Here is a 118,782-nt window from a genome sequence, read left to right on the forward strand (position 1 = left end):
CAAAGTGCTGGGATTACATGCATGAGCCACTGCACCCAGCTCTGTTTTACCATCTAACAGGATGCAGGAGGTGATCCTTTCTAATCACCATCGATGGTGATTAGAACTTTTAAGAAAAATTCTAGGAACTTAAAAAAAAAAAAAAAAAAAAAAAAGGAAAGTGGTTTCTGAATGTTATCCATAGTTTTTCCATGGTGAAATGATCACGTGGAATTTTTCTCCTTTTATTTTTTCATTAAATAAATGAAGCGTTCTAAAGCTGAACTTTCCTTGTCTCTTTGGAATAAGACCCTGCATACTCCTAGTATAGTGTCTTTTAAAGCACAGCTGAACTCAATTTGCTAATGTTTTATTTAGCATTTTTGCATGCACCAAGAGCCCTGACCTCTTCCCGGCAGCTCAGTACCCTGCTGCTGAGCTGATTCCACAGGAATCCTGGAACCTCTGCATAAGGTCAACTGGGTGACTTCAACCGAGCAGCTCCAGAGGCCTCCTCCCAGAATCTTCTCTTCCTCCGGGCAACCCTGCTGCCTACCCCAGCACCCTCGGCAGTACCCTTGCCTCCTTTTCCTCCTCGCCCTCTGAGCCCTATCCTGCAGCCATGTTGAATGTTCTCCTAAATGACTGTGAGGTGGGGCCCCTCCCCTTTAGGTCCACAGGCTTGTCTCTGTCTCCCCTGCTGATCTTGGTATCTGTAGCTTAAGCTAATACTGAGGCCCCGAATTCCTGTTCTTTCTGGTACAGCGGGAGAGTTGTCAAGAAGCCAGGCAGAGTAGAGGACAAGACCAGGCAGGAAGCAGGTAAGTTTCCACTGGAACGACTCCACTTGCCTCCTACCCAGGCCCAGGGCTATGTCAGCTTCAGGTGTGGCTGGCTCCAGGCCCACCTGGGGCACAGCACGGCAAGGATGGAGGGTCTCCCCTACATTCTATCCTCCCCAGAGCCAGGTCTCAGACTGGGGCTGGGATTGAGGATCATCCCAAAACTGGTGGCTCTCAGGAGGTAGCTGACCTCATGCCACCTACCCCACCAGGATGGAATCTTTTTTTTTTTTTTTTATTGAGACAGACTCTTGCTCTGTCACCCAGGCTGGAGTGCAGTAGCGTAATCTTGGCTCACTGCAACCACTGCCTCCCGGGTTCAAGTGATTCTCCTGCCTCAGTCTCCCAAGTAGCTGGCATTACAGGCTTCCGCCACCGCGCCCAGCTAATTTTCATATTTTTAGTAGAGACAGGGTTTCGCCATGTTGGCCAGTCTGGTCTTGAGCTCCTGACCTCAAGTGATCTGCCCACCTCGGCCTTCCAAAGTGCTGGGATTACAGGCATGAGCCACTGCACCCGGCCTAAGGATGGAATCATAATGAAATTGCTGTGTGGCCTGCAGCCAGTTGCTGCCCCTCTCTGGGTCACCTACATTGCTTTCTCCAAGTCCTGACCTGGCAATGGATTGTTCAAGGAGCTGATCAAATCCACAGTTGCCCCAGCAATGCAGAGCCCTCAAACATGAAAAAAAAAAATGTAGAGAGGAAGACTTTTTTTTCTTTCCTTAGAAAAATGAGCTGGGTGCAGTGCTTCACCACTTTGGGAGGCAGGACGATCATCTGAGCCCAGGAGTTTGAGACCAGCCTGGGCAACATGGTGAAACTGCATCTCTACAAAAAAGACAAATATTAGTCTGGTGTGGTGATGCATGCCTGTGGTCCCAGCTACACAGCAGGCTGAGGTGGGAGGATCACCTGAGCCTGGAAGTTGAGGCTGCAGTGAGTCGTGATCATACCACTGCACTTCAGCCTGGGTGATGGGAGTGAGACCCTGCCTCAAAAATCTAAAAAAAGAAAAAAAAATTAGATTACAAAATTCACATTACTGTGAAAATTGCTTTTGTCCTTCCAAAACAAATCATAAAAATGTTTCCCGGTGAATACATATAAATCTTATTAAAACTTCTTTTGAATACATATAAATATTATTAAATCTTCTTTTAATTTATTTTTTAAATTTGGTTTTTCTTTTTTTTTTTAAATCACAAAATAATTTCAAAAGCCAATTTATCCTGAAGGCCTTGTTATGAAAATCTGCAGCCCCCCGTGGCTCTCATGTTTGACGAAATCAAGAAAAACATCAACACAATCGTTGCAGAAATGTGACCAATGCAGTTGCTTTGCGGCTGAATATTGGTTTTATTTCAAAACTTATTGTAAGAGAAACAAACAAAACACACACCCCACTCAACACTACACTTCTAACACCAGATGTGCGGGTTGTTTTTATTTTTTCCACATAGCAAGCAATTTTCCAGTGGACACCAGCTGGGATTCCTCTGATGCAATTTGGTTCTGATGCTATCTACTCAGACGCAGCATCAGATCCCACAGGTTAAGGGCTCAATCCCACAAAACGGCCCCGCCTTGAGACACAATGGTCTCTGTAGAGTGGGGTACCCCACCCTTGCAACCTGCAGATGCGTTCGTCAACTCGGAAGCTCTTCAAACCCCATCTTTTGGGGATTTTTATGGAGGCTTCATTGTGAAGGCATAATTGATTATTAACTCAGTCTCCAGCTCCCCTCCGGTCTCCAGAGAAAGGGGGTGGGGCTGAAAGCTCCAGGCTTCTAATCACGGCTTGGTCTTTTTGGTCCCCACCCAGGAACCCACAAAGAGTCATCTTTTTAGAACCAAAGACGCTCTTGTCACCCAGGAAATTCTAGGGGATTTAGGAGCTCTGTGTCAGACATTCCCATCACTCTGTGTCAGGAACTGGGGTCAAAAGACTAAATATTATTTATTTATTTTTTATTATTATTCTGAGATGGAGTCTCGCCCTGTTGCCCAGGCTGGGGTACAGTGGTGCGATCTCAGCTCATTGCAGCCTCTGCCTCCTGGGTTCAAGCGATTCTCCTGCCTCAGCCTCCCAAGTAGCTGGGATTACAGAGGTGTGCCACAGGCCTGGCTAACTTTTGTATTTTTAGTAGAGATGGGGTTTTGCTACGTTGGCCAGCCTGGTCTCAAACTCCTGGCCTCAGGTGATCTACCCACTTCTGCCTCCCAAAGTGCTGGGATTACAGGCATGAGCCACCATGCCCAGACTATTTATTTTTATTTTAAAACATTTTTAGAAAGAGAATCTTGCTCTGTTGCCCAGGGTGGAGTGCAGTGGGGAGATCTTGATTCACTGCAGCCTCAAATTCTCAGGCTCAATCCATCCTCCCACCTCAGCCTCCCAAGTAGCTGGGACTACAGGCGCACACCACCATACCCAGCTAATTTTTTATCTTTTGTAGAGACAGCAACTCACTAAGTTGCCCAGGCTGGTCTTGAACTCTTGTGCTGAAGCAATCCTCCTGCTTCAGCTTCCCAAAGTGCTGGGATTATAGGCATGACCCACCATGCCCAGCCCCATGCCCTGTTTTTCACTGGTGCATATTTTCTACCAGAAGTGAGAGTTTTAGGTATGAATGAAGACTAGTCTGTGTGAAAACTTGTAATTGTGCTTTTGAAAAAAGATCTCCAGGTCTTCACAAAACTTTGTATTCCCTGAGGATGCCCCACTGCAAACGCCTGTGAAGCTGGAGTGCCAGACACTGAAGCCTGAGGCTAGGAGACACAGAGGCTACCAGCTTGCTTGGACCTCTGCAATCTGTCAAACAAATTGGCGTGGGGACCACTGGAGGACCCGAATCTCCCTCTTCTCTGGGCAGTGGGGCTTGTGCATGCTGGCCTTGGACCTGCTGAAGACTCTTCCAGCCCCAATGCTGTTCTCTGAATTCATGGGGAGCAGAGGTGTTGGGACTGAGTCCTGCTGGAGACTCCAGAAACACTGACGTTTCTTGTTTGGTCCTGGGGGTAGGTAACAACGGCAGTTTCTTTTTTCTTTCTTTTCTGTCTTTCTTTTTCTTTTTTTTTTTTTTTTTTTTTTTTTGGTGGAGTCTTGCTCTGTCACTTGGGCTGGAGTGCAGTGGTGAGATCTCAGCTCACTGCAACCTCCACCCCCTGGGTTCAAGCGATTCTCCTGCCTCAGCCTCCTGAGTAACTGGGACTGCAGGCATGCACCAACATGCCCAGCTAATTTTGTATTTTTAGTAGAGACAGTATTTCTCCATGTTGGTCAGGTTAATCTCGAACTCCCGACCTAAGGTGATCCACCTGCCTCGGCCTCCCAAAGTGCTGGGATTACAGGTGTAAGCCACCACACCTGGCCAACAATTTATTTTTAGTCACTTGTGCACTATCCTCAGTGGCTCCTGCCTAGATTATTCTAAGAATTTCACCATTTGGACAGCTATTAGCCAGCTTTGGTTGGTCATGTGGGTCACCACTGCATTCAACTCAGTCCTAGCCTGATCTTCAGTTTCCAATAATATCATAATGTCATTGAGATAGTGTATTAATACACTTAAGATCTGCATCACGTCCAAATCCCACTTGTGACACCAAAAGTAAGAAGAAAACATAAATTAATTTTTTTCTGCTCACACATCACTCAACACAACATTTCTTTCTTTTCCTTCTTTTCGTTTTTCTTTATTCAGATGGAGTCTCATTCTGTCACCCAGGCTGAAGTGCAATGGCATGATCTCCGCTCACTGCAACCCTCTGCCTTGCGGGTTCAAACGATTCTCCTGCCTTGGCCTCCCATGTAGCTGGGACTACAGGCATGCACCACCACGCCCAGCTGACTTGTTATTTTTAGTAGAGATGGAGTTTCACCATGTTGCCCAGGCTGGTCTCGAACTCCTGACCTCAGGTGATCTGCCAGCCTCAGACTCCCAAAGTACTGGGATTACAGGCATGAGCCAATGTGCCCGGCCTTAACACAACATTTCTGACACTAGATGTATGGGAACTTTTCCAAACATCAAGTAATTCTCCAGGAGACACCAACTGGGTGGGTTTTTTTTGTTTGGGTGGTTTTTTGTCTTTTTATTTTTTAGCTGGGTGTTTTTAAATTCAATTTAGTTCTGAAGCTATCTACCTGAAGATAGTATCAGATTCCACAGGTTAAGGGGTCAGTCCCACAAGACGGTCCCTACTGCAGATGCCATCTGCAAACAGTAGGTTTTCACCTGTACTTCTAATGCACTGGCTATAAATCAAGACTCCCTTAGGCTGGGCACAGAGTCCCTTCCTGTAATCCCAGCACTTTGGGAAGCCAAGTTGGGAGGATCACTCGAGCTCAGGAGTTTGACAACAGCCTGGGCAACATGGTGAAACCCTGTCTTTACAACAAATCCAAAAAATTAGCTGGGCATAGTGGTGTGCGCCTGTGGTCCCAGTTACTTAGGGGGCTGGAATGGGAGAATTGCTTGAGCCCAGGAGGTGGAGGTTGCTGTGAGCTGAGATTGCATCCTTGTACTCCAGCCTGGGCAACAGAGCAAGACTCCATCTTTTTTTTTTTTTTTTTTTTTTTTTGAGACAGAGTCTCGCTGTGTCGCCCAGGGTGGAGTGCAGTGGCCGGATCTCAGCTCACTGCAAGCTCTGCCTCCCGGGTTTTTACGCCATTCTCCTGCCTCAGCCTCCCGAGTAGCCGGGACTACAGGCGCCCGCCACCTCGCCCGGCTAGGTTTTTGTATTTTTTAGTAGAGACGGGGTTTCACCGTGTTAGCCAGGATGGTCTCGAACTCCTGACCTCGTGATCCGCCCGTCTCGGCCTCCCAAAGTGCTGGGATTACAGGCTTGAGCCACCGCGCCCGGCTAAGACTCCATCTTAAAAAAAAAAAATTGGTAGCCAGCCGCAGTGGCTCATGCCTGTAATCCCAGCACTTTGGGAGGCCAAGGTGGGCCGATCACCTGAGGTCAGGAATTCAAAACCCATCTCTACTAAAAATACAAAAATTAGCCAAGCGTGGTGGCATACGCCTGTAATCCCAGCTACTTGGGAGGCTGAGACAGAAGAATCACCTGAACCCCGGAGGCAGAGGTTGCAGTGAGCCGAAATCACGCCATTGCACTCCAGCCTGGGCAACAAGAGCAAAACGTCATCTAAAAAAAAAAAAAAAAAAAAAAAAAAAAATTTAAAAAGTATTATTTTTTAAAAAGGGGGGCATGGCCAGGTGCAGTGGCTCACACCTGTAATCCCAGCACTTTGGGAGGCCAAGGTGGGAGAATCAGTCAAGCTCAGGAATTCAAGACCAGATTGCACAACGTGGTGAGACCCTGTCTCTATGAAAAATACCAAAAAAATAGCCAGCTGTTGGAGGCACCCACCTGAGATCCCTGCTACATAGGAGGCTGAGGAGGGAGGACTGCTTGAGTCTGGGAGGTTGACGTTGCAGTGAGCCAAGATCACCCCTGCACTCCAGCCTGGGTGACAGAACAAGACCCTGCTTAAAAAAAAAAAAAAAAAAAAAAAATGGTGGCTAGGCGCAGTGGCTCACACCTGTAATCTCAGCACTTTGGGAGGCTGAAGCAGGTGATCACCTGAAGTCAAGAGTTCGAGATCAGCCTGGCCAACATAGTGAAACCCCGTCTCTACTAAAAATACAAAAAATTAGCCAGGCATGGTGACACACATCTGTAATCCCAGCTACTTGGGAGGCTGAGACAGGAGAATTGCTTGAACCCGGTGGTGGAGGTTGCAGTGAGCCAAGATTGCACCGTTGTGCTCCAGCCTGGGCAACAAGAGTGAAACTCCGTCTCAAAAAAAAAAAAAAAAAAAGAAAAAGAAAAAGAAAAAAGAAAAATAATAATAGCTGTGCGTGGGGGCTCACGCCTATAATCCAAGCACTTTGGGAGCCCAAAGTGGGTGGATCACCTGAAGTCAGGAGTTCAAGACCAGCCTGACCAACATGGAGAAACCCCGTCTCTACCAAAAATACAAAATTAGCTGGGTGTGGTGACACATGCCTGTAATCCCAGCTACTTGGGAGGCTGAGGCAGAAGAATTGCTTGAACCTGGGAGGTGAAGGTTGCAGTGAGCTAAGATCGCACCACTGTACTCCAGCCTGGGCAACAAGAGCAAAACTCCATCTCAAAATAATAATAATAGTAATAATAATAATAATAATAATAATAAAAAGATGCAGGTGAACAGCCAGATGAGGAGATACCTAGAGCAGGGTCTGGAGGGAGACAGGACCTTCTGCCTCCATGGAGTGGGGTCCACCACCCTCCTGGTACGTGGAAGTGTTTACCAATGTGGAAGCTCTTCAAACTCTGTTGTTGAGGTTTTTTTTTTTTTTTTTCTTGAGACGGAGTCTCACTCTGTCACCCAGGCTGGAGTGCAGTGGTGCGATCTTGGCTCACTGCAAGCTCCGCCTCCCGGGTTCACGCCGTTCTCCTGCCTCAGCCTCCCGAGTAGCTGGGACTACAGGCGCCCACCACCTCGCCCGGCTAATCTTTTGTATTTTTAGTAGAGACGGGGTTTCACTGTGTTAGCCGGGATGGTCTCGATCTCCTGACCTCATGATCCACCCGCCTCGGCCTCCCAAAGTACTGGGATTACAGACATGAGCCACGGCGCCCAGCCGAGGGATTTTTATGGAAGCTTTGTTACGAAGCCATGATCGGTTAATAACTCCATTTCCAGGCCCTCTTCCCTTTCCAGAGAAATGGGGTGAGGCGGAAAGCTCCAGGCTTATAAGCATGGCTTGATCTTCTTGACCCCCGACCCAGGAACCTCCCAAGCGTCACCTCATTAGAACAAAAGACACTCATGTCACCCAGGAAATTTGAAACTCTGCATCAGATGTTCCCATCACTCAGGAGATTACAAAGATCTCAGGAGCTCTGTGTCAGGAACTGGGGCAAAGACCAAATATTTATCTTACCATAAATTATAATATCGGCCGGGCACAGTGACTCACACCTGTAATCTCAGCCCTTTGGGAGGCTGAGGTGGGTGGATCACCTGAGGTCAGGAGTTTGAGACCAGTCTGGCCAACATGCAGAAACCCCGTCTCTACTAAAAATACAAAAATTACCTGGGCATGGTGGTGCACACCTGTAATCCCAGCTACTCCAGAGGCTGAGGCACGAGGATTGCTTGAACCCGGGAGTTGGAGGTTGCAGTGAGCCGAGATCCCACCACTGCACTCCAGCCTGGGCAACAGGCTGCCTAAAAACAAAACAAAACAAAACAAAACAAAATAAGTGTGCCCTTGGCCGGATGTGTGGCCAGAGTAAAGACTCAAGCCTCAGTTGCTGATGGGGAGCAAGATTGATGCAGGGAAAGAGGCACCGGATTGGCAGTTACCAGAAAAAAGGGAAAACACACCCAGGGTGGACAAAGGCTGCGGGAAGCCCACAGATTCCAGTCTACTGGGGCAAAGGGTCAAGTCCACAAAGCAAACAGAGGTTTTGTGTCTCTGAGGGGCTTGGCTGCATGTTAACGCCGGGTTCCTGCCCCAGCCCACACCGGCCCAGCCATCCTGCACGGAAGCACAGGCTGTTTGCTGAATTTAAGCCTTGCCCAAACATTTGTTTTTTTGAGACAAGATGCTTGAAGGTGCCTCATGCCCTCTAGCCAGGTCAGAGCTCACAGCTGTGGCAGAGGAGGAGAGGCTGCAGAAGGCTGGACCTGTAGGTTTCTCTCCAACTCTGAGACTCCAGGCAGGGAGTCCTGGGGTCAGAGCATGGACAGGGCTCACAGTGTTGGGTCACAGACTCAAGACTCTCCAGATGTCCTCATAAAAAGGAAGGAAGCTGCCGTGCGCGGTGGCTCACGCCTGTAATCCCAGCACTTTGGGAGGCCGAGGCAGGCAGATCACTTGACGTCAGGAGTTTGAGACGGTCTGGCCAACAAGGCAAACCCCATCTCTACTAAAAATACAAAAATTAGCCGGGTGTGGTGGCATGTACCTGTAATCTCAGCTACTCGGGAGGCTGAGGCACGAGAATCACTTGAACCTGGGAGGTGGAGGTTGAAATGAGCTGAGATCCCACCACTGCACTCCAGCCTGGGCAACGGAGTGAGACTGTCTCAAAAAAAAAAAAAAAAAAGAGAGAGAGACAGAGAGAATCTAATGCCTGATGATCTGTCACTGTCTCCCATCACTCCCAGATAGGACTATCTAGTTGCAGAAAATAAAGCTCAGGGCTCCCACTGTTTCTACATTATGGTCAGTTGTATTATTACAATGTAATAATAACAGAAATAGGCCGGGTGCAGTGGCTCACGCCTGTAATCCCAGTACTTTGGGAGGCCAAGGCGGATCATGAGGTCAGGAGTTTGAGACCAGCCTGGCCAACATGATGAAAGCCCGTCTCCCTTAAAAATACAACAATGAGCTGGACATGCTGGCAAGCTTCTATAATCCTGGCTACTTGAGAGGCTGAGGCAGGAGAATTGCTTGAACCTGGGAGGTGGAGGTTGCAGTGAGCCGAGATTGCAAATTTCCCTCCAGCCTGGTCAACAAGAGCGAAACTCTGTCTCGAAAAACATACATATAATAATAATAAAGTACACAATAAACGTAATCTGCTTGAATCATTCTGAAACCAGTCTCCTCCCTGCCTCCTGAGTAGCTGGGACTATAGGCACGTGCAGCACACCCAGCTCATTTAAAGAAAAAATGATTTTTTTTTTTTTTTTTGTAGAAATGGGGCTTTACTATGTTGTCCATGCTGGTCTTGAACTCCTAGCCTCAAGGGATCCTCCTGCCTTGGCCTCAGAAAGCACTGGATTCCAGGCCATAAGCCACCACACCTGACAAAGAAAAACTTTTTTTGAGACGGAGTCTCACTCTGTCGCCCAGGCTGGAGTGCAGTGGCGCGATCTCGGCTCACTGCAAGCTCTGCTTCTTGGGTTGAAGCAATTCTCTTGCTTCAGCCTCCTGAGTAGCTGGGATAACAGGATGCACCACTAATTTTTTGTAGTTTTAGCAGAAACGGGGTTTCACCATGTTGGTCAGGCTGGCCTCAAATTGCTGACCTCAAGTGATCTGCCTGCCTTGTCCTCCCAAAGTGCTGGGATTACAGGCGTGAGCTACCACCACTGGCCCTTTTACTTATTTATCTAGCATTAAGAAGAAATCCAGAATGAGGTAGCTTCACAAGTTTCTTCTTGGTTGTGGTTGTTGTTGTTGTTGTTGTTGTTGTTTTTAGACAGAGTCTTGCTCTGTCTCCCAGGCTGGAGTGCAGTGGCCTGATCTCGGCTCACTGCAACCTCCGCCTCCCGGGTTCAAGCAATTCTCTTGTCTCAGTCTCCTGAGTAGCTGGGACTACGGGCACCCGCCACCATGCCTGGCTAATTTTTGAATTTTTATTTATTTATTTTTGAGACAGAGTCACGTTCTGTCCCCCAGGCTGGAGTGCAGTGGCGTGATCTCGGCTCACTGCAACCTCCGCTTCCTGGGCTCAAGCAATTCTCCTGTCTCAGCCTCCCAAGTAGCTGGGACTACAGGTGTGTGCCACCACGCCCAGGTAATTTTTGTATTTCTAGTGGAGATGTGGTTTCACCATGTTGTCCAGGCTGGTCCTGAACTCCTGACCTCAGGTGATCCAGCAACCTCAGCCACCCAAAGTGCTGGGATTACAGGCGTGAGCCACCGCATCTGGCCCATGTTTCTTCTTTACCTGCTCCATGATGCCACAGATCTTCTTTTTGGTTCTGTCATCTCTTGTGTGTTCCCTTTATCCTCGTGCTTGTTGCCTCTCGTTGCAGAATGGCTGCTGCAGCTCCAGACATCACATTCAAGTCAGAAACAAGGGGTAAGGGGAAAAGCACATTCAAGGCAGAAACAAGGGGGTAAGGGTGAATGCCAGCTGCATTTCCCTTTGATCAGATAAAGGCATAAAAATATTTCCCAGAAATTCCCACAGCATCCTTCCTCTTAGGGCTCATTGGTCAGAACTGGGTCCTGGGCCACCTCTACCTGCAGAGGCGGCTGGGAAACTGGAGAATAGGAAGCCATTGTCTTTTAAATCTAATTTCAGAAGTGATGGCTCCTTGCTTCTATTGTATAATAGTGATTAAAAGGCAGTCAGTAAAGGCTGGGCACAGTGGCTCACACCTGTAATCCCAGCACTTTGGGAAGCCAAGGCAGGTGAATCCCTTGAGGTCAGGAGTTCAAGACCAGCTTGGCCAAACCCATCTCCACTAAAAATACAAAAATTAGCCAGGTGTGGTGGTGGGCGCCTGTAATCCCAGCTACTCGGGAGGCTGAGGCAGGAGAATTGTTTGAACCTGGGAGGCAGAGGTTGCAGTGAGCCAAGATCGCCATTACAGTCCAGCCTGCGTGACAGAATGAGACCCTATCTCAAAAAAAAAAAAAAAAAAAAAAAAGGCAATCAGCACACATTCAAAGAGAGGGAATTCTACAAAAGAAAGAATGCCAGGAGATGGGGATCATTGCAAACCATCTTAAAGGCTTTCCCCATGGCCAAGTGCACTGGCTCATGCCTGTAATCTTAGTGCTTTGAGAGTACGAGGCAAGAGGATTGCTTGAGTCCAGGAGTTCAAGACCAGCCTGGGCAACACAGAGTGACCCCATCCCCACCTCAAAACAAACAAACAAAAAACAAAGAAAATAAAAATTTAGCTGGGCATTGTGGCCCATGTCTTTGGTCCCAGCTACTCGGGAGGCTAAGGCAGGAGGATTGCCTGAGCTCAGGAGTTTGAGGTTACAGTGAGCTTGATAGTGCCACTGCACTCCAGCCTGGGCAATAAAGCAAGACCCTGTCTCAATAAATAAATAAATGAGTGAGCCGCACAGCAATCCCTTAAGGGAAGGAGTTTTCTTTTCTTTTCTTTTTCTTTTTTTTTTTTTTTTGAGACAGAGTCTTACTCTGTTGCCAGGTTGGAATGCAATGACATGATCTCGGCTCACTGCAACCTCCGCCTCCTGGGTTCAAGCAATTCTCCTGCCTCAGCCTCCCAAGTAACTAGGACTATAGGCAAGCACCATCACGCCCGGTTAATTTTTGTATTTTTAGTAGAGACGGGGTTTCACCATATTGTCCAGGATGGTCTCAATCTCCTGACCTCATGATCTGCTGACCTTGGCCTCCCAAAGTGCTGGGATTACAGGCATGAGAAACTGTGCCTGGCTGGGGAAGGGGTTTTCTAAGGTCAGTTAAACAGTTCCTGCAGTGGCTGAGGTGTCCCTAAGAACACATTGACTATTACGATAAGGATAATCCCAATATTTGTTTCCACTCTTGATGGGCTGGGCTTCCCGATAGGGTTGCAATGACTTCAGCAGAAGCAGTTTGTGGACATAGGATTAAGATCCAGTTTTGAAAGATGAAGGTTGGAATTAAGTATGTGAAGAAAACATACATTCTAGGAGATTTACCTTATAGAAGTAAATCTATGACATGAGGTTCCTGAGGCTGATGTAACCTAGCTCCACAAACTAGGTGGCTTAAAACAGCAGAAAAGGCTGGATGTGATGGCATACACCTGTAATCCCAGCACTTTGGGAGGCCGAGGCAGGAGGATTGCTTGAGCCAAGGAGTTCAAGACCAACCTGGGTCACATGGCGAAACCCTGTATCTAAAAAATAACAAAAAGTTAGCCAGGTATGGTGGTGCACACCTGTAGTCCCAGCTACTAGGGAAGCTGAAATGGGAGGACTGCTTGAGCCCAGGAGGTGGAGGTTGCAGTGAGCTGAGATCGTGCAACTGCATTCCCGCCTGGGTGACAGAACAAGACCTTGTCTCAACAATAACAACAAGCCAGGTGCGGTGGCTCATGCCTGTAATCCCAGCACTTTGGGAGGCCGAGGTGGGTGGATCACAAGGTCAAGAGATCGAGACCACGGTGAAACCCCGTCTCTACTAAAAATACAAAAAATTAGCCAGGCGCCGTGGCGGGCACCTGTAGTCCCAGCTACTCAGGAGGCTGAGGCAGGAGAATGGCGTGAACCTGGGAGGCGGAGCTTGCAGTGAGCCGAGATCGCGCCACTGCACTCCAGCCTGGGCGACAGAGCGAGACTCTGTCTCAAAAAAAACAAACAAAAAAACAAACAAAAAAAATAACAACAAAAAGCAGAAAAACAGAAAACTACAGAAATGTATTGTCTCACAGCACTAGAGGCCAGAAGTCTGAAATCAAGGTGTGGGCAGTGCTGGTTCCTTCTGGAGGCTGAGAGAATCCATCCCAGGCCTCTCCCCTGGCTTCTGGTGGCTTCAGCCGTCCTTGGCAATTCCTTGGCTTGTGGCCATATCTCTCCAGTCACTGCCTTCTTCACATGGCCCCATGTTCCAAATTCCCTCGTCTTTGTTTTTTGTTTTTTTATTTTATTTTATTTATTTATTTATTATTTATTTATGAGATGAAGTTTCACTCTTGTTGCCTGGGCTGGAGTGCAATGGCATGATCTCGGCTCACTGCAATCTCCGCCTCCCAGGTTCAAGCCATTCTCCTGACTCAGCCTTCCGAGTAGCTGGGATTACAGGCTCACACCACCACGCCCAGGTAATTTTTTGTGTTTTTAGTAGAGATGGAGTTTCACCCTGTTGGCCAGGCTGGTCTCGAAATCCTGACCTCAGGGTGCCTTGGCCTCCCTAAGTGGTGGGATTACAGGCATGAGCCACCGCGCCTGTTCTGATTTTTTATTTTTTAGACAGAATCTCACTCTGTTGCCCATGCTGGCGTGCAGTGGCACAATCTGGCTCACTGCAGCCTCAACCTCCTGGGCTCAAGCAATCCTCCCACCTCAGCCTCCTGAGTAGCTGGGACCACAACTATGCACCATCACACTCGGCTATTTTTTTTTTTTTTTTTTTTAGATGGAGTCTCACTCTATCACCCAGGCTGGAGTGCAGTGGCGTGATCTCGGCTCACTGCAACCTCTGCCTCTCAAGTTCAAGGATTCTCGTGCCTCAGCCTCCCAAGTAGCTGGGATTACAGGCACCCACCACCATGCTGGGCTAATTTTTGTATTTTTAGTAGAGACAGGTTTTTACCAGATTGGTCAGGCTGGTCTGAAACTCCAGACCTCAAGTGATCCGCCCACCCCAGCCTCCTGAAGTGCTGGGATCACAGGCATGAGCCATAGTACCCAGCCCCACACTTGGCTAATTTTTAAAATTTTTGTGTATATGGAGTCTTGCCATGTTGCCCAGGCTGGTTTTATTTATTTTAAGCCCTTCTTTTTTGCCCAATTCATTTAGCACTTTATTATTTTTGAAATCTTTCTATTTTTATTCATTAAGAGACAGTGTCTCACTCTGTCACCCAGGCTAGTGTGTACTGGCATAATCAATGCTCACTGCAGCCTCAACTTTCTGGGCTCAAGTGATCCTCCTGCCTCAGCCTCCTGAGTAGCTGAGACTACAGGTGCATGCCACCATGCCTGGCTAATTTTTTGTATTTTTAGTAGAGATGGGGTTTCACCGTGTTAGCCAGGATGGTTTCGATCTCCTGACCTTGTGATCTGCCCACCTCAGCCTCCCAAAGTCCTGGGATTACAGATATGATCCACCGTGTCCGGCTCTGGCTAATTTTTAAAACTTTTTTTGGATAGAGACATGGTTTCTCTGTGTTGCCCAGGCTGGTCTTGAACTCCAGAGATCAAGTGGTCCTCTGGCTTTAGCCACTCAGAGTGCTAAGATTACAGGCATGAGCCACCGTGCCTGGCTGTTTTGTAGAAATGGGGTCTTCTTGCATTACCCAAGCTTGTCTCAAACTTCTAGGCTCAAAGCAATCCTCCCTCCTTGGCCTTCCAAAGTGCTGGAATTACAAGTGTGAATGACCATGCTTAACCCTAGATATTTCTTCTTCTTCTTTGAGACAGAGACTCACTCCGTCACCCAGGCTGGAGTGCAATGGCACAATCTCGGCTCACTGCAACCTTCGCCTCTGGGGTTCAAGTGATTCTCCTCCCTCAGCCTCCCAAGTAGCTGGGATTACAGGCACCACCACCACACCCAGCTAACTTTTGTATTTTTAGTAGGGACAGGGTGTCACCATGTTGACCAGGCTGGTCTCGAACTCCTGACCTCGGGTGATTCGCCTACCTCGGCCTCCCAAAGTGCTGGGATTATAGGTGTGAGCCACCATGCCCGGCCATGATCCTGGGCATTTTTATAAATGGAATCAGACACTCTATGGTCTTTTGTGCCTGGCTTCTTTCACTCAGCATTGTGTTTTCAGGGTTCATCCGTGCTGTAGGATGGATCAGTGCTTCATTCCTTTTTATGGCTGCATAGTATTCCATTTCATGGATTGACCACAGTCTGTTGATCCACACATCCTTTAAGGAACAGCTGAATTGTTTCCACTTTTTGGCGATCGTGAACAATACTGCTATAAATGTGTGTCTTTTAGCCCTTTTTGAATAGTTAACCGGAGTGGATACTCCTTTTCTTTTTTTTTTTTTTTTTTGAGATGGGGTCTCCCTCTGTCACCCAGGCTGGAGTACAGTGGTGCGATCTCGGCTCACTGCAACTTCTGCTTCCCAGGTTCAAGCAATTCTCCTGTCTCAGCCTCCTGAGTAGCTGAGACTACAGGTGTGCACCACCACACCTGAGTTTTGTAGTTTTAGTAGAGACAGGGTTTCACTATATTGGTCAGGCTGATCTCGAACTCTTGATCTCAGGTGATACACCTGCCTTGGCCTCCCAAAGTGCTGGGATTACAGGCGTGAGCCACCGTGCCCAGCCATTAAGTGGATACTCCTATTCTGGACATAGAATGACAATGATTTTTCCGCACATAACAATGATTTTTCCTTTTCTTTCTCTCTTTTTAATTGGAGACAGGGTCTCACTTTTGTCGTCCAGGCTGGAGTGGTGTGATTGTATCTCATCGCAGTCACTCCTGTGGTCAGGAAATGGGGAGGTTTGGCCATGTCTGTGGTTTGGACAATGCTCTTATATTCATCTGTGGTAAGACTCAGTTACGGAAGGGTTTTCATTTTTGTCTGGTTTCATCCTGGACAGAGTGGCCCTGTTTGATGTGGTCATTCTGTGAAATTGTATATGTTCAACCAAAGAACTCCTCGGCTTCGCTGTGACTACCAGCCCAACTCCCAGTTGACCAGAACCTGGGGCCAATTTTTTCTTCTTTACTTTACATTCACCTTCTCGCCTTTGCATATGCTGTTCCTTCTGCTCAGAATGCCTTTCCTTCCCCGTCTTCGCTCAGCTCTTTCCTTCTCAAGTTTCAGAGCGCTGCTTAAATGCCACCTTCTCTGAGAAGCCCTCTTTGATCACACAGGCTGTGGGCCTCTATAACTCATTTCAACACCAGACACATCTTTTGGTCACAGTTAGGATTTTTTTTTTTTTTTTTTTTTTTGAGAGAGGGTCTCACTCTGTTGCTCAAGCTGGAGTGCAAGCAGTGCAATGGCGGCTCACTGCAGCCTCCAACTCCTGGGCTCAAGCAATCGTCCTGAGTAGCTATGAAGACAAGCTCGCCACCACACCAGCTGATTTTTTTTTGTTTGTTTTATTTTTGTAGAGACAGGGGTCTCTCTTGTCTTGTCTCTCTCTACAGATCATGTCTGTAATCCCAGCCCTTTGGGAGGCTGAGGTGGGCGGATCACAAGGTGAGGAGATCGAAACCATCCTGGCTAACACGGTGAAACCCCGTCTCTACTAAAAATACAAAAAATTAGCCAGGCATGGGCAAGAGTTTTGAGGCAGGTCTCAAAACTCCTGGCCTCAAATGATCTTCCCACTTTGGTCTCCCAAAGTGCTAGGATTACAGGCATGAGCTACTGTGGCTGGCCTGTCATCTTTCAAGTTTCCCAAGTGAGGAGAAAAGGGAGGGAGAAGGCCAGAAAAAAATAAGTTAGAGGAACAGTTCTTGCTGTGGGTCTCAGTATGTTGCCATGTCCCTATGAAAGAAAGAGAAAGAGAGAAAGAAAAGGAAGGAAGGAGAGAGAGAGGGAGCCCAGAAAGAAAAGAAAGGGAAAGGAAGGAAAGATATGAGAAAGGAAGGAAAGAGAAAGAAATAAAAAAGAAAAGACAAGAAAAAGGGAAAGGAAGGAAGAAAAAAGAAAAATTAAAGAACGGAGATAAAGGGGGCTCCAGACAAACATAAAAATTGCACCTTCAAAAGACAATTGGCCAGGTGCGGTGGCTCACACTTGTAATCCCAGCACTTTGGGAGGCTGAGACGGGCAGATCACCTGAGGTCCCAAGTTCGAGACTAGCCTGGCCAACATGGCAAAAACCCGTCTCTACTAAAAATACAAAAATTAATTGGGCATGGTGGCTCACACTTGTAGTCCCAGCACTTTGGGAGGCCAAGGGGGGAGGATCTCTTGAGCCCAGCAGTTCGAGACCAGCCTGGGCAACAGAGCGAGACCCTATTGCAATTTTTAAAAAAACGTTTCAGGTAGCCGGGTGTGGTGGTACACACCTGTAGTCCGAGCTACTCGGGAGGCTGAGGCAGGAGGACTGCTAGAGCCTGGGAGGTCGAGGCTGCAGTAAGCTGTGATTGCACTACTGCACTCCAGCCTGAGCAGCAGAGTGAGACCCTGTCTCAAATAAATAAATAAACAGCACAACAGATGATCGCCTCATGAGAATTTGATCTTTCCATTAAAAGTCTCCTCTCCAGTGGAAAAGTCTCACAGTGGCCACTCAAATTCTAAATTGTCCCCAGTGGGAGGTACCATTGGAGAGAGACACATTTTGTTTTTTTGAGACAGGATCCGGCTCTGTCACCCAGGTTGGAGTGCCATAGTGTGATCATGGCTCACTGCAACCTCTGCCTCCCGGGCTCAAGCGATTCTCCTGCCTCAGCCTCCTGAGTAACTGGGACTGCAGGTGCACAACACTGTGCACAGCTTCCTTATAAGATTTTGAAATGGTGAAAAGTTTCCCAAAGGACAGTGGTCCAAGGAGATCTTTGGAACACTTTGGCCATCATCATTGACTCAAGGGTGACTTACTGAGTCTAGACCTGTCCTCCCTCTATCTACATTTCCCTGATGGATCCACAATGCAATCCCAGCACTTGGGGAGGTCAAGGCAGGAGGATCACTTGAGCCCAGGATTCGAGACCAGCCTGGGCAACATGGTGAGACCTCGTCTCTACAAAAAATACAAAAATTGACAGTGGACACCAGGGCTCCAAGATGGCGTCAGTTGTACCAGTGAAGGACAAGAAACTTCTGGAGGTCAAACTGGGGGAGCTGCCAAGCTGGATCTTGATGTGGGACTTCAGCCCTAGTGGCATTTTCAGAGCATTTCGAAGAGGTTACTACCAGTACTACAATAAGTACATTGACGTGAGGAGGGGAGCATCTCGGGGATTACCATGGTGCTGGCATGCTACGTGCTCTTCAACTACTGCCTTTCCTACAAGCATCTCAAGCACAAGCGGCTCCGCAAATACCACTGAAGAGGACACACTCTGCACCACCCCTTGACCCCATGACCTCGGCCCAAGCCCCTCCGTGAGGAACACAATCTCGATCGTTGCTGAATCCTTTCATGTCCTAATGGGAATTAACCTCCAAATAAAAGATGACCGGTAAAAAATAAAAATTAAAAAAATATACAAAAATTGGCCAGGCGCAGTGGCTCACACCTGTAATCCCAGCACTCTGGGAGGCTGAGACGGGTGAATCACGAGGTCGAGAGATCAAGATCATCCTGGCCAACATGGTGAAACCCCATCTCTGCTAAAAATACAAAAATTAGCTGGGCGTGGTGGTGCACACCTGTAGTCCCAGTTACTTGGGAGGCTGAGGCAGGAGAACTGCTTGAGCCCGGGAGGCAGAGGTTGCAGTGAGCCATGATCACACTACGGCACTCCAACCTGGGTGATGGAGGCAGATCCTGTCTCAAAAAACCAAAACCAAAACCAAACATGTCCCTCTCCAATGGTACCTCCCACTGAGGACAAGGAGAATCACTTCAACCCAGGAGGCGGAGGTTGCAGTGAGCCAAGATCGCAGCACTGCACTCCAGCCTGGTGACAGAGTGAGACTCCATCTCAAAAAAAAAAAAAAAAAAAAATTAGCTGGACTTGGCGGTGAGGCCTGTAGTTCCAGCTACTTGGGAGGCTGAGGCAGGAGGATCACTTGAGCCCAGGAGGTCAAGGCTGCAGTGAGCCAAGATTGCACGACTCCACTCCTCCCTGGGCAACAAAGTGAGACCTTGATTTTAGACTTAAAGCCTCCAGGACTATGAGAGAATTGATTTGCATTGTTTCCTTTTTTTTTTTTTTTTTTTTTTTTTTGAGACGGAGTCTCGCTCTGTCGCCCAGGCTGGAGTGCGGTGGCCAGATCTCAGCTCACTGCAAGCTCCGCCTCCCGGGTTCACGCCATTCTCCTGCCTCAGCCTCCGAGTAGCTGGGATTACAGGCGCCTGCCACCTCGCCCGGCTAGTTTTTTGTATTTTTTAGTAGAGACGGGGTTTCACTGTGTTAACCAGGATGGTCTCGATCTCCTGACCTTGTGATCCACCCGTCTCGGCCTCCCAAAGTGCTGGGATTACAGGCTTGAGCCACCGCGCCCGGCTTTTTTTTTTTTTTGAGACAGAGTCTTGCTCTGTCTCCCAGGCTGCAATGCAGTGGCACTATCTTGGCTCACTGCAACCTCTGCCTCCCAGGTTCAAGAGATTCTTCTGCCTCAGCCTCCTGAGTAGCTGGGATTACAGGCATACACCACCACACCTGGCTAATTTTTGTATTTTTAGTAAAGATAGGGTTTCACCATGTTGGTCAGGCTAGTCTCGAACTCCTGACCTCAGGAGATCCACCTTCCTCGGCCTTTCAAAGTGCTGGGATTACAGGCATAAGCCACCGCACCCAGCCAATTTCTGTTGTTCTCAAAACCACTAGTTTGTGGTCATTTGCTACTGCAGCCACCAGAAACTCATACAGGCCTGCACAAGAGACAGACCACAGGAGGAGGTATCCAGAGAGAAAACAATTTAACCAAGGAACAGAGTGACTGATCAGAAAACCAAAAAAAAACCCCGGAGAAACTCATTCCTAGAATAGCAAATGAAATAAACCCTGCGTGGAAGGGCCCTAATGAGATCATAACCGAAACTCCATTCAGCATTAACTTACCTTCCAGCCATAGGCAGAATCACCTTAAGCAGATAGAGACACAAAGGTCTCAGACGTGCACACTTTTTTTTTTTTTTTTTTTTTTTTTTTTTTTTTTTTTGAGACAGAGTCTTGCTCTACCACCCAGGCTGGAGTTCAGTGGCCGGATCTCAGCTCATTGTAACCTCTGCCTCCCGGGTTCAAGCAATCCTCCTGCCTCAGCCTCCCGAGTAGCTGGGATTACAGGCGCACACTACCGCGCCCAGCCACTTTTTGTATTTTTAGTAGAGACAGGGTTTCACACTGTTGGCCAGGTTGGTCTTCAACTCCTGACCTCAGGTGACCTGCCTGCCTTGACCTCCCAAAGTGCTGGGATTACAGGCATGAGCCACCGCGCCCGACCTCAGATGTGCGCACTTTTGCTGAGTCCAGGTTACTGATTGGTGGCAGGGAGGGTCTCAGCCCAATCTCAGTAGGACGTCCAGTCCTGTTGATTTCAAATACCACCAGAAAAACAGCTGCAGTGAAACCCAGCTGGGTTTATGGATTAATGCATTGAAGGAAGAAACACCGGAAGGGGTTCTGTCTATCTCAGAAAGAGAAAGTGAGAAAGAGCATGTTACAGAACTAGGGCAACTGTGGGGTGATTTGAGGAGAGTTCAAGGGAGTGAGATTCTGCCTTGGATTGCCTGCAAACAGCTAGTGGGGACAATTCTCTAAATATTTTAATAATCTTTTTTTTTTTTTTTTTTCTGAGATGGAGTCTCGCTCTGTCGCCCAGGCTGGAGTGCTGTGGCTCGATCTCGGCTCACTGCAAGCTCTGCCTCCCGGGTTCACGCCATTCTCCTGCCTCAGCCTCCCAAGTAGCTGGGACTACAGGCGCCCACCACCATGCCCGGCTAATTTTGTATTTTTAGTAGAGATGGGGTTTCACTGTGTTAGCCAGGATGATTTCAATCTCCTGACCTCATGATCTGCCTGCCTCAGCCTCCCAAAGTGCTGGGATTACAGGCGTGAGCCACGGCGCCTGGCCTTTAATAATCCTTTTACCTAGAAGGCAGGGGAACCTGCTGGGAATTGGCGAAAACTAGCAGTCACACCCTTTGGCCAGGAGATGGGGAGGTTTGGCCATTTTTGTGGTTTGGACAATGCTCTTGTATTCACCTGTGCTAAGACTCGATTACGGAAGGGTTTTGTTTTTCTATGGCCAAGTGTCACTGGTCTGAGTGTCCCTGTCTGATGTGGACATTCCATGAAATTGGTTTCGTCAATCAAAAACTCCACAGCTTAGCTGTGACTGCCAGGCCAACTGCTAGCTGACAGTGGTCCAGGGCTACTTGTTTCTTCCTCACTTTATATTCACCTCCTCACCTTTGCATATGCTGTTCCCTCTGCCCAGAACACCTTTCCCTCTCTTTTTCATTCAACTCTTTCCTTCTGAAGCTTCAGAGCTTTGTTTAAATAACAGCACCTCTGAGAAGCCCTCTTTGATCACCCAGGCTGTGGGCCTCCACAACCCTGTTTCAACCCCAGGCACATCTTTTAGTCACGATTAGGATCATTATTATTATTATTATTGTTATTACTTTTGAGACAGAGTGTTACTCTATCACCCAGGCTGGAGTGCAGTAGCATGATCTCAGCTCACTGCAACCTCCGCCTCCCAGGTTCAAGTGATTCTCCTGCCTCAGCCTCCCAAGTAGCTGGGATTACAGGCACATGCCACCACGCCTGGGTAATTTTTAGATGGGGTTTCACCATGTTAGCCAGGCTGGTCTTGGACTCCTGACCTCAAGTGATCTGCCCACCTCAGCCTCCTGAAGTGCTGGGATTATAGCCATGAGCTACAATGCCTGACCTTTATTATTATTATTTATTTATTTTGAGATGGAGTCATGCTCTGTAGCCCAGGCTGGAGTGTGATGGCATGATCTTGGCTCATTGCAACCTCTGCCTCCTGGGGTCAAGTGATTCTCCTGCCTCAGCCTCCCAAGTAGCTGGGATTACAGGCATGCACCACCAAGCCCAGCTAATTTTTGTGTTTTTAGTAAAGACAGGGTTTCGCCATGTTGGTCAGGCAGGTCTCGAACTCCTGACCTTAGGTGATCTGCCCAGCTCGGCCTCCCAAAGTGCTAGGATTACAGGCGTGAGCCACTATGCCTGGCCTTTATTATTATTATTATTATTTTTGTTGTTGAGACAGAGTCTCGCTTTGTCGCCCAGACTGGAGTGCAGTGGCCGGATCTCAGCTCACTGCAAGCTCCGCCTCCCGGGTTCACGCCATTCTCCTGCCTCAGCCTCCCGAGTAGCTGGGACTACAGACGCCCGCCACCTCGCCCGGCTAGGTTTTTGTATTTTTTAGTAGAGACGGGGTTTCACCGTGTTAGCCAGGATGGTCTCGATCTCCTGACCTTGTGATCCGCCCGTCTCGGCCTCCCAAAGTGCTGGGATTACAGGCTTGAGCCACCGCGCCCGGCCTATTATTATTTTTTAAGAGACAGGCTCCTTTGCCCGGGCTGGCTGGAGTGCAGTGGCGCTATCATAGCTCACTACAGCCTCCAACTTCTGGGCTCAAGTGAGACTCTTGAATGGGAGGATGAACATGCCACCATGCCCAGCAAATATTTTTATTTTCTGTAGAGATGGGGTCTCATCATGTTGCCCAGGCTGGCCTCAAGCGATCCTCCCATCTTAGCCTTCCAAAGGGTTGGGATCCCAGGCATGAGCCACCGCGACCAGCCAGGATAATAATCTTTCATGTGATTTTCCGACTTTGAGCCCCCTGCAACCAGAGCCCTTTCTGTCTCATCCTGCTGTGTGGTACCAGCTGTGGCGCACAGTAGGACTTCAATACTTGAGAACGCGCACATCTAAAAGTTACAGAATGTTAGAACAATAGAAGCTGTACGGTTCTGGGCACTGCACTCCGTGGCGGGGTGCCTTGGAGACACCAGAAGTCACCTTGCTGAAGACGTGGCTTGTTCTGGATTGAAATTCACTTGATCTACACCCCTAAGTTATGTCAATATGAAGGAAGAGGCTATCTTATCACACTTAGGAAAGTGTGACAAGCCTGGTCGGGAAGGCGTGACAGGCCTCGTTCTTTATCAGTGGAAGGTTAATTAAGATGCCTTTGGCACCTTCCAACGCCTCCCTCAACACTGACAATACATGGTTATATTGAGCCTCTTCTTCTAAGGGCCAAACGAACTTCACCTCTGGACATCGAAGCCATGGGGGAGACCAAAACTAAACAGGTCCACAAAATGTTAAAGCAACTTGATATTACAAAAGAAAAAAAAGAAAGAGGGGCCGGGTGTGGTGGCTCACACCTGTAATCCCAGCACTTTGGGAGGCTGAGGCGGTTGGATCACCTGAGGTCAGGAGTTCAAGACCAGCCTGGCCCACATGGGTGAAACTCCGTCTCTACTAAAAAAAAAAAAAATTAGCCGGGCGCAGTGGCACATGCCTGTATTCCCAGCTACTTGGGAGGCTGAGGCAGGAGCAGGAGAATCGCTTGAACCCGGGAGGCGGAGGTTGCAGTGAGCCTAGATCGCGCCACTGAACTCCAGCCTGGAAGACAGAGCAAGACCGTGTCTCAAAAAAAAAAGAAGGAAGGAGGGAGGGAGGGAGGGAGGGAAGGAAGGAAGGAAGGAAGGAGGGAGGGAGGGAGGGGAGGGGGGGAGGGAGGGGGGGGAGGGAGGGAGGGAGGGAGGGAGGAAGGAAGGAAGGAAGGAAGGAAGGAAGGAAGGAAGGAAGGAAGGAAGGAAGGAAGGAAGGAAGGAAGGAGAAGGACGTGTCCATTTTGCCTGGTGGCGGGGGTGGGGGGATCTGGGAGAATCTCTCTGAGGAAGGGATATTTAGGGTAAGGCCTGAAGGGAGGGAGGAAGCTGGCTATGGAAAAACCTGGGAAATTCCTGGGGGAACTCCCTGAGGCAAGACTGCGCCTGGCAATTTGTAAGACCGGGCTGGTGCGACCTGAGCTGAGAGCTAACGGAAGGATGAGAGGGAGGACAAGGGAGATGGGGTTGGAGGTGGGAGGAGTCTTATGGGACAATGAGAACCCAGGGGAGGTGTTAGAGCAGGGGAGGTGCATCGCGCACTGGGATTTAGGTCCCTGCGGGGTCACTGAGGGGATGCCTTTTAGGGAATGGACTCTGTGGTCAACTACTCCTACCCAAACTGCCCCAAAAGCATTTGCTTTTCCCTCTCCACAGTCAGATCCAGTGTAACCATCCTTAGACACCTAATACCGCCATTTTTACTGATGAGGACACTGAGAAATAGTAAATGCACAAAATCTAAAGTATAGTACCTAAGACAAATTAGCGCCCCAAACCTAATTTCTAAATAAAATTAATAAATAATATTGCAAAAGTGGGGAGCGGGTCAGCAATCCAGGGGGAGGCACTGGCAGGAGTTGTTAGGCAGGAATCTAGACCCAACATGGCGGTGTTACCCGGCGTGGCAGGCCTTTTGTTAAAGACTCCCTTCACCCTTGTACACACCCGCAGACTTACATACGTCAGAGTTCTGGCTAGGCAACCACACTCCCCCATGACCTGCAGCTCACCTGCATTCCGCAAGTTGGTAAACAGCAATTTCGGTTGACAGTTTCCAAAGACCCCTTCCTCATGACCCTTACTCAACTCCAGCCCTAGTAGTTTCAAGATCCCCCAGGCCCTGTTTGCACAACCAGCTTCCCTACCTCTCGGGCTATAAAAAGCCCCTACCCTCCTCCCTCAGCGCGACTTCCTCGGCCCACGCCTTGGGACCGAGGAACCTCGCCGGCAAGCCCTAATAAAAGGCTATTCTTACTGCCATTTGCCTTGTGTCTTTGTTCCCGGTTTGGCTCCAGCCTCAGTTTACCTTTACAGGAGCAAGAGACGGAATTTGAGCCTACTCGCGGTTATGAGCCTACTCGCGGTTACATTTTGGCCAAACTCAATTCCTGGTCTCTCTGAACCTCAGTTTCCCTACCTGGCCTGCTTGGTGTGTGTTAATTTCTCTGCCCCATTTATCTCCCCTCTCCCAGTTCCACCCCAGAGTCACAAGTGGGTCGCAGAGACTCAGGACTAGGAAAGCAATTTTAAAGCGCTAAGGCATTGCAAAGAGCTACGGAGAGGCTTCCACAGGGCTCTGTCGTCGGGTCCACCTCCCCTCACGGACCGCGGGCGCGCTCTGGCGGCCGGGCAGCTCCTGGCTGAAACCGCCAGTCCACGTGTGTAATCGCAGCTGCCATCTTTCGTCCGGGCATCGGCCATCTTGGTAAAGGCAATGTTCTAGATTTTCGCCTCTGCCGGCCCCTCCTGGTTCGTCAATATATAAAGCGAACGTAGGGAATGAGGGCGTATTAAGTGTCCTCTTTTTGAAGAGACAAAGAAGTGGATGACTACCCTGGCTTGGGTCCGAGGCCCAGCCATCCTTTCCTTTACCAAGATGGGGGCGGTACCGAGGCGCAATGAGCGCGCGCCGCCAGGAGCTCAGCGCGCAGGCCCCGCGGTGACGTCACGGATGCGCGACCGGGCCGGCGCTGGGGTAAGGAGGTACGAGCGCCTGCGGCGCGAGCGGAACCTGGGTTCGGGGGGCAAAGGCGCGGGGCGGGGGCTGCTTGGCCTGGGACCATCCCCTGGGAAGGCTGGAGGAGGGATGCTGGGAGGCGGGAGCACTTCCGGCATCCAGTCTGAACCACACCTAATTGGGGGCGATGCCCATTTCCAGACCAGACGACTGAAGCCCGACGCGACAGCGTAGTGTTCGAGGCCCCCTGGTCCCGGACTGTCCCAGGGCAGCTTCCGGTCTCGAGAGGGACAGAGTTGGGTGCGGACGACCCCGGCCTCTTGTAGGGGGATTAGTGGTGGGGAACCTCAGAAGGGATAGCCGGGAGGGCTGCTTGGAGGAGGCATTGTTGATCTTCGTATTCTGTTCTTTTACCTTCACATCCGTGGGGTCTTGATCCCCGTGGATCTTGATTCCCTCCTAAGTGTGCCCCTCGCCCAGCCTGAGCCACTCCCTGGGTCCCGCCTGGGCTCCCAGCTCCTGCCATCTGGGGAGTCCACCTCCTCAACAACCCCAGAGGGCTTGTGTGACCCACAGATTGGGCCTCCCGGGTCTAACGCCCTCCACACCTTCCCTTCTCCCTGGAATACAAATCGCCCCTTTTTCCAGCCTATCTCCTGCATCCCCCGTGCAGGCTGGGATCTCCCCCACTCATTCAGACTTTTCCTTAGTTGTCTCCTCTAGGAAGCCCTTTGACCCAGGCTGGGTCAGAAGCCCTCTCTGGGCTTCCCCAGCGCCCTGTGTGCCCTTGTTAGGACTCTGACTGCATGTGGTGGCTCTTGTCTGGGAGTCCCATGCAGGCAGGAAGCTCATTTGTGCCACCTCTTTCCCCAGCATCGCACACGTATTAGGTGCCCAGTACATATTTGTTGAGTGACGTGGTGTGTGTGAGTGAGTGTTTACCACACACAGAAGAGTGTCTGTATTTGTCAGCTTGGACTGTCATAACTAATACCACAGACTGGGTGGATTAAACAGCAGAAATTGCCAGGCACTGTGGCTTATGCCTGTAATCCAGCTCTTTGGAAGGCCGAGGCAAGCGGGTCACTTGAGGTCAAGAGTTTGAGACCAGCCTGGCCGACATGGTGAAACCCCATCTCTACTAAAAATACAAAAATCAGATAGGCATGGTGGCACATGCCTGTAGTCCCTGCTACAGGGGAGGCAGAGGCAGGAAAATCACTTGAACCCAGGAGGTGGAGGTTGCAGTGAGCTGAGATCGTGCCACTGCACTCCAGCCTGGGTGACAGAGCAAGACTCCGTCTGAAAATAAAATAAGAAGAGTGCTGAGTCTCATGCCCTGGATGGCACAGCGCTGGCATCCTCAGCACCCTGGTGGAGTGCTATTAATTTCTCAGCTGGTGGCCTTCCCCCGCTTCACCTGAAAACAGACTTTTGAGATAAGGCTCCAGGTTCAGCCCTGTGTGTCCTGGCCAGAGACCTCGGCTTCCCCTCTTTAGAATGGGGATAAATGACAGTCCCCACGTTTAAGGTTTTGGGGACATTCCATTGTTTTGGTCCTTGTAAAGCACTTCACCAAGGGCCAGACATTTGGTGAACGGTGGTGCCTACCATTTGTGTGTGCCTTGTCATTCCCTGGCTTCTCACGTGGGCCTCACACCAGATAGGGACCAGGTGCCCAGGGGCCCGAAGCTTTAGGATTGTTATAACATCTCCCAGCGGTGCAGACCCCAAGCCATCGCGGGCAATTTATGGTGGCTTTATTGTTCACCCAGCTCTAGGAAATTTGGGGACTGAAGTCTCCCGGGGGCAGACAGGGGAGGGACCCCACACAGACTGCCACATGGTCACAAAAGCATGACTTGCAAGAGACCTGATGGGGCCAGGCGCGGTGGCTCACACCTGTAATCCTAGCACTTTGGGAGGCCAAGGCGGGTGGATCACCTGAAGTCAGGAGTTCAAGACCAGCCTGGCCAACATGATGAAACCCCATCTCTGTAAAAATACAAAAATTAGCCAGGCGTGGTGGCGGGCACCTGTAATCCCAGCTACTCGGAAGGCTGAAGCAGGAGAATTGCTTGAACCCGGGAGGTGGAGGTTGCAGTGGGCGGAGATTGCGCCACTGCACTCCAGCCTGGGTGAAAGAGCGAAACTCTGTCTCAAAACAAAACAAAAAAAGATCCCCACTGTGGAAATAGCCCAGATGTCTAGCTGTAGACAAATGGACAAACAAAATGTGGCGTATCCATGCAGTGGAGGAGTATTCAGCCATAAAAAGGAAAGAAGGGCCAGGCGCAGCAGCTCAGGCCTGTAATCCCAGCACCTTGGAAGGCCCAGGCAGGAGGATCACTTGAGCCCAGGAGTTCAATGCCAGCTCGGGCAACATAGACCCTGCCTAAAAAAAAAAAAAATCTAGGCATGGTGGCCTGCACCTATACTCACAGCTACTTAGGAGGCTCAGGTGGTAGGATCTCTTGAGCCCAGGAGGTCAAGACTGCAGTAAGCCGAGATCTCGCCACTGCACTCCAGCCTGGGTGACAGAGTAAGACCCTGTCTCCAAAATAAATGAATAAATGTACTCTCACACTGTGTGGCCTTTTGTGTCTGGCTTCTTTCACTCAGCATCGTGTTGTTGAGGTTCAACCACATTGTGTCATGTATTGGTGCCTCATTTCCTTTTTTTTTTTTTTTTCCTTTTAATAGACGGGGTCATGTTCTGTTGCCCAGGCTGGAGTGCAGCGGCACAATCAGCTCACTGTGGCCTCAGCCTCCTACCCTCAGGTGATCCTTCCACCTCAGCCTCCTAAGTAGCTGGAACTACAGGCACAAGCCACTGTGCCTATTTTTTATTTTGTAGAGATGGAGTCTTGCTCTGTTGCCCAGGCTGGTCTTGAACTCCTGGCCTCAAGCAATCCTCCTGCCTCAGCCTCCCAAAGCATGGGGATTACAAACGTGAGCTATCGCACCCAGCCTATGATTCCGTTGATATGGACTGAAATGTCCAGAACAGGCAAAGCCATAGAAACAAAGCAGATTGGTGGTTGCCAGGGGCTAGGGGAGGAGGAACAGGGAGTGACTGCTGATGGCGATGTGGCTTCGTTTGGGGGGATGCAAGTGTTCTGCAACTAGACAGAGGTGGTATTTGTACAACGCTGTGAATATACTTAAACACTGAATTGTACACTTTTTTTTTTTTTTTTGAGATGGGGTCTCGCTCTGTTGCCCAGCCTGGAGTGCAGTGGTGTGATCTCAGCTCATTGCAACCTCCGCCTCCTGGGTTCAAGTGATTCTCCTGCCTCAGCCTCCTGAGTAGCTGGGATTACAGGCATGCGCCACCACACCCAGCTCTTATTTATTTATTTTTTTGAGAGGCAGTCCCATTCTGCTGCTCAGGCTGGAGTGCAGTTGCACAATCTCGGCTCACTGCAGCCTCTGCTTCTCAGGTTCAAGCAATTCTCCTGCCTCAGCCTCCCAAGTAGCTGGGATTAAAGGTGCCCACCATCTGTAATCCCAGCACTTTGGGAGGCCGAGATGGGCAGATCACGAGGTCAGGAGATCGAGACCATCCTGGCTAACACGGTGAAACCCCGTCTCTACTAAAAAATACAAAAAACTAGCCGGGCGAGGTGGTGGGCGCCTGTAGTCCCAGCTACTCGGGAGGCTGAGGCAGGAGAATGGCGTAAACCCGGGAGGCGGAGCTTGCAGTGAGCTGAGATCCGGCCACTGCACTCCAGCCTGGGCGACAGCGAGATTCCATCTCAAAAAAAAAAAAAAGGTGCCCACCATCACACCCAGCTAATTTTTTTATTTTTAGTTGACACGGGGTTTCACCCTGTTGACCAGGCTGGTTTTGAACTCCTGACCTCAGGTAATCTGCCCACCTTGGCCTCCCAAAGTGCTGGGATTACAGGCGTGAGCCACCGCGCCCGGCCTGAATTGTACACCTTTAAATTAGTTTTTTTTCCTTTCATTGAGACAGAGTCTCGTTCTATCGCCCAGGCTGGAGTGCAGTGGCATGATCTTGGCTCACTTCAACCTCCACCTCCTGGGTTCAAGCTATTCTCCTGCCTCAGCCTCCTGACTGGCTGGGAATACAGGTGCACACCACCATGTCCAGCTAATTTTTGTAGTTTTAGTGGAGGTGGGGTGTTGCTGTGTTGGCCAGGCTAGTCTCGAACTCCTGACCGCAAGTGATCCGCCCACCTTGGCCTTCCAAAGTGCTGGGATTACGGGTGTGAGCCACCAGACCCGGCCCAAATGAGCTCATTTGGTGTCATGATGTGAATTTTGCCTTAATAAACTTTTACAAGGAGAGCGCTAAGTCCAAAGCCCTTGTTTTATACAGAGAAGGCCATGGAGGCCCCAGGAGGGTCCTGACTGCCCAGGTGTGAGTCTGGGGGTGCTGAGTGCCGATGTCCCCACCAGCCCCTGCTCCCCTGCCCCCATCCTCTTCCCACAGCCTGCTGAGGGATGCCCAAGAAGTTCCAGGGTGAGAACACCAAGTCGGCAGCGGCCCGGGCACGGAGGGCAGAGGCCAAGGCGGCCGCTGATGCCAAGAAGCAGAAGGAGCTGGAGGATGCCTACTGGAAGGACGACGACAAACACGTCATGAGGAAGGAGCAGCGCAAGGTGTGTGTGCCCCAAGTCCCCGCGGCCTGTGTGCCCTGTGGCCGAGGCCAGTGGTCCTTATGTCAATGTGGGTGAATAGCAAGAGGCCCCTCTGAGCTTTGGTCTGAAAGGCCAGGAGGGACTGGGCACGGTGGCTCACGCCTGTCATCCCAGCACTTTGGGAGGCCAAGGTGGGCAGATCACCTGAGGTCAGGAGTTCAAGACCAGCCTGGCCAACATGGTGAAACCCCGTCTCTACTAAAAATACAAAAACTAACTGCATGGTGGTGCACACTTATAGTCCTAGCTACTCTGGAGGCTGAGGCAGGAGAATTGCTTGAACTGGGAGGCGCAGGTTTGCAGTGAGCCGAGATCTCCCTGCTGCATTCCAGCATGGGCAACAGAGCGAGATTCCATCTCAAAAAAAAAAAAAAAAGAGGCTGGGCGCTGTGCCTCATGCCTGTAATCCCAGCACTTTGGGAGGCCGAGGTGGGCGGATCACCTGAGGTCAGGAGTTCAAGACCAGTCTGGCCAACATGGTGAAACCCTGACTCTATTCAAAATACAAAAATTAGCTGGGTGTGGTGGCACGCTCCTGTAATCCCAGCTACTTGGGAGGCTGAGGCAGGAGAATTGCTTGAACCTGGGAGGCGGAGGTTGCAGTGAGCTGAGATCGTGCCATTGCACTCCAATCTGGGCAACAGAGTGAGACACTGACTCAGAAAACAAAAAACAAAACACCAGAGGCACTGGAAATGGCAGAGGGGAGGGAGGCAGAGGAAATGGTGTGTGCAAAGGCCCTGGGGTGGCACGGTCTTGCTTGTTTGTGGACAGTGAGGCTGTCATTGCTCTCTGTGGACGTTTTTCTCCTTTGAGTAATGCCAGGGTTAGGCTAGATGGTCATTCTCACGATGGAGCCACTCTGCCCCTGAGGACGCTTGGCAACACCTGGAGATGTGTTTGGTTGTCATAACTCGGGGAGAGGGCGTGTTGCTGGCATCTAGAAGGTGGAGGCCAGAGATGCTGACACCCTAGAATGCACAGGATGCCCCCACAGCAAAGAACAAGCCAGCCCCAGAAATCAGCAGTGCCGAGACAGAGAAACGCTGTGATCAGGCCCCCGTTTCCAACCTGCTGACCCAGGTCCACAGGTTCTTCTAGGTGTTTATTTTGTTGTTGTTGAGACGGAGTCTTGCTCTGTTGCCCAGGCTAGAGTGCAGTGGCCCAATTTCGGCTCACTGCAACCTCCACCTCCCGGGTTCAAGCAATTCTCCTGCCTCAGCCTCCTGAGTATCTGGAATTACAGGCATGCACCATCACACCCAGCTAATTTTGTATTTTTATTTTTTTATTTTTATTTTTTATTTTTATTTATTTATTTATTTTTTTGAGATGGAGTCTCGCTCTGTCGGCCAGGCTGGAGTGCAGTGGTGTGATCTCCACTCACTGCAAGCTCCGCCTCCCGAGTTCACACCATTCTCCTGCCTCAGCCTCCTGTGTAGCTGGGACTACAGGCACCCGCCACCGCGCCAGGCTAATTTTTTTTTGTATTTTTAGTAGAGACAGGGTTTCACCATGTTAGTCAGGATGGTCTCAATCTCCTGACCTCATGATCTGCCCGTCTCGGCCTCCCAAAGTGCTGGGATTACAGGCGTGAGCCACCGCACCCAGCCTAATTTTGTATTTTTAGTAGATATGGGGTTTCTCCATGTTGGTCAGACTGGTCTCAAACTCCCAACCTCAGGTGATCTGCCTGCCTCAGTCTCCCAAAGTGCTGGGATCATAGGTGTGAGCCCCTGTGTCCGGCCCAGGTGTTTATTTTTTAAAAGCCATGGTTTGGTGTGCTGGCTCATGCCTGTAATCTCAGTACTCTGGGAGGCTGAGGTGAGAGGATTGCTTGAGGCCAGCCTGGGCAACATAGCAAGAGCCCATCTCCACAAAACATGTAAAAATTAGCCATTCATGGTAGTGCATGCCTGTCGTCCCAGCTACTTGGGAGGCTGAGGTGAGAGGATCACTTGAGCCTGGGAGGTCAGGGCTGCAGTAAGATATGATCGTGTTACTGCATTCCAGCTTGGGCAACAGAATGAGAACGTGACCCGAGATCCATCAAAAAGCCCAGGGCCAAGCACATAGTGCTTGTTTCATTGGTGTCTGGATTGTGGTTTAGGGCTGATGCTGATCTGCTTGGCCCAGTAGGTGGCGCCAGTGACCCATGCTAGCCACAGCTCCTGGTTTCCACCCCTGGGGTAGCTGAGACACCGGCTCCCTAAGCAACCCCCCAGCTTAGGGGCTGCTCTCCAGACAACATGCCCAGTTCTTGGGGGGAATCTGGACATTTCCACCTGCTTTACCTGTCATATATATATATATATATATTTTTTTTTTAAAGACGGTCTTGCTCTGTCGCCCAGACTGGAGTGCAGTGGCATGATCACAGCTCAATGCAGTCTTGACCTCCCGAACTCAAGCAAGCCTCCTGCCTCAGCCTCCCAAGCAGCTGAGACTACAGGCATGCACCACCATGCCCAGCTATTGTTTGTATTTTGTGTAGAGAAGGGGGGTCATCTCACTGTGTTGCCCAAGTTGGTCTCAGACTCCTGGGCTCAAGCAGTCCTCCCACCTCAGCCTCCCAAAGTGCTGGGATTACAGGTATGAGCCACTGCGCCTGGCCTTCCATCACCTTTCTGTGAAGGGGTAGATCCTGCCTTGTTTTTAGCACACACTGACTGTCCCTGGCTTTCTTCCAGCCCCACCCCTACCCACCCTGCTGCACTGGGTCCATGAAGATATTTATAGTTTGGGGTGGGGGGATCATCAAAATTTTGACACTATAGGAAGGTTGAAAACTCAAAAGGAAAAATGATGTCAAAGATCCAGTATCCATCCGGGTGCAGGGGCTGACGCCTGTAATCCCAGCACTTTGGGAGGCCGAGACAGGCAGATCACCTGAGGTCAGGAGTTTGAGACCATCCTGGCCAACATGGTGAAACCCCATTTCTACTAAAAATATAAAAATTAGCCGGGTGTGGTGGCACACACCTGTAGTTCCAGCCACTCGGGAGGCTGAGGCACAAGAATCGCTTGTACCTAGGAGGCGGAGGTTGCAGTGAGCCAGGATCGTGCCATTGCACTCCAGCCTGGGCAACAGAGCAAGAGTCTGTCTCAAAAAAATAAAATAAGGCTGGGCGTGGTGGCTCACGCCTGTAATCCTAGCACTTTGGGAGGCCGAGGTGGGTGGATCACGAGGTCAGGAGATCAAGACCATCTTGGCTGACAAGGTGAAACCCCCTCTCTACTAAAAACAAAACAATTAGCCGGGCGTGGTGACGAGCGCCTGTAGTCCCAGCTACTTGGGAGGCTGAGGCAGGAGAATGGCGTGAACCCGGGAGGCGGAGCTTGCAGTAAGCTGAGATTGCGCCACTGCACTCTAGCCTGGGCGACACAGCAAGACTCCGTCTCAAAAAAATAATAATGATAATAATAATAAAATAAAAAAATAAAAAGATCCAGTATCCAGACAGAGAATCCAGAGACCTTTCCGCCCATAGAGTCAGGATCATTGGCCTAGCCCTCCCTGTGGCCTGCATCTTGGCCACTGGTGTTGGCCCCATCCTCTGGGAGGAAACAGGCAGAGAAGGCAGAAAGCCCAGATCACATGGCTATGAGGAAGAGTTGGAGCCAGACTGGCACCTTCTAGTTTGTTAAGCGTTTTTCTTTTTTTGAGGCAGTTTCACTCTATCACACAGGCTGGAGTGCAGTGGTGCGACTTTGGCTCACTGCAACCTCTGCCTCCCAGGTTCAAACCACTCTCTTGCCTCAGCCTCCTGAGTAGCTGGGATTACAGGTGTGTGCCACCAAACCAGGCTAATTTTTAGTAGAGATGGGGTTTCATCATGTTGGTCAGGCTGGCCTCAAACTCCTGGCCTCAAGTGATCCGTCCACCTTGGCCTCCCAAAGTGCTGGGATTAGAGGTGTGAGCCACCGCACCTGGCCTTGTTTTGTTTGTTTGTTTGGTTTTTCGGTTTTTTTAGACAGTTTCTGTCGCCCAGGCTGGAGTACAGTGGTGTGATCTCAGTTCACTGCAACCTCCGCCTCCTAGGTCCAAGCGATTCTTTTGCCTCAGCCTCCCAAGTAGCTGGGATTACAGGCATGGCACCACGCCTGGATAATTTTTGTATTTTTAGCAGAGATGGGGTTTCACCATGTTGCCCAGGCTGGTCTCCAACTCCTTACCTCAAGTGATCCGCCCACCTCAGCCTCCCAAAATGCTGGAATTACATGCGTGAGCCACTGCCTCTGGCCTGTTAAGAGGTTTGATTAAGGGACAGCAAAGCGTGCCTGTCCTAGGAGTGTAGGTCAGAGAGCATGTACCTCTGAGCACACCTGTATTGCATGTACCCGGGACAAGGTATAGAGAGGGTTGGACAGGCAGTTGGGGCCAGGTGGTGAATAGCTTAGTCTTCAGTTAGGGGTCAGACAGGAAGCCACTAGACCCTATCATTGAGCATGAAGGCCACCACTGACAGTAGGTTAGCAAATAGGTATGGCTGCGTGCCCATAAAACTTTACCAAAGGGGCCAGGCGTGGTGGCTCTTGCCTGTAATTCCAATACTTTGGGAGGTCAAGACAGGTGGATCGCGAGGTCAGGCGTTCGAGACGAGCCTGGCCAACATGGTGAAACCCCATGTCTGCTAAAAGTACAAAAAATTAGCTAGGCATGGCGGCGGGCACCTGTAATCCCAGCTATTCCGGAGGCTAAGGCAGGAGAATCAGTTGAACCTGGGAGGCGGAGGTTGCAGTGGGCTGAGGTCGCACCACGGCACTCCAGCCTGGGCGACAGTGCGAGACTCTGTCTCAAAAAAAAAAAAAAAAAAAAAGAAAACATTTACCAAAGCAGGCAGTTGGCTACAGTTTGTCAACCCCTGCTCTCTAGAACATTCCCAGCCCCGTGAGTTTCCCTCATACCCATCCTGGTCTGTCCCCCACCAGTGATACCTCTCCTCACTTCAAACATCATGCATTGGCCAGGCACAGGGGCTCACACATGTAATCCCAGCACTTTGCGAGGCCAAGGCAGGCAGATCACTTGAGGTCAGGAGTTCGAGACCAGCCTGGGCAACATGGTGAAATCCCGTCTCTACTAAAATTAGAAAAGGTTAGCCAGGCGTGGTGGTGGGCACCTGTGATCCTAGCTATTTGGGAGACTGAGGCATGAGAATTGCTTGAACTCAGGAGGCAGAGGTTGCAGTGAGCCGAGATCGCACCTCTGCACTCCAGCCTGGCTGACAGAGAAAGACTTTGTCTCAGGAAAAAAAAAAAAAAAATGCCTCAGGCAGGGCCTTGTCTGAATCAGAATGTGTGTGTGACATGCGTCAGTCAGGGAGCCTCAGGACATTGCCTCTGACCGAGGCAGAAACAGCCTCCTCAGCACAGCAGTGGGAGCTGTTTGTGCACTCTAACATCCTTGACTTTAACACCCCCTCCAACTTTCCTGCTGTGCAGGTGGGGGTGGGGGTCAGGCCCTGGCGCTGTCTTAGGTGCGTCTACCCCTATTCTGTGACATTTCCTTCTGTCAAATCTATCTGGAGACGCAGTGGTAGTGTCCCAGGGGGACACTGTGGGTGTGGGGATCATCCCTGGGAAGGCTGAAGGTGTGAGAGTCAGATGGTGGAGTCTCAAGCAGTGAGCGGGCAGGCAAGGGTGTCCAAGACCAGGGCCCTGCGGGAGTGCCAGGCAGCGGGCAGAGTACTGCCCTGAGCTTCCAGCAGCACTATATATAAACCACTCGGCCCCCTGGGGTAGGTGCAGGACAGGGCAAGGGCAAGTCCCCTAGCCCAGATGTCCCTCATCCAGCGAGCATCAGGGCTTCCCTGGGTGGCCGATGTGGGATCAGTTTCAGCTTCAGTGACCCACGTCAGGGAAAAGTGGACAGTGCTGCCCGACTCATAAGGACAGAGCCCCTGCCCTAGCCTGAAACGGGTCCAGGCCTCCCACCGCTCTTAGAATCCAACATGAACCCCTCCCTGGCCTCCAGAGGCTCCGCATAGCCCAGCCATCTCCCTCCCAACCTCTTCCCCCGCCCCCTTCACTCCCACTCCAGCCTCCAAGCTGTTCCTGTTATAACAAATGGCTCCTGCCTCGGCGCCTTTGTACTAGTACCCCTGCCTCTAAGGACGCCCCTGTTCCCCCGCTCTCCCCCTTGGCCGGCCCTCTTCGGACCCAGGAGCGTTACTTCTTCAAGAGCCACCCACCCGCCCTGTCCAAGGTTCCCCTGCTGGCCTCACATCCCCCGCCCAGGGCAGCACCAGGACCCATCTTGTTCCTGGCATGTCCCCTGCACCCAGCAGAGAGTCTAAATCTTTATTGGCTGAGATGAAAACTCGAACCCCAGGCTAGTGGGTGCCGCGGGGGTGTGGGGTCCTCTGCCTGACCATGCACGCGGCCCCTGCAGGAGGAGAAGGAGAAGCGGCGTCTCGACCAGCTGGAACGTAAGAAGGAAACGCAGCGCCTGCTGGAGGAGGAGGACTCCAAGCTCAAGGGCGGCAAGGCGCCGCGGGTGGCCACGTCCAGCAAGGTCACCCGGGCCCAGATCGAGGACACGCTGCGCCGAGACCATCAGCTCAGGGAGGCCCCAGACACAGGTGGGGCGGCATCCCGCTCTGGAGCTGCACTTTTGCCCACTGCAGAGGCAGTGGACTTTGAGTCCATTAGACCCCCTCCTGGCCCCCAGAGAAGCTGCCAGGGCTCCGCGTGGTGCAGGGTGGGTGGGTAGGCCGCCTCCTGGTAAGCCTGGCCGTGAGCACAGACAGCCTCTGGGCTTGGGCCCCCTGGGGTCCTCTTGTTTGCAGGGCTGCCGCAAAGGAAGGCAGAGAACTGGGCGCCGGGAGGGTGGGACCTCTCCCAAGAGGGCTTACCAGCTCAAGTCGGTTCCATACCCCCTCATCTCTCCCGCCTTCCTCCCGCCCCTAGCTTCTCCTGCCAGTCTCTATCTCATCTCCTTGGAACTGTGCATCTTTGCTTATCTCTCTCTGTCTCTGTCACCCACCCACCCGCCCAGCCGAGAAAGCCAAGAGCCATCTGGAGGTGCCGCTGGAGGAGAACGTGAACCGCCGCGTGCTGGAGGAGGGCAGCATGGAGGCCCGCACCATCGAGGACGCCATCGCGGTGCTTAGGTAACGGGGCGGGGCCTGGGGCTTCCCAGGGGTGGAGCTGGTCCTCTGGGGGCGGGACCTAAGACCTCCGAGGGGGCGGGGCTACCGGGGGGCGGGGCCGGGCTTTTCGGGGCGAGGCTGCGCCCAAGGCCCCCTGACATGCATGTCCATCCCCACTCAGCGTGGCGGAGGAGGCGGCTGACCGGCACCCAGAAAGACGCATGCGGGCAGCCTTCACAGCCTTTGAGGAAGCCCAGCTGCCGCGGCTCAAACAAGAGAACCCCAACATGCGGCTGTCGCAGCTGAAACAGCTGCTCAAGAAGGAGTGGCTCCGCTCTCCCGACAACCCCATGAACCAGCGGGCTGTGCCCTTCAATGCCCCCAAGTGAGCCCAGAACTGGGGGAGCCAGTTCACCCACGGGTGGTCCAGGTCACGACTCTGCACGCCCTTACGCCAGGTCAGCTTCAAGGGTCACAGAGCGTTCCGGGGGGGGGGGCCAAGGCGTCAGGCCCCGGGGCCATGCTGTTATCACCAGCCACCCGTCCTCCCGCCAGAGGATCCCTGCCCCAAGTGACACCCCACCCCCTCCCATCCCCCAGCGCGTGTGTGTAGAGCCTCAGAGCTGAGTGCCCAATAAAGGTGGCGGCAAGGCTGCAGTGAGGCACTTGAAGCCTAAGTGAGTGGGTGGGGAGAGGTGGGCGGAGACGGGGGAGAGGGAAGAGCTTTGGGGACCTGTTGTGAACCGCACTGGGACCATAGCTAGAAAAGACAAGAGCTTGGCCGGGCGCGGTGGCTCAAGCCTGTAATCCCAGCACTTTGGGAGGCCGAGACGGGCGGATCACGAGGTCAGGAGATCGAGACCATCCTGGCTGACACGGTGAAACCCCGTCTCTACTAAAAAATACAAAAAACTAGCCGGGCGAGGTGGCGGGCGCCTGTAATCCCAGCTACTCGGGAGGCTGAGGCAGGAGAATGGCGTGAACCCGGGAGGCGGAGCTTGCAGTGAGCTGAGATCCGGCCACTGCACCCCAGCCTGGGCGGCTGAGCGAGACTCCGTCTCAAAAAAAAAAAAAAAAAAAGAAAAGACAAGAGCCCCAACAGCGCACTCCTTCCTACTGCCAGCTGTACCTCATCGGCTCCTGCCAGCACCCCTCCTTGACTGTGCCACTTGTCCAGTGAGGGACCTGCTCCGCTATCCCCTGCACACGCTCAGAAAGGTGGAAGTGGAGGTGTTGGCCACACTTCAGGGGCAGAGCCAGAGAAGAGCTGGAGGCTGTCTGCCTCCTGAGATTCTAGTTCAGGGTGGGCCCTAGGACTTCACTGGGGGTTCCATGCTGTGTTTGGGGTCAGGAAATGCTGACGGCTGTGGTGTTATTCCTACAGAGGAGGCATCTGGGCCAAATCCTTCTGTGATGAATCCTGGGCAGGCTTCCCAGTGGAGGATTTCTTCCTTAGTGGGGGATGAGTCAGATCTCATCGCAGAGGGAGGAGGAAGGCACTGGGCCGGGAAAGGCCTGGAGGCTGCAGTGAGCAGGTGGATTGGAGTGGGTGTGAGCAAGCGTCCCGTCGGAGACTGCACGCCTGGGAAGGGTGGAGTGGGATTTGAACTTAGTTCTGGCTTCCTAGAGCTTAGCCAGCCCTTAAGAACAGAGGAAGGGCAGCTGGGAGATGGGCCTATGAGGCTGTGTGGGCTGAGCAAATTGCTTAGACCCAGGAGGGCGAGCAGGGGAAGGAGGTACCCCCAGAAGTTGCAGTGGTCAGGGCTGGGTGCAGTGGCTCATGCCTGTAATCCCAGCACTTTGGGAGGCCAAGGTGGGCGAATCACCTGAGATCAGGAATTTGAGACAAGCCTGGCCAACATGGTGAAACCCCGTCTCTACTAAAAATACAAAAATTAGCTGGGTGTGGTGATGCATGCTTATAATCTCAGCTACTCGGGAGGCTGAAGCACAAGAATTGCTTGAACCCGGGAGGCAGAGGCTGCAGGGAGCCAAGATCACAGTTCTGCACTCCAACCTGGGCAACAGAGCAAGACTCCGCCAAAAAAAAAAAAAGTTGCAGTGGTCAGATCATCTGCAGCACTTACCTAGTGGGCAGTGGGCCTGGGTAGAGGTCGGAGCAGCCCCTGGTGCCAGAAATGGCCATCAAGGCCCCACTGTGTGCCTGGCCTTGGACAGCCCTGCTGTCCCCTGACTCCCCATTACCCTCTCAGCTCAGTACTTCCAGCCTCCTTACTCTTGGCTTCTCAAGCCTCCAACACAGCAGGCTTGTTCCCTCCACCAAGAACGCTGTCCTGCCGGACACGGTGGCTCACGCCTGTAATCCCAGCACTTTGGGAGGCCAAGGTGGTCGGATCACCTGAGCTCAGGAATTCAACACCAGCCTGGGCAACATGGTGAAACCCTGTCTCCACTAAAAATACAAAAAATTAGCCAGGTGTGGCGGCAAGTGCTCGTAGTCCTAGCTACTTGGGAGGCTGAGGCAGGAGAATCACTTGAACCCGGGAGGCAGAGGTTGCAGTGAGCCACTGCACTCCAACCTGGGCAACAGAGCAAGACTCCGTCTCAAAAAAAAAAACAAACAAAAAAAAAACAAAAAAAAAACCATCCTCCCAGATCACAAGTCTTAGGTGCATGCAGGTCCCCACAGAGGTCCTCAGCTCTGTGTAGTCAGGGCTGGCTGGGCAGGCTGGAGGGGGCTAGGCTCTGCCCAGAGGTGGGAGATGGAATGTATCTTTCTGGATGCATAGGAGCTCTCCACACAGACAAGGGACAGAAAAGTCAAATAAATCACACGTGCAAAAGTCTGGAAGTCATACCACTTCCTGTTCAATGGAGGGTAAAAGGTGCCAGGAATAACTAGGTACAGGCGAGGCACCATGGCTCATGCCTATCTATGATCGCAGGACTTGGGAGGCCACAATGGAAGGATCTTTTGAATCCAGCAGTTTGAGACCAGCCTGGGCAAGAAACCAAGACTTTGTCTCTACAGAAAAAGTTTAAAATTAGGGCGTGATGGCATGTGCCTGTGGTCCCAGCTTCTTGGGAAGCCGAGTTGGAAGAATCCCTTGAGGTTGAGTTGGATGTTGCAGTGAGTAGGTTGCAGTGAGCCCTAACTGTGCCATTGGCACTGCAGCCTGGGCGACGGAGCGAGACCCTGTCTCAAAAAAATAAACTGGGTACAGCTGAAGTTGACATAAAAACTAACCAATATATGGTGGGCACTAGCTTAGTTTGGAGGTCCCCCAAGAACCAACCCTGAGACAGTGACTGTAGGAAATGTGGGATATCTGGGAGAGACCTTTGGTGAGGGTTAAGGAAAGGAGAGGAAGGTAAGGCATCCTGCAGGGGGCACCAATGTGCAGAGTCCCCCACGTGGGAGGAGAAAGGCACTGGCACTACTGGGCACCAGGCCTTGGCCAAACAGGTGGCAGCAGCCCCTCACTGAGCCCTGGGGACAGCCCCTATGAGATATTGATCCTCTTTGTATATAAGAAAACTAAGGCTGGGCACGGTGGCTCATGCCTGTAATCCCAACACTTGGGAGGCTGAGGTGGGTGGATCACCTGAGGTTGGGAGTTCAAGAGCAGCCTGACCAACATGGAGAAACCCTACTAGAGATTTAATAAATCTCTATTAAAAATATAAAATTAGCCAGGCGTGGTGGTGCATGCCTGTAATCCCAGCTACTCGGGAGCCTGAAGCAGGAGAATCGCTTGAACTCGGGAGGCAGAGGTTGCAGTGAGCCGAGATCACGCCACTGTACTCCAGCCTGGGCAACAGAGAGAGACTCCATCTCAAAAAAAAAAAAAAAAAAAAAGCCGGGTGTGCTGTGGGCATCTGTAATCCCAGCTACTCTGGAGGTTGAGGCAAGAGAGTCGCTTGAACCCGGCAGGTGGAGGTTGCAGTGAGCCGAGATCGCACCATCGCACTCCAGCCTGGGCAAGGAGAGCAAAACTCTGTCTCAAAAAAAAAGGAAAAGAAAAAGAAAACTAAGTCACCTGCCTATGTCACATAGCCGGGAAGCACCCAGAGCCGCCAGGAAGGCAGCAGGGGTAGTTTTGGGGCCCAGAATCGGGGCTGAAGGTGCCAGCCAGGAAATGGGTGGAATAGCCCACATAGCTCCCCACAAATGGAGGCCTAGGTTCGAATCCCACCTCTGCCTCTTTTGAGACCTTAGACAAGGTTCTGAATGATTTAAGCCTCAGTTTCTCCTGTAAAATGGGACTAAAAACCGCGCCCAAACCCAGGCTATCTGGAGAATCAAGGCGATGGTACCTGGGGAGCGTACGACGGGAAGGGCTTGGCCCACATGACCATGTTAGGGTCTTTGTGGCTGGGGATGACAGAAGGTCGGGGACCAACGGTAATCGACCCGAGGGAAGAAGCCGACGGGAGGGCCAACCAGCCACGACTGGGCACACCGGGCCTCGGACGCCAGGCAAAGGAGTGGGGCTTCACCCCAGGACGATAGGGAGCCCCGGTGGGGTTGTGAGCAGGGCAGGGAGCGGATCAGAGCGGCGCGCGACAGGCTCTTCCGGGCGCCTGCAGAGGGACAGCCGGGGGACAAGAGTGAGGATGAAACTCAGGACAGGAGCTGAGAGGGTGGTCGTCAGCCCTCGGGCACAAAGACAAAGTAATAACGTTTGTTCCCTGTTACAGAAAGGCCCTTACTCGCTTCGGCCCCTGGCCCGGGTCCGGGCCCCGCCTCCGCCTCCACCCCCGCCCCCGCGGAATCCCGAGCCCGCGCGTGCGCTTTGGCAGCAGGGAATCCCCAGCTCCGCCGCAGAGAGCTGGGGGGGGGCGTGAGAGGGGAGTTCCGTGCGCGCCCAGTCCGCCCCGCGTGCGTTGCCAGGACGACCGGGCTGGGCCGCGGGGCCACCGGGCGCTCACTGCGCCTGCGCGGGGGTGCTCGCCTTTTGCGCCGGGGCTTTCCCGTCGCGCGCCAGCCGAAGAGGGGAAGCCGCGCGCAGCGCGCATGCGTCGGCCCCACCCGACCCTCCCCCCCCCACCTACCCACCCGCCCACCCTGAGGGCCGGGGAATCCTCACCCGCCGCAGTGCGCATGGGGGCTGGGCGGGGAAACCGGCTCAAACCGGAGTGGGGTTTGCCGAGGAGGTGGCGGGGGAGGGAGCGAGAGCGGGGTCTTCCGGAGGTTCCCACTCCAGCCCCTGTCGTTGCCTTAGCAACCGGGCGCGCGGGCCGCAGTGCGCGGGCGGCGGCGGCCTCGGGGAAGCCGGGTGGCTCTGCGCCTGCGCGGGGCTCCGCGCCTGCAGCCGGGGTTCCCCCTCGAGCACCAGGGGGACGGCGGGGGAGTAGAGGATGGGCGCGGGGGAGCGAGTGCTGGGGAGGAAGAGACCGTGGGGGAAGAGACCGTGGGGGAAGAGACGACGCTGGAGAGGCGCGGGAGGAGAGAAGGAGAGGAGGGGTGCGTGCGGAGGAGGGAGCGGTGGGGGAAAACGCAATGGATAGGGACGATAGGGAGGGGTGCAGGGAGAGGCGAGCCTGGGGGTGAGCGCCAGGGAGGGGGTGACGGGGGAAAGCGTAGAGGGAGGGGGACGACAAAGGCAGAGGGGGATGGGAGGGGAAGTTTAGGGAGTAGAAAAGGGATATGGACAAGGAGAGGGGTACATTGGGGCAGTGGGGGCGATGGGAGGGGGCGCTGGAGGACACCTTAGGCTCCTGCAGCCTCCTGCCCAGCAGATTGGTCTGCGAGGGTGGGGGTTGCTGTGCCAGAAAGTCAGGATCTTCGAGTCCGAGCTTAAGGTTTCCAGATTTAGGAAAAAAATTAAAAAAAAAAAAAAAACACGGCGCCCACTTAAACTTGACTTTCAGATAAACGAGCAATTTTTTTATTATAAGTATGTCCCATTCCGTATCCTCTACTTTATCCAGCAGCCCTAATCTTGGCTATTGTTGTTCCCCCCCACCCCCCAAATTTACACACCACCTGTCCCTATCCTTTCCGAAAGCCGTGCGGACCCTCGCGGAAGACGCCTTTGTCTCCCGCCTGCCTAGAGCCCCACAGCCCGGCATGTGGGGTGTCCCCTCGGACCTCGCCATCCCCTCCCCCAGCCATCTGCCGTCCTCCTGGCCTTGAACAGCAGCCTGAAGTCGAGTCCGGGCTAGGCAGGGGAATGCGCAAAGGCGCAGCGCACACCCTCGGGGATTTTCTAAGCGCTCCTCCACCCCCCACGACCCCCAGACCCTCCCCTATGGGCCTGGCCCTGCCAAGGCCACATCGCCCCGCGGGTCCCAGACACCCGCACATTCTCCTCCAGGAACCTCCAGGGCTCTGCTTTCGGGCAGCCTCCCTCACTCTCTGGGCGCATAAGCACACAGGCACGTAGTAGGTGCTCACGAAAAAAACATTTGAGGGTGATTTTATGGGGGCAAGTCCTGGGGAAGGAGTGTTGCATTTCTCGACACGGACAACTGCGTCCTCATCCCACGGGGATATATGCCCTCTCTGGGCCTTTGTCCCCTCCAACAAAGCAGTTTCCCTTTTATCCTTCCCTTTGGTTTCAAAAAGTGTAAGATAACAAAACACTTTGTTTTGTTATCAAAACAAAGGGGGAAAGGTCAGCCCACAGGGGTCCCTGGCCCTGGGCTGTCCCCAGCGCCTCCCCCAACACTTCCCCCACTTGCCATGTTCTCTTCTTTTTCTTATTCGCCATCGAAACAGTGGAACAGTTGCGCCTCCGGCCTGGCTTGTGCTCAACAGGCCGAGAACTCGGTCCCTGCGGATCATTTTCCCCAGGGGCATATTATTCCGGAAACGGGCTAAGCGGTCCCGGGTTGGGGACACGTGGGCGCCTGTGTTTTTAGTTTCGTTGACCTAGGTGACGCCCCTGCAGAAGCCGGCCGTGGATCTGCTGTGCCGTGTCTTGGAAGCATTTATAGGGCGGCTAGCTGGGCAGAGGGTGGTGCTGTCCCTTTAGTTGAAGCTGGGTAGTTGCTGGGGTGGTGCTGGGTCTGGAGCGGCCCTCTCCTCCCATCAGCCAGGACCAAGTTGCACCTGGCCCCTCATTCCCAGGGATGGGGAGAGGAGAAGATGAAAGAGCAAGCAAGTTCACACCAGGAGCTGAGGGCAGTGAGAACAGTAAACCAGGGCGACGTGCCCAGAGAAGCGGCGACTCTAGGGAAGAGGAGACCTCGGATGGAGCCCTGAAGACCACGGGTGGGGGATAAGGGGTGAGGAGAGCCAGGCAAGGGCGATCCCGGCCCAAGGAACCACAGATGCAAAGGCTCTGAGGCTGAACCGGTTAGGGGGAGACGCTGGGCGTGTCCAGAGTGTGGTGGGCGGTCCAGGGAGGCCGCGGAGGGACTGGAACAAAGGGTGGGAGTTGGGGGGGCAGAGCGCGCCGGCCCGTGAGGAGTCAGGGTGCTCCTCTTGGTTCAAGAAGAGAAGGGAGGTGGGGGGAGGACGGTCATGCGGGACAGGGACGTGACCTGTCACACGGGTGAGGACTGAAGTCTGTGGCTGCGTCAGGGAGAAGGACTGTGGCGGGGACAGGAGGAGCCGCGGGACTGGGGAGGGTTTTCGGGCTCCACTGGGCGATTGTGGGGTCCACGGGGCATGAGGGAATCCCCTGATCATGGGTGTCCTTGTCACCTCTGCAGCCTGACTCTCCTTCACTGTGTCTGACTAAAGCGTGGGTCACAGCCTTCCCCAACAGGGTCGGGAAGTCCCCCCAGGAAGGCTGCTGGGTGGCACCCCTCGTCCCCGGCTCCTGCGAACCCACCGGCTCTCTGCCTCCACAATGCAGACCCGAAGGCCTCCTCCCCTTTGTTCTTTTTCCCTCCACACGGTCACGGTCACACCGGAGGCTCCCTCTGAGCGCATCTCACACACAATGAGGGGGGCGCGCTCCCAATTTCCCCTCCCCTCGGTATCTGCGTCCCCGAGCCCCGCCCGCGCCTCGGAATCCCGGCCTCCAGACCCCGCCTGGGAAGCTCGTTACCTTTCCAGAGAGGCTCCCCGCCGGGGGGCTGGGGAGGGGGGAGGGCTATTTTTAGAATGAATGGAAGAAAAGAGAGGAAAAAAAAAAAAACAAAAACCAGAATGGAGGTTTGTAGAAGCCTCCCCGCTTCCAAGAGGAACCCCCCTCCTCGTCCCCCACCCCAGACCAAGGCTGAAGGTGGGTGGGGGTTCAGAGACGGGGCGGGGCAGGGGGCTTGGAGGAGGAACACTGTGGTCTGAGCTGGAGCCACGCTTTCTGTTGGAGGGGGACAGCTGAAGGAGAACAGCAAGACATATCCGGCGGCCCCACGGACTCGGAGAGCTGGAGGGACCCCGGAGGTGGGCACTTGTCCATTCGCTGGAGGGAAACTGAGGCTCAGAAAGGGGCTTGGCAGGGCCGAGGTCATGGGAGGTGCTTGCCCCTGGACTTCTCCCTCCCATCCCCTACCGAGCCAGACCCCCGGGAGCCACATTGTTCTAAGGTGGCAGAGTGACCTTCACAACTCTGCCACCCAAGCCCTGGCCAGTCAGGCTGGAGGGGTCCCTAATCGCGCAGGTTGGATGGAGGGTGTCACCAGCCCAACAATGAAATAGAGAAGTTTTCTGTGGTTTGGTTCTGGCCACCCAGGCTCCCCCTTCCTATCTGGGACCTTCCAGCCCAGTCAATGTCGCCAGCAGCCCGAAGCCTCTGGGTCCCCCGATCCTCCCCAGTCGCGTGGTGGGGAGGCTTTAATTGTCTGCCTTCCTCTCTCCCTGACTCTGTTCTTTCCTGGGTCTGGGAGAGCGGCCGCCCAGAGTGAGGGGAGCAGCCTCTGTTCCGTGCTGCCGGGACACTGGGCCCTGGCCAGGGGCTTCCGCTCTCTGGGCCTCAGTTTCCCCATCTGTAAGATGAGCACCTTGGGCCAGAGGCGGCAGAGGGTCCTCCCATCTCTTTGACCGTTTTCTAAGATTTGCTGTCACGCCCCTGGGTGGAGGGGGGAGAGTGGGCATTGGCGAGAGACCTGGAGGGGGATTCCATCCCTCTAGAGGAGACGCCTTGCGGGGGGAGGGCCCAGGCTGCCTCCCTCGGCCTGCGGGGTCCGCGCCCCCTCCCCGGGCGGCGGGGCGGGGCCCAGGTCGGCGGGGAGGGGGTCGGCTCTGCGGCGGCGCGCGCACACCCTCCCGGCTCACACGCCCTTGCCCGGCCGTGCACTTGTCTTCGCGCTCGGGCAGGGCGCAGGGACTCCGGCTGCGGCGGCCGACTCCGGCCGGTGAGTGGCAGTGGGGGGCACGGCGGGGAGCGTTCGGTCCCGGCGGCGGTCCCCTTCTCTTTGGTGGGCGGATCGGTCAAAGCTTGCCCGACTCCGGGAATTCAAAGGGGAGCTGCGGGAGGAGGGGGGCATCCCTTCTTCAACCTCCGCCCTCCAACACCGATCCCGGGAGTCAGCTCCTGACCCCACCCCCATGCCCTGTGAGGAGGGTGTTCCTGCTTCCAGGTCTGGGGATGCGCAGACATCCCCCTCCCTCCGCGAGGTGAAGGTGGGGACATGGGGACCCTCCACGCCTGCACCTCCTCAGTGGTGGGGGGAAAGGAGCGCTGGTTCGCGTTGCCCCCTCCTCCCTCTCTGTCCCCCCATGTTTCTCCCTTTCTTCTTGCGTGGTGGCGGGGATTCCCTGTGCTGGCCCGGCTGCACAGCGGGAGGGAACCCCCCCACCTGCCAGCCTACTGTGCGCTGGGCTCCGGGCTGCTGTTCTTTTCCCTAAGCTCTCTCCCTTCCCCCCTCCCCTCTCCCGGACAGGAGGAGGGGCTGAGGCCCAGAGAGGGTTACCACTAGCCCAAGGTCACCCAGCCGGGCTGGGGCAGAGCGGGTTTCTGGTCAGATCCACAAATCCCGGGACCCAGCTGGTGAGGTCAGCTCTGAGATCCTCTGCCCCCGCCGCCGTTTAACCCTGAGCGTGGGGTGCCAGGGCCCCAGAACTGGGGGGATTCCTTACTTTCTCCAAGTTTCTCCTCCAGCTAGAGACCCAGACAGGACTGAGCCAAGAAGCTCCGGCCTCGCTCTCTTCCGGGGCTCCCAGATCTCACCTCCTCTTGTCCCCCCCTGTTCCCCCGCTCCCAGCCTCCTCAGGCTGCCCAAGATCTCATCAAAGGAAATCCCTGAGGGGAGGGGGTTTCTAGATGGGGAAGCCAAAGCTTCTGGAGCCACGGAGGAGAGAATTTTTACTCTGGCGCAGCAACCCACTGAGTGACCTTGGACAAGACCCTGCCCTCCCAAGGCTAGGGTCAGCATCAAGGTCCCCCTGGCTGGAACAGGTGGTCCCTGAGCCATCCAAGGTGACCATTGCCCCGACCCAAGGTCCTGGTGAGAGAAAGGGCAGCTGAGTGTTCCCCTTCAGTCCTGTTCTGGGGTCTGGCATTGCCCCTGCCCACCATGGGATGTCCCTCTCTGCCCCCTTCTCCAGGATCAGACTTGGGTAACATGTGCTTCTATAAGCCCTCTGCAGACAGCACTATATAGATGAAGGGAGTACCCCAAGGGAGTTACAGGCCCCCAGGGCAGCTTCAGAGCTGGGGAGCAAGAGATCAGCTGGTCTGCCAAGCAAGGTGGTTCACAAGTGTAATCCCAATTCTTTGGAAGGTCAAGGCAGGCTCAGGAGTTTGAGACCAGCCTGGGCAACGTACTGAAACCCTGTCTCTACAAAAAATAAAAAAATTAGGCAGGTGTAGTGGTGCGCACTTGTAGTCTCAGCTACTTGGGGGCCAAAGGTGGGAGGATTGCTTGAGCCCAGGAAGTGAAGGCTGCAGTGAGCTGTGTTCATGCGGCTGCACTCCAGTCTGGGTGAGAAAATGTTACCTCCCGGAATGTTACCCATCTAGATCTCCCCGTGGCGAAGGAACTAGGGGCAATGTAGGGGGTGAGCAGGAACAGCATTGGGAAAGACAGATAAAGCATTCAGTGTCTAGTGTCCGGAACCCAGTGAAAGGAGGAGTGGCCTTAGGGAGGGGACATGGAAAAGGTGGGGCTTGCCCAGGGCCCCTTTGGAGCAATAAAGCCACTGTTCTTAAGCTTCCTGAAAGCTTAGGAGATGACCTAGCTCAGCAACACCAAGCCGGGATCACAGATCTCGCAGATCTGCTCTAAAGACCATTGTATGTAATAGGCTGAGGCAGGTGGATTGCCTCTGACCAGGAGTTCAAGTCCAGCCTGGCCAACACAGCAAAACCCATCTCTACTAAAAATACAAAAATGAGCCGGGTATGGTGGCAGGCACCTGTAATCCCAGATACTTGGGAGGCTGAGGCAGGAGAATTGTTTGAGCCCTGGAGGCGGCGGTTGCAGTGAGCTGAGATCACGTCACTATACTCCAGCCTGGGTGACAGAGCAAGACTCTGTCTCAAAAAACTAAAAAATAAAAAAGATCATTGTAGTCCGGGAGCTGTCTGCACCCTACTCTTTTAGGTCCCCGCCTCTACCCTGCACGCCCTGTCTGATCATTACAGATCTCAAAGGGACAGGAAGGGCAGCAGCATCAGCCACCCTCTCTCCCAGTCAAGTGGTCACCAGCAGGACTGAAGGGGACAGCCCCTTTGCAGTGGCTCGGCGAGGATACTCCTGCACCCTAGGGTGAGTGAGTCCCAGACTTGGGTCACCTTTGGGGGTGGGGGTGGATCAAGGGTTGGATAGAAAAATTGGTAACTGGGCAGGCTAGATGGCTCATGCCTGTAATACCAGCACTTTGGGAGGCCAAGGCAGGTGGATCACTTGAGGTCAGCCTGGCCAATATGGCGATACCCCATCTCTACTAAAAATACAAAATTTACCCGGGCATGGTGGTGGGCACCTGTATCAAAATAAATAAATAAATAAATAAAAGGGTGACCTGAGGAAAACGTGCCAGCTTTTGAAATAATAACAAGCTGGGTGCAGTGGCGTGTACCTGTGGTCCTAGCTACTCAGAAGACTAAGGTGAAAGTATCAAGAGTCCAGGAGCTTGAGGCTGCAGTCAGTGATGATCATGCTTGTGAATGGCCACTGCACTCCAGCCTAGGTGACAGAGCGAGACTCCCATCTCTTTAATTAAAAAAAAAAAAAAAAAAAAAAAGGCCGGGCATGGTGGCTTACGCTTGTAATCCCAGCAGTTTGGGAGGCCGAGGCGGGCAGATCACCTGAGGTCAGGAGTTCAAGACCAGCCTGGCCAACAAGGTGAAACCCCCATCTATACTAAAAATACAAAATTAGCCAGGCATGGTGCTGCATGCCTGTAACCCCAGCTAGTTGGGAGGCTAAGGCAGGAGAATCGCTTGAACCCAGGAGGCGGAGGTTGCAAGCCAAGATTGCAGCCTGGGCAACAAGAGCGGGAAACTCCCTCTCAAAAAAAAAAGAAAGAAAAATAATACTAATATAATAATTGTTATTATATCATGTATATCATGATGATGATGATAGCAAGGACTATGCTTTCTAGACCCTCCGGGGAGTTACTGTCCACTTTCTTTGATCGCTGGAGTTAGGGAACCTATTCAGAGAGACCAGACGACCTAGGAGTGGGGTGTTGAGCCAGGTTGGAAGAGCTCTATCCCACCACTCCTGCCCCCACACACAGCCTCTACCTCCCAGCTCTCGTGGTCTCGCTGGAGACAGTCCCCAGGGTAGGCCAGCTCTGTGGAAGGCAGCTCCTGTGCGCCTTTCTCCAGTGAATTTTTTTTTTCAGTTTAGTTTTGTTTTGTTTTGTTTGTTATGAGACGGAGTCTGACCGTGTCACCCAGGCTGAGCGCAGTGGCATGATCTTGGCTCACTGCAACCTCCGCCCCCAATCCCCTGGGTTCAAGCAATTATCCTGCCTCAGCCTCCCAAGTAGCTGGGATTACAGCCATGCGCCACCACGCCCAGCTAATTTTTGTATTTCCAATAGAGACGGGGTTTCACCATGTTGGCCATATTGGTCTCGAACTCCTGTCCTCGGGTAATCCACCTGTCTCAGCCTCCCAAACTGCTGGGTTTATAGACGTGAGCCAACGAGCCAGGACTCCTTGGTGAACATTGACTGACATCCAGGGTCAGCACTAAGCTGCCCATGGGGTTGTGGAGAAAACAGAGGTGGTGGTCATTTAGTCAATCAACAAAGGCCAGCCCAGGTCAGCCCTTGTGGAATTTCATGGGGCATCAATTAAGCAAGTGTTATGTGCTGGATGCAGGTGCTCACGCCTGTGATCCCAGAACTTTGGGAGGCCAAAACAGGAGGATAACTTGAGCTCAGGAGCTTGAGACCAGCCTGGGCAATGTAACAAGACCCCATCTCTACAATTTTTTTTTTTAAATTAACCAGGTGGGGTGGTGCCTACCTGTGGTCCCAGCTACTCTGGAGGCTGAGATGGGGGGATCATTTGAGCCCAAGAGGTCGAGGATACAGTGGGCTATGATTGCACCACTGTACTGTAGTCTGGGTGACAGTGAGACTCTGTCTCAGAAAGAAAGTGAGAGAGAAAGGGGATCGGGTGTGGTGGCTCATGCCTGTAATCCCAGCACTTTGGGAGGCCAAGGTGGGCAGATCACGAGGTCTGGAGATAGAGACCATCCTGCATGGTGAAACCTCATCTCCACTAAATACAAAAAATTAGCTGGGGTGGTGTCGGGAGTGCCTGTAATCCTAGCTACTTAGGAGGCTGAGGCAGGCAGGAGAATCCCTTGAACCAGGGAGTTGGAGGTTGCAGTGAGCCGAAATCGCGGCACTGCACTCCAGCCTGGTGACAGAGGGAGACTCCGATACTCTGTCTCAAAAAAAAAGAAGAAAAAAACAGAGAAAGGGAGGGAGGGAGAGAAAAAAAGAAAGGAGAAGGGAGGGGAGGGGAGGGGGAAGGGGAAAGGGAAAGGGGAAAGGGAAAGGGAGAAAAGAGAGGGAGGATGGGAGGGAGACAGAGAAAAAAAGGAAGGAAGGAAGAAAGGAAGGAAGGAAGGAAAAAGAAAGAGGAAGGGAGGGAGGGAGGGAAGGAAGAAAAGTGTTTTGTATTAGGAAGAAAATAGAATATGAGGATGTATTAGTGACCAGAGGAGCAGGGAAGCCTCTTGTAAAAGTCAGAGGGGCCTCTCTAGGGCAGTGAGCATGAGCTGAGACCTTAAGGAAGAGGAGGAACTGGCCCGCTGAGAGCTGGGAACAGCATACCCAGCAGAGGGAACCACATGTGCAAAGGTCCTGAGGTGGGAATGAGCTTGGCATGTTTGAGGAACAGTGAGGCTGCTATGGCTGGAACAAAGTGAGTGGGAGAGAGGAGGAAGATGAAGGCAAGGAGGTGGGCAGGCAGGAGCCAAGCTACAAGGAACTCAGGGGCTGTGGTGAGGGTGTGAACTTCAGAGCAATGGGGAACTGTGGCAGGTGTGTGAGCAGGGGAGAGGCATGGTCTCAGTTAGGATTTTCAGAAACCCTGTGGCTGCTGTGGAGAGCAGGGCAGGAGTGGAGGTGGCAGGAGCCCAGAGTGGAGGCCCGGGAGATGTCTGGTGGTTTCAGCCAGGCTGGTACCAGGGTAGGGCCTCGGATGGAAAGAAGTGGGCATAATCTGGGACTGGGTTGGGGATGGAGGATGAAATGTGGCCAGGTTTCCATCTCATGCCAAGGAGCCACTGGGAAGGAAGGGAGCACTCATTGTGCCTGGGGGAACCTGGGAAGGCATCCTGGAGGAGGTGCTCATTGGGCTAAGTCTGGAAGATCAAGTAGGAGTTTGCCAGCAGCTAAGGCTGGGATCATATGGGATCTAATTGCTCAGTTGCCAGGAGATTGGTGAGCACCCGGAATCTGGGGTGACATGATCAGATTTGTAACCAAGAAAGATCCCTGTAATCCCAGCACTTTGGGAGGCCAAGGAAGGAGGATCACTTGAGGACAAGAGTTCAAGAATAGCCTCAGCAACATGACAACACCCCATCTCTACAAAAGGAAAAAAATAGCCAGGCATGGTGGCACACATATGTAGCCCCAGCTACTCAGGAGGGAGGATTGCTTGAGGACAGGAGATCGAGGCTGCCAGTGAGCTGTGACTGCACCACTGCACTTAAACCTCTTGTGAGACAAAGGGAGACCCTGTCTCTCTCTCTCTCTCTTTTATTTATTTTTTTTTTTTTGATGCAGGGTCTTGCTCTGTCACCCAGGCTAGAGTGCAGTGATGCAATCTCAGCTCACTGCAACTTCCACCTCCCAGGCTCAAGTGATTCTCATGCCTTAGCCTCCTGGGTAGCTTGGGACTATAGATAGGTGCCTGCCACCATGCCTGGCTAATTTTTATTTTATTTATTTATTTTTTTAATTTTATGTATGTATGTATTTATTTATTTAGTTAGTTTCGAGACGGAGTCTTGCTCTATCACCCAGGCTGGAGTACAGTGACGCGATCTTGGCTCCCTGCAACCTCCACCTCCCGGGTTCAAGTGATTCTCCTGCCTCAGCCTCCTGAGTAGCTGGGATTACACGTGTGTGCCACCATACCCAGCTAATTTTTTGTATTTTTAGTACAGACAGGGTTTCACCATGTTGGCCAGGCTGGTCTTGTTTTTTTTTCTTTTTCTTTTTCTTTTTTTTTGAGACAGAGTCTCGCTCTGTCGCCCAGGCTGGAGTGTAATGGTGCAATCTCGGCTCACTGCAACCTCCGCCTCCTGGGTTCAAGTGATTCTCTGTCTCAGGCTCCTGAGTAGCTGGGATTACAGGCGCCCACCACCACGCCTGGCTATTTTGTATTTTTAGTAGAGACAGGGTTTCACCATGTTAGCCAGGCTGGTCTTAAACTCCCGACCTCGTGATCCGCCCGCCTTGGCCTCCCAAAATACTGAGATTACAGGCGTGAGCCACCACACCCAGTTATATTTTTAAAATTTATTCTTTATTTTAGTAGAGACAGGGTTTCATCATGTTGCCCAGGCTGGTCTTGAAGCCTTGAGCTCAGGCAATCAGCCCAACTTGGCTTCTCAAAGTGCTAGGATTACAGGCGTGAGCCATGGGACCCTGTCTCTTAAAAATAAAAAAAGATTCCCTCTGGGTGGGGGGCTCTGGGGGAGGTTAGACCTGAGTGAGAGAGTTCAAGAGGTGCTTTTGAAATCGTCCAGGTCAGCCGGACGCGGTGGCTCACGCCTATAATCCCAGCACTTTGGGATGCCGAGGCGGGCAGATCATGAGGTTAGGAGTTCGAGACCAGCCTGGCCAACATGGTGAAACCCCGTCTCTACTAAAAATATAACAATTAGCCGAGCGTGGTGGTGGGCACCTGTAATCCCAGCTACTCAGGAGGCTGAGGCAGAAGAATTACTTGAACCCGGGAGGCGGAGCTTGCAGTAAGCTGAGAACTGTGCCACTGCACTCCAGCCTGGGCAACAGAGTGAGACTCCACCTCAAAAAAACGAAACAAAAAAAAAGAAAAAGTAATAGTCCAGGTCATGGTCAGGCCAGTAGCAGCTGTAAGCATCCATGGAGTGCTAGGACATTTGATGGAGATTACCTTCTGAACCTCATGCCACTGGCCTCCAAAGAGGCCCTATCATTGCCTGCAGAGGAAATGGAGCTCAGAGTTACCAGTCCCTCGTCCACAATCACTGCCTTCATTCCTGTGGCTGCTGCCACAAATGACCATGAGCTGGATGACTTACAACCACAGAAAGTTGGCCAGGCGAGATGGCTCACGCCTGTAATCCTAACACTTTGGGAGGCTGAAGTGGACAAATCACCTGAGGTCAGGAGTTCGAGACCAGCCTGGCCAACATGGTGAAACCCCGTCTTTACTAAAAATACAAAAATTAGCTGGGCGTGGTGGCGGGTGCCTGTAATCCCAGCTACTCGGGAGGCAGAGGTTGCAGAGAGCCAAGATCTCACCACTGCACTCCAGCCTTGGGTGACAGGAATAAAACTCTGTCTCAAAAAAAAAAAAACACAAAAAAAACAAGCAAACAAACAAAAAAACACACAGAAAATTGTGCTCTCACAGTTCTAGGGGCCAGATGTCCAAAATCAAGGTGTCAGTGGTGTCGCCTTCCCTCTGAAGGCTCTGGGGAGGATCCTTTCCTGCCTCTTCCCGCCTCTGGTGGCTCCTGTGTTCTTTGGCTGTGTCACCCCCATCTCTGCCTCTATTTTCACATGACCTTCTCCCCGTTTGTCCATCTGTATCCTCACATGGCCTTCTTATAAAAAAAGCAAAAACGAAAACAAAAATAGTTGTTAGATCAGAGCCAGCCCTAATCTACCAATGAGCCCCTCTTCATCGGGTGGGCAGAGGCGAGTAGATCACTTGAGGCCAGGAGTTCGAGACCAACCTGGTCAACATGGTGAAACCCCGTCTCTATTAAAAATATAAAAATTAGGGCCGGGCGCGGTGGCTCAAGCCTGTAATCCCAGCACTTTGGGAGGCCGAGACGGGCGGATCATGAGGTCAGGAGATCAAGACCATCCTGGCTGACACGGTGAAACCCCGTCTCTACTAAAAAATACAAAAAACTAGCCGGGCGAGGTGGCGGGCGCCTGTAGTCCCCCCAACTACTCGGGAGGCTGAGGCAGGAGAATGGCATGAACCCGGGATGTGGAGCTTGCAGTGAGCCGAGATCTGGCCACTGCACTCCAACCTGGGCGACAGAGCGAGACTCCGTCTCAAAACAAACAAACAAACAAAAAAATATAAAAATTAGCTTGCTCTGTTGGTGCGTGTCTGTAATCTCAGCTACTCAGGAGGCTGAGGCAGGAGAATTGTGTGAACCCAGGAGTCAGAGGTTGCAGTGAGCTGAGATTGCACCACTGCACTCCAGCCTGGGCAACAGAGTGAGACTCTTGACTCAAAAAAAGAAAAAACCCAGAAACCAGTTATTAGATCAGAGCCAGACCTAACCCACTATGACCCCCTCTTCATTTAACTACGTCTTCGAAAACCTTATTTCCAGGCCAGGCACAGTGGCTCACGCCTATAATCCCAGCACTTTGGAAGGCCAAGGTGGGAGCCTCACTTGAGCCCAGGAATTCGACAGCAGCCTGGGCAACATAATGAGACCTCGTCTACATTGAATAACAAAAAGAAAAGAAAAAGAAACAGGAGGATCTCTTGAGCGCAAGAGACAGGCTGCAATGAGCATGATCGCGCCACTGCACTCCAGGATGGGTGAGAGAGCGAGACCCAGCTTCAAAAACAAAAGAAAACAAAACCCTATTTTCTTTCTTCTTTTTTTTTTTTTTGGTTTTTTTGAGACGGAGTCTCGCTCTGTTGCCCATGTTGGAGTGCAATGGCACAATCTTGGCTCACTGTAACCTCTGCCCCCTGGGTTCAAGCAGTTCTCCTACCTAAGCATGCTGAGATTACAGGTACGTGCTACCATGCTCAGCTAATTTTTAAATTTTTATATTTTTAGTAGAAACAGGGTTTCGCCATTTCGGCTAGGCTGGTCCTGGTCTCAAATTCCTGACCTCAGGTGATCCACCCGCCTCAGCCTCCCAAAGTGCTGGGATTACAGGCATGAGCCATCGCGCCTGGCCGAAAAACCCTTATTTTCAAATAAGGTCTGAGGTTCTGAGGAGGACTCAAATTTTGGGGGGACACCATTCAAACCAGTCTGCCTGTGTAGCAAGACATTGGGCTTTGGAGTCAAACCTTTGCTCCTCTAGGGGGCTACCCCAGTCGGGAGAGAGGGGTGCCCTGGAGCAAATTCATGGGATTGGTTGAACCCACTGGATGTGAGCGTGGTAGAGGAAGGAGGCTAGAGCCTTCTAGCCTGAGAGTGAGGAGGGACGGGGCGCTCATGTCTGAATGGACAGGACAGGACAGTCCCAGGGTGGGGCCCCTGATGGGCATGACAGAGCCTCCCTGACAGCCTTGGATGCTTTTAGGGACTCCTTGCTTAAGATGGAGCTGCTACCCTGCCTGCCTGTCACCCCGGGCTCCCACCTCCTCCTCTAGGGCTGAGAACACAGCAGGCAGCCCATGGGGAGGACCCGGAAGGATCAGGCCCAGTCCCTCCCCTCCCATCCTGGGCCCCTTTTTCCTCTGTGTTTGTCTGCAGAGCCCTTGTGTATTTATCATATCAAAGCTGGTCTTGTCTTTTGGCCTGAAACTGGGAGTTTGGGGGACTTTATGTGTCTTTATCACCACAGTGTTCCTGCCTTAGAGTACAACTCCTGCATACAGGAGGTGCTCAGTAGATGCTGATGGAAGGAATCCCAGGTCCCTGAATCCTGAAAACTCAGGAACAAACCCTCTGCGACACCTGCCCCAGCTCCCACCCTGGTCTTCCCATTTCCCTTCCTGCCCCTGCAGTTCCCAGGAGCCCGAGGGAGCCAGCACTCCAGATGTGGTTTTGTTTTGGTTTGGTTTTTATTGAGATAGTGTTGCCCAGGCTGGAGTTCAGTGGCATGATCTCGGCTCACTGCAACCTCCGCCTCCTGGGTTCAAGGGATCTCCTGCCTCAGCCTCCCCAATAGCTGGGATTACAGGTGCCCGCAACCACGCCCGGCTAATTTTTTTGTGTTTTTAGTAGAGACGGGGTTTCACCATGTTAGCCAAGATGATCTCGATTTCCTGACCTCATGATCTGCCCCCCTTGGCTTCCCAAAGTGCTGGGATTACAGACATGAGCCACCGCGCCCAGCCTTTTTTTTTTTTTTTGAGCCAGAGTCTCTCTCTGTGACCCAGGCTGGAGTGCAGTGGTGCCATCTCGGCTCACTGCAAGCTCTGCCTCCTGGGTTCATGCCATTCTCCTGCCTCAGCCTGCCGAGTAGCTGGGATTACAGGCGCCTGCCACCACACCCGGCTAATTTTGTTGTGTTTTTAGTAGAGATGGGGTTTCACCATGTTAGCCAAGATGATCGCTATCTCCTGACCTCGTGATCCACCCTCCTCAGCTTCCCAAAGTGCTGGGATTATAGGAGTAAGCCACTGTGCCCGGCCACCTTTTTTTTTTCTGAGGCAGAGTCTCACTCTGTCGCCCAGGCTGGAGTGCAGTGGCACAATCTTGGCTCACTGCAACCTCCACCTCCCAAGTTCAAGTGATTCTCCTGCCTCAGCCTCCCAAGTAGCTGGGATTACAGATGTGTGTCACCACGCCCGGCTAATTTTTTGTATTTTTGGTAGAGACAGGGTTTTGCCATGTTGGCCAGGTTGGTCTCGAACTCCTGACTTCAGTTGATCTGCCCTCTTTGTCCTCCCGAAGTGCTGAGATTATAGGCATGAGCCAGCACACCCAACTCAAATGATTTCTATTCTAAGACGCCTCCCCGACCGCCCTAACTCAAGTCTCCCCGTCCTCATTCTTAGTTCTTTCAACTTTATTGAATCTAAAATTTTTGTACAGACAGGGTCTCGCTACGTACCTAGGCTGGACAGTACTTTTGTGTATCTAAAATTCTCAGTTTTATTTCTCTTTTTAGAGAGAGTTGTCCCCCTCCTCTAGAAAGCCAGCTTCAAATGGGGCACAGTTTGTATCTCTCTAGGGCGCTGCATTCCCCAGCACCAGGCTCAGAGAACGGGCTGCATGGATATGTGAATGAATGAATGAATTAGTGAATGAATGAATGAATCACTGAATAAATAAATGGCTGAATGAGTGAATATCTTACTCACCCTTGCCATCCTTACACTCACTGGAGCCCAGGTTCCAGCCTCCATCCAGGCAGCCAGGGCTGGGTCCAAGATTTCGGTAGATGCACATGTGGAGGGGTGCTGGGGATGGAGGTGTAATGCTTGTGTGCCCGGCCACTCCCTGCTCAGGCCACTACCTTTGTGTCCCACAGCTCCTGTAAACATCTTCCAGTTCTCTTGCACCCAGACCCTCAGCCACTGCCCAGAGATGAGTGGCCCAGCCCTCAGGCACCCCCCAGGTCCCCCGTGGAGGGGCTTGCTGTCCAGCCGCCTCCTCCATGCCTGACGTTTGCAGAGGACACAGCCTGTGCGCAAGGCAGTTTCCCAGGGCATGAGTCCCGGGGGCGTCTTGGCTGGCTGACAGGCTTACTTGCAAGCTTCTTGGGTCTCTTCCAGCCAACCATGGGCTGGTGAGAGGCTCTGCCTGGAACGGAGACCCAGACGGCCCCCACCAGAAGCCCCACCTCCATTCCAACCTTGATTCCCATTCACGCTGCCTGCTGCCGACCTTGTCTCTGAGGGGTGGGATTCCAGCAGGTGGCAGGACTGACTCAGGTGGGAGGCAAGGCCGTTGATCACCAGATTGACTGTCCAAGTTCCACTTGATGGGGGCAGTCCCCAATCCCTCAGGGCAGGTAGATGCACAGGAGAACAAGCAGAGGTCTTTTCAGAGGGAGAAGGTGGGTACCGGGGCTTTAGGGCATGGGCAGGGATGCAGGGGATCGGGGGCAGGGATGCAGGGGATTGGAGGCAGTGGTGTGCTGTGGCTGACGCTTTTGTGAATTTCAGGACAGTTACATGTTAGACTTGAATTCAAAAAGCGTCAGGCCGGTCGCGGTGGCTCACGCCTGTAATCCCAGCACTTTGGGAGGCCGAGGCGGGTGGATCGCTTGAGGCTAGGAGTTCGAGACCAGCCTGGCCAACAAGGTAAAACCCTGTCTCTACTAAAATTACAAAAACTAGCCAGGTGTGCTGGTGCACGCCTGTAATCCCAGTTTCGTAGGAAGGCTGAGGCATGAGAATTGCTTGAACCCAGGCGGTGGAGGTTTGGAGGCTGCGATGAGTGGAGATTGCGCCACTGCACTCCAGCCTGGGTGACAGAGCGAGACTCTGTCTCAAAAGAAAAAAAAAAAAAGCATCTGATGCTGCAGCTTGTGCAAGCAGACCAGGGTCAGCCTGTGGGCATGGTATGCTTCTCGTGGCTCAGGGACCTGTGTAGGGGCTGGGTTGAGCTGTCAGGGACCAGGAGCATTGAATGTGGTACAGGGATGTGCCCGATCCTGAGAGAGCTGTGGGTGGCTCCAGTGTTGTGCTGTAGAAAGGGCTCCTGGTGGTCCAGGCAGGGGAACAGCAAGTGCAAAGGCCTGGAGATGGGAACCGTGGCGAGCGGGGACTGAGGAGGCTTGACTAGAGGCCGAGTGCTGGTGAGTCAGCAGAGAGATGCAAGAGGGGTGGTTGGTTCTCAGGCGTGGCTGAAAACCCACCGCTTCGGGGTCCCCATGACCCCTTTCTTGCTTTGCAGTGACTCTCAAAGCTGCTTGTGTCTGGTCAGGTCACTTGTAACAGCCCCCTGTTACGGATCCTATCCGGCCCTGCCTGGTACCTCTGTGGATATGACTGGGACCACCCAGGCCTCTATTTCCTGATTGTCACAGCCCTGGGCATTGCCACCACGGCCAGGCCTTGTGCAGAGCAGTCTGGACAGGCTGGGATGAGGAACAGGCTCTCCGGGAGGGAACAAAGGTCCTGTCTGCAACTTTGAGCTATCACCTGGCCCCTCTGTGACTCACCGCCACCCCCAACCCATGCAGCTATCCCTCATTCATGCATTCCTTCCTTCCTTCATTCATTCTGTCCAACCGTTTTCTGAGCTCCGCAGAGGAAACATAGAAGACCAGCCTCCCTCAGGAATAAACACTCAGATGTTCCTGACCTGGGCCAAAGCTCTGGGCTGGGAAGAAAACAGATGGAGGGTGTGGGAGAGAGATAGGGGGGTGGGATCTGCTGGCTCCAGGAAACCCCCAGGCTGGTGGGGGACAGAACTGAACACAGTCACCTCAAGCCTGGTGGGAACAGGGTGAGGCAGAGGCAGAGGCAGTAAGACTGTCTGGAAGAGGAGGAAGGAAGAGCTCCCTACCCACTGATCCCTCAGGCTCCCTGGAGCCGCCATTAACTTTAATGAATGAGTCGGCCAAGTTCAGCCTGGGTGCTGGGGGAAGGAGCACTGTTTTGGGGACCCCCAGCCCTGGTGATCCCAAACTCCCTGGGGCTCCGGCTTCCTGTCATCCTGGGCATGGTGTTGGGGGTTAGGACTGGGTGGCCTGATCCAGACGGGCATCTTTCCTTCCAGAGAAGGTGGCCTCTAACCGAGTGCCCCAGCATGTACCCAGTCCCACCCCTGGAAGCCCCTACACAGGGCTCCCAGGCACCCCCCGCACTTACAATCACCCTAATCCCTCCAAGGCTCCCCTGTGCAGACCTAGACCCCGGAGGAGGTCGTTTGAGGGGCAGGCATTGAGTCGCTTTGCTAAGTTGTCTTACAGCTGATGCTAACGGGGAGGACGGTCCCAGGCGTGCAAAGGTTGACAGAGCTGCAAAGGTTGACAGAGCGCCTGAAGTTTGGGACCTAATTTTGGGGAGGGGGTATAGTTAGCAGGTCCGGAGGGCTGTTGGGGGTGGCGGTTGGAGATTCACCAAGGTCCTCTCCGTCGCACGGGGCAAGAGGGGGAGTTCGAGGTCCAGTCGCACGCTGGGGGATTGCAGGGGGCCCCGGGGAATGTGGGATCTTTAAATATGGGCGGGGCTTGCGGGGTCGTCGAAGGCGGTACCAACCCGAGCTTGGCCAATCGGCGGCGGCTCCCGCGTCGCACCGCCCCCTTCTCTCCCGGCCCGGGCGGGCGCTCGCCCCCCGCCGGGCCCGTGGACTGGGCGGCGGGGGATGCGCCTGCTGCCGCCGCCCCCGGCCCCGCCGCCCCCGGGCCCCGCGCCCGCTCGCTGCTGCCCGCCCCGTCCGCAACCCCGGCTCCGGTCCCCGACCGGGGGTCCGCGGCCGCGCGGGACCCTCTCCCCTCCAGCCTTGTCCGCCCGCCCGGGCCGAGCCCAGCAGGTACTGGGTGGGATGGGTGACGGTGCGGGAGGATCCAGGGTCTGCAGCTCAGTGCGCCCAACGAGGGAGGCACGTCCCGGAGGGGGACGCGGTTTGGGGCAGGGGCCAAGAGGGAGGGTCTCCGTGCGGTCCGGAGCCTAGGGAACAAGGAAAGGTGGGGGGAATGAATGCATGTACATTGCCCGAGTGAGTGAGGATCCACGCACCCTCATCCTGGGAGGGGGAGGTTGCAGGGTTCACTTTGGGGGAGGGCAAAGCTGTGAGTCTCCAAACTCCACAGATAGGGTTGGAGGTCGGGGAGCTCTCAGGGATGGACAGTGACCCACAATGACTTAGGAATGGGAAGGAGGTGACCCACCACTGGCCCCTGGATCCAGGGGTTGGGGCACTCAGGGAGGGGTCAGGGAGCCGGGTCTTCCAGCTTTCCCCGGACAGAAGTCCCGGACCCAGCTCGGGGCACTGCCCCTGCTGTTCTGGAGGGCTGGCCAGCAGATGGGAGTTCCCGAGGCTGGGGTCTGAGCGGAGAGGCTGATGGAGATGCATCAGAATGGAGGGCCCCCGAGGGAGGCAGCCTCCGGGAGGGCAGGCTAATTGCACCCTGCTGGCTGCTGGCAGGCTCCTGACGGGTGGTGATGGGGGGATCGGGCCGGCAGCCAGCGCCTTGCTGCACTGGCTCCTGGGCGGCCCATGGGACAGGAGGGCAGGCAGTGCCTGTCTGCCCTGCAGAGCTAGGGCCCTAGGAATATTGGGGGAGGGGAGGGGTGGTGGTGATGAGAAGGGGGATCCTCGGAGACCTTCCTCAACCTCAGCAGGGACACCCGGACTCTGGCTGCGCCCGCTGGGGACCCACAACAGGCCCACATGTCCCAGAAGTTTCTGTTGTGTGCTGATCTGGTTGTGGTACCCGGAAACCCCTGGGTGTGCATCTGGGGGCCAGGGGCTGTCTGCCTTGGGGATTGAGGGGCAGGGGGCACCTTCTGTTGGTCCAGTTCTGAAGAACAGAAATCAATGGCACCAAGCTCTTACAGCCTGCAAAGCATTTGCCATGCAAGATCTCACTCTGTTCTGGACAGCAACCCTCGTCGTGGGAGTGGGGGTGCGGCACCATGGGGAACCTTTACAAAGCAGGTGGCCGAGGAGTGGGCAGTAACTTGCTCCCTGGCAGGGGTGCCTGAGGGCCCCTCCTCAGTGGCTGCCTCAACGAACCTGTCATTTGTAAAAATACTCACTGGAGGGCTCTGGAGGCTTGGCTGGGATTCTGTCTCTTCCCATGTCCTGTTGGGTGGGGAATCTAAGGAGCCATCAGCCCTGCTCCCTGCTACCCTCATCCTCTCCTCAAGAGCTCTCTTGGGTCCCCCCAGGCCCACCAGATTCCCCCGGAAGTGTGTGTCTCCAGGGGAGGGTGTGGAGGGGAGTCTCTGCTCATCCCCCCTACCCCAGGCTTCAGGGAAGGGAGATCTCAGGACCAGACAGAGTAGTAAAAGTAAGGCAATACTTTCCAGCCCAAATACACCCTGTAGGATGTTTTTTTGTTGTTGTTTGTTAGAGATGGGATATTCCTAGTTGTTCAGGCTGGTCTCGAGCTCCTGGGCTCAATCGATCTCCTGCCTCGGCCTCCCAAGTAGCTGGAACTATAGGTGCATACCTGGCTAATAGGGTTGTATTCCTCACTTGGCAAACCCAGGACTGTTACCCAGAAAAACATACCCTTTCATGGACATCTAAACCTTGGCTGAGGGTTCCCAGGGGCTCCTGGGTCTCTGGGAATCCCTGAGGGTCCCAGGGACTCCAGTGTTAGGCCCAGATTGCAGTGGGGGAGGGGATGTGTACCCAGGAATGGGGAAGGCCCAGGCACTCATCAGTGCTGTGCTCCAAGCTCGTGGCTTCTCAAGGGCAGGACCAGGCTGGTTCCCCTCCCAGAAAGCAGACCCTGCCACCTGCCACACCTGGATGGCACTAATTTAGTCCCTGCCTTTCCTGGCTGGATGACCTTGGGCAAAAGGTGCTGAGCTTCTCTGAGCTCTGTCTCCTGTCTGTAAAATGGGAACGAGAATGCCACCTTGCTCACCAGTGGTGATAGGGATTAAATGTGATCATCCTGATCTCAGGCTTAAAACACAGTAAGAGCCCCGTCCACGATAACGTGCTAGATGCTGGGAAAGCCCTCCACCCCTCCACCCCTCCACCCTCTTGGAAGCCACCTGCCATTTCTCTCCTCCTCCCCACCCCCTCCCTGCCCAGGGCACCTTAGGACGCGGCTGCCAGGCAAGGAGGAACATGGCAGACACACGGCTGAATTTGGCCCATGCGTTGGGTGGCTGAGTCACATCCCCAAATTGCATCTTCATTGGTGCATTTCAGAAGGTCGTTTGCAGAGGCCCTCAGAGGCCCATACCCCCTCTGGGTTCTGTCTGCCCAGCCACCCGCCTCTCTTCCCTGTGCCCCCTGTCCCCAGCCGGGGAAGTTTTGCACCCTCAGGGGGATGGTGGAAGGGGTGCCTGGGTTTTCCTGGGCTCCCTGGATGAGGGCACGATCTGGGGTCCCTGTGTGCACCCTAGTGCAGGTTCCCAGCCACACCTGGCAGCCAGCAGACATTCAGGTGGTAGGCAGGGGTTTGAGCCTCGGAGCGGAAGCCGCACCTAAGTATATGTGAGGTTAGGGAAAGATCGGGGCCAAGGTCACAGTTTGAGGCTTCACAAACTGTCAAATGCTGGGCCCACAGGAGGCCAGGTCTTATAGGCTGTAAAGTGCTGGGCCGGCAGGAGTTCAGGCCTGATAAACTATGAAGTACCAGGCCACATGAGGCTAGGCCTGATAAACTGGGAAGTGCTGGGCCTGCAGGAGGTCAGGCCGTATAAGCTGTGAAGTGCCTGGTTATAGGAAACCACAGCCTGATTGATGTGATGGATGAGGGTGGGAAGGGGCGGGACAAGTTCTGAGACTCATGAGGTCACCTGACCATCAAAGGAATAACTTTTTTTTTTTTTTTTTTTTGAGACAGGGTCTCACTCTGTCACCCAGGCTGGAATGCAGTGGCGTGATCTCGACTCACTGCAACCTCCACTTCCCGGGTTCAAGTGATTCTTGTGCCCCAGCCTCCCAAGTAGCTGGGATTATAGGCGCCCACCACCATGCCCAGCTAATTTTTGTATTTTTAGTAGAGACAGGGCTTCACTATGTTGGCCAGGCTGGTCGCGAACTCCTGACCTCAGGTGATCCACCTGCCTTGGCCTCCCAAAGTGTTGGGATTACAGGCGTGAGCCACTGTGCCCAGCAGTTTTTACCATGTTGGCCAAGCTGGTCTTGAACTCCTGACCTCAAGTGATCCACCTGCTTCAGCCTCCCAAAGTGCTGAGATTACAGGCGTGAACCACCACACCCAGCCACGAAGGAATGATTCTTGCACTCCTGTGCTGACACCAGTATCTGGAGACACATGGTGAGGGACAGACACAGTGTAGGGGGTGCGGGACAAAGGTACAGGTGGTCCTGCAATGTGTGCGGTGGCCAAAGTCACCCAGCAGTGTAGCTCCTTTTCTTTTTTTTTCTTTGAGACAGAGTCTCACTCTGTCGCCCAGGCTCCAGGTTGGATTGCAGTGGTGTGATCTCAGCTCACTGCAGCCCCCACCTTCTAGGTTCAGGCGATTCTCCTGCCTTAGCCTCCCGAGTAGCTGGGATTACAGGTGCCCGCCACCACACCTGGCTAATTTTTGTAGTTTTAGTAGAGACAGGGTTTCTCTATGTTGGTCAGGCTGGTCTCAAACTCCTGACCTCCAGTGATCCGCCCACCTTGGCCTCCGAAAGTGCTGGGATTATAGGTGTGAGCCACCGTGCCCGGCCAGTGTGGCTCATCTTGCTGTGTCCTTGAATGACGGTCTCTTAGTCTGTCACCCCCAGTGGGGGTGGGAAGTGTCCTGCCTGTGCACACAGCTGCCCCCCCAACCCTTCTCCCAGGCCTGGCACACAGGGGACCCCCCAGCGCACGCTGTTGTGATCATTTCAGAGGGGATAACACTTGGCCTTCCACCCACCCCTGCCCAGCTTGTTGGGAAAATCTCACAAAGGAGCCGGGTCCAGAATCTTCCTTGCAGGGAGAAGGTGTGTCTTCAGGCAGGTTATTTTATTTTACTTTCATTTTTATTTTATTTTATTTTATTTTATTTTTTGAGATGGCGTTTTGCTCTTGTCACCCAGACTGGAGTGAAATGGCATGATCTCGGCTCACTGCAACCTCCACCTACCGGGTTCAAGTGATTCTCCTGTCTCAGCCTCCTGAGTAGCTGGAATTACAGGCATGGGCCACCACGCCTGGCTAATTTTTTGTCTTTTTAGTAGAGACGGGGTTTCACCATGTTGGTCAGGCTGGTCTCGAACCCCTGACCTCAGATGATCTGCCCACCTTGGCCTCCCAACATGCTGTGATTCCAGGCATGAGCCACCGTGCCCGGCCTAGGCAGGTTTTTTCTTTTTTCTTTTTTTTTTTCTCTTTTTTCTTTTCTTTTTTTCTTTTTTTTTTTTTTTTGTGTGACAGAGTCTTGCACTGTCACCCATGCTGGAGTGCAGTGGCACAATCGCTACTCACTGCAAGCTCCGCCTCCTGGGTTCAAGTTATTCTCCTGCCTCAGCCTCATGAGTAGCTGGGACCACAGGTGCCTGCCACCACACCCAGCTAATTTTGTTTTTGTATTTTCAGTAGAGACGGGGTTTCACCGTGTTAGCCAGGATGGTCTCGATCTCCTGACCTCGTGATCCGCCCACCTCGGCCTCCCAAAGTGCTGGGATTGCAGGCGTGAGCCACTGCGCCCGGCCCCCAGGCAGGTTCTTTCACAACATCGTGCCACAGTTTCCCCATCTGTAAAACTGGCCAAATCCCAGGACCCACTTCTTGGCAGTATTAGGATTCAGGAGAACATTTACATAAAGAATGGAGCCTGGGACCAGGCACAATGGTCCATGCCTGTAATCCCAACACTTAGGGAGGCCAAGGAGGGAGGATCAGTGGAGCCCAGGAGTTCAAGACCAGCCGGGGCAATGTAGCAAGACCTGATCTCTACTAGAAATAAAAATAAATCATCTACAGCCATACCACCCTGAACACGCCTGTTTGCATCTGATGTCGGAAAAATAAATCATTAGCTGGGTTGGGGGGGATGGTGCATACCTGTAGTCCTGGCTACTTGGGAGGCTGAGGTGGGAGGATCCCTTGAGCCCAGGAGTCCGAGGCTGCAGTGAGTTAGGATCGCCTCACTGCACTCCAGCCTGGGCTACAGAGCAGGTAGGGAGTGCATTTGAGGGTCTGAGATACTGGGCTGGGCAGGGCAGGGGAGAATCTAGCAAGTTGGATCCAGAGACTCAGACAGCCTCATCAGTGCTTTGGTGAGCATGACTGTGTCACCATCAATTGAGGTCCCTCCTCTCACACATGATGCCACAGGGCATTGCTCTGTAATCACACAGGATGCTCTTCAAATAGCCTGGCAGGGAAACTGAGGCTGGCCTGAGGTCATAGAACCCAGCCAAGCATGTCTTACATCTTATAAAGCCCTGCAGAATCGCTTCCAGATCTTGGAGTTAAATCCTGCATTGCCACACTGGTCCTGGAATCTGTTTAGAGATTATGGATCCCCGCCTGCCCAGGCAGGAGGGAGCCTCAGAATCGCTGTAGCCAGGGTCCCTAACGTCCCATAGGCCACAATGCAGGAGCCTACAAATGCAGCAGGCACAGTGAGGTGAGGTTAACTCATCCAGGAGTCTGAAGGTTGGAAGAGGATAAGTACAGACGAAAACCACCCTCTAAGCATACCACTGGCCACCCTATCCTCCCAGGCAAGCCCGTTGGTAGATTTCATCTTCCAGCGTTCAGCAAGTGTTTCCTGAGTGTCATCTGTTTGCTAGGCATTGTTCTAGGTACTTGGATACACATAAAGTCAGCAGGCAGGGGTCTGGGAGATAGTGGGGGGCATTCCAGGCAGAGGGCACAGCCTGTGCAAAGGCTCAGAGAAGGATGAACTAACTTGTTGGAATCTGGTGATCGGGAGACCATTGTGGCTGGAGGGATTGGGTCTGGGGAGAGTAAGAAGGATGAGATAGGTGGGAACCAGATACAGAGGGCCCCTTGGCCATAGTGAAGAGTTTGGTGTTTTATTTTATTTGTTTTTGTTTTAGAGATAAGGTCTTGCTATGTTGTCCAGGCTGGATTTAAACTCCCAGCCTCAAGCAGTCCTCCAGTCTCAGCCTCTAAGTAGCTGTGATTACAGGTGTGCACCAGGAGGCCCAGCTCTCGAGTTTCTTTGTTCTGTTTGTTTTTTTTTTTGAGACATAGTCTCACTCTGCCACCCACGCTGGAGTGCCATGGCATGATCTTGGCTCACTACAGCCTCTGCTTCCTGGGTTCCAGCCATTCTTCTGCCTCAGCCTCTCAAGTAGCTGGGACTACAGGCGTGTACCATTACGCCTGGCTAATTTTTGTACTTTTAGTAGAGACTGGGTCTCGCCATGTTGGCCAGGCTGGTTTCAAACTCCTGACCTCAAGCGGTCCTTCTGCCTTGGCCTCCTAAGTAGCTGTAATTACCAGAGCTGCACCACCATGCCCGGCTCTCTGGAGTTTATTTTTTCAATGAGACGGCACTGGGGAGCCATGGGAGGGCTTTGAGCAGGGGAGGGATTCAGGCTGACTCAGATGTTTCTGGGATGGTAAACCCACATGCCAGCACTCTGGGCCACTCCCAAACTTAGAACGTTCTGGGATGGGTCCTTGCCTTTCTGGTAAGTAAGCTGGACCCTGCTGTGACCACGTCCCTCTGTCCCCTTGCAGGACAGTGCAGGAGCCCAGCCGCTGAGCCATGCCGGGCCCCGGGCGGCCTGCAGCGAGCCCAACCCCTGCACCCAGGTAGTCATGAACAGCCACAGCTACAATGGCAGCGTGGGGCGGCCGCTGGGCAGCGGGCCAGGCGCCCTGGGACGAGACCCTCCGGACCCCGAGGTCGGCCGCCCCCCGCAGCCCCCGCACAGCCCGGGCCTCCAGGTGGTAGTGGCCAAGAGTGAGCCAGCCCGGCCCTCATCCGGCAGCCCCCGGGGACAGCCCCAGGACCAGGACGATGACGAGGATGATGAGGAAGATGAGGCCGGCAGGCAGAGGGGCTCGGGGAAACCCTCAAATGTGGGCCACCGCCTGGGCCACCGGCGGGCACTCTTCGAGAAGCGGAAGCGCCTCAGCGACTATGCCCTCATTTTTGGCATGTTTGGCATCGTCGTCATGGTGACGGAGACCGAGCTGTCCTGGGGGGTGTACACCAAGGTAGGTGCGGTCCTCCCCCAGGCGGTCCAGGGAGGTTCCACCGGGCCCACCTAGCTTTCTTGACATGGGGTTGGGGGTGGCAGGACCCCCCAGGAGGTAGGGAGTGTTAGGGGGCTCCTGGAGGTGAGGGCTCCCTGGCCTTCTGCATACCCACCTCCGGGAAGGTAGCAGGGAGGCTGCACGTGGGGAGGGAAGATTCCAGCCCATTCCCTGGCCAGGTGGCTTAAGGCGGAGGGGGGCTTCCCCCCAGGACAGGGGGTCCCCAGAGTGGGCCTGCTCTGGAGAGCAACAGAACAGCTTCCTCCCCTTCCGAGAGTGAGTGCGTCCAGGTCACAAGCCTGGCTGTGGGCTCCCTCCTGCCACCTGGAGAGAGATCAGGGTTGTGTCAACCTATAAACTGTGAAGTGCTGAGGCTGGATGAAGTCAGGCCTTGTGAACTGTGACATGCTGTGCCCATGTGAAGCCAGGCCTTATAAACTGTGACGTGCTGTCCCCATGTGAGGCCAGGCCTTATAAACTGTGACATGCTGTGCCCATGTGAAGCCAGGCCTTATAAACTGTGATGTGCTGTCCCCATGTGAGGCCAGGCCTTATAAACTGTGACGTGCTGTGCCCATGTGAAGCCAGGCCTTACAAACTGTGAAGTGCTGTGCCCATGTGAGGCCAGGCCTCATAAACTGTGAAGCACTGGACACATTTTGCTGTCAGCCTGGTCCCTAGGAATAAGGCCAGGAGAGCGCCACTTCCTGAACACAGCACCTGCTGCACGCCCGGCCCTGATAAGCTGTTTCACACACAGTGGCCCCAGGACTGGGGAACTAGCAGAAATTCGGGGTACAGTGGGAGAAGCCACTGGGAAGAGCCCCATTTGGCTGACTCCCATGCCCAGGAGCCAGGGTAGGGGGATGGGAGGGCCGCCGGCCCGCCGCCTCCAGCATCCATCCGGTTGTGTCCTCTCTTTTTACCCAGGAGTCTCTGTACTCATTCGCACTCAAATGCCTCATCAGCCTCTCCACGGCGATCCTGCTAGGTCTCGTTGTCCTCTACCATGCCAGGGAGATCCAGGTCAGTGCTGAATGCTGCCAGGAAGCAGCTCCTCTCTTCAAACCCCCGACACCAGCCCACCTTTAATTTTCATTGATTATTTACAAAGAAGAACAAGCAGTGAGAAGTGAGGGGCTGAGCTGGGACTCTGGGACACACCGTTTGTTTCCAGGCTGGAGTGCAGTGGCGCGATCTTGGCTCACTGCAACCTCCGCCTCCTGGGTTCAAGCGATTCTCCTGCCTCAGCCCCCCGAGTAGCTGGAATTACAGGCGCACGGCACCACACCTTGCTAATTTTTGTATTTCTAGTAGAGATGGGGTTTCACCATGTTGGCCAGGCTGGTCTCGAACTCCTGATCTCAAGTGATCCACCTGCCTCAGCCTCCCAAAGTGCTGGGATTGCAGGTGTGAGCCACTACTCCTGGCCTATTTGTTTAGTGTTTGAGACAGGGTCTCACTTGTTGCCCAGACTGGAGTGCAGTGATATGGTCATAGCTTAGACCTCCTATGTTCAAGAGATTTTCCTGCCATAGCCTCCCGAGTAGCTGGGACTACAGCTACACACCACCACACCTGGCTAATTTTTCTATTGTCTTGTCGGTGACTGGCCATATTGCCCAGGCTGGCCTCAAACTCGTGGGCTCAAGTGATCGGCCCACCTTACCCTCCCAAAGTGCTAGGACTTTACAGTCGTGAGCCACCATGCCTGGCCACACATGCATGTTGATAACAGCACTGTTCAAAATCGCCAAAAATCACACCTGTGATCCCAGCACTTTGGGAGGCCGAGGTGGGTGGATCACCTGAGGTCAGCAGTTCAAGACCAGCCTGGTCAACATGGTGAAACTCCGTCTCTACAAAAATACAAAAATTAGACAGGCATGATAGTGGGTGCATGTAATCCCAGCTACTCGGGAGGCTGAGGTGGGAGAATCACTTGAAGCTGGGAGGCGGCGGTTGCAGTGAGCTGAGATCGAGCCATTGCACTCCAGCCTGGGCAACAGAGCAAGACTCTGTCTCAAAAAAAAAAAAACAAAGTAGCCAAAAAGCAGAAACAACGTTCAAGGGACCATCCAGGCATGAATGGATAAATAAAATGTAGTGCATCTATACAATGGACAATTATTCAACCTTTTTTTTTTTTTTTTTTTTTTTGAGACGGAGTCTCGCTCTGTCGCCCAGCCCAGGCTGGAGTGCAGTGGCGCGATCTCGGCTCACTGCAAGCTCCGCCTCCCGGGTTCCCGCCATTCTCCTGCCTCAGCCTCCCGAGTAGCTGGGACTACAGGCGCCCACAACCGCGCCCGGCTAATTTTTTGTATTTTTAGTAGAGACGGGGTTTCACCGTGGTCTCGATCTCCTGACCTTGTGATCCGCCCGCCTCGGCCTCCCAAAGTGCTGGGATTACAGGCGTGAGCCACCGCGCCCGGCTATTCAACCTTTTTTTTTTTGAGACGGAGTCTCACTCTGTTGCCCAGGCTGGAGTGCAGTGGCGCGCTCTTGGCTCACTGCAACCTCCGCCACCTGAGTTCAAGTGATTGTCCCGCCTCAGTCTTCTGAGTGGCTGGGATTACAGGTGCCTGCCACCATGCCTGGCTAATTTTTGTATTTTTAGTGGAGATGGGGTTTTACCATATTGGCCAGGCTGGTCTCGAACTCCTGACCTCAGGTGATCTGCCCACCTCGGCCTCCCGAAGTGCTGGGATTACAAGCGTGAGCCACCGTGCGCAGCCTATTCAACCTTAACAAAAGAATGAAACACCACAACAACAGAAATGTATTGTCTGAAAGTTCTGGAGTGTGGAAGTCTGAGATCAAGGTGTGAGCAGTGTTGGTTCCTTCTGAGAGCCATGAGACAGAATCCGTTCCAGGCCTCTCTCCTAGCTTTTGGTTGCTGCTGGCAATCTGGGGGATTCTCGGCTTAGGAGATGTGTCACTCCAATCTCTGCCTTGATGATCACATGATGTTCTCCCTTTGAGAGTGTCTGTGTCCAAATTTCCTCTTTTTTAGATAAGAACACCAGTCAGTATTGGATTAGGGCCCACTGTAATTAGATGATTCCACTTTTTTTTTGAGACAGAGTTTCGCTCTGTCACCCACACTGGAATGCAGTGGCTTGATCACGGATCACTGCAGCCTCGGCATCCCGGCCTTACACAGTCCTCCCACCTCAGTCCCCAAGTAGCTGGGATTACAAACACTTGCCATCATGCCCAGCTAAGTTTTAATTTTTTTGCTTTTTTTTTTTTTTTTTTTTTGTGGAAAGGGGGTCTTACCATGTCGGCCAGACTGGTCTTGAACTCCTGGGATCAAGCGATCCTCCCGCCTCAGCCTCCCAAAAGTGCTGGGATTTCAGGCGTGAGTCACTATGCCTGGCCTGATTCCAGCTTAACTTCATTTTAACTAGCCGACCTCGTTACAATGACCTCATTTAACGAGACGACTTCTGTAAAGACCTTATCTCCATATAAGAGCACATTCCAAGGTACTAGAGGTCAGGATGCCAACATGTCTTTTTCAGCAGAACACGAATCAGCCCGTAACAATTTCTGATACTGAACATGGATGAACCTTAGAAATATGACGCTCAGTGGAAGAACCCAGGCATAAAAAGCCACAAATCTTATGCTTTCGTTTATGTGAAATTTTCAGAAGATGCAAATCCACAGAGACCGAAAGGAGATTAGTGGTTGCCGGGGAGTGGGAAAGGGAGCAACCGCTAATGGGGACAGGGCTCCCTTTTGGGGTGATGGAAGTGTTCTGAAATTAGATAGAAGTGGTGCTCGCACAACAATGAATGTACTAAATGCCACTGAATTGTGCACTTTAAATGGGAGCATTGTAGGGTTTGTGAATTTCATATATGTATACTTGCGGGGGTTTTCTTTGTTTTGTTTTTTGAGATGGCGTCTTGCTCTGTCACCCAGGCTGGAGTGCAGTGGTGCGATCTCAGCTCAACGCAACCTCTGCCTCCTGGATTCAAGTGATTCTCCTGCCTCAGCCTCCTGAGTAGCTGGGATTACAGGCACCTGCCACCACACCTGGCCAATTTTTGTATTTTTCATAGAGAAGGGGTTTCACCATGTTGGCCAGGCTGGTCTTGAACTCCTGACCTCGTGATCCACCCGCCTCGGCCTTCCAAAGTGCTGGGATTACAGGTGTGAGCCACCACCCAGCCTTTTTTTTAAAAAAAAAAAAAAAAAAAAAAAAAACCACAGGATCTCGTTCTGTTGCCCAGGCTGGAGTACAGTGGTGCAGTCAGAGCTCACTGCAGCTTCCACCTCCTGGGATCAAGCAGTCCTTCTGCCTCAGCTTTCCAAGTAGCTGGGACCACAGGCACAGACCACTATGCCCAGCTAAATGTAAAACCTTATATATATAGATATATAGAGATATATAAAATCATATATCTATAAAGACAGGGTTTTCCTGTGTTGCCCAGGCTGGTCTCAAACTCCTGGGCTAGGGTGATCCTCCTGCCTCAGCCTCCCAAAGTGTTGGGATTATAGGTATGAGCCACGGACCTGGTGTTTTTGTTTTTGTTTTTGTTTTTGTTTTGAGACGGAGTCTCGCTCTGTCGCCCAGGCTGGAGTGCAGTGGCCGGATCTCAGCTCACTACAAGCTCCGCCTCCTGGGTTCACGCCATTCTCCTGCCTCAGCCTCCCAAGTAGCTGGGACTACAGGCGCCCGCCACCTCGCCCGGCTAGTTTTTTGTATTTTTTAGTAGAGACGGGGTTTCACCGTGTTAGCCAGGATGGTCTCGATCTCCTGACCTCGTGATCCACCTGTCTCGGCCTCCCAAAGTGCTGGGATTACAGGCTTGAGCCACCATACCCGGCCTTTGTTTTTGTTTTTAACTGTAATTCAGGCTGGATACATTGGCTCATGCCTGTAATCCCAATACTTGGGAAGGCCTACGCAGGAGGATCACTCAAGCCCAGGAGTTTGAGATCAGCCTGGGCAACATGGGGAAACACCGTCTCTGCACAAACATTTTTTAAACAATTGACCAGGCATGGTGGTACACATCTGTAGTTCCAGCTACTTGGGAGGTTGAGGTGGGAGGATCGCCTGAGCCCAGAGAGGTCAAGGCTGCAGTGAGCCATGATCGTGCCACTGCACACCAGCATGGGGGACAGAATGAGACTCCCTCTCAAAACAAAAACAAAAACAAACAAACAAACAAAACCCGGAGGCAGTATGGATGGCAACATAGCAAGACCCCCTCCTCTTGGAAAAAAAAAAAAAAAAGGAAGGAGTTAGAGGCCGCAGTAACCTATGATCCCGCTAGAGCAGGACCACCGCTCTCAAACAAAAGGGCGGGGGGGGGGGGGGGGGGCGGGGGAGGGGGCGTGGCCATATTCCTGATGATACCTTTTGCCTCCAGCTCCAATATGATTGGTCCCGGCTCCGTAACTGACAGATGTTATGTACCTTGGCGCTCGCTCCGCTCACCTCCCCTAGGACTGGCCCTGGACATGGCCAGGGTACCCCATGGAGGGCCCGGGGGAGCAGTGGCGCTGCAGGGTGTCCTTTATGTCAACGCTTTGCGGATGTGCGAGCGGAGGAGGCCCCTAGAACGCGCGGCCGCCACATTTTAAGGAAGTGACTTTTTTTTCTTTTTCTTATTTTAGAATGACTTTATTGCTTCTTATTTTTAAAATGACACGTGAAAAAGGAAAAAAAATGATACTTAGGAGTTATACACACGTTCAGAAGGAAGAGAAAAGTACAGTGAAAGGCTGGGTGCGCACACCTGGAATCTCAACACTTTGGGAGGCTGAGGTGGGAGGACTGCTGGAGCCCAGGAGTTCAAAACCAGCCTGGGCAACAGAGCGAGTCCCCATCTCTGCATAAATTTTCTTTCTTTCTTTTCTTTTCTTTTCTTTTCTTTTCTTTTCTTTTCTTTTCTTTTCTTTTCTTTTCTTTTCTTGTACTCTGTTGCCCAGGATGGTGTGCAGTGGCGCAATCTTGGCTCACTGCAACCTCTGCCTCCCAGGTTCAAATGATTCTTGTGCTTCAGCCTTCCAAGGCTGAGATTACAGGCATGCGCCTCCACACCTGGCTAACTTTTTTGTATTTTTAGTAGAGACGGGGTTTTGCCATGTTGCCTAGGCTGGTGTCAAACTCCTGGCCTCAAGCAGTCCTCCTGCCTCGGCCTCCCAAAGCACTGGGATTACAGGCAGGAGCCACCGCACCCATCCTGTTTCCACTTTTGGAGGTTGTGAATAGTGCTGTTGTGAATGTGTCTGTCCAAGGGTTTGCTTAAACACTTGTTTTCATTTCTCTTGAGTCTGTCTAGGAGCGGGATTGCTGGGTCATTAGGAACTCTATGTTGAACTTTTTGGGGGAACACTCATCTGATATTTCGTTCGAATTGTGGCCAGTGCTGAGAACTACAGAGTTTTGCATATGAGGTCACATTTCTGACTTATCTTGGAAAAATTTGAAGCTGGCACGGTTGCTCACACCTGTGATCCCAGCACTCTGGGAGGCTGAGGTAGGAGGACACTTGAGGCCAGGAGTTTTAGACCAGCCTGGGCAAAATAGAGAGACCCCATCTCTGCAGGAAATTTTAAAAATTAGCCAGGCATGGTGTTGCATGCCTGTAATCCCAGCTCCTCAGGAGGAGGCTGAGGTGGGAGGATCACTTGAGCCCAGGAGGTCAAGACTGCAGTGAGCTGTGATTGCGCCACCGCACTCCAGTCCAGGCACAGAGCAAGACCTTGTCTCCAAAAAAAGGAAAAAGAAAAGAGAAATCCTCACCAGGCACAGTAGCTCACACCTGTAATCCCAGCACTTTAGGAGGCCAAGGTGGGTGGATCACTTGAGGTCAGGAGTTCGAGACCAGCCTGGCCAACATGCTGAAACCCCGTATCTATTAAAAATACAAAAATTAGCCGGGCGCAGTGGCAGGCGCCTGTAATCCCAGCTATTCGAGAGGCTGAGGCAGGTGAACTGCTTGAACCCGGGAGGCAGAGGTTGCCAAGATCGTCTTCATGGCACCTGAGCCAAGTGAACCAAGATTGCGCCACTGCACTCCAACCTGTGCAACAGAGCGAGACTGTCTCAAGAAAAAGAAAAAGAAAGAAAAGAGCCTGGGCATGGTGGCTCACGCCTGTAATCCCAGCACTTTGGGAGGCCCAGGCGGGCGGATCACGAGGTCAGGCGATCACGGTGAAACTCCGTCTCTACTAAAAATACAAAAAACTTAGCCGGGAGTGGTGGTGGGGGCCTGTAGTCCCAGCTACTCGGGAGGCCGAGGCAGGAGAATGGCGTGAACCCGGGAGGTGGAGCTTGCAATGAGCAGAGATTGAGCCATTGCACTCTAGCCTGGGCGACAAGAGCAAAACTCCATCTCAAAAAAACAAAAGAAAGAAAAATCCGAGCCTGTGGGGTTTCAGGCCAGGCTGACTTCACTCTCTGGGGTTGGGCGGGGAGCGCAGCGCGTGTCTGACACCCATGGCTGGCTCCCTCCTGCCCTCCACAGTTGTTCATGGTGGACAACGGGGCTGATGACTGGCGCATCGCCATGACCTGCGAGCGCGTATTCCTCATCTCACTGGAGCTGGCGGTGTGCGCCATTCACCCGGTGCCCGGCCACTACCGCTTCACGTGGACAGCGCGGCTGGCCTTCACGTACGCGCCCTCAGTGGCCGAGGCTGACGTGGATGTGCTGCTGTCCATCCCCATGTTCCTGCGCCTCTACCTGCTGGGCCGGGTGATGCTACTGCACAGCAAAATCTTCACGGACGCCTCGAGCCGCAGCATTGGGGCCCTCAACAAGATCACCTTCAACACGCGCTTTGTCATGAAGACGCTCATGACCATCTGCCCCGGCACGGTGCTGCTGGTCTTTAGCATCTCCTCCTGGATCATCGCAGCCTGGACAGTGCGCGTCTGCGAGAGGTGCGACCCCGCCCCGGGAGCCCCCCCATGCCCCCAGCCCCCGTTTCCCTGGACCTCCGTGCCCATTCATGATTTCACTGACCCTGGGCTCCTCCCGACCCTGGCCATTGCTTCTGTCTCCCCGATTGCAAGACACCCATGGTGCCTCCTGTCTCCCAGTTTGTGGCTTCAGTAATCATCCTCTCTGGGGATCTGGTCCTGTGTCCCCAGCTGCCCTCAACCAGGGAGGGACCCCAGCTCCCTCTCCCTCATCCTCCCCGCCGGGGTCTCCCAAGCCTCCTTCTCCCAGCCCCTCGGCTCCCTGGGAGGCTGACTTCTGATCTCTGGGAGGCTGACTTCTGATCTCTGACCCCAGGGGCGCAGGCAGCAGGCACAGGGATGCCTCCCCTTCCCCTCTGTCTCCCACCTCCCACGTTTAACCAGCTTTCATTTTCCCCTCTGCCCGCTCCACCGGACTTTAGGGAAAACATGTGAGTCCCACCCTTGGCTGAGCTGTGTGCGCAGAACAGCCGCTGCCACCGCTGCCGCCATCCCCGACCCGCCAGGAATTTAAGATTAGCTGCCGCAAGGGGAGGGAGGCAGGGAGAACGGGCCAGCAGGGTGGGTCGAGGTCAGTCCCCCCATCTCAGGGACAGGCCGCTCCACTGGGCTTCCTTTCCGAGTCTCAGGGCCCTTGTGTCCGAATGGCGGGGGTTAAGGAAGGGCTTGGCTCTCATGTTGTGTTTGGGCAGCTGACCGCTGCGAGCTCCGATGTTTCCTCCCAAGACTTAAATAGATCTGGGGTGGGCTGGGCGTGGTGGTGGTGCCTGTGATCCCAGCTACTCGGGAGGCTGAGGCAGGAGAATTGCTTGAACCTGGGATGCGGAGGTTGCAGTAAGCTGAGATTGTGCCACTAAACTCCAGTCAAAAAAAAAAAGACAAATAAATGGGTCTGGGGTGAAGCAAAACCGGCCGCGCCTTCGGGACCTCCAAACAGGAGGGAGTCTGTTGTGAATACCCCTAGGAGGTGGTAGGCCATCAATCCGGTTTACAGAGAGGGAAACTGAGACTCTGGCAGGCAAAGGGACTTGCCCCGGGGCCTGAGTCTGGCGGTCTCAGAGGCAGGAGGGGCTCCGCCAGGCCTGGGGTGTGAGGGTGCCTTATCTGGGAGAGGGTCTCCCTGCCATGCGCCTAGCTGGTGGAGGCCCTGGAGGGGTCCCTGACTGGACCCCTGCTTGCCCTCAGCACCCCATCCTCATCCCTTCACCCAGCCCCCACCCCCCATACCCCCACAGGCCCTGCCTGGGCCTGAGGCCTGGTGCTCAGAGATGAAGGCCCCAGTTTCTCCGGCTGTCAAGGCTTCCAGGGGTCTCCTTGGGCCTTTGATGTTCCCACATGCAGCTCCTACATACCCCTGGTGGGTGGGGTCAGAACTAGAGTCGGGGGTATGGGGTGCCCCTCATCAGGTATCCCTGAGGTCCAAGCTGGGTCCTTGCAGGACTCTGGGGGGGTGGGGCACGGGGCAGGGCCGGCAGGCAGCCAATCCTAAATTCTGAGCCTGGCGACCATGCTTGAAGCCCCCTTGCCTGCCTCGCTCTGACCCACCCCCGCCTCCCGCATGTCCCTCAGCCCTGCTCCTGGGCGGTCCCACGGCACCCCCACCTTATTGCTCTGTCTGGATCTGGGGCTCACCCACCCACCTACTAGAGGGCCCCCCTCGCCCCTCCTGCCCTCTGGGGGTCAGGCAGCTTGGGGCTCAGATGTTTTGGTGTAAGATGGGGGTCAGTCAGTTGGGTGCAGTGGCTCACGCCTGTAGTCCCAGCACTTTGGGAGGCCGAGGCAGGTGGATCACGAGGTCAGGAGATTGAAACCATCCTGGCTAACATGGTGAAACCCTGTCTCTACTAAAAATACAAAAAAAAAAAAAAAAAAAAAAATTAGCCAGGCGTGGCGGCAGGTGCCTGTAGTCCCACCTACTCGGGAGGCTGAGGCAGGAGAATCGCTTGAACCCAGGAGGTGGAGGTTGCAGTGAGCCAAGATCGTGCCACTGCACTCCAGCCTGGGCGGCAGAGAGAGACACTGTCTCAAAAAAAAAAAAAAAAAAAAAAAAAAAAAACAGAAAAGATGGAGTCAGTCCCTGGGCCTTCACCCAGCAAGCATCCTAGAAGCCCAGACCGGAGGTGCCTGGAGTGGCATTCAATCTCCACAGGAATGAAGACCCCCAAATGCCAATCTTTGGGGAGCCTCCATCTCCTTCCCGCTGGAGCCTCTTACTCCAGCCCTATCCTTAGGCTCTGTCACCCACTGTGTCTGGCACAGGCCTCCCCTGAAGATCCTGCTCTGTCCAGGCCACTTCCTCGGTGCTACCCCAGTTGACCTCTGACCTTGAATCCCCCAGAGGCTGGCTTGGGGCTCAGATGATCTAAACCCTGCAAAGGAGTGGGTTAGCTGGAAGCCAGGTCAGAGGGGGCCCAGCCCCCAGAAAAAGGCCAAGGGGATTCGGGGACTCAGAGCTGAGCGGGAACAGATCCTAGAGCCACCCCCAGACCCAGAGAGCCAAGCCCTTGGCACCCTGGCATGGCTACAGGCAGAATCTCTTTGCAGCCTCTCTGGCCGAAGTCCTAAGCCCGGCTGTGACCAGGACTAAGTTCTGTCAGTTTTAAGCCCTTGGGGCCTGTCTCCCTGGGTCCCAAAATGTAGCCCCAGGCCTCTCCCCAGTGCCAAAGCCCATGCCCCTCTCCTCCCAACCCCCAGGTGCAACATGGGCCTGGAGTTGGGGGACTCATGCTGTCCTCCAGTCTATGTCCTTCATATATGGGCGTCCCTTCTTGCTCAAGCCCCAGGTCGTGATCCTCCAGCCTCCCACCTCCTCCAGTCCTCCTACCTCCTTGGGGCCTCGCTGGCTGGGGAAGTTCTTCCTGGTGTCTGACCCGAATCCTTGCCTCCACCTCCTGCCGCTTCTGGTGCTGTGGTCACCCGTCCCCCTGTCTGTGTGTGTCTGTCATTGGGAGGGGGATTGTATGTTCATACAACCTCACCTGGGCCCCTCTCTGCCCCATCCAGGGAAGCAGCTTGGGGGGCAGGTGAAGGGAATGTGGAAGGGCTGTAGGGGAGATGGTGCACCTGTCCTATACCCACAGGACATGTCCCCAACGCAGCCAGGTGGACTCAGGGCCCTGCAGCCCTGGCGCTGCCCCAGGCAGTGTGATGGAGGCAGAGGGGATGGTGTAGACTGAGCCCTCCCTCTTCCCACTCTGGCTCCCCAGGTACCACGACAAGCAGGAAGTGACCAGCAACTTCCTGGGGGCCATGTGGCTGATTTCCATCACCTTCCTCTCCATCGGCTACGGCGACATGGTGCCCCACACCTACTGCGGGAAGGGCGTGTGCCTGCTCACTGGCATCATGGTAAGGGCGAGGCTCCATGTGCATGATCCTGGGAGGTCCAGCCAGCCATCCATTCCACCAGCCCTTGCATACCCCTTGCTGACAGGGTGCTCACCCCATCACGAGCTGTGCCTGATCAGCATCCCTCCGTCTGTCAGTCCACCCCTCCTCTGCTCTGCTCTTTTCCTCTGACATCACGTGGAAGCCACACCCACAGGCTTCCTGGGACATCTCCCTGCAGTCCTTCCAGGCCTAGATATGCAGCTCCCACCATGCCTGCCCAGTAAGAAGCTGTGGTCCACTCTGACCAGAGAGTCATTGTCACCCCTTTATTCTCTACAGCCCGATTTATTCACAGCCTTTGGATCCAGGGCAAGGGGCTTGATGCTAAGGTGCCTTAGTTTCCTTGGCTGTGACCAATGCTACTTCCTCTGCTTTGCAAGGGCTAAGTCGGTTATTTATGTGAGAATCCCAGAACCATGAATGCCGTGGACACGCTGTAAATACCTGCTGGAGGCCAGGCGCAGTGGCTCGTGCCTGTAATCCCAGCACTTTGGGAGGCCAAGGTGGGCAGATCACCTGAGGTTGGGAGTTTGAGACCAGCCTGTGACCAACATGGAGAAACCCCCATCTCTACTAAAAATACAAAAGTAGCCGGGAGCGGTGGCTCACACCTGTAATCCCGGTACTTTGGAAGGCCAAGGTGGGCGGATCACGAGGTCAGGAGTTCCAGACCAGCCTGGCCAACATGGTGAGACCCTGTCTCTACTAAAAATACAAAATTAGCCAGGCGTGGTGGCGGGCGCCTGTAATCCCAGCTACTAGGGAGGCTGAGGCAGGAGAATTGCTTGAACCCAGGAGGCAGAGGTTGCAGTGAGCCGAGATCACGCCATTGCACTCCAGCCTGGACAACCACAGCAAAACTTCATCTCCAAAAAAAAAAAAAAAGAAACCTGCTGGGCTGTGTCCTCTGCAGCCCAAACCCCCTTCCTTGGCTGACTTTCAGGGTGTTCCCTGAGTCCCCATTTGTCTTTCGTGAGTCGGTGGGTGCAGGCAGCACCCCGTCTTCCCGAACGATTCTCCAGTCTGCCATGGGTGCCTGTAAACATCCTTTCATGATCACTGCTTTCTCTTTTCCCTGATTCAATCATCGGGGTCCCTGTCCATCCCCTCTTTCCAGAACCTTCTTTCTCTCCAGACATGTTTTATGCCCATGCCAACAAATGCTTTTCCATGTTTTACTTTATTCAATTTTATTTTTATGTTTTTATAAAGATGGGGTCTCACTATGTTGCCCAGGCTGGTCATGAACTCCTGGGCTCAAGTGATCCTCCTGCTTGGGCCTCCCAAAGTGCTGGAGTTACAGGCCTGAGCAATTGCACCTGGCCCATGTCCGACTTTTTTTTTTTTTTTTTTATTGAGATGGAGTCTCACTCTGTTGCCCAGGCTGCAGTGCAATGCCGCAATCTCGGCTCACTGCAACCTCCACCTCCCGAGTTCAAGCCATTCTCCTCTCTCAGCTTCCTGAGTAGCTGGAATTACAGGCGCCTGCCACCAGGCTCGGCTAATTTTTGTATTTTTAGTAGAGATAGGGTTTCATCATGCTGGCCAGTCTGGTCTTGAACTCCTAACCTCAGATAATCCACCTGCCTCGGCCTCCCAAAGTGCTGGGATTACAGGCGTGACGCCAGCACGCTGGCCCCCCTTTTTTTTTTTGAGATGGAGCCTCACTCTGTCGCCCAGGCTGGAGTGCAGTGGCGTGATCTTAGCTCACTGCAACCTTCCCCTCCCAGGTTCAAGCGATTCTCCTGCCTCAGCCTCCCGAGTAGCTGGGATGACAGGCACCCGCCACCAGGCCTGGCTAATTTTTGTATTTTTAGTAGAGACGGGGTTTCACTATGTTGACCAGGCTGGTCTCGAACTCTTGACCTCAGGTGATACGCCCACCTCAGCCTCCCAAAGTGCTGGGATTACAGGTGCAAGCTACTGCACCTGGTCCATGTCTGGCTTTTTACTGGCAGCCCAGCATGGGTCCCTACCTGCAGCGTCTGTGCGGTACATCGTGCTGTTGCAGAGCCTTTGTCCATTCCTTTTCCTTGCTGTCTAGTATTCTAGGTGGAGGTTTCCAGCAGGTCGCTCTATCCCAGTTGACAGGGCTTTTCCTGAGAACAGGCTTCTAGGTGCTCTCAAAACCTTTGTCCTGGCTTGGAAACTGAGACAGGGTTTCCTCCGGGAACCTGTGCTTGTGCTCTAGGCCAACCCTGCTCAGGCTCAGGGTGTTGGCATCTAAACTTGCCTGGGGCTGGGCATACTAATGGCTCATGCCTGTAATCCCAGCACTTTGGGAGGCTGAGACAGGTGGATCATTTGAGGCCAGGTGTCCAAGACCAGAGTGGGCGACATAGTGAGACCCCATAGCTCTACAAAAAAAAAAAAAAAAAAGGTGGGGGGAGGGGGCAGGCGCAGTGGCTTACACCTGTAATCCCAGCACTTTGGGAGGCCAAGGCGGGTGGATCACCTGTCTGGAGTTCGAGACCAGCCTGACCAACATGGTGAAAACCGCTCTCTAGTAAACACACACACCCCCATACACACACACAATTAGCAGGACGTGGTGGTGCGCGCTTCTAGTTCCAGCTACTCAGGAGGCTGAGGCAGGAGAATCGCTTGAACCTGGGAGGTAGAGGTTGCAGTGAGCCGAGATTGTGCCACTGCACTCCAGCCCGGGTGACAGAGCGAGACTCCATCTCATAAAAAAAAAAAAAAAAAGAGGCCGGGCGCGGTGGCTCAAGCCTGTAATCCCAGCACTTTGGGAGGCCGAGACGGGCGGATCACGAGGTCAGGAGATCGAGACCATCCTGGCTAACACGGTGAAACCCCGTCTCTACTAAAAAATACAAAAAACTAGCCGGGCGAGGTGGCGGGCGCCTGTAGTCCCAGCTACTTGGGAGGCTGAGGCAGGAGAATGGCGTGAACCCGGAAGGCGGAGCTTGCAGTGAGCTGAGATCCGGCCACTGCACTCCAGCCTGGGCGACAGAGTACGACTCTGTCTCAAAAAAAAAAAAAAAAAAAAGAAGAATCGTCCTACCTCCTGGAGTTGCTGGGGGTCGAATGAGCTAATGTGTGGGACATGCTGGGAAACAAGTAGACCTGGAGTCAGTGAGCTCCGCAGATGGAATCTACTCACACTGCTGACTCAGGGAATGGGGAGGCTGCAATCTGGGCAGGCTTCATGGAGGAGGGAGTGACCTCAAGACGGGACGCTGATGTGCCCCCACTCTGCCCCACACACAGGGAGCTGGCTGTACCGCGCTCGTGGTGGCTGTGGTGGCCCGGAAGCTGGAGCTCACTAAGGCTGAGAAGCACGTGCACAACTTCATGATGGACACTCAGCTCACCAAGCGGGTAAGGACCACGGTTCCCATGGAGGCCGCCTCCTGGCCTTGTCAGTGAGCGTAGAACTTCCCTGCTTTCCTTCTGTATGTGCCGGGCACGCGCATGTGCCCATGGGTTACCATGCAGCCCCATGTGCTGGCTTTGGGAGGCCGAGGCGGGTGGATCACCTAAGGTCAGGAGTTCGAGGCCAGCCTGGCCAACATGGCGCTAACCCATCTCTACTAAAAATACAAAAACTAGCCTGGCATGGTGGCAGGTGCCTGTAGTCCCAGCCTCTTGGGAGTCTGAGGCAGGAGAATCGCTTGAGCCTGGGAAGCAGAGGCTGCAGTAAGCCAAGATGGCACCACTGCACTCCAGCCTGGGTGACAGAGCAAGGCTCTGTCTTAAAAAAAAAAAAAAAAAAAAAAAAAAGGCCGGGTGCGGTGGCTCACGCCTGTAATCCCAGCACTTTGGGAGACCGAGATGGGCGGATCACGAGGTCAGGAGATCGAGACCATCCTGGCTAACACGGTGAAACCCTGTCTCTACTACTAAAAATACAAAAACTAGCCGGGCGCGGTGGCGGGCGCCTGTAGTCCCAGCCACTCGGGAGGCTGAGGCAGGAGAATGGTGTGAACCCGGGAGGCGGAGCTTGCAGTGAGTGGAGATCGCGCCACTGCACTCCAGCCTGGGCGACAGAGCAAGACCCCATCTCAAAAAAAAAAAAATGACTGTGCTTGACTCTGCCACCACACACCCATCTGTGAATAGTGCACAGAGCGACATCATGGCATCTACCCTTGTGCCCAGTCCTATCCACCCATGGGCATTCAGCGAGAGGCTTGGGCCAGACTGCAATATGCAATTTGAGAGCTGCCTGACCCTAGCAGGTTGACTGCTCTGTACCTCAGATTCCTCATATATAAAATGGGAGATGGCTGGGCGCGGTGGCTCAAGCCTGTAATCCCAGCACTTTGGGAGGCCGAGACGGGTGGATCACAAGGTCAGGAGATCGAGACCAGCCAGGAAACTTCTAGAAACTTCTGAAAATGCCTCTCAGGGTCCCTGGGCTATAAGGCAGGGCCATGCTTGCACAGCAACGTCTGCGCAATGTGTGTATACCTAACACACATCACTCATGATGGGCCAGGCCCTTTCTCTGCAAACATGCAAATGTTTTTTATGGTATTTTTGTTGTTGTTGTTTTTTGAGTCTCGCTCTGTGGCCCAGGCTAGAATGCCGTGGTGCGATCTTGCCTCACTGCACCCCCCGGGTTCAAGTGATTCTCCTGTCTCACTCTCCCTAGTAGCTGGGATTACAGGCGCCTGCCATCATGCCCAGCTAATTTTTGTATTTTTACTAGAGATGGGGGTTTCATCATGTTGGCCAGGCTGGTTTCGAACTCTTGACCTCAAGTGATCCACCTGCCTCTGTCTCCTAAAATGCTTGGATTATAGGCGTGAGCGCACCCAGCCATGATGCAGATGTTAATTCAGTGAATCGGCATGTGTTTTTATTTCTCCCATTTTATTTTATTTTTTTATTTTTATTTTTTTTATTTTTTTGAGACGAAGTCTCGTTCTGTCGCCCAGGCTGGAGTGCAGTGGCCGGATCTCAGCTCACTGCAAGCTCCGCCTCCCGGGTTTACGCCATTCTCCTGCCTCAGCCTCCCGAGTAGCTGGGACTACAGGCGCCCGCCACCTCGCCTGGCTAGTTTTTTTGTATTTTTAGTAGAGACGGGGTTTCACCATGTTAGCCAGGATGGTCTCGATCTCCTGACCTTGTGATCCGCCCATCTCGGCCTCCCAAAGTGCTGGGATTACAGGCTTGAGCCACCGCGCCCGGCCGCCTTTTGGAATTTCATGCCAACCCTGAGGCATGAAATTGTTCTTTTTCTGGCCCCAGGTAAAAAACGCCGCTGCTAACGTTCTCAGGGAGACGTGGCTCATCTACAAACACACCAGGCTGGTGAAGAAGCCAGACCAAGCCCGGGTTCGGAAACACCAGCGTAAGTTCCTCCAAGCCATCCATCAGTAAGTCCAGCACCTTTCCAGCTCACGTTTCTGTGTCCACATGGCGCGGAGGCAGCCCTCGCAGCTCAGTGTGGCCTCTTCACAGCTCCCTGCCAGAGATGGGTGGTCAGTTGGTTGGGGCCTGTATCTTCTGAGCTGGGTGGATGGGAGGATCTTCAGAGGGAGGCAGATTATGGGTTCTGCTAAGTCATGGACACTACTCAGTAAGTGGCAGGATGTATATTTTATTCTCTGGAATAACCAGGATGATTCTAACCCTTTAGACTTTGAAGAGATTTCCTCTTTTTGCTTTGTCTGCCAGGAAGCTCATAATTAAATCCGTGGTCTGATCCATGGGATCATGTGGGGTAACTAGAAATGAATTGGGCCAGGTGTGGTGACTCATGCCTGTAATTCCAGCACTTCGGGAAGCTGGAAGATCACTTGAGTCCAGGAGTTAGTTCAGCACCATCCTTGGCAATACAGGGAGACCCCATCTCTACAAAAACTAATAACTTAGCTAGGTGTGGTTGTGTGCCTCTGTGGTCCCAGCTACTCAGGAGGCTGAGGTCGGAGGATCACTTGAGTCTGCAGGGTCAAGGCTGAAGTGAGCCATGATTGTGCCACTGCACTCAGCAGGGTTACAGAGTGAGACCTTGTCTCAAAAAAAAAAAAAAAAAGAAAAGAAAAGAAAGGAAGAAAGAAATTAAGAAATTGCTTGATTTCCTGTGTTGCTTCTTTGCCCCGAGAATTATTTAATAAAGTAACTCTAAATCCTTGGCTGCTCATTGAAGTCACCAGGGGGCTTTTTAAAAATCCCAAGAGCCACATCCAACATCAATTACTTAGTAGAGTCTGGGTTGCAGCCTGGAATTACATTTAAATTCCTCAAATGGCTGCTTGGTTGGGCATGGTGGCTCACGCTTATAATCCCTGCACTTTGGGAGGCCAAAGAGGGAAGACTGATTAAGGCCAAGCTTTGGAAACCAGCCTGAGCGACATAGTGAGACCCCACTCTATGTAAAAATTAAAAAATAAACCTGGGCGTGGTGACTTACACCTTCTAATCCCAGCACTTTGGGAGGCTGAGCCAGGAGGATCGCTTGAGGCCAGGAGTTTGCAACCAGCCTGGGCAACAAAGTGAGACCCCGTCTCTACAAAAATAAAAAAATTAGCCCAGTGTGGTGGCACGTGTCTGTGGTCCCAGCTACCCAGGAGGCTGAAGTGGGAGGGTAACTTGAGCCCAGAAGGTCAAGGTTGCAGTGAGCTGTGATTGCGCCATTGCACTCCAGCCTGGGCCACAGAACAAGACCTTGCCTTAAAAATATATATACGGCTGGGCGCAGTGTTCACGCCTGTAATCCCAGCACTTTGGGAGGCCAAGGTAGGTGGATCACCTGATGTCAGGAGTTCGAGACCAGCCTGGCCAACATGGCGAAAGCTTGTCTCTACTAAAAATATAAAAATTAGCCCGGCATGGTGGCACACACCTGTAGTCCCAGCTACTCGGGAGGCTGAGGCAGGAGAATCGCTTGAACCCGGGAGACGGAGGTTGCAGTGAGCTGAGATCGCACCACTGCACTCCAGCCTGGGCGACAGAGTCTCAAAAACTAAAAAATAAAATATATTACAATAAGTAAATAAATAAAATTTCCTCAGGTGAGTCCAATATGCAGCCAGTCAGCAATTTTTTTCTGTAAAGGACCAGATGGTAAATCTTCCAGGTTTTATGAGCCAGTTTCTGTTCCACTCTTCAACTCTCTGCTATTGAGGCAGGGAAGCAGTGAGGATAACCTGGTGTGGCCATGTTCCAAAGAAACCTTATTTTCCAAGACAGGTGGCCGGCTAGATTTGACCCACAGGCCATAATATGCTGACGACGATGCTGTCCACTAGAATATCATGTGAACAACATATATAATTTTAAATTTGCTAACAGCCACGTTAGAAAAAAGTACAGGCCGGGCGCGGTGGCTCAAGCCTGTAATCCCAGCACTTTGGGAGGCCGAGACGGGTGGATCACGAGGTCAGGAGATCGAGACCATCCTGGCTAACACGGTGAAACCCCGTCTCTACTAAAAAATACAAAAAACTAGCCGGGCGAGGTGGCGGGCGCCTGTAGTCCCAGCTATTCCGGAGGCTGAGGCAGGAGAATGGCGTGAACCCGGGAGGCGGAGCTTGCAGTGAGCTGAGATCCGGCCACTGTACTCCAGCCTGGGCGACAGAGCGAGACTCCGTCTCAAAAAAAAAAAAAAAAAAAAAAAAAAAAAAAGAAAAAAGTACAAAAGGCCAGGCACGATGGCTCACGCCTGTAATCCCAGCACTTTGGGGGGCCGAGATGGGCGGATCATTTGAGGTCAGGAGTTCAAGACCTACCTGACCAACATGGTGAAACCCCATCTCTACTAAAAACACAAAAAAATTAGCCAGGCCTGGTGGCACATGCCTGTAGTCCCAGCCACTCGGGAGGCTGAGGCAGGAGAATCACATGAACCCGGGAAGCTGAGGTTGCAGTCCCCTAGACTGGCTTAGGTACAGAAGGGATGGACAGCAGGCACAGTGGCTCACACCTGTAATCCTTTGGGAGGCTGAGACGGGCGGATCACCTGAGGTCAGGAGTGCGAGACCAGCCTGACCAACATGGTGAAACCCCATCTCTACTAAAAATGCAAAAATTAACCGGGTGTGCTGGTGAGCACCTGTAATCCCAGCTACTCAGGAGGCTGAGCAAGGAGAATCGCTTGAACCGGGGAAGCGGAGGTTGCAGTGAGCTGAGATCGTGCTGGGATCGCGCTGAGATCGCACCACTGCACTCTCGCCTGGGCAACAGAGTGAGACTGTGTCTCAAAAAAAAACAAAGGGGTGACCAAAAGGAGCAAGGGCGTACACTAACCAACTCCCCCTGTGGCCAGCTGTCCAGAGACCAGGGTCACCAGTGCCAACACCAACACCAAGTAGCAAGTGTGGGTTCAAATCCTGCCAGGGTGCGGATGGGCAGTGGCTTTACCCCTCTGAGCCTCAGTTTCCCCCCGGCAGATGGCGTGGGCATAGTTTTCTGAATGAAACACCACCTCCGGGACAGGACAGAGGACAGGTGTGTCCCTGAGGGGCTGGCACAGAACCCTCAGAGGCTGGGCACTTCCCCAGAGCAAGGGCAGCCCCTCGGCCATCTGGGAACCCTGTGCGGGGCCCTGGGGTGGCACCCCCGGGAGTTGGGCAGGGTTGGGTACATGCCGCACAACTGTGCTGAGGTTAAAATTGCCTTGTGATTTTTCTCCTGCTCTGCCCGGTCCTGCCAGGGCTCAGAAGTAAGTCTTCTCCCAGGGGCTTGGTGGGGCTGGAAAATCGGGGGTGCATGGTGGTCACAGACAGGGGCACACCCGGGGCATGCCAACCCCAGCCTCAGAGGCAGGCAAGGTTCACATCTGCCCCATGGATCGGTGCAGGCTTCACCTTGGTCTGGGATCCAACGTCCTGGGGTCCCGAGTTGGGCTGGAGACAGGACCAGCCAATGGGTGGTGTGGGCGGTGGCCAGGCTGACTCCTGGCCCTGCCGCACCCGCTGTGTGCTGGGAGGGAATAGACCACAGGGAATCGGCCGCCCAGCTCCCACCTTATCCTCTGATGCATGTCCCATAGGTGACCCCAGGTGGATGCATGAAAGTCTCTGCCCCTACTGCAGCCTCCATGGGAACCTGCCTAACCCCCTCTCCTCAACCCCGTGTCCCCACAGGCTCCGGAGTGTGAAGATCGAGCAAGGGAAGCTGAACGACCAGGCTAACACGCTTACCGACCTGGCCAAGGTGAGTGGGTTGGGGCAGGGTGGGCCGGACAGGGCAGGTGGGACCCTGGAGCAGACGGGATGGGGCTCAGCTCCTGCCGGAGGAGGGCACAAGGACCCACAGTGGGCTGAGTGCAGTGGCAGGCAGATCTCTTGAGCTCAGGAGTTTGAGACCAGCCTGGGCAACACGGTGAAACCCCGTCTCTACAAAAAAATACAAAAATTAGCCAGGCGTGGTGGCGGGCGCCTTTAATCCCAGCTACTTGGGGGCTGAGGCGGGAGAATCGCTTGAACTTGGGAGGTTGAGGCTGCAGTGAGCCAAGATGGCACCGCTGCACTCCAGCCTGGGTGACAGAGTGACCCCCTGTCTCAAAAAAATAATAATTTTTTTTTTTTTTGAGACGGAGTCTTGCTCAGACGCCCAGGCTGGGGTGCGGTGGCGCGATCTTGGCTCACTGCAAGCTCCGCCTCCTGGGTTCACGCCATTCTCCTGCCTCAGCCTCCTGAGTAGCTGGGACTACAGGCGCCTGCCACCTCGCCTGGCTAATTTTTTTTTTTTTTTTTTGTATTTTTAGTAGAGACGGGGTTTCACCATGTTCGCCAGGATGGTCTCGATCTTCTGACCTCGTGATCCGCCCGTCTTGGCCTCCCAAAGTGCTGGGATTGAGCCACCGCGCCCGGCCAATAATTTTTAAAATAATAAATTTAAAAAGAGTGTATAGTTAGGGGGCTAAGTGGAAGAAGAGGTATTTCTAGATTTAGGCATACTACCTCAATTCAAGCTCTGAAATTGAAAAGAAAAAAATTCCTTTGCTGTGGGTATAAATTCAAATGATAGCCTTGGGAGAAAGCTTATTTGTATAGCAATTAAACGTCTGTCAGGAAATTTAAATTGATTGCAAGAGAAATTGGGGCCAGGTGCCATGGATCCTGCCTGTAATCCCTGTACTTTGGGAGGCTGAAGCAGGCAGATCACTTGAGCCCAAGAGGTTGAGACCAGCCTGGGCAACATAGAGAGACCCCGTCTGTACAAAAAGAATAAAAAAATAAACCAGGCATGGTGGTGAGTGCCTGTAGTCCCAGCTATTAAGGAGGCTGAGGTGGGAGAATCACTTAAGCCCAGGAGGTCAAGGCTGCTGTGAGCTGTGATCACTCTGCTGCACTCTAGGTTGGGCAACAGAGCGAGACCCTGTCTCAAAAAAAAAAAAAAAAAAAGCAAGAAAGAAATCAGTTTGTGTTATACATGGATCTGTGTGTTGATTCTAATATCAAATCATTTCCCACTTTTTTTTTTTAGCTTTATTTATTTTTTGAGACAGAGTCTTGCTCTGTCGCCCAGGCTGGAGTGCAGTGGTATGATCTTGGCTCACTGCAACTTCCGCCTCCTGGGTTCAAGCAATTCTCGTGCCTCAGCCTCCAGAGTAGCTGGGACGACAGGCATGCACCAGCATGCCCGGCTAATTTTTGTACTTTTAGTAGAGACGGGGTTTCACCATGTTGGCCAGACTGGTCTCGAACTCCTGACCTTAAGTGATCCGCCCACCTCGGCCTCCCAAAGTGTTGGGATTGCAGGCGTGGGCCACCATGCCCAGTCCATTTCCTGCTTTTTGAATTCTTCCACTGGAAGATGTGTTATTGGACCAGTTGCAATTAATCAAGTGCTTGAGATCTTTGCAACACTGATTTGAATTCCCTCCTGACCAATGACATAGTTTCGGAAAATAGCTTTTGCTTAGTGGCTACATCCCCTGATCTACCAGTCAGCCTGAGGCCAATTTCATGTTATCTTTAGAAAATGTTAAGTCCCATTTCTATTTTATTTCTTGTCCCCAGTGCATTTTGGACTCACTTCCCCCATCACTAGGAAGAGAATGCAATCTAGCTTAATATTAACCTACAATAAATTTAATTTGGAAGGGAAATTTTTTTTTTTTTTTTTTTTGAGACCGAGTCTTGCTCTGTGGTACAGGCTGGAGTGCAGTGGTGAAATCACGGTTCACCACAGCCTCAACTTCCTCAGGCTCAAGCAATCTTCCCACCTCATCTTCCCAAGTAGCTGGGACTACAGGTGCACACCACCAGGTCCTGCTAATTTTTGTATTTTTTGTAGAGATGGGGTTTCACCATGTTGCCCAGGCTGGTCTCAAACTCCCGAGCTCAAGTGATCCTTCCGCCTTGGCCTCCCAAAGTGATGGGATTACAGGCGTGAGCCACCGCGCCCAGAAAATAATCTTACAGAGAGAAAAACATATTCTAGACCCCTGAAGATACACAGTTAACTCTCGAACAACATCGGGGTTATGGGGTGCTGACCCCTTAAAAGTCAAATATTCCCATATAACTTCTTTTTTTCTTTTTGAGACAGAGTCTCACTCTATTGCCCAGGCTGGAGTGCAGAGGGGCGATCTCAGCTCACTGCAGCCTCTACCTCCTGGGTTCAAGGTATTCTCCTGCCTCAGCCTCCTGAATAGCTAGGATTACAGGTGCATGCCACCACACCTAGCTAATTTTTTTTTTCTTTTTTTGAGACAGAGTCTCACTCTGTCGCCCAGGCTGGAGTGCAGTGATGCAATCTTCGCTCACTGCAAGCTCTGCCTCCCGGGTTCAAGTCATTCTCCTGCCTCAGTCTCCCGAATAGCTGGGATTACAGGCACCTGCCACCATGCCCGGCTAATTTTTTGTATTTTTAGTAGAGACAGGGTTTCACTGTGTTAGCCAGGATGGTCTCGATCTCCTGACCTCATGATCCACCCACCTCAGCCTCCCAAAGTGCTGGGATTACAGGTGTGAGCCACCGCGCCCAGCCTAAGTTTTGTATTTTCAGTAGAGATGGGGTTTCACCATGTTGGCCAGGCTGGTCTCGAACTCCTGACCTCAAGCAATCCACCTGCCTTGGCCTTCCAAAGTGCTGGGATTACAGGCATAAGCTACTGTGCCCAGCCTCATATAACCTTTGACGCTCTCTCATCCCAAATTGAACTACTGATAGCCTACCATTGACCGAAAGCCTTATTGATAAACAGTTGATTCACATGTATTTTGAATATATATTATATACTGTATTCTTACAATAACGTATGGTACAGAAAGGAAAATACTAAGAAAATCAGGCCAGGTGCAGTGGCTCATGCCTATAATCCCAGCACTTTGGGAGGTTGAAGAGGGAGGATCACTTGAGCTCAGGAATTCAAGACCAGCCTGGGCAACATGGCAAAACTCCATCTCTACAAAAAAAAAATAAATAAATACAAAAAGTAGCAGGAGGCTGAGGCAGGAGAATTGCTTGAGCCCGGGGTTCAAGGCTGCAGTGAGCTGTGATTGCACCACCGCACTCCAGCCTGGGAGATACAGCAAGACTCTGTATCTAAAAATTAAAATTTTATGGCTGGGTGCGGTGGCTCATCCCTATAATCCCAGCACTTTGGGAGGCTGAGGCGGGCGGATCACCTGAGGTCAGGAGTTCGAGGCCAGCCTGGCCAACATGGTGAAACTCTGTCTCCACTAAAAATACAAAAATTAGCCAGGCATGGTAGCGGGCGCCTGTAATCTCAGCTACTCAGGAAGCTGAGGCAGGAGAATCGCTTGAACCCAGGAGGCGGAGGTTGCAGTGAGTCAAGATCATGCCTCTGCACTCCAGCCTAGACGACAAGAACGAGACTCCATCTCAAAAATAAAAATAGGCCGGGCGCGGTGGCTCAAGCCTGTAATCCCAGCACTTTGGGAGGCCGAGATGGGCGGATCACGAGGTCAGGAGATCGAGACCATCCTGGCGAACACGGTGAAACCCTGTCTCTACTAAAAAATACAAAAAAACTAGCCAGGCGAGATGGCAGGCGCCTGTGGTCCCAGCTACTCGGGAGGCTGAGGCAGGAGAATGGCGTAAGCCCGGGAGGCGGAGCTTGCAGTGAGCCGAGATCGCGCCACTGCACTGCAGCCTGGGCGACAGAGCGAGACTCTGTCTCAAAAAAAAAATAATAAAAAATAAAAAATAAAAATAAAAATTTTAAACCTCAGAAAAGGCTAAAAAGAACCACCTGAAGGCTGGACGCTGCTCTGGCCACCAGGTGTCACCTTCTGGCCCTAGGGACTGTGGTGCCTGAGAGAGGCCAAGGTGAGGTCAGTGGTGCTAGGAGGGGCGTCCCCCACGAGATGTTTGCACTCGGAGCGGGGTCTGCCTTCCAGTGATGGAGGGAAAAGGGTAGGGGGCACAGTGGGGGAAGCTGGGAGGAAGAGGCTGGGGGTGAGAGGACAAGAGGAGCTGGGGTGGGCACCTCTCTGTCCTGTCTTCCTTCCACCACTACCTCCATCCTCCCATGGAGGCCGCCGCCGCCAGGTGGCAAACTGGTGTCCTCACCCAGCTGCGCTCAGAGCCGTGGAGTGATGTTCTAGTGCCACCTGGTGGCCAGAGTAGCATCTGCACCCAGGGTTATCCCTGTCTGGCCGGCCCCCCCTGCCCACAGTGGGACAGCACCAGAACCGGGCAGTGGAGGTGGTGGGGACGCCCCACTGGCTGCTGTAACAGTAATTGTGGCTGTTGTGTTCCCAGTCTGTGATTGTGTCAGATTCTCAGGGCAGTCACCTTACTCATCAGACCCCTGTCCCCTCCCCAGCCTAATGGGAGGGGTGGCAGTTCACGACCCAATGGGGCTCCCCCTCCTCTTCCTCCTAGGCGGCCATGTCCCCAAGCTCCTGCTGTTCCCCAGCCTGGAGAAACATCAGTCCAAAACATCCCCCAGGTCTGTGGGTACCACTTGAGCACCGCCTCTGGCTGTGTGTGCCCTGTGGCTACCAGATCCCCCCAGGGCAGCTCTGGCCATGTGCTCCCCACCCCAAGACCTCATTAGGCCTTTCCCAGGCCTGCCAGCCCTGAGCTTGGCTTTCTTTTCTTTTCTTTTCTTTTTTTTTTTTTTTAGACAGAGTCTTGCTCTGTGCCCCAGGCTGGAGTGCAGTGGCGCGATCTCAGCTCACTGCAAGCTCCGCCCCACCGGGTTCATGCCATTCTCCCAAGTAGCTGGGACTACAGGCGTGAGCCATCACGCCCAGCTGAGCTTGGCATTTAAGACCTATCTTTTAGGCTGGGCGCCTCCCGGGAAGAGGAGGCTGTAGTGAGCCAAGATTGGGCCACTGCACTCCAGCGTGGGTGACAGAGGGAGACTCTGTCTCAAAGAAAAAAAAAAAAAGGAGACCAGTCTCTCCCCTCATCCATTCTCTAATCCTTCCCTGGGCCCAGCAAGGGACCTCTGGGGCTGGGGGTGTCCTCCCAGCCACCCCCCACATGGGCCCCATTAGCAGCCGCCACCCACCTGGAGCATGTGAGCTGTCCTGTGTCATTGTTGTCGTGGTATCGTCCTCCTCTCTCTCACTCAGCGGCACCTCTCTCCTGCCCCTCTCTGTCTCCGGCAGACCCAGAGCGTCATGTATGACCTTGTATCGGAGTTGCACGCTCAGCACGAGGAGCTGGAGGCCCGTCTGGCCACGCTGGAAAGCCGCCTGGATGCGCTGGGTGCCTCTCTGCAGGCCCTGCCCGGCCTCATCGCCCAAGCCATACGCCCGCCCCCACCGCCCCTGCCTCCCAGGCCCGGCCCCGGCCCCCAAGACCAGGCAGCCCGGAGCTCCCCCTGCCGGTGGACGCCCGTGGCCCCCTCGGACTGCGGGTGACGGCCCTGCCCGCCACCAGACCCCTAAATCTTGGCCATCGTGTGGCCGCCACCTCCGGGAAGCCTTGTACAGTGGCACCTCTTGGAGTTCAAGAAGCCGACGCCGAGTCAGGCTGAGTGGACTGAGGCCTGCCCCGCCCAGACTGCCCGGGCAGAGGGCAGGGCTGGACCATGGGTGAGGGCAGGGGAGCCCGGAGCTTCCTCTGGTCACCTAGTCCCCCGACTCTCCCCAGGCCCCCGGCGGGCATGGAGCAGCCCCGGGAGGGGTCCGTGCTGGTTCTGAATAAAGCAGGACCCGCCTAGTGGCTGCCTGTGTGCGTGGCTGGGAGGCACTGGTGATGTCCCAGGAGGTAGAACCCCAGCCCCGGGTACCAAGATAAATATGGGAATCAAAAAACCTGTTCCCATCACCGGCCTAGCCTAGAACCTTAGCGTAGAAGCCCCCTCTCCTTCTGGGCTGAAGCTCAGTGAAGGACAACTCTCTAGGGGGACACCTGTGCCAGCCCCACCTGGCGCTGATAATGCGATCCCTCAGAGGGCGTGGCCCAGCCCTGGCCAGAAGCATCTCTCCCCTTCAACCAACCGCGCTGATGGACACCCACTGTGTGCCCGGCCTCAGCAGAGCCAATGGGGGAGGTGACCTGGGTGAGGAAGGTCTTTTGGGTTTTTGTGAGATTTGTATTGAGTACCTGCTGCCTACAGAGAATGTGATGATGTCAATTACCACACTGATTCCTCATCAGAGCTTGATCACGGTGGAATGAGGGGAAACTGCGGCCCAGAGAGGTAAATCTACCCGCTTGGGACCACACAGCGAGGAGGGATGGTGCCAGATTCGAACTGGAAATCCCCTAGGCCAAAGTAAAGAACCGGACTGGCTGGGCGAGGTGGCTCACACCTGTAATACCAGCACTTTGGGAGGATAAGGCGGGTGGATCACCTAAAGTCAGTTCAAGACCAGCCTGGGCAACATAGTGAAACCCTGTCTCTACTAAAAATATAAAAATTAGCTGGGTGTGGTGGTGGTGCACACCTGTAATCCCAGCTACTCGGGAGGCTGAGGCAGGAGAATCGCTTGAACCCGGGAGGTGGAGATTGCAGTGAGGAAAAAAAAAAAAAAGAACCTGGACTTGGTGAAAGGGACTCCATGGAGGAGCCATGGGGACGGCAGGAGGAGGGGGTATTTGGTGACATCCAGGGGTCAGAGAGACCCTTCAGGGGAGGGTTCCAGACACAAGTAGAATCAGAAAGGTCCCTGGAGGACGTGGGCTTGGGTGCTGGGAGCAGCAGGCACTTACTTGGCAGATGCTGAGCCCTGGGTGGGACAGGGAGGCCTGGCTCCTGGGGAGACAATGCTGTGCCCAGCCAAGGAGCCCCAGGTCCTGGCAGCCTCTGATAAGGCCATCCATCGCCTGGCTCAACGAGATAACTAGGCCGTTGCTGGTGCATGAATGACCAGCTTGGGCCCAAGCACAAGAAGGGTATGAGGAGTGCTGGTCAGACCAGGGTTCGAGTCCTGACTCTGCCACTGCTGGGTGACTCTGGGCAGTGGCTGCCCCTCTGGGGCCTCTGTTGTTTCATCTATAAAATGAGGGTGACAGTCTATTTAACCAGAACTCCCTAAAAAGGGCCAGGCAACTGGTAGGTGCTCAATAAATGCTCCTTCCCGCCTGAGGGATCACATCGGAGTCTTTGGCAGGACTCATCCTTTATACCCTGTTATCTGGCTGGGGAAACTAAGGCCTGAGAAGGAAGGGGGCTGTCTTTCAGGGTGAGAACCCAGGGTTCAGTTAAGGAACATCCGTGGGTGTACCTTCTGAGCCCAGTGGTAGCTCCCAGGTCTGATGGCAGAGGCACAGTCAACCCATAGTAGTTTAAAAAAAAAAAAAGAAAAACACCAAAGCCATAAAGTTGTAAACAGGCCGGGCGTGGTAGCTCACGCCTGTAATCCCAGTACTTTGGGAGGCTGAGGTGGGAGGATCAGTTGAAGTTAGGAGTTGGAGACCAGCTGGCCAACATGATGAAACCCATCTTTACTAAAAACACAAAAATTAGCTGGGTGTGGTGGTACACGCCTGTCGTCCCAGGTACTTGGGAGGCTGAGGCAGGAGAATTGCTTGAACCAGGGAGGTGGAGATTGCGGTGAGCCCGGATCACCCTACTGCGCCCCAGCCTGGGCGACAGAGCAAGACTCTGCCTCAAAAAGAAAAAAAAAAAAGAGAGCGAGAGAAAGAGAAAAGTAAACAAGGCAAGAAAGAAAGAGAGAAAGAAAAGGAAAGAAGGAAAAAGAAGAAAGGAGAGAAAGGAAGAAAGAGAAAGGAAAGAAAGAAGAGAGAGAAAGAGAGAAAAAGAAAGAAAGAAAAAGAGAAAAGTAAACAAGGCCAGAGGTGGCAAGGGGACTCTGAGGAAATGGCATTTGGGCGTGGGCGGGATGGGTGGGAGAACGGATCTGGCAGCGGAACAGCGCAGTGCGGAGGCGAAGAGGGCTACTCGAGGTGGATTTTGTTTGGGGGACAGCCATGAAGTGACAATGACGGGGAGGCTGAGGCAGTGCCGGGTTCGGGGCGGGGGCGAATTAGACCATAGGGCTGAGCTCTGCGGCCGCCTCGGTGCCTCCCCAGCCACCTCCGCCCCTGCCTGCCTCTAATTCAACAGCACCCACCCTACAAAAACAGGGCCCGCCCAGCTCCGTGGATGGCAAAGTTAACAGCGCGGGCACGCGGGCGGCCCGTCCCCGGCGGCCCGCGCGCGTCACAGGGGCGGATGCAGAGGACCAGGAAGTTCGCCGACTACGCGCCCGCCCTGGGGCACCGGCGCCGGCCCAGGTTCGCCGGGGGGGCCCGGAGGAAGCTCGGGGGACGCGACGGGGGAGCGCGCAGACCCCGGGGATCTGCAGGCGCGCCCCGGCCGTGCGCCTCCTCGCCGCGTGTCCAGGCCGTGTCCCCCGCCGCGCGCCATGCGCCCTGGGGGCGTGCGCAGCTTCGCGCTGGAGCTGGCGCGGGGCCCGGGCGGCGCCTACCGCGGCGGGGAGCGGCTGTGCGGCCGGGTGCTGCTGGAGGCGGCGGCGCCGCTGCGGGTGCGAGCGCTCGAGGTGAAGGCGCGCGGTGGGGCGGCCACCCACTGGCTGGAGGGTCGCAGCGTGGGTGTCAACGCCTTATCCAGCGACTACGCGGCCGCCGAGACCTACCTGCGGCGTCGGCAGCTGCTGCTCCGAGGTGAGACACTCGTCGCGCCGGCCCCACAGCAGCCGGGACCCCCTCGGCCGGGACCCTCTTCGGGGCCGGAAGCCTCTCAACTTAGAACCTCTGCGGTCGGGTGATCCTTTTCAAGGAGCGGGAACCCCCTTCCCGGGGTCCTGACCCTCCCACAGGTCAGGAGTTCAAGACTAGCCTGGGCGACATGGCGACACCCCATATCTCCAAAAACTACCAAAATTAGCCAGGCGTAGTGGCGCGCTCCTGGAGTCCCACCTACAGGCTGAAGTGGGAAGATCGCTTGAGCCTGGGAGATAGAGGTTGTAATGGGCTGAGATCGCACTCCAGCCTGGACACCCACCCCGCCCTGGTCAGGACCCCCACTAACCCGGAACGTCTACCCAGGGTCTGGGCGTTCCCTTCTCTGGAGTCAGAGGCCCTCGACTTAGAGGCTGTGCGGTGGGGAGACCCCTTTCAAAGCAGGGGGACCCTCCTATTAGAGTTCAGGGAACCCCTGGGAAGTGGAGTGGGAGATCTCCCTGGTGGACCCCAGGGTCCCCGTTGATCCCAGGCCTGGAGTCCCTGATTCTCAAAGAAGGCCCCCAACTCGTGTTACCCAGGGCCCAACCTCAGTTTACCCCACAGGGTCTGCAGCGCTGAGTTCTTCCCTGGGGTAGGGTTGGGGGTCTAGTGGTATTTCCCGGTGAGGAGGTGGAAATGCATCCCAGAGGGGAAGAGATGAAGTGGGGTCACATTCTCCTGGGAGTCTGGGTCTTGGGCAGGTCTCTACTCTTCCCCGAACCTCAGTCTTTCTCGCACCCCAAGCGTCCCTAGGATACACAGCTGGTCACCAGTGAGCCAGGGGCCACAGAAGGAGGCAGTCCATACCCTCACACCCTACTGTGTGGCTATGGGAGGGCATCATCCTCTCTGGGCTGCCCTGGCTATTCCTCCGGGCCAAGCCAGACCTCGCTATATCCGTCTGTAAAATGGGCCAGGAGGGAGGCAGACCAGATTCCCGACAGCCCCACTTTTTCCCCAGCGCTGCGGGCAATAGAAGCTTTGCGCATGCAAGAGCCACAGGTGCGGGGGACCCTTCCCTCCCCAGCAGTGGAAACAGAGGAGCAAGCGCGGTGGGGCGGGGCAGGAAGGAGCCCAGGAGGCACTTCCCTTCCCTGGCAACTCGGAGAACTATTTGGGGCCGCTTTCACCTGAAGGCTGCCTGGACACTCAACGGCGACTTCCTTAAAACACTGGAGAGGCAGCCTGGTGCGGTGGCTCGTGCCTGTAATCCCAGCACTGTGGGAGGCCGAGGAGGGCAGATCACCTGAGGTCAGGAGTTCAAGACCAGCCTGGCCAACATGGTGAAACTTTGTCTCCATTAAAAATACAAAAATTAGCCGGGCGTGTTGGTGGGATCCTGTAATCCCAGCTAATAAGACAGAAGAATTGTCTGAACCCGGCAGGAGGGCAGAGGTTGCAGTGAGCTGAGATGGCACCACTACACTCCAGCCTCCGTGACAGAGCAAAACTCTGTCTCAAAAACAAAAAAACAAAAAACACTGGAGATGCGAGCCTGGTGGGCCGGCCTGCCTGTGGTTCCAGCTACACAGAGGCTGAAGCAGAACGATCGCTTGAGCCCAGAAGTTCGAGGCCAGCCTGGGCAACATAGCGAGACCTCCCATCCCCCGCCCCATTTTTGTTTCTGTTTGTTTTTGTTTTCGAGACAGGGTCTTACTCTGTTGCTCAGGCTGGAGTGCAGTGCCGCGATCTTGGCTCACTGCAACCTCTGCCTCCTGGGTTCAAGTGATTCTACAACCTCAGCCTCCTGAGTAGCTGTGACTACAGATACCCGCCACCATACCCAGCTAACTTTTGTTTGTTAGTTAGTTTTTTTTTTTTTGAGACAGAGTCTCACTGTCACCCAGGCTAGAGTGCATTGGCACCGGTGCAATCTCGGCTCACTGCAACCTCTGCCTCCTGGGTTCCAGTGATTCTCCTGCCTCAGTCTCCTGAGTAGCTGGGATTATAGGTGCCCGCCAACATGCTGGCTAATTTTTGTATTTTTGGTAGAGACGGGTTTCACCATGTTGGCCAGGCTGGTCACGAATTCCTGACCTCAGGTGATCCACACGCCTTGGCCTTCCAAAGTGCTTGGCTTACAGGCATGAGCCACCGTGCCGGCCCCCATCTCTTAAAATACATAAAAATTGGCCAGGCGCAGTGGCTCACGCCTCTAATCCCAGTACTTTGGGAGGCCAAGGCGGGAGGATCACCTGAGGTCAGGAGTTCAAGACCAGCCTGGCCAACATGGTGAAGCCCCGTCTCTACTAAAAATACAAAAATTAGACAGGCTATTTTTTTTTTTTTTTTTTTGAGGCAGAATTTAGCTCTTGTTGCCCAGGCTGGAGTACAATGGCGTGATCTCAGCTCACTGCAACCTCTGCCTCCCAGGTTCAAGTGATTCTCCTGCCTCAGCCTCCCAAGTAGCTGGGATTACAGGCATGTGCCACCACACCCAGCTAATTTTGTATTTATTTATTTATTTATTTATTTATTTATTTATTTATTTATTTTGAGATGGAGTCTCCCTATGTCGCCCAGGCTGGAGTGCAGTGGCGCGATCTCCGCTCACTGCAAGCTCCGCCGCCTCCCGGGTTCACGCCATTCTCCTGCCTCAGCCTCCCGAGTAACTGGGACTACAGGCGCCCGCCACCACGCGTGGCTAATTTTTTTTTTTTTTTTGTATTTTCAGTGGAGACTGGGTATCACCGTGTTCGTCAGGATGGTCTCGATCTCCTGACCTCGTGATCCATCCGCCTCGGCCTCCCAAAGTGCTGGGATTACAGGCGTGAGCCACCGCGCCTGGCCAATTTTGTATTTTTAGTAGAGACAGGGTGTCTCCATGTTGGTCAGGCTGAATTTGAACTCCCGACCTCAGGTGATCTGCCTGCCTTGGCCTCTCAAAGTGCTGGGATTACAGGCATGAGCCACCTCGCCTGGCCAATTTAAATTTAAAAATTTAAATAAAAATTTAATTTAAAAATTAGCCCAGCTACTCAGGGGGCTAAGGCAGGAGAATCTATGGAACCCAGGAGGTGGAAGTTGCGGTGAGCCGAGATGGTGCCATGCACTACAGCCTGGGTGTCAGCGTGAAACCCTGTCTCAAAAAAAAAAAAAAAATTAAATTAAAATTTTGGCTGGGTGCAGTGGCTCACACCTGTAATCCCAGCACTTTGGGAGGCTGTGGTGGGCAGATGCCTTGAGCTCAAGAGTTCAAGACCAGCCTGGGCAACATGGTGAAACCCCATCTCTTCAAAAAATACAAAAATTAGCCGGGTGTGGTGGTGCGCACCTGTAATCCCAGCTACTCTAGAGGCTGAGGTGGAAGGATCGCTTCTTTCCACCTGAGGTGGAAGGGAGGCAGAGGTTGCAGTGAACCGAGATCGTGCCACTGCACTCCAGCCTGGGCAACAGAGTGAGATCCTGTCTCAAAAAAAATAAAAATAAAAAATAAATAAATAAATAAATAAATAAATAAATAAATAGTTAAACATTTAAGGAAAAAAACAGTGGCACTGGAGGCCAGTGGAGCTGCTGTGTGACCCCGGGCAGGGCCCCGCCCCTCTCTGGGCCTCTGGGGTCCATCTGTGAAATGAATTGAGGGAGGCGCTGGCTCAGTAGTCCCTTCAGGGTTACGTCATCCCGCTTCTCCTCCCGGACTTAACGGCCTACTGTCTCCCTTCTAGTATCCACTGAAACCTGGCCTAAGGTTCCAGACCTTCCTTTCAACTCCAAAGACCCATCCTCCCAGGCAGCCTTCCAGGCTGATCACTGTGCCTCCAACCCCTTCGTTCCTGTTCTGACCCCCGTCACGGACTGCGGGTGACCGTGTTTGTTTATGACCTCACTGAGGTGGTGGAAGTCTCGTGGTCTCCTGAACCGAGCTCAGAGGCGGACAGTCAGGGCAGGGGATGGGTTCAGCAGCAGCGCATTCCGCTGCCACGAGAGGGCGCCCGCGTCCCGCAGACGACGCAGAGGCAACTCCCGCTGGAGAAACTCCAAGCGACTTTTCTTTGGGGAAACTAAAGCCCAGAGAGGTGTCACGTGGTCCCGAAACCACACCGCAGCCGTGGACCTGGGGGTGCCCGAGCGTCCCCTGCATTCAGCTCTGTGAAGGGAAAGGGGCTGAGGATGACTGGAGCAAGCACAAGGGCTGCGGGGAAGGTAGGGTTTGCCAGAGGGTGAAAATTGGGAAAGGAACATCAGGTCGTAGGTACCGCTCCTGGGCGAATGCGCCGAGGCGCGACCGGGTGACGGTATGACGGTATGTCAGGAGCAGGTTGATGACCCGGGGGCGAGGCTCTTGGAGGAGTCCGGCTGGGGCTGCACGATGATCCATGCACGACTTTCTGAGGTCGGGACTGATTTTTATTTTCTCCCGGCTCTACAGAGGTGGAAACTGAGGCTCCAGGAGGTTGTCATTTGCCCAGAGCCACCAGCTGAAAGGGACTTGAATCAGGGAAGGGGTGCAGCAGGCACCAGCGTGGAGGGCAGTCCCACTCACGTCTTCCACTTCTCCCTTTGCATAGCGGGGGGAAAAAGCCTGGAACAGTCATAGGCTCTAGGGCCCTCAACTGGGGCGAGAGCCCCCCGCCCCAAATCGGGCTGGACATGCCTCGAGTCACGTCTACGAGTGGCGGCTGGTGAGCGATTAAGCCGAGAGGCTGAAAGCTCTGCTAGGTGACCTCAGGCCTGGGCCCTGCCTCTGGACCTCTTTTTCCCTCTTTGCTCCCGGGGTCCTCGAGAGACCAGCTTTGGCCGCCTCAGGGCTTCAGTTTCTCCCCGGGGTCCGCGAGGGAGTGAGGCAGCGTGGGGCAGCCGGCGGTGAGCAGGGGCGTTTGTTATTTTGCTCCACGCTAGGGCAGAGCCACGCCCCTTGTCGCGCTATTGGTGGAGTCCCTTCAGGGGGCGGGGGAGAGACGGTGACCCCGCCCCCCGCCCTGCCGTATAAAAGCGGCGCCGACGCACGGCGCGGGTATTTTCTGCTCGGGCTGGTGAACGCGCTTGCGCGTTGCGGGCGATTTTGCGTTCTGAGGCTGCAGCGTCGGCACCTTGAGCTGCCGGTTCACGGGTTCGAGGCCAGGTTCCGCGTGTCGTGGGTTCGCACCCCGGACGCGATGCTATTCGACAAGGTGAAAGCGTTCTCGGTGCAATTGGACGGTGCGACCGCGGGCGCCGAGCCCGTGTTCAGCGGCGGCCAGGCCGTGGCGGGCCGGGTGCTGCTGGAGCTGGCAAGCGCCGTACGCGTGGGTGCCCTGAGGCTGCGCGCGCGGGGCCGCGCCCATGTGCACTGGACCGAGTCGCGCAGCGCGGGCTCGAGCACGGCTTACACGCAGAGCTACAGTGAGCGCGTGGAGGTCGTGAGCCACCGTGCCACGCTCCTGGCGCCAGGTACGGATGGGTGACCCCTGCTCGGCGCACAGGTTGTGCGCCAGCCACCGCCTGGATGGCGGTACCTTTGTCAGCCCTGGGACCCCAACGCAAGCACTCAGTCGCCTCCTTTTGCTTCTACCTGCAGATACTGGGGAGACCACCACGCTGCCTCCTGGGCGCCATGAGTTCCTGTTCAGCTTCCAGCTGCCCCCGTAAGTCCTCTGAGGTGCAGGGTTGCCCTAAGCCTGCAGCCCCTTCCAGATTTGTACCTCCAATACTGGATATCTGGGCACCTCTGAGCCCCAAGACCCTCCCCCTGGGAGGCCCCTAGAGTGTCTGTGTCTCCTTCTCCCTGCCTGTGTGTCTCTGTATCTTGCCCCCTGAAGTCCCATCCCTCCACCCCAGGAACCTGGTGACATCCTTCGAGGGCAAACATGGTAGTGTCCGCTACTGTATCAAGGCAACCCTGCACCGGCCCTGGGTCCCAGCACGCCGGGCAAGGAAGGTGTTCACTGTCATCGAGCCTGTGGATATCAACACGCCAGCCCTGCTGGTGAGTGGCCACCCTTGGTGGGTAGGATGGGAGTATTGTAGGAAGGGGCCTGGCTGCTGGGTGACACCAACCGATAAGATGGAGGTCATAGGTGGGCCCTGGCAGGGAGGGAGGCGGGTGTGGGAATGCGTGTGGAATCCACTGCTATCTGCACCCATTTGCCGTGTGACTCTGGGCAAGTGTCTTGCCCTCTCTGAGCCTCACGTGCCTCTTCTGTGAAACAGACCAGAGCTAGGGCTTACCAAGAGCGAATTACACACCAAACACTTGGCTTGTACATTTCATTTCTGGCTTTATATGGGTTGTGTCCCTGGCTCTATTTAACAGATAGTTCCTGGATTGTTAAAAAGAAACCAAGCCCTGCCCAAAGTCCTCCCTCAGCTGGGGGTGGTTTGGAAGCTCCACAGCGACTGTGGTTTGCACAAAGTGACTCATCCACATCACTTTCCTCTACACCGACAGGCACCTCAAGCGGGGGCTCGGGAAAAGGTTGCCCGATCCTGGTACTGTAACCGTGGCCTCGTCTCCCTTTCGGCCAAGATCGACCGGAAGGGCTACACCCCAGGTAGCAGGCGGACGGGACTGGGTCGGGACGGGAGCTGGTGTCGGGGCTGCAGGAGGGGAAACTGAGGCCCCCCTGCTCCTTGCTGCAGGAGAGGTCATCCCTGTCTTTGCCGAGATCGACAACAGCTCCACACGTCCTGTGCTGCCTCGGGCAGCCGTGGTGCAGACACAGACGTTCATGGCCCGAGGCGCCCGAAAGCAGAAACGGGCGGTGGTGGCCAGCCTCGCAGGAGAGCCGGTGGGCCCCGGGCAGCGGGCGCTGTGGCAGGGCCGGGCACTGCGGATCCCCCCAGTAGGTCCTTCCATCCTGCACTGCCGTGTTCTGCATGTGGACTATGCACTCAAGGTAGGGCACCCTGCTGGCCCTGGGGGACAGCGGCCACATTCACCCTGTATTCCCTCAGACCTGGGGAAGCTGAGGCCTCAGTCTCCCCAGGCATAGGAGGGAGGTGGGAGTCGGGGAGGTTGCCTGGGCACCCTCCCTCATGGATCCTTCTTCCAGGTCTGTGTGGATATCCCGGGAACGTCCAAGCTGCTGCTGGAGCTGCCACTGGTGATTGGCACCATTCCCTTGCACCCTTTTGGCAGCCGTTCTTCCAGCGTGGGCAGCCACGCCAGCTTCCTGCTGGACTGGAGGCTGGGGGCCTTGCCGGAGCGGCCTGAGGGTAAGCTCCCACCCTGCTTGCATGCAGAGGGTGGGTGGATACACGGAGAGGTGGACGCCGGGTCAACTCTCTCACCACGAGTCTCCCGGAATCCCAACCAAAGGACACACAGCCTGGCAGCCCCAGAGCTGGCACAAGCCAGCTCCTGGCCCCTGGTGCCTTGGAGGAGGGCTCTCTCTTGCCAAACTCACCCGCCCTGTCTCTCACTTCCAGCTCCTCCTGAGTACTCAGAGGTGGTAGCCGACACTGAGGTGGCAGCCTTGGGGCAGAGCCCCTTCCCACTCCCGCAGGACCCCGAAATGAGCCTTGAAGGCCCATTCTTCGCCTACATCCAAGAGTTCCGCTACCGCCCACCACCCCTGTACTCTGAGGTGAGCTCAGGGGTCGGAGAACCACCCACGCCTCTCTGGGCCCTGGGAGGCTCGATGGGGTGGCAGACATAGTAGATGGGTTTGTTTTTTGTTTTTTTAGACAGGCTCTTGCTCTGTCACCCAGGCTGGAGCGTGGTGGCATAATCATAGCTCACTGTACCCTCAACCTCCTGGGCTCAAGCAGTCCTCTCGCCTCAGCCTCTTGAGTAGCTGGGACTACAGGCGCACGCCGCCACATCCTGCATTTGTGTTTTGTTTTATTTTGCTTTGCTTTTTGAGATGGAGTTTCACTCTTGTCACCCAGGCTGAAGTGCAATGGTGCGATCTCGGCTCACTTCAACCTCCGCATCCCTGGTACAAGTGATTCTCCTGCCTCAGCCTCCCGAGTAGCTGGGATGACAGGTGTTAGCCACCAGCCCAGCTAATTTTCTTATTTTTAGTAGAGACAGGGTTTCACCATATTGGTCAGGCTGGTCTCGAACTCCTGACCTCAGGTTATTGCCTGCCTTAGCATCCCAAAGTGCTGGGATTATATGCATGAGCCACCACGCCCAGTCAATTTTTCCATTTTTTGTAGAAATGGGGTCTCACTATGTTGCCCAGGCTGGTCTTGAACTCCTGGGCTCAAGTGAACTCCTGAACTCCTCCCACCTTGGCCTCCCCAAAGTGCTGGGATTACAGGCGTCAGCCACTGCACCCAGTTGGCAGTGGATTTTAATTGTTGACAGAATTTCTATACATACAGTCGGTCCTCTGCATTAGCTGGTTTGGAATCTGCAGATTCAACCAAACATGGGTCAGAGACATTTGAAAAATAAATACATACATGGATAATACAGATTAAAAATATGATAGGCTGAGTGCAGGGGCTCACGCCTGTAATCCCAGCACTTTGAGAAGCCAAGATGGGAGGACTGCTTGAGGCCAGGAGTATAAGACCAACCTGGGTACCAGAGCAATACCCCCATCTCTACTGCAAATAATACAAAATTACCCAGGCGTGGTGGAGCCCACCTATGGTCGGGAGGCTGCGGCAGGGGATCGCTTGAGCCCAGGAGTTTGAGGCTACAGTGAGCAATGATTGTGCTACTACACACTCCAGTCTGGGAGACAAAACAAGACCTCATCTCAATACTACTACTAATAGTAATAATGCAGCATAACAGTGATTAAATAGCATTTATATTGTGTGTGTGTGTGGGGTGTGTGTGTGTGTGTGTGTGTGTGTGTGTGTATATATATATTTTTTTTTTTTTTTTTTTTTGTGAGACGGAGTCTCGCTCTGTCGCCCGGGCTGGAGTGCAGTGGCCGGATCTCCGCTCACTGCAAGCTCCGCCTCCCGGGTTCACACCATTCTCCTGCCTCAGCCTCCCGAGTAGCTGGGACTACAGGCGCCCGCCACCTCGCCCGGCTAGTTTTTTGTATTGTTTAGTAGAGACGGGGTTTCACCGTGTTAGCCAGGATGGTATTGATCTCCCGACCTCGTGATCCGCCCGTCTCGGCCTCCCAAAGTGCTGGGATTATAGGCTTGAGCCACCGCGCCTGGCTATATTTTTTTTTTTGAGATGGAGTCTTGCTGTGTCACCCAGGCTGGAGTGTGCAGTGGCACAATCTTGGCTCACTGCAACCTCCACCTCCCGGATTCAAGCAATTTTCCCTGTTTTAGCCTGCCGAGTAGCTGGAATTACAGGCGTCCACCACCATGCCCGGCTAATTTTTGTATTTTTTAGTAGAGACAGGGTTTTGCCATGTTGGTCAGCCTGGTCTCGAACTCCTGACCTCAGGTGATCTGCCTGCCTTGGCCTCCTAGAATGCTGAGATTACAGGTGTGAGCCACCACACCTGGTCATAAAGTATTATAGGTAATCTACAAGAGATTTAAAGTACACGGGAGGGCTGGACACAGTGGTTTATGCCTGTAATCCCATCACTTTGGGAGGCTGAGGTGAGCAGATCACTTGAGGTCAGAAGTTTGAGACCAGCCTGGCCAACATGGCAAAATCAGGTCTCTACCAAAAATACAAAAATTAGCTGGGCGTGGTGGCGTCCACCTGTGATCCTAGCTACTCAGGAGGCTGAGGTGGGAGAATCGCCTGAACCCAAGAGGTAGAGGTTGCAGTGAGCCGAGATCATGCCACTGCATTCCAGCCTGGGTGACAGAGCGAGACTCTGTCTTAAAAAATAAAATGAGGCCGTGCGCGGTGGCTCAAGCCTGTAATCCCAGCACTTTGGGAGGCCGAGACGGGCGGATCACGAGGTCAGGAGATCGAGACCATCCTGGCTAACACGGTGAAACCCCGTCTCTACTAAAAAATACAAAAAAAAACTAGCCGGGCGAGGTGGCGGGCGCCTGTAGTCCCGGCTACTCGGGAGGCTGAGGCAGGAGAATGGCGGGAACCCGGGAGGCGGAGCTTGCAGTGAGCTGAGATCCGGCCACAGCACTCCAGCCTGGGTGACAGAGCGAGACGCCGTCTCAAAAAAAATAAAAAAATAAAATAAATAAATAAATAAATAAAATGAGACCGGGCGCGGTGGCTCACACCTGTAACCCCAGCACTTTGGGAGGCCGAGACGGGCGGATCACAAGGTCGGGAGATTGAGACCTTCCTGGCAAACACGGTGAAACCCCGTCTCTACTAAAAATACAAAAAAAATTAGCCGGGCGTGGTGGCGGGCGCCTGTAGTCCCAGGTTCTAGGGAGGCTGAGGCAGGAGAATGGCGTTAACCCAGGAGGCGGCAGAGCTTTCAGTGAGCGGAGATCGCGCCACTGCACTCTAGCCTGGGCGACAGAGCGAGACTCCATCTCAAAAAAAAAAAGAAATAAAAATAAAGTACACAGGAGGATGGGCTTAGACTATCCGCAAATATTATGCCGTTTTATATCAGAGACCTGAGTATCTGTGGATTTTGGTATCCACGGGGTTCCTGGAACCAATCCCCTGTGAATACCAAGGGACAGTATACGCTCCACTCCAAAACTCTCCTTGCACCCCAGTCTGCTCTAGACACCACCTCCAGATGGCCTCTTCCCTGGTCAAGGGTGGGAGTTGGGAGATGGCTGGATGGGGAGGGGTATTTCTGAATTTCTGTTTCCAGTGTCCTCTCAGGCTTAATGGTAACATTTCTCTCAGGAGGATCCAAACCCACCCTCAGGGGCCATGAGGCCGCGCTGCATGACTTGCTGAACGGCACAGGGACCCCGTGAGGAACAAGGATGCACACCGGCTTTCAGCCATCGTGACTGTGGGGAGCGGCTGGACCAAGGGCTGACCTTCCCCGACTGCATTTAAGCTGGGAAACCAAGTCTCAGAGTGAGGCGGGGCCTTTCGGATATCACGTGGGACAGAGGAAGAGCCCAGCTGGAGTCTGACTTATCTGGACCGCCACTGTCCTTGTGAGGCACGGAATGTCCAGTGCAGTATCCCAGGGACTGTTTAATAACCTGTCCTCCCAGCCTGTCGGCAGTGCTGGAGTCCACCAGGAGCCTTCAGTCTGGGAGAAACAGAGCCAGACATAGACAATTCCAGCATCACGAAACCAGAAGAAGAGACCTGCAGCTGTGAGAATCCAGACAGGAAGCAGAGATGGCATCCCTGCGGAAAGGGCATTTTAGCTGAGGCTTTGGAGTACACACAGGAGCTCAGCAGGCAGACGAATGAGGAAGAAAAGTCAGAGAAGGTCAGAGCCGAGTGACGTTTGGAATCCACCCCATTTATTGGAGAACTGGGGGTTCAGAGGGCAGGTGCCTGAAAGTTGAGGCCACACAGTGAGGTCCGGTGGGTGAAAGGACCCAGGAACGAGGCGTTCAGGAAAGCAGGTTGTCGGAGCTATGTGGGGTCTGTGGGTGGCAGGGGCAGCCGCTCCAGCCTTTGAAGACTTTGAAAGCCAGAGATTCCTGGCGCAGGCTTGGACTTCCTGGGAGCTCCTCCAGGTACCCAGGAGCATCGGAGCTGCCTGGGTGTTCCATGGCCCAGGGAACCCAGGTTCAGGGTAGGACAGGCAAGACCAGATACCTAACGTGCAAAGTGAAAACACTGGGGTCCCCGCTAAATGATGAAGAATTCAAGACAGTGACAACATTACGTCATACCTGGGGACAGAGGTCAGCCTAAGGTGACAGCCGGGGACTACTGTGCTTCCCGGAGGCTCCTTGTGTCCTGGAGGAGAAGAGCACTCGAGGGGGCCACTGGACAAGCTCCCAACTGCAGGGTGCCAGCGCTGGCTGGGGCAGGGCCCCGGGCTGGAACTCAGCATTTCTGATATGCCTTAAGAAATCATTGTTTTGTACAATTATTTTTTAAAAGTAAATGTGTGGAGAAAGAAACCGGGCTTCTTGGTTTATCTTCCGCCCCCGTCTGGCTGCTGAGGGAACTGGGACTGCCATTCCTGGTCACTATCTTGGAGACTAAATTCCTGGCCAAGGAAAGCGGAGGGGCCCATGATTCAGAAGGGGAGACTGAGGCCCAGGACTGGGAGGGGGTTGGCCCAAGGACACATGAGGAGGCTGAGCTGGGGTGGGAGCTGAGCCCTGGGCCCCTTACTTGCACTCCCTGTGGGAGTCTCAGAGGCGAGTGGAGGCTAAACAGTGGAAGCCAAGCACAGAACTCCTCTATCCTCAGAGAGTGGCAGGCTGGGGCTGGGAGGAGCCGCTTGAGTACGGGAACATCCTGTTACCTGAGTCTAGGTTTGGTTTTTGTAGGTTTTTTTTTTTTTTTTTGGTGGTGGTTTTTTGTTTTTAGAGGGAGTCTTGCTGTGTCGCCCAGGCTGGAGTGCAATGGTGTGATCTCAGCTCACTGCAACTCCTGCCTCCTGGGTTCAAGCGATTCTCCTGCCTCAGCCTCCCAAGTAGCTGGGATTACGGGTGCCTGCCACCATACTTGACTAATTTTTGAATTTTTAGTAGAGACGGGGTTTCTTTTTTTCTTTTCTTTTTTTTTTTAAGACAGAGTTTCATTCTGTCACCAAGCTGGAGTGCAACGGCTTGGTCTCAGCTGACTGCAACCTCCGCCTCCCAGGTTCAAACTATTCTCCTGTTTCAGCCTCGAAAGTAGCTGGAATTACAGGCATGCGCCACCACACCCGGCTAATTTTTCTTTTTCTTTTTCTTTTTTTTTTTGAGATGGAGTCTCGCTCTGTCGCCCAGGCTGGAGTGCAGTGGCACAATCTCGGCTCACTGCAAGCTCCGCTCCGCCTCCCGGGTTCACACCATTCTCCTGCCTCAGCTTCCCAAGTAGCTGGGACTACAGGCGCCCGCCACCACGCCCGGCTAATTTTTTGTAATTTTAGTAGAGACGGGGTTTCACCATATTAGCCAGGATGGTCTCGAACTCCTGACCTCGTGATCCACCCGCCTCGGCCTCCCAAAGTGCTGGGATTACAGACGTGAGCCACCGCGCCCGGCCATTTTTCTATTTTTTTAAATAAAAAATAGAAACCTGTTGGCCAGGCTGGTTTCAAACTCCTGACCTCAGGTGATCTGCCTGCCTCAGCCTCCCAAAGTGCTGGGATTACAGGCGTAAGCCACCATGCCTAACCCTGGATTTGTTTTTATGGAGGTGAAATTAACATATTATAAAATTCACCATTTGAAAGTGTTCAATTTAGTATACTTTACAATGTAGCATTTAGTATATTCATAATGTTTCTTTTGTTTTGTTTTGAGATGGTCTCACTCTATTGCCCAGGTTGGACTGCGATGGCCCCATCACCGCAGCCTCAAACTCCTGGGCTCAAGAGATCAACTTGCCTCAGCCCCCCCAAGTAGTTGGGACCACAAGTGTGTACCACTACACCCAGCTGATTATTTTTTTGTAGAGACATGATCTCCCTTTGTTTCCCAGGTGGGTCTCGAACTCCTGGGCTCAAGCAGTCCTCCTGCCTCAGCCTCCCAAAGTGCTGGGATTACAGGTATGAGCCACCACAACCGACCTGGCTATTTACAATGTTATGCAACCATCACCACCATCTATTTCCAGAACATTTCTATCCCTGCCAAAGGAAACCCCGTCCCCACTAGTGATTAATCCCCATTCCCCCTCCCCCACCTCTGGCAACCACTAATCCACTTTCTGTCTCTATGGATTTGCCTGTTTTGAACATTTCACATCGATGGAATCATGTAGCCTTTTGTGTCTGGCTTTTATCACTCAGCATGTTTTTGGGGTTCATCCACATTGTACCATGTATCATTCCTTTTTCTGGTTGAATAATATTCCATTGTCTGCACAGACCACATTGTGTTTAGCCATTCATCCGCGGATGGACACCCGGGTTGTTTCCATGGCTTCGCTATAGTGAATCTTGCTGCTAAGAACACGCGTGTTCAAGGATTTCTTTGAAAACCCACGGAGCTGTTAGGTGGCCCTAGTGGCATGGGGCTGTCATTCTTCTGGAGTTACTGGTGGGGATAGTGAGCTCAAGAGAAAGAGACTAGCCTGGCCGACATGGTGAAATCCTGTCTCTTCTAAAAAGAATACAAAAATTAGCCAGCTGTGGTGGCAGGCACTTGTAATCTCAGCTACTCAGGAGGCTGAGGCAGAAGAATCACTTGGACCTGGGAGGTAGAGGCTGCAGTGAGCCGAGATCGTGCCACTGCACTCCAGCCTGGGTGACAGAGTGAGACCCTTTCTCAAAAAAAAAAAAAAGGAAAGGAAGGAAAGAAGAAGGAAAGGGAAAGGAAGGGAAAAGAAAAGAAAGTGGGGGAGGGAGGCAGAGAGAAAGAGGGAGGAAAGAGGGAGGGAGGAAGGAAGGAAGGAGGGAGGGAGGGAGGGAGGGAAGGAAGGAAGGAAGGAAGGAAGGAAGGAAGGAAGGAAGGAAGGAAGGAAGGAAGGAAGGAAGGAAGGAAGGAAGAGAGATGCCCCACCCAGGGTCCCACAGTCAGGACTGAGACAGCCAGCACTCAAAACTGCCCCTTGGGCCAGGCACAGTGGCTCACACATGTAAATCCCAGCACTTTGGGAGGCCAAAGCAGGAGGATCGCTTGAGCCCACGAGTTTGAGACCAGCCTGGGCAACATAGCAAGATCCTGACTCTACAAAAAATATAAAAAATTAACCAAGTGTGGCAGTGTGGACCTGTAATTCTAGCTACTTAGGAGGATGAGGTTGGGAGTATCACTCGAGCCTGGGAAGTCAAGGCTGCAGTGAGCTATGATCGCACCACTGCACTCTAGCCTGGGCGACAGAGCAAGATCCTGTCTCAAAAAATATATATAAACACTGCCCCTTAGACTCCAGTGTCCATGCCCCCCTCAGGCCACATGATACTGTGCCCCTCAAGCTCCCGCTGAAGCTCCACCTGTCCCACCTAAGCCCTCATGCCCCTCCAAGTTTGGGCAAGGCCCTATTGAAACCCTCATCTGGGCCAGGCATGGTGGCTCATGCCTGTAATCCCAGCACTTTGGGAGGCCGAGATGGGCGGATCACGAGGTCAGGAGATCGAGACATCCTGGCTAACACGATGAAACCCGTTTCTACTAAAAATACAAAAACTTAGCCGGGCATGGTGGTGGGCACCTGTAGCCCCAGCTACTCAGGAGGCTGAGGCAGGAGAATGGCGTGAACCCGGGAGGCAGAGCTTGCAGTGAGCTGAGATCGTGCCACTGCACTCCAGCCTGGGCAACAGAGCAAGACTCCGTCTCAAAAAAAAAAAACCCTAGTCTGATACCCCAGGATGTCCCAGTCAGCCTGCCCAAGGCAGCAGAAATTAACTGGCAGGCTGGAGTGGCCATTGTCGGGGCCAGGAGCCAGGGATGAGGACTGGGGGGACCCAGGGACTGGACACGAGGAGATCTGCATTAGGACTTGGCTCTCTGTGTGATTCCAGGCAGGTCACCTTGTGTCTGAGCCTGTTTTGTCATCTGAGACTCTGGGAGACACCCACCCCTCACACCCTGCCACAGTCCTCAATCACTTCCTTCCTCTGGCCTGAGGGTGAGCCCTCCTTTCCTGCTACCCCTGGTCCTAAGGTCCACCGAGACCTCCTTTGACCTGGCATCGAGCTTGGAGCATGCCATATGTCCCAGAGTCCAGGCGGAGGGGAAGCGTTCCTACAACACAGTCACTAGAAGCCGAACTGACAGTCTCAGTAGGAAACGAGTTCTTTGTCACGCGGGGTGTGCAAGACATAAGATATCAGTTTCCAGATCCATGTTCCCAAACAGAGGAGAGTCTACGGTATTTATTCCAGCAAGGGATGTGGGTACAGTGCGACCAAAAGATTCCGCCCAGCGGGGGTGGGAGGACAAGATGCCCGGTGTCCTCAGGACTCCTGAGTCTGCAGCTATGGGGAACTTGATCCCGACAGAAGGAGAACTTTCCGGTTCAGATGATCGACAACCAGGATAAAGCTGGCCCAGGCAGTCCCAATTCAGGAAACTTCCTGAACTTCCCGGGGAGGGGCCCAGGGAGCCCAAAGGCAGGTGGTCAATTTCTATCAAACATGAAATAAGGCCGGGCGCAGTGGCTCATGCCTGTAATCCCAGCACTTTGAAAGGCTGAGGTGGGAGGATCACGTGAGGCCAGGAGTTTGAGACCAACCTGGTCAACAGAGTGAGACCTCATCTCTACAAAAAAAAAAAAAAAAAAAAGGAAACATCAGCCGGGCCTGATGGCATGTGGTCCCAGTTACTCAGGAGACTGAGGCAGGAAGATCACTTGGCCCAGGAGGTCTAGCCTGCAGTGAGCTGTGATCAAACCACTGTACTCCAGCCTGGGTGACGCAGCAAGAATTTTTCTTAAATAATAATAATAACAACAAACCCCGCACCTCTATAGGCCCGTAAGACCCCCTGCCCTCCTTTCCCTCCAGCTCCCCATCCCTCCCTGTCTGCTACTCAAACACTCCAAGCTGATTTTTATTTTTATTTTTATTTTTTAGACAGAGCCTCTCTCTGTTGCCCAGACTGGAGTGCAGTGGCTCAATCTCGGCTCACTGCAACCTCCACTTCCCAGGTTCAAGTGATTCTGCTGCCTCAGCCTCCCAAGTAGCTGCGACTACAGGTGCGCGCCACCATGCTCAGCTAATTTTTGTATTTTTAGTAGAGACTGGGTTTCACCTTACTGGCCAAGCTGGTCTTGAACACCTAACCTCAAATGATCCACCTGCCTCGGCCTCCCAAAGTGCTGGGATTACAGGTGTGAGCCACCACGCCTGGCCCTCCAAGATGATTTTTACCTTGGGGACTTCTCATGTACTATTTCCCCTGTGAAAAGGCTCTTCCCCCATTGGCGGTTTCTCTTTACCCTCTGGCCTCACGTTTTCAGAGCCACTCCAACCTCCTGGCCAAAGTTGCCACCCACTCCATCACTCCCTCTCCTGTCTCTCTGTTCTGTAGTCTTCCTAGCCCTCATCACGCTCTGAAATTACTACCTAGATGTTCATTTATTTGTCTGACGCTTTGTGGGCAGGGCCAGGTCCAGGCTCTGACCCCAGCCCCAGCATCATATAGCAGGCATGAGGGTGGTTGACTAAGTGACTGGGGGACTGCTGCTCTGCCTACTCTGATGTGGATGAAGACGCCTCCTTTTTATTTATTTATTTATTTATTTTTGTTTTGTTTTGTTTGAGATGGAGTCTCACTCCCTTGCCCAAGCTGGAGTGGAGAGCCTCAATCTTGGCTCACTGCAAACTCTGCCACCCGAGTTCAAGCAATTCTCACGCCTCGGCCTCCTGAGTAGCTGGGATTACAGGTATGCACCACCGCACCCAGCTAATTTTTGTATTTTTAGTAGAGTCAGGGTTTCACCATATTGCCCAGGCTGGTCTTGAACTCCCGACCTCGGGTGATCTGCCCACCTTGGCCTCCCAAAGTGCTGGGATTACAGGCGTGAGCCACCGTGCCCAGCTCGGGTGAAGATTCTGATGGGGGTGGAGGTGTCACCCCTTGCACTTGCTCCCAAGACCCCCTAGAGTCAGACGTGTCCCCCATGCAGAGAGTCGAATGCCAGGTCTCTATCTCTCAAGGTCTCTGTCTGTCTCATTCTGACTCTCACCATCTTTTCTTTCCCATCTCTGTCTCTCTCTCAATGTCTCTCTTGCTTACTATCTCTGTCTCTCAGTCTTGTTGCCTCTGTACTTCTGTCTCTGTCTCCCTGTCTCTGTCTCCCTCTGTCTCTGACTCGCCATCTCTCTTGGCCACCATCTCTCTATCTCTCTGGGTCCCTGACTCTCTCACCATCTCTGCCGCCTGCCCTGGCCCGGCCAGTTGGGGGACAAGGGGTGACAAGCAGTCAGGGCGCCTGCCGCTTGTTTTCCCGCCCATGCTGGCAGGGAGCCCAGCCCTGCCGGGCCACTGTTCAGGAATCCTCCAGCCTCCCCGCTCCAGCCACCAGGCGCGGCCACCGCCAGCCTCTCCACCCAGCACATTCTGTCCCAAGCAAAGAGCGCCAGGGGTGGGGTGGGGGTAGGGGTGGGAGGGGGACGCATTCCTGCTGAGCTCTAGTTACAGGACAGCTTGTCCTGGTGGCCCCACCAGCACAGCCTCCTGATGGCTCCCCGTCCTGCTCTGGGGTTAGACCTTCCTGAATGAGGCCAAACCCCCTCTGCCAGTTCGTGCCCACCTCAGGGCCTTTGCACCAGCCGTGCCTTCCACCTGGCACTCCGTCTCCCTAGATCTCCCCAACACCTCCTCCGCCTGCACATCTGAGACCTCACATCACCTTCTCAGTAAGTCCCCTCTGTCCCTAGGCCAGGGCACCCCGAATTCCCCTCCTGCTGCCCCAGTGCATTTAACTTCCTGGTCCTCCCCACCTCCCCGGGGTTACATATTCACTCGTTTGTTGATGTGGTGTCTATTACACCAGGGCCCCACTGTGTCCCAGCATCCCGAACACACAGTAGGCGGCTCAGTGAAGGTTTTTACAATTGACATCTTTTCCTCCCAAAGCTCAGCCCACCCAGGTTCACCCATGTGGCTCCCCAGTTCCTGACCTACCCCACCCCTGCCTCGCCCTGCCTCCACCACCCCTGCACCCCAATGCACCAGGATTCTCCAAGCCCCCCTGCCTTGGCCCAGGGAGTTCTCTCCACCAGATGTACCTTTCTGAGAGAGGGGCTGGGTGCATTGAGGGGCAGGGGCGGCTGGAGTTCAGACGCACCTTTTGAGCGAGGGGCTGGGCCTCTCTGTCACTGGGCTCCAGGCACAGGGCAGTCATGATGTACACACACACGTGCAAACACACACGCACACTAAGCCTCTCTGCAACACAGAAAAACCAGCCAGTGAACTTGGGCACAAGCAGCCGGGCATGTGGTGTTCATGGGGTGCTCACATGTGAGGTCCCCCAACTCCTAGGGCGATGCGGTTATGGCCCGGATCATACAGGTGGGGCCCAGATGTGGGCTTTGAACCCACGCCAGATATGCACAAACCTATCCAAACACACACGTCTCTGCCCTCGCTTCCCCCACCCGGGAGTCACCCCCCACACCTTGTTTTTGATGTTCAGGAAAGTCCCCAGAAAGCATCGGGCCCGGGCAAGGGGCCAGGAGGAAATGGTGACTCAGCCGGTGGCCATCAGTGCCTGCCACGCTGGGCTGGGTGGCCTGATCTGGACTGGGCGGCCCTATCTGGGAGGATCCACAGAAGACAACAATAAGAGATGAGGGCGTGGGTGCGGGGTAAAAAGGACTTGGCCCAAGAACGATCAGAGAGGGAATGGACCACTCTGTGCTCCAACACTTCAACCCTGCTGGGCCTGACTGACAAGTGGGGAAACTGAGACACAGGGAACAAGTGACTTGGCCAAGGCCCCCCAGCCAAGATGGTACAGGCAAGGGGATCCCCTAACTCCTTAGCACAGGGGTCTGGGGGAATGTCTATCTGCCCTACATTTTTTTTTTTTTTTTTTTTTTTTTTTTTTTTGAGACAGGGTCTCACTCTGTCCGTCAGGCTGGAATGCAGTGGCACGATCTCAGCTCACTGCAATCTCCGCCTCCTGGGTTCAAGTGATTCTCCTGCCTCAGCCTCCAAGTAGCTGTGATTACAGGCACCTGCCCCCACGCCCAGCTAATTTTTGTATTTTTAGTAGAGACGGGGTTTCACCATGTTGGCCAGGCTGGTCTCAAACTCCTGACCTCAGGTGATCTGCCCACCTTGGCCTGCCAAAGTGCTCGGATTACAGGCATGAGCCATGATGCCCGGCTCCCTGCCCTACTTTCTGAGGCTCAGAAAGACCCAGATCTACTTCCTGGTTTCCTGTGTGGTCATGTGACCAGGCCTGGCCAATTAGAGCCTTTTGTTATCACAGACACAGGGATTGGGTCAGGGGTAGGCACGTGATCCTGGCTGGGCCAATCATGTTACGAGTTTGGAGACTCCCTGGAAGAAGGCCCAGAAGTAAGGAAAATCATCTTGGACGCATAATGAGGACAGTGGATCAGAGAGTCCTAAGGACACTGGCGAAGAGCAGAGCAGGACTCACATAACCCCAGATCCCCGTGGAATCAGGGTGAAGCCAGAGGGAAGGCTGAAGGCTGGAGGGTCCTGAGAGGCCTTGCAGAAAGAGAGGGCATTGGAGTTGGGGCTTTGATGGATGAAGAGGAACTAGGGAAAGGCATTCCAGGCAGAAGGAACCGCCTGTACAACCACAGCAGGCAGGTGGGAGCTAGGCGTGTCCTCAGCCACCCCAGTGGCCCCATGGGGCTGGAGCATAGAGAAGCATCTGCAAATGTGTTTATTTATTTAATATTTGAGATGGAGTTTTGCTCTGTTACCCAGGCTGGAGTGCAGTGGCACGATCTTGGCTCACTGCAACCTCTGCCTCCTAGGTTCAAGCGATTCTCCTGTCTCAGCCTCCTGAGTAGCTGGGATTACAGGCGCACGCCACCATGCACAGCTAATTTTTTTGTATTTTTAGTAGAGACGGGGTTTCACCATGTTGGCCAAGCTGGTCTTGAACTCCTGACCTCAGGTGATCCACCCGCCTGGGCCTCCCAAAGTTCTGGGATTATAGGCGTGAGCCACTGCGCCCGGCTATTTATTTATTTTTTGAGATGGAGTCTTGCTCTATTGCCCAGGCTAGAGTGCAGTGGTACGATCTTGGCTCACTGCAAGCTCCGCCTCCCAGGTTCAAGCAATTTTCCTGCTTCAGCCTCCTGAGTAGCTGGGATTACAGGCGCCCGCCATCACGCCAAGCTAATTTTTGTATTTTAAAAGAGACGGGGTTTCACCATGTTGACCAGGCTGGTCTTGAACTTCTGACCTCAAGTGAGCTGCCCGCCTCAGCCTCCCAAAGTGATGGGATTACAGGCGTGAGCCACATGCCCGGCTTAGATGTGTTTATTTGTCTTTGTGCTCAATTCTCCCACCTACAAGCCCCCTAAGGGCAGGACCGGGGCTGCTTTGTTGGTGGCCAGCAGTTGTCAGTTAATATTTGTGATACAGGTGAACCAGGCCACGTGAATCCTTGAACCGGGGCTGAGAGCCAGCGCTTTCTTTTAGGGACACAAACAGGCAGGATGGGCAGGGGGTGGTGAATAGGGAGGATTGGGTACATGAGGCAGAAGAGCCTGGGGCTTTATGACCCCTGAAGCCTGTGACCCAGAAGGGACCAGGCCCAGGCCACAGTCCAGGCAGGAGAGGGCGTGTCCCCATCTGTGAACCACCGCACCACCCCCCACCCCACCCCTGACCCCTGGCCATGGTGCTTAGGAGGGATGCAGGGTGGAGCTCCCGGTCTGGGCTCTGGGACCACCTCTTCCTCCTTGTGTGACCGTGACCGTGGGCAAAGGACCGCGCCCCTCTGAG

General features: G+C 53.7%; 3 protein-coding genes and 1 pseudogene across 15 annotated transcripts; all 4 read left to right on the forward strand.

Moving 5' to 3' along the window:
* Positions 1-17,952: 17,952 nt before the first annotated feature.
* LOC102136299 (ATP synthase subunit f, mitochondrial pseudogene) lies at positions 17,953-18,470 on the forward strand (annotated as a pseudogene).
* A 6,937-nt stretch (positions 18,471-25,407) lies between these two features.
* On the forward strand, positions 25,408-37,842 carry CCDC124 (coiled-coil domain containing 124). 3 transcript variants are annotated; one of them, XM_045379433.2, is made up of 5 exons: positions 25,408-25,441; positions 29,841-30,044; positions 36,478-36,667; positions 37,084-37,198; positions 37,359-37,842. In XM_045379433.2, the coding sequence occupies exons 2-5, from the start codon at positions 29,886-29,888 to the stop codon at positions 37,564-37,566; spliced, it is 672 nt and encodes a 223-aa protein (XP_045235368.1). In that variant the 5' UTR covers positions 25,408-25,441; positions 29,841-29,885; the 3' UTR covers positions 37,567-37,842. The 3 variants fall into 3 exon arrangements, with proteins under 3 accessions (XP_045235368.1, XP_005588459.1, XP_005588460.1); XM_005588402.4 differs by having other exon boundaries at positions 29,875-30,044; XM_005588403.4 differs by having other exon boundaries at positions 25,408-25,433; positions 29,875-30,044.
* Positions 37,843-45,398: 7,556 nt separating this feature from the next.
* KCNN1 (potassium calcium-activated channel subfamily N member 1) lies at positions 45,399-94,978 on the forward strand. 9 transcript variants are annotated; one of them, XR_012428551.1, is made up of 10 exons: positions 45,399-45,479; positions 48,622-48,745; positions 67,629-68,111; positions 69,081-69,176; positions 75,644-76,062; positions 79,308-79,449; positions 82,723-82,833; positions 84,709-84,811; positions 88,548-88,617; positions 93,999-94,978. XR_012428551.1 is itself a non-coding variant. In XM_065535214.2 (10 exons), the coding sequence occupies exons 3-10, from the start codon at positions 67,710-67,712 to the stop codon at positions 94,251-94,253; spliced, it is 1,623 nt and encodes a 540-aa protein (XP_065391286.1). In that variant the 5' UTR covers positions 45,399-45,479; positions 48,622-48,745; positions 67,629-67,709; the 3' UTR covers positions 94,254-94,978. The 9 variants fall into 9 exon arrangements, 6 of the variants coding, with proteins under 6 accessions (XP_065391286.1, XP_065391288.1, XP_065391285.1 ...); XM_065535214.2 differs by having other exon boundaries at positions 84,709-84,836; XR_012428550.1 differs by lacking the exon at positions 45,399-45,479 and adding an exon at positions 46,329-46,390.
* Positions 94,979-97,017: 2,039 nt separating this feature from the next.
* Positions 97,018-109,359, forward strand: ARRDC2 (arrestin domain containing 2). Of its 3 annotated transcripts, none has more exons than XM_005588411.4 (8): positions 97,018-97,467; positions 103,028-103,094; positions 103,288-103,435; positions 103,898-104,000; positions 104,089-104,345; positions 104,502-104,664; positions 104,878-105,035; positions 108,167-109,359. In XM_005588411.4, the coding sequence occupies exons 1-8, from the start codon at positions 97,209-97,211 to the stop codon at positions 108,218-108,220; spliced, it is 1,209 nt and encodes a 402-aa protein (XP_005588468.3). In that variant the 5' UTR covers positions 97,018-97,208; the 3' UTR covers positions 108,221-109,359. The 3 variants fall into 3 exon arrangements, with proteins under 3 accessions (XP_005588468.3, XP_005588469.3, XP_005588467.3); XM_005588412.5 differs by lacking the exon at positions 97,018-97,467 and adding an exon at positions 100,990-101,673; XM_005588410.4 differs by lacking the exon at positions 97,018-97,467 and adding an exon at positions 102,487-102,900.
* Positions 109,360-118,782: the final 9,423 nt, after the last annotated feature.

This window comes from Macaca fascicularis, chromosome 19 (genome assembly GCF_037993035.2).
Source record: "Macaca fascicularis isolate 582-1 chromosome 19, T2T-MFA8v1.1".
NCBI classification, from domain to species: Eukaryota; Metazoa; Chordata; class Mammalia; order Primates; family Cercopithecidae; genus Macaca; species Macaca fascicularis.

Bases quoted from the DNA above. Each gene is read 5' to 3' on its own strand.
- CCDC124 (XM_045379433.2), top strand. From the start codon at position 29,886: ATGCCCAAGAAGTTCCAGGGTGAGAACACCAAGTCGGCAGCGGCCCGG. The intron at 30,045-36,477 runs GTGTGTGTGCCC...CGGCCCCTGCAG, and splicing joins TGAGGAAGGAGCAGCGCAAG to GAGGAGAAGGAGAAGCGGCG. The intron at 36,668-37,083 runs GTGGGGCGGCAT...CCACCCGCCCAG, and splicing joins CAGGGAGGCCCCAGACACAG to CCGAGAAAGCCAAGAGCCAT.
- KCNN1 (XM_015440869.4), top strand. From the start codon at position 60,647: ATGCGCCTGCTGCCGCCGCCCCCGGCCCCGCCGCCCCCGGGCCCCGCG. The intron at 60,815-67,628 runs GTACTGGGTGGG...GTCCCCTTGCAG, and splicing joins GCCCGGGCCGAGCCCAGCAG to GACAGTGCAGGAGCCCAGCC. The intron at 88,618-93,998 runs GTGAGTGGGTTG...TGTCTCCGGCAG, and splicing joins CGCTTACCGACCTGGCCAAG to ACCCAGAGCGTCATGTATGA.
- ARRDC2 (XM_005588410.4), top strand. From the start codon at position 102,627: ATGCTATTCGACAAGGTGAAAGCGTTCTCGGTGCAATTGGACGGTGCG. The intron at 103,436-103,897 runs GTGAGTGGCCAC...CTACACCGACAG, and splicing joins TCAACACGCCAGCCCTGCTG to GCACCTCAAGCGGGGGCTCG. The intron at 104,001-104,088 runs GTAGCAGGCGGA...TCCTTGCTGCAG, and splicing joins CCGGAAGGGCTACACCCCAG to GAGAGGTCATCCCTGTCTTT.